The sequence below is a fragment of the Pelophylax lessonae genome (assembly GCF_965119305.1).
Source record: "Pelophylax lessonae genome assembly, chromosome: 6".
In the NCBI taxonomy this organism is placed as follows: domain Eukaryota; kingdom Metazoa; phylum Chordata; class Amphibia; order Anura; family Ranidae; genus Pelophylax; species Pelophylax lessonae.
Genome location: NC_138773.1, coordinates 175,797,576 through 175,941,754, shown reverse-complemented (window position 1 = coordinate 175,941,754; position 144,179 = coordinate 175,797,576). Strand labels below are relative to the sequence as shown.

Here is a 144,179-nt window from a genome sequence, read left to right as displayed (position 1 = left end):
CACATCAATCATGAACCCTGGAGCCCCTTCCATGTGTGTGAAAAACATAGGTGACACAAACACCGTCCACAACCCTGCTGGCCAGTGCCTCAATACTGCATGTCTTACATCTGTGACAAGTCATAAGCAGCTTATATTTATTGACGCTTTAAATTAATGCTCCGCACCGAACATTAAAAAAAGCAAAATGAAAACATACCTCATATACATGAAAAACTTTAGCACCAACATAAATACCCATGCGAGTAACAGCACGAACTGCAGCATTCATTCCTGAAAAATAAAATACAATGACAAATTAGTTAGTTCAAGTCTTTATGATTGTCTTTTCTGATTTATGAGATTTACAGCACAATTATAGTACAGGACTAAAAATTTTGTTGTAACAAAAATTCAGAGCTCTGTATGGTCTAGGATACAAAAAAGTGTACATCACAAAAATGTACATCACAAAAGTAGTCTGACAAAAAGGACAGAGTTTAGTTGCTTTGAACTAGGCCACTCTTCTGGTGAGAACTTATAGAGTGTACAACAGGAGAGCCTCATGTATACAGTAAGGGCTCTTTCACACGGTCCGCTCCGTAGGCGGATCCGTGTTGCTCAGCGGGGATCGCGGATCGACGGCGGGTGACAGCTCCGTCTCCGCTTGCAGAGCGGAGAGGGAGGTGTCTCAGCACCCGCTGCCCTCTATGGGGAATCGGATGAGAGCGGACCGCTTGTCCTCTCTCATCAGATCCGCTCCGCTCCGATTACTGAACGGATGGAAAAATAGGGTTTCCATCCGTCCAGATTTTACGCACAGGATCGGATGCGGATGGCAGCGGGTGTCAGCGGAGGTGTCTCCGCTGACATCCGCTGCCCCATAGAGCTGCATGGAGGATCCGATCAGATCCGCCTAAAAAACTGACAGGCGGATCTGATTGGATCGCCCGTGTGAAAGAGCCCTAAGTGTGGCATGAGGTGGTCAAGCAGCAGATCTGGGAAAACTTCAGTTTCCCATAATTCTACAGTACACTTCAGAGCATTCTCTTACTGTTTAAGGAGGCATGAATTGGAAAAAAAAAAAAAAAAAAAAAAGGATCATCTGCCATTCATTTTTACTGCCTGCCAAGGTGGACATTAATTGCATGGGTTCAGAACAGACTTCCAGGTGTAATACAATAGGTTTTGCACAATCGTTTACATATACATGGCTGCTCTATGCATGTGCTTGGGGTTTTTCCATTTAACCACTTGCCGACCGCCGCAAGTACATATACTGCGGCGGTCAGCCCCTCACAGGCAAAATGACGTACCGTTACGTCACTAGCCTGTGAGGCTCTGGGCAGCGGGCGCGCTCTCGCGTGGTCACGGACCCCCCCCCCCCCGCGTGTGAGCGGCGGACCCGATGTCCGCCGCTCACCCACAATCGTCCATGACAGCGGGAGAAAGGCAGGCGGCTGATGTAAACAAGCCGCCTGTCATTCTCTCCTGTGTAGGAACAATGATCATACGGTTCTACTATGTAGGACCGTTGATCATTGTTCCTACACCTCAAGCCACAGCCAATCACAGAATCACGCCCCTAGGGACACACACAGCCCCTCCCTCTCAAAAAAAATGTTAACCCCTTCACTACCAGTGTCATTTTACAGTAACAGTGCATATGTATAGCACTGATTACTGCAGTAATGTCACTGGTATTACCAAAAGTGTCAAAAATGTCAGTCAAGGGTCCGATCTGTCCGCCCCAATGTCGCAGTCCTGAAAAAAAAAAAAAAAAAAAAAAAAAATCGCAGATCGCCGCCATTACGCGTTTAAAAAAAACAACAAAAATTACAAAAATCTTTCCCTTTGTTAGTAAACGCGATAACTTTTGCGCAAACCAATCAAAATACGCTTTTTGCAATTTTTTTTACCAAACATATGTAGCATAAAACAAATTGGCCGAAAATGTTAAAAAATATCGATTTTTACATTTTTTTGGGGGGGAATTTCATATAAAAAAAAAATGTGAAAAATATTGTTATTTTTGCAAAATTTACGCTCTTTTTTGTTTATAGCGCATGATCAAAAAAAAAAAAAAAAAAAAAAAATCGCACAGGTGATCAAATACCCCCAAAAGAAAGCTCTGTTTGTGGGAAAAAAAGGACGTCAAATGTGTTTAGGTACAGCGTCGCACGACCGCGCAATTGTCCGTTAAAGTCACGCAGTGCCAAATCGCAAAATACCCCCTGGTCAGGAAGGGGGTAAAATCTACCGGGGCTTAAGTGGTTAAATTTTATAATCCCAAGGGGGCTAAAAAGCCTATGTGCTAGAACTGGGCAGGTGACAGGTACTCTTTATTAAGACATAAGTGAGGCCTAATGTCTCCTCTGCCCTATGATCCAGTCGATCAAACACAGGCTGTGCTTGACTGTATACAGTTGTACTTGGACATTCCAACATGACAATGATCCTAAACTCAAGTGCAAGTCAACTTGTCATTGGCTACAGCAGAATAGAGTAAACGTTCTGGAGTGGCATTCTAAGACTCCTGACCTTCATGACATTGAGCCACTCTGGGAAGATCTCAAATGTGCAGTTCATGCAAGACAGCCCAATAATTTACAGGAACTGGAGGCTTTTTGCCAGGAAGAATGGGCAGCTTTAACATCTAAGATAAAGAGCCTCATCCACAAATACCACAAAAGACTTCAAGCGGTCATTGATGTTAAAGGGGGCAATACACGGTATTAAGAACTGGGGTATGTAAACTTTTGATCAGGGTCATTTGGTAGTTTTCTTTGACATTATGATTTAAAAAAAGAGTAAAACACAGTTGATTGATAATAAATGGCTTCGGTCAAAGACTAACCATGAGTGAGAAAAAAGGTATTGGGTTATTCATATTATCTGAAAAATGGCCAAGAAATAAAAAATTCTGCCAGGGTATGTAAACTTATGAGCACAACTGTAAGTGATCAGGAGGTTCTAAATCCATATCAATTTTTGTTTAAAATTGATATGGATTTAGAAAACAAAGGCACCCGAGCATGCTGATCAAAACTGCAACAAATGCACAGCTGCTGACACAACTTTGGCTGGTTTACTTCTTCAGACTTTGGACGTACAAGACACATACAAAAAGGGCAGAAGAAGTTATTAAAGCGGTAGCGTACTCTGCTTTTTAACTTTTACCTACAGGTAAGCCTATAATAAGGCTTACTTGTAGGTAAAATTAATATCTCCTAAACCTGGACGGTTTAGGAGATATTCACCCTGCATGCAGCCGCTGATACCAGCAGCGCATGTGCTCTGAACGTCCGGTGTATCTTGCCGGACCTTCAGAGCTCCTTGCCAGAAAGTAAACTCCCGCTCGCATGCACGGGAGTGACGTTATCGCGGCTCCAGCCACTCACAGCGCAGGAGCAGCCAAACCCGTAAGAGACGCCGAGGGAACATGTCAGCTGCCTCAGCGATGTCCGGGCGACCGTGTCGGGGCTTCGTTCTAAGGTATTGCATAATGAGCTAGTATGTGATGCATACTAGCACATTATGCCATTGTCCTGCAGGGTTATTTATTTATTTTTTGAAGGGGGAGATACAACCACTTTAAGCAGATGAAATACACATGAGAGTTGTTTTCTCCTGCCAAAAGGATGTGTATTGCTATATATTCTATCCCAAGATTTACACAGGACAGTCCTGCCTGGCAGGCTAGGGGACTGGATGTTGCTCTGCTCAGTTTCACTTTTCATTTACAGGTCTTCTTCTAACCCCCACCCTGGAAATGGAAGGTGAAAAGATGAGCAACAGAATAATGAGCGGATTACTGTTCTCTCCTCCCATCGGCATGCTTCTTCTGCTGCAACAGACCTAACTAGTTCCTTGAGCTTGGCTGTACAGGGACTACAAGAGGCTGGTACCAAGTCAAGTTAACCACTTAAGCCCCGGAAGATTTTACCCCCATTCCGACCAGGGGGTATTTTGCGATTCGGCACTGCGTGACTTTAACGGACAATTGCGCGGTCGTGCGACGCTGTACCTAAACGAATTTGGCGTCCTTTTTTTCCCACAAACAGAGCTTTCTTTTGGTGGTATTTGATCACCTGTGCGATTTTTAGATCACGCGCTATAAACAAAAAAAAGAGCGTCAATTTTGCAAAAATAGCAATATTTTTCACATTTTTTTATATGAAATTCCCCAAAAAAAAAATTTAAAAATCAAAATTTTTTTACTTTTTCGGCCAATTTGTTTTATGCTACCTATGTTTGGTAAAAAAAAAAAAAAAAAAAAAAAAAAATCGCAAAAAGCTTATTTTGATTGGTTTGCGCAAAAGTTATCGCGTTTACTAACAAAGGGAAAGATTTCTGTCATTTTTGTTGTTTTTTTTTTTTAACGTGTAATGGCGGCGATCTGCGATTTTTTTTGCGGTACTGCGACATTGGGGCAGACAGATCGGACCCTTGACTGACATTTTTGGGGTTACCAGTGACATTTCTACAGTAATCAGTGCTATATATATGCACTGTTACTGTAAAAATACACTGGTAGTGAAGGGGTTAACTTTATTTGGGAGGGAGGGGCTGTGTGTATCCCTAGGGGCGTGCTTTCTACTGTGATTGGCTGGGGCTTGAGCTGTATGGACACTGATCAACGGATCTACATACTAGATCCGAGTGATCAGTATCCTAACAGCAAGGAGAATGACAGGTGGCTTGTTTACACAAGCTGCCTGACATTCTCCCTCTCCCCCGCCGATCGCCGAGTGACCGGCGGACATCGGGTCCGCCGGTCACACGCGCGGGGGGGGTCCGTGACCACGCAGGAGCGCGCCTCCGGGGGCGCGCGCGCGCTTCCTAGACCCTCACAAGCTAGTGACGTAGCCCTACGTCACTTTGCCTGTGAGGGGCTGACTGCCGACGTAGATCGGCGTTAGGCAGTCGGCAAGTGGTTAAAGCAGAGCTTGCAGTAAAATATAAATCTCACCTATGGGTATGGGTCTGATGAGGGCTATTCTTTTCACATTATTATTTTTTTTTTTAACATACTGTCACTAGTGCAGTACAGCATCATATAACTGGTGACAGTATTAAGAAAAAATAAAACCCCACCTAATAATTTTTTTTTTTTACATACTGTGACCAGAGCAATACAGTGTTACCATAGTAACATTGTACTACTCTAGGAAGGTGATTAGGATTTTTTTTGCACATTATGATTGCTTATACCAGTGACGATAACTGTTATGAACAAATTTACTGAATTAAATAGATCCATTCAGTGTGTATTGTTGTCCGGGCCGGGACAAGGGTTTGGCAGCAGCTGCCCTGGGCACTATGGAGTCATGTGAGGTGGGGGGGGGGGCACCACAAGGTAAGAATGGTTTAAGGGGGGGACATTTGGGAAGGTGTGTTAGGAGTGGTGATTTGGGAAGATTTTTGTTGGGGGGGGGGGGGGGGAAGAGAAGGGATATGTGCAAGGAGGGGAAACTTTTTTTTTTTTTTTTTGGGGGGGGGGGGGGGGGGGAGTGCTATTAGGGGTGATTGGCGGGTATTTGTGCTAGAAGGGGAATTTTGGGTTAGGATAGGGAATTGGGGGAGGGACAAATTGTTCTTGAAGAGAACATTTGAGGGGTAGAAGATCTTTCCCACTTGGGGAATTTTTTTGTGGGGGGGGGGGGGGGTTTGTGCAGGGGGCATATATTGCTGACACATAATGCTCATACATTTTGGTGGGGGCACAATTTGGCATGTTCGCCCTGGGCTCTAGAAGAGATTGTTCCGGCACTGATTGTTAGGATAAGCCACAGCTCATCACATGGTACAGTTGGGCTGGAATTTGCCCTGTCTGTACTATGTGATCACTGTGACCAATCACAGAGATCAACACAATAGTACACAATGAATGGCATGAAAGAAAGCCATCCACAGAGTGCAATTGTCATGTGATCTGCTGTGATTGGCTACAGCAATTACATGGTGCTGGCTGCAGGCTGGTACACTGATCTGTTATCCGCTGTTTCCGGTGGACACAGCAGGTGACAGATTGTGCTGCAGCTTCCGCCTGACCGTCATTTGACTGTAGGCCAGGTGGGAAGAGGTTAAGCTACTTACACTGCTTGTTAAAAAAAAAAATAAATAAATGGAAAACATATATTTAGGAATGTATTGTTCCAGAGCTAGAGGCTAGTGTAGTGCTGGCTGTGTCAGGGATTGGTGTGATGGAGGTTTTAGCACATTGCACTGCTTGTTTTTCTTTCCAAGTTTATTGAGGTTACCGCACTGCAGCGCGGAGTGCTGCACGCTGACATGCGGTACTATCCAGTGCTGCATTACACACCGCACATTACACCACCTCTGGAGTTGTGAACAATTGTATTCTGTGTGCCCTAGCAACGAGCTGCACTTTTTCAGTGTGGAAAAAAAAAATGCAGATCGTTGCACACAGTGCGAACAATGCTATGACAGGCTGTTTATTAAACTGAAATCATTGCAGGTAATCGCTGTCTGTGCCGACAGTCTATCATTGCAATGTACAGGCTCTATGGCGACTGCTATTCGCACACAGCTGTCAATCCCAGCCATAGCAATCCGATTCTTGCTGCTTAGATCCGCAGTGTGGCTAAAGGGTCTGAGGGCTCATTCAAAATGTGCCTATTATATTTGGTCAAACATTTAACTCACCCCTAATGGGATGGCTGCAACTGCTTCTCTTTGGTGAGGTGTGTGTTGTTAGCTGGTATTGATGATGTTGCTACTGGCAACTGGTTTTCCAGGTTTGCGTCAGTCAGTCTGGAGCGCAGTCGACTCTTTGTGGTGGTAAGTTTTGAAAAGAACTGCTGGCGGGTACAACTGGCTGGTACTGGTGGTGGGTACAGCTGGCTGGTATGCTGTGGGTACTGCTGACTCAGGCTGGTACTGTGCTGTGGGTCCTGCTGGCTCAGGCTGGTACTGCTGTGGGTACTGCTGGCTCAGGCTGGTACTGTGCTGTAGGTAATGCTGTGGGTACTGCTGGCTCAGGCTGGTACTGCTGGTGGGTACTGTGCTGTATGTACTGCTGGCTGGTACTGTTGTGGGTGCTGCTAACTCTGGCTGGTACTGCTTTGGATACTGCTGGTTCTATTGTGGGTACTGCTGGCTCTGGCTGGTACTGCTGTGGGTATTGCTGGATCTTAGTGCCCCCCATCAATGCAGAGTGATTAGTGCCCCCCATCAATGCAGAGTGATTAGTGCCCCCCATCAATGCAGAGTGATTAGTGCCCCCCATCAATGCAGAGTGATTAGTGCCCCCCATCAATGCAGAGTGATTAGTGCCCCCATCAATGCAGAGTGATTAGTGCCCCCCATCAATGCAGAGTGATTAGTGCCCCCCATCAATGCAGAGTGATTAGTGCCCCCCATCAATGCAGAGTGATTAGTGCCCCCCATCAATGCAGAGTGATTAGTGCCCCCCATCAATGCAGAGTGATTAGTGCCCCCATCAATGCAGAGGGATTAGTGCCCCCCATCAATGCAGAGGGATTAGTGCCCCCCATCAATGCAGAGGGATTAGTGCCCCCCATCAATGCAGAGGGATTAGTGCCCCCCATCAATGCAGAGGGATTAGTGCCCCCCATCAATGCAGAGGGATTAGTGCCCCCCATCAATGCAGAGGGATTAGTGCCCCCCATCAATGCAGAGTGATTAGTGCCCCCATTAATGTAGAGTGATTAGTGCCCGGGAATTAGAGCACCTCGCCCTCCCCTTCCCCTCCGGAGGCAGCCCAATGGTAGGGCCGGCCCTGGGCCCCCCAGGATCGGCCATGCAAAGCGGGGACAGTGTCCTCAGTCCAGGGACATCTGGTCCCCCTAGCACAGGGGGCCGGATCAGATGACTTCGGGGGCCGCAGGTTCCCCACCCCTGATCTAAACGCACATCGTCTGTGCACCTGCTCCTGAGGGATGTCACATTGTTGACATATGACTGGGTCTGTATTTACTTATATGGGCTGCCTGAGCACAGCTCCAAGGAGGATCACACGCTGCAAAAAGCAGCTAATATATATATATATACTCATTACTGAAGAGGAGTAGAGAAAGGGTGCAGCTCTAGGCATGCCCTGAGAAGCCTCCACATAGAGGAAGCATTGTAGTGGCAGGAGAAGAGTAGAGAAGAGTAGAGCTCCTCCTGCACTCACATATAGTGCTCATCCTCCTCATACAGGAAGAGCGGAGTGTAGGCCAGCCTGAGCTCACACACTGTGTGCTGCACATAAGACGATAATGTGATTTCCACTGACCTTGTGCATCTCCCCCGCTGGTTAGGACGGCCAGAGCCTTCCCCGCTCCGGACATACGGAGACTCTCTAGGTCCGGTGCAGCCATGGTGATGTGTGTGTCTCTCTCCCCTCAGTACGGTGATACAGATGATGCGAGCGACCCCCGGACCTGGATGCAGAGCACTATACAGGAATGTGCGTGCCCTACGTGCTGCTTCCTATTGGAGCGACCTTCGCCCCTCCTCACAGAACCAACCGCCAGCTGTGGGAGTGTGCTGAGTGCACGAGGCATTCCCTGCTATGTGGGCTCACTGACCTTTACTACCGCTGGAGGAGGATGTTTGTGTGATAATACGTAGCATAAAGGAGGGGGGGGGGGGTAGAGAATAGCACATGGCATGGTGGAGGAGGGGATGGACAATAATACATGCCATGGGGTTGGGGGTTGATGAATAATAATACATAACTTAACATGGTGGAGAAGAGATGGATAATAATACATGGCATGGTGAAGGAGTGATGTATAATAATACATGGCATGGGGTTGGTGGTGGATGGATAATAATACATGGTGGAGAATAATGCATGGCGGGGAGGGGGGCATGGCATGGTGGAGTGGTGATGGATAATAATACCTGTCATGGTGAAAGAGGGATGGTGAATAATACATGGCATGGTTACATAGTAGGTGAGGTTGAATAAAGACAATAGTCCATCCAGTTCAACCTGTATAGGTGTGTGTGTGGCTGTAATCATCTCACATAGCCCTGAATGTTCTGATCCTTGAGATGTACGTCTAAGAGTCTTTTGAAAGCCACCATACTACCCGCAGAAACCACCTCTTGTGGTAGGGAATTCCACAATCTTGTAGCCCTAACAGTAAAGAACCCCCCACGTTGCCTGAGGTTAAAACGCTTCTCCTTTAATCGCATTGTATGCCCTCTTGTCCTCATGCAATCCCTTCGACTGAACAGCTTTTTTTCTAAGCTGAGATCCCCATTGAGATATTTATAAATTGCTATCATGTCCCCCCTCAGGCGTCTCTTCTCCAGGGAGAATAAATCGAGCGATTGCAGACGCTCTTCATAAATAATGTCCTCCAATCCCCTAATTAGTTTAGTTGCCCTTCTCTGGACTCTCTCCAGCTCCAACACATCCCTCCTGAGGACTGGCGACCAGAACTGGACAGAATACTCCAGATGTGGTCGGACCAGAGTTTTATAAAGTGGAAGGATTATAGTCTTATCTCTGGAATACATCCCTTTCTTTATGCATGCTAATATTCTGCCGGCTTTGGCAGCTGCCGCTTGACATTGCATGCTATTGCCTAGTTTATCATCAACCAAGACTCCCAGATCCTTCTCCATTTTTGATTCCCCCAAGGGTTCCCCTCCTAATGTGTATTGTGCTTTTATGTTTCCAGTCCCCAAGTGCAAAACCTTACATTTCTCCACGTTAAACCTCATTTGCCAAGTCGTTGCCCATTCCGTTATTTTGTCCAGGACATCCTGTAGGATATCTGCTTCATGCTGTGCAGTTATTGCCCTGCCCAATTTTGTGTCATGTGCAAAAACTGATATCAAACTACTGATCCCGTCCTCAATGCTGTTTATGAATAAATTGAACAAGGTTGGTCCCAGGACTGAGCCCTGGGGCACCCCGCTTACAACCTCAGACCAGTCTGAGTATGCGCTGTTTATTACCACCCTTTGGACACGCCCTTTTAGCCAGTTCCGTATCCAAGAGCAAACCCTGCTGTCGATACCTGCAGACCTTATTTTATAAATTAAGCGCTTATGGGGAACTGTATCAAACGCCTTAGCGAAATCTAAGTACACCACATCCACTGGTCTGCCCCTATCTAGCTCACAGCTCACCTCCTCGTAGAATGTTAGGAGATTGGTTTGACAAGAACGCCCATTTGTAAACCCGTGCTGGTTACTGCTGATGATGTTATTGTCTTTAGCAAACTCTACGATATAGTCCCTTATCATCCCCTCCAGAAATTTACATACTATCGATGTCAAACTGACAGGCCTATAATTTCCCGATATATGCCTCTGACCCTTTTTGAATATCGGAATCACGTTTGCTTTCCTCCACTCCCCTGGTACATCTCCTGTCCTAATACTGTCAGCAAAGATCAGGAACAGTGGTCTAGATATAACCTTACTGAGTTCCTTGAGTACTCTCGGATGTACGCCATCCGGGCCTGGTGATTTGTTTGTGTTAAGTTTATCCAGCCTTTCCCTGATTTCACCCTCTGTGAGCCATAGTGGCAAGTCCTGTGTATTACTACTAACCATACAGTCATGGTCAGTGTACCCCTCCTTTTCCTGTGTAAATACTGACGAGAAAAAAGCATTCAGCACGGTTGCTTTTTCAGTGTCCTCTGTAACCATCCCCCCATCATCGTTGATTATGTGTGCAATATGCTCTGCCCTAGTTTTTTTGCTGTTGATATATTTAAAGAATTTCTTTGGGTTTTTTTTACTATCCTCAGCTATTTGTCTTTCAAAGTTTATTTTAGCCATCTTGATTTCGTGTTTACTTTTCTTATTTGCCTCCTTGTATTGGTCGAAAGCCGATACTGTGCCCTCTGATTTATATATCCTGAAGGCCAATTTTTTTCCCCTAATACGTTTTTTAACGCTACGGTTTAGCCAGCCAGGTTTGGCTTTATCTCTTCTAAATTTATTTCCCATAGGAATGCACTGCAAGATGCATTTGCTTAATATGTTCCTAAAGCATTCCCATTTTTCCTCTGTGGTCAGGGATCCCAGGGTTTGGTCCCAGTTTACCCTTTCCATCAAGGAGTATAATGTTGCAAAGTTTGCCCTTCTGAAGTATAGGGTTCTTATGTTCCCCACTTGCCATGTTATATTGTTATTTACACTAAATGTGATCATCCTGTGATCGCTAGAGCCCAGGTTGTCCTGGACTTCTACCTCCAAGATTAGGTCTGGGTCATTAGTGATCAATAGATCCAGGACTGCATTTTCTCTAGTCGGAGAATCCACCAACTGTGACATGTAATTATCCTGTAAGGTTTCCATGAATAGACGGGCCTTCTGTGAGTGTGTAGTCCCCTCTACCCAGTCAATCTCGGGATAATTGAAGTCCCCCAATATGATGACTGATCCTAGTTTTGCCACTTTACCCAACAGTGCTAAAAGTTCCAACTCTACCTCCTCCTCCCCTTGTTTCGGTGGTCTATAGCAAACCCCCACAATTACTTTTCCCTTTTCTCCTTCCCTATGGAGTTCTACCCACACGGATTCTAACTCCATACTCAACCCTTCCGTAATGTCACTCCTCTCTATCACCCTTACATTGTTCTTGACGTAGAGACATACCCATCCCCCTCTTTTTCCTACCCTGTCCTTCCGGTACACCGAATACCCTTGGATATTGGCCAGCCAGTCATGTGAGGGGTCGAACCAAGTCACCGTTATTCCCACAAGGTCTATGTCCTCCTCATGTACTAACCTTTCCAACTCATCCATTTTATTAGCTAGGCTCCTGGCATTAGCATATACCCCTCTTAGTTTTACGGAAGTTAAACGTGATTGGTGGTTATGTTTATTCCTGTTTGGTCTGAGGTTTTCCCGCACAGACCTACCAATTGATGTTATGGCCCTACTGTCGCTGCTGACTCTAATACTACCTTCTGTCCTTTGCTCCCTCCTGACTGACTCTACTTCTGAGCCCTCCCCCCCCCGTCTCCTAGTTTAAAAGCCCCTCCAACTTGGTGGCCATCTTTCTCCGCAAAAGAGCTGTACCGTCCCCATTAAGGTGCAGCCCATCCTTACTAAAGAGCCGGTACCCGACTGAGAAGTCAGCCCAGTTCTCCAGGAACCCAAACCCCTCCTTCCTACACCAATTCCTCAGCCACTTGTTAAGTTCCCTAATCTCCTTCTGCCTCTCTTGTGTGGCTCGAGGTACAGGCAGTATTTCAGAGAAAACCACCTTGGAGGTCCTATTCCTCAATCTATTACCTAAGTCCCTGAAATCGTTCTTTAGGAGCCTACACCTTCCTTTTACTTTGTCATTAGTGCCCACATGCACCATGACCGCTGGGTCATCCCCAGCCCCGCACAATAATCTGTCTGCCAGATCTGCGATGTGCCGAACTCGGGCGTCCGGTAAACAACATACTGTTTGGCTACCGAGATCTTTTTTACAGATTGCCCTCTCTGTCCTCTTGATAATTGAGTCCCCAACTACCACAACCTGTCTAACCTTTCCTGAGTTATGGCCCCCCTTCTTCCTGGAGCTGCCCCTCCTCTGGTAGCCAGAGGAGGGCGCCTGCTCCAGCACTGCCACCCCTGAGCTGATAATCCCCCTCAACCTGCAACTCGGCAAATTTGTTAGGGTGTACCAACTCAGGGCTGGCCTCCCTGACGCTCTTCCCACTACCCTTCCTAACGGTCACCCAGCTGCGTACCTCTGCTGCTTGCGTCTCCTCTACTCCATCCTCCTCTATGCTGGCCCCTACCAGCGCCTGATGGGTAATGTCAAAGCTCCTTTCCAGGTTGTTGATGCAACGCAGTCTTGCCACTGTGTTCTCTAGATCCAGGATCTGGTCTTCCAGAGCAACAAGTCGCTCACATCTTGCACAGCAGTATTCGCCCTCGATTTGTTCATCAAGGAACGCATACATGCAGCAAGAAGTGCACTGAGTGGCATCCGCAATCCTGTCGGACATTATTACCCACTACTCTATGGGGATAATGTTAACTACCTGCTCTTCCTTACCTACACTACCTCTAACTCCCCTGGTACTAAACCTCGGGTACTCACCAGTCGCTAATATACTAACCAGTCGCTAAGATACTTACCAGTCGCATGGTGGAGGAGTGATGGATAGTAACACATGCATGATGAAAGGGGAATGGAGAATAATACATGGCATGGTGGAGGGGTGATGGATAATAATACATGGCATGGTTGAGGAGGGATGACTAATAATACATGACATGGAGGAAGAGAGACGGTTAATAATACATGGCATGGTGGAGGGGGATTTAACAGAACACTCTACCCCTTTGGTCTCTTTGACTGTGCTCTTCATTGGTTCTCATCCTACCTATCCAACCGTACCTTCAGTGTCACTTACAATTCTATCTCCTCCTCTCCTCTTCCTTTTTCCATTAAGGTGCCCCAAGGTTCTGTTCTTGATCTATACCCCCTCCCTGGCTCAGCTGAAAGGCACCCAAATCTATCTCTTTACCTCTCAGCCCACTTATTCAGTCTCCTCACGTATCACTATATATTAGTCTTGATGTCATACCACTTCCTCAAACTCAATTTATCCAAAACCAAGCTCATAATATTTCCTCCCCCACATGCCCTTTCCTCTAAATTCTCTGTCAAGATCAATGGCATGACTAATAACCCGTTCCCGCATGCCAGGGTTTTAGGAGTAATCCTGGACTCCTAACTCTCCTTTCAGCCCCACATCCGCTCAATGTCCAAAGTTTTCCACCTCAACAACATTTCCAAAATGCACCCCTTCCTAACCAATTCCTAACCGGACTGTGACCTGCGACTGACTGTGACCTGCGATTGACTGTGACCTGCGACTGACTGTGAACTACGACTGACTGTGATCTGCAACTGACTGTGAACTGCGACTGACTGTGACCTGTGACTGACTGTGACCTGCAACTGACTGTGACCTGCGACTGACTGTGGTCTGCGACTGACTGTGAACTGCGACTGACTGTGACCTGTCACTGACTGTGACCTGTCACTGACTGCGGTCTGTGACTGTGGTCTGCGACTGACTGTGAACGGCGACTAACCGTGCTCTGCGACTGACTGTGATCTGTGACTAACTGTTATATGCGACTGAGTAATGTGTGACTTTCTTGAGACCGAGTAGCGTGTGACTTTCTTGCAACCGAGTAGCGTGCGCCTGGGAGTAACCATCTGTCAAGGAATACCTTGCGACTGGTGAGTACCTGGGAGGACTGGTGAGTATCTTAGCGACTGGTAAGTATCTTAGTGACCAGTGAGTACCTCAGGGTTAATACCAGGGGAGATAGAGGTAGTGTAGGTAAGGAATAGCAGGTCATTATACTAATTATACCTATAGAGTAGAGGGTAATAATGTCTGACAGGATTGGGGAAAATCGGCAGATCTGTCGTCGGACGAAATTTTCCGGCCAAATTTCTACTCGTGTGTACGGGGCTTAAGTATCCACCGGTTTTCGCCAGAGCCTCTAGTGGTGAGGATGGACTTTGCTGCGTGTGAATACCAGGTCGCGGTCCTCAGGGTCGCCCCACCAAGGGAGAAACCGGTCAAGATCCGAAGGTAGATAAGCAGACAATGGAGATCCAAGAGAATGGTCAAACAAGCCGGGAGTCAGGACGGGCAACAGGTCAACAAGGTCAGGAACAAGCCAAAGGTCAAAACGGGTATCTAACAGGAAGCAGTTATCAGGAACACCGGAGGAGCTGCAGACATGACAGCAAAGACACAGTGCTGCTGAGGTGTTTAAATAAGGCAGCCTGTTTGCCAATTACTGCAATTAGTCTGCACTAGGTTAACCCTTTAGATTCCAGACACATGACAGCACATCAGTGTGCTCAGGACACTTTCCTAACAGTGGGCAAAGACATGGCAAATGAGGTTTAATGTGGAGAAGTGTAAGGTTTTGCACTTGGGGACTAAAAACATAAAAGCACAATACACTTTAGGGGGGGGGAACCTTTGGGGTAATCAAAAATGGAGAAAGATCTGGGAGTCTTGGTAGAGGATAGACTAGGCAATAGCATGCAATGTCAAGCGGCAGCTGCCAAAGCCGGCAGAATAGTAGCATGCATAAAGAAGGGGATGTATTTCAGAGATAAAACTATAATCCTACCAATTTATAAAACTCTGGTCCGACCGCATCTGGAGTATTCTGTCCAGTTCTGGTCGCCAGTCCTCAGGAGGGATGTGTTGGAGCTGGAGAGAGTCCAGAGAAGGGCAACTAAACTAATTAGGGGATTGGAGGACCTTAATTATGAAGAGCGTCTACAATCGCCCCTGACCACTTGGACAGGGGTAGCCTTAAGTACACCAGCAATTTAAAGGCCTTTGAATTGCTGGTGTACTTAAGGCTACCCCTGTCCTAGTGGTCAGGGGTTAATAATATCTATGATCCTTGAATACAGTTGAATTGCTTGGAATGTATCTGGGGATTGCCTGCCTCATACTGACAGTGGGTTAGACTAAGTCGTTGTCGTCACCACTGGTGCAGAGTGTAAGAGGGATTTTCCTAATATAAGCGTATTAAGCTGCAGGTGTACTGTGACACCCTGAAGATGAATGGAATATAGTCTTGATCCACACGCATATGGTCATTTCAGCGTGAGCCTCGTATCCTGGTCACCTTGGCTGGTCTGCCCGTCAGCGTATCTGTCCGTCATGGTCTCTGTCGCAGTGGGAAATATCGGTCTGTCTTGGTCTCTTTGGCCCTGAGGAAGCCTTGCTGCGAAACGCGTCCGCTTGCTGGGGACCCTTAGACCGCGCTACATAGAGTCCACACCATCTTTTGATACAAAGTATCGGCATTCCCATATGGGAATATATTTCTACACATGCGTCTTTTTATATGTCGTAATGGGATATATGTCTTCATGATATATATTTTTTATTATATGTTTTTTTGTTCAATAAAGATATATTTTTTTACCATTGTGTGATACCTGTGATCCTCCTCTTTCCGTTGGCCTTTACAAAAGCCCCACCTTTTTCTCTGGTTGTGTCTCTTGTTTTTAAATATATTGGGAACAATAAGAGCAAGTAGGACTTTAACTATTCCTCCAAAGTACACACAAGTACAAAAGTATATAAAAAATACAAAATATTTTATTGTTTTTTTGACAATAAAAATGTGTTAAAAATACAAAATATAACAAATGGGCTAATTTTTTTCATATGTTGTATGTTTTAACAAATTTTTTTTTGTCAAAAAAAAGGATATTTTGTATTTTTATATATACTCTTGTATTCATGTGTACTTTGGAGGTGTATTTAAAGTGCTACTTGCTCTTTCTGTTCCCAATGACTTTGACAGCAGTGGGAACCAATGGCACCGCACTGCTGTCTCAGCCAATGAGGGGAGTCCCGGGCAGCCAAGACACTCCTGCAACATCGCTGGATCTAGATGGACCCCAGGTAAGTATTAGGGGGGCTGAGGGGGGCTGCTGCACACAGAAGACTTTTTTAGCTAAATGCATAGAATGCATAAAGATAAAAAAAAAACTGCCTTTACAACCACTTTAAGAACTAGAGGACTCTAGTCTGCAGAACAGTTAAAGTTTCATAGCTGGGGACTATAAGGTAGCACTATAATAGTTAAAATCTCACAGATAGGGATTATGAGATACATTGCTTAGCAGTTAAATGATAAGTTTACTTAAAACAAAAAAAAAAAATTATAAATGAACATTTTTTCGCAAGTAAAAAAAAATTCATTTATTTATTTATTTTGGAGCCATACAGGTCTCCTGCAGACCTCTCAGTGTATCTATGTGCGCTTACATTGGAGCCCTGCATGGCCGCGCTGATTTAAAAAACCAACAGCTAGTACGGGGAAATTCTCCCCGTACTGCTGTCACAGGAAGGGAGGAGACCAGGCAGTGGCTGCAGCATTGAGAACATGTTACATGTTCCACCCTAAAAACAGGCGGAACATGTAACATGATCCCAAAGGTGAACTTATCCTTTAAAGTCTCTGCTCACAAGTCTCAGAACAGACATCTCCTCAGGCTTGATCCATTAATAGTAAAGAACTCAGCAACTAGTCCAGAAACACCTCAGGGGCAAGCAGCCCCCTGAACCCTGAAGCTCACTGATACCAGTGTTGGGGTAGTTACTCAAAAAATGTAACTAGTCACTAGTTACTTCTGTAAATTGTAACGAGATTACTTTACTAGTTACTGCATTTGAAAAGTAACTTCACTACTTATTACTTTACTTTCCTCTTTCTTAATTGACCGTGTAGAAGAAGATACATGACACTCTTTCTGCATAGAGTTTATTGTATAAACACAGGCTTTGGGAAACATGAGAACAAAACCTGAAAAAAACAGAATAAAACATAAAGTGCAACAAAAAGTCATAAACTTCATCCCTCTCTATTCTTCGAAATAACGATTGTATCGCACGGCTTGGGTAACGCAGGAAAGCACGTTCCTATAGCCTAGTAAATTAGTGTAGTTACCTCCTATAGCCTAGTAAAGTAGTGTAGTTACCTCCTATAGCCTAGTAAAGTAGTGTAGTTACCAATATTAGTATTGTAACTAGTTACGTTACTTCGTTACCAAAAAAAGTAATGTAGTTACTGTAATCCGTTACTTTGTAACTCGTTACCCCCAACACTAACTGATACATCCCTCACAGGTAAGATAGAATCTCCTCCAGGCTTCAGGCTATTTGCCATTTTCAAGACCATCAGGGATTGGCAAGGGCATAGTAAATATTTAGGCCAGTCATTTGAATTTCCCACCCTATGCTCTGGAATCATCTTCTAGAGGTAGGGGGAAACAATCAAACTCCCTGCCTGTAAAACCCTGAGCAGACCAAAGAAAATGATCACTGCTCCTCTGATTACAGAGCAAGCCAAAAAACAGTTTACCAACACCATTACCCCATAAAGATGGACCACGGGGAAAGACTAAAACAAAGGAGCCGGTGGGAGGGGGGAGCATGTCAAAAGATCCAAATGTAAAGCTGAAGATAATCCAGAGGTGAGTCCTAATGAGGTAAATGCTGACTTCACCCAGTGACAGGAGAGGATATACAAGTAAAAAAAATTAAACACCTCTTGGCCAGATGTTTCCCACCAAAAGATCTGTCGCCAATTCAGCGCACAGCTGACTGAAGATCTGTCCAGCAGCTGAAGTCAATCTTCCTAGCAACAGCAGCAGCTTTTAATATAAGGCGCAAAACTTAAGCAGCAAAGCTGCCCCAGAGACACTCTATTATAAATAAAATTAATTTAAAAAACAAATGAGTAATGGGGTGACAATCCCATGACAGTTTTCTATTTTTTTTTCTTAACCCTAACTTTACCTCTACTCACCTCCAACACCCCCCCCCCCTCCCCCCACACACAAACGTTCTCTATTCCCCATATCAGTTGTATCAATTTAGTAGTTTCACAGGTTTTGATGAGGATGGGTGGGCAGGAAAATTTAATGTAATGCTTAAGATGGTTAATTAGGGGATAGTAAAACCATTGCTCAACCACCTATTTTTACCACCTCCTGGCTGCCCTTAATAAAGAGGACTAATTCCATTGTGATTCGCCAACATCCAAATGTATATACCAGCAAAACATGTCTATAGAGTCCAAAAACTCCATAAATCTTATATTCTGGTCATATAGTAGATCTATGGGTCAAGTAATCCAAAGTCCCAGATAGGGAAAATCAAGGTAATGACACTTTATTTGGGGGTCCCCTTAAAAAATAAAAACCACCATACATGCATAGTCAATGGCCCCCCAATGCAATAAACCAATGTACACTGTAAAAAGAATAAAAAGAGGGCGCACTAAACTTGTGCATTACCCAAGTGGTGTTTTATTGAAAAAAGAAGAAAAGAAATATACTTACAAACACAAAAATCTTAAAAGCATATCCATTCCACAATGGACACAAAGCAACCAGGTCACCGGGACAATCTCCAGCACGCCGGAGGACCTTCCAAATGGCTGACACGTTTCGAGGGGAGATCGCCTCTTCCTCAGAGGCTCAGGAAGAGGGGATCTCCCCTGGAAACGTGTCAGCCATTTGGAAGGTCCTCCGGCATGCTGGACATTGTCCCGGTAACCTGGTTGCTTTGTGTCCATTGTGAACTGGATACCCTTTAAAGGCTTTTGTGTTTGTGAGTGTATTTCCTTTCCTCTTTTTTCAATAAAACACCACTTGGGTAATGCAAAAGGTTGGTGTGCCCTCTTTTTATTATTTTTACAGTGTTTCCATTGGGTTCCCCCTGACCCTAGGAGGGCAGCAAAGTCTGTGCATTTACCCGAAGCCATAGAGATTCACCGCCCCCACATCTCTTTTGAGCGCAGGAGAATTTGTTTGTTTTAATAAACCAATGTACCTCTGATGTATATGCATTTCAGAGCACCACAACACACAGTAAAGCACCCCCACGAGTTAAAAATATGGCGCATGTCTGATTTTTCATCCATCCTGGTGATCATGCAGCACAATAGTTTAAATGCACTGCCTTAACAAAATACAAGTTAATGCACAAAAAACACAAGTTAACATGCAAAAAAAACTTGCGTTAACGCAATGCACCAGAACAGCCAGGTTTGAATGGGCCCTAAAGCAGAACTAAAGTATAAAAACAGATTTCTAGATTGTTAGGAGGTAAAGTTCCTGTGCCAAAAAATGTATTTTTCTATCTACGAGCAATTTTTTTTTTGTGTCTGCACATTGCCTGTAGAACATGTGCTGCAGTATGAACATTCAGACCACTCTTGGCATTTCTAAGATGCTGAGAAGGGCGTCGGGATAATGTAACTCCACCGCACATGTCACATGATAAGTATATATATACTGTATATATATATATATATCATATATAAAATTACACGTGACTTTGAGATGGTCTGCCCTCTAATTGTCTTTAACTATTCTAGTTTCAAGTTAATTTCTTTATGACACATTTATAATTTACTACTTTATTTTAACCACTTCTGGACCGGAAGATTTTCCCCCCTTCATGACCAGGCAAATTTTTGCGATTCGGCACTGCGTTACTTTAACAAAGAATTGCGTGGTCGTGCGACGCTGTACCATAGGTGTGCGCAGCCTATTGCATTAGGTTGTGCACCCCAAAGCTCAAACACATATCCGTGTGTATATACTTATGGTGTCAGTAGGTTAGAGATCGGTGTCTGTAATATTATTGTTATTTTTTATTATTTTTTACAATATTCTTTTTTTTGTTAGCCCAGTTAGGGAGCTTTGGTGAAATACCAGGGGTCTAAACAGGGGGAATCTGCACCACAAGGAGTGATTAGGGTGTGCCTAGGCACACCTGGCACACCCTGTGCGCACGCCTATGCACTGTACCCAAATAAAATTGATGTCCTTTTTTTCCCACAAATAGTGCTTTCTTTTGGTGGTATTTTATCACCTTTGCGATTTTTATTTTTTGTACTATAAACCAAAAAAGAGCTACAATTCTGAAAAAAACTATATTTTTTACTTTCTGCTATATAACATACCCATAAAATGAATTTTTTTCTACATTTTTAGGCCAATTTGTATTCTGCTACATATTATTGGTTAAAAAACATCCCACTAAGCGTATTTTGATTGGTTTGCGGAAAAGTTATCGCATCTACAAAATAGGGGAAGATTTATGTCATTTTTATTTATTTATTTTTTTACTAGTAATGGCGGCGATCAGCAATTTTTAGCAGGACTGCGACATTGCAGCGGACAGTTCGGACCCCTAACTGCCATTTTTGACACTTTTGGGGGGACCAGTGACATTACTACAGTAATCAGTGCTAAAAAATATGCACTTTACAATGTGAGGGAAGACAATACAGTTACAATACAATTGAAAACAGGAGGAACTAGAGGGCCCTACTCGTTAGAGCTTACAATCTAGAAGATGTGAAAAATAAGGCAGCCTCAGCAATTAAGCTGATTACTGATTAAAGCCCTGTTAACACTTGAAGGAGTTTCTAATTGCCTAAGATTGTACTTGTCCTTCAAGGTCATATGTTGACCACCACATCTGTACACACAGTCAGTTACTACTCTGTAATTAATCAATTGTCATTTCTTTGACCTCTTCATCTCATATGTACAGTATATAAATTAGAGATCGAGGGCCGATATGCACTTTCCCCGATATATTGGAATCGGCCTTTGAATTTACCGGTATTACCGATATTGTCGTGACGTCATTGCGTATGCTGCGATGCGCCTCCGGACACTGGGCAGCTTCTGCGGCCTTCTTAGGCTGCCTCCCTCAGCCTCGTTACAGTGTGGTTTACCCGCCGCTGCCACACTGGAGTCTGCTCTGCAATGCATGCTGTGCACACAGTTGGTCGGGACAGTGAGTGATCTTCTGGTTTTATCAAAGACCAGTCACAGACACAGTGGCTACCCACCACCCACAGCTGCCCGGTGTCAGCCAGCCACCCAGTCCCACACACCCACAGGCCTACCAGCCAGCCACAGGTCCTGCCTGATTATACCTGCCAGCCACCCACCGGCCCGGGGCCTGTACCTGCCAGCCACCCACCACACAGGGTGCCAGCCAGCAAGCCACCAATGGGTGCCAGTGTAATGTTCTGGTACCTCTGGTACCCTTTATTTCACTTTCCATTCAGTGTATGCGTCCCACCATTCTCTTCTGGTAGGTGCGCATACACCTTTAAGACTGATGCTGTCATCACTGAGCGCCGCAGAGCGACTATTTCAACCGCCGGCGTTCTCACTCACATGTTCGTTCAACCGTCATGGTTGGATCGTCCCTGTCTGAAGTCGGCATACCAGATGTTACTCGCTCCTGTATCTCGCTATCTGAACGTGTTCCATATCTGATCCTGTGTCTCGCCACCCGATCACTCCCGGCATGCTGCTTTCAACCTTCACTCTTCAACCTGCCTTGAAGCTCATATGCTTACAAGCGTACCTCGCTGTCGGAACCTCGCTACTGATCCCTTTATCCCGCTACCGGATCACTCGCTCATACCGAACCTCTCTACTACTGCTTGCTATTAGTGATAAGTACCCCACAGGGGAATCCTCCATAAACCTTCCTACTAAGCTTACACTATCTAGCTCTGCATATTAAGGACTGTTACTATCATCTGCACTATTGTTTAGATTGCTAGCTCTTGAGCCTACTAACATCTATCCTTGCACTGGGTTAGTCTCTCCTGTATGTCATCTGCTATCCTACCACCTACTACCATACATGATTGCTAACCTATCTGCATCCTACCTGTTACCATCTATACTCTCATGAACATTTCTCTCAAGTGCTGTTCACCTATTGTCACTGTTCATACCTGTCTCTTTAGCTCATCACCACTATACTGCTATATACATCTATCACTCCAGGAACATCTTATTGAGTGTGTATATTTGTATGCTGAATCAGACAGACCACAGTGATGAGTCTTGGGAGTTGGAATTGGTATTTCAACGTATCTCTACATGACTGCTGAGTGGAGTTTTTCTGCAGCTGCAAATCCATCTTGTTTCAGAAAACGCAGGAACGTTACAGATTGAACGAACATCAAATGGATTCAGCAGATTTACCCACTCAAGTGACACAATTAAAACAACAAGTGACTGCGTTAATACACGCTCTTACTGAATTAAAAGAAGACAATCAGACTCTGAAGCAGCAGGTAACCCGTCTATCACAACTTGCCGCTGCTCAGCCCCCTGAACCCAAAATAAATCCTCCTCTAGTGTTTACAGATGATAGCAAAAAATTTTGTGAATTCAAAAACGCCTGTCAGTTACTTTTCTTGCTAAAACCTCGTACCTACCTTACTGATCATATTAAAGTCTGTACTATTATTTCATACCTAACGGGTGATCCACGGGCCTGGGCAGACTCTCTCTTTGAGAAAAATGATCAGCTTCTCAACTCCTATGCTTTATTCTTAGCGGAACTCGCTAGTCTATATGATGACCCCAATAGGCAGAGTACTGCCGATATTCAATTGAGGTCCTTGAAACAAGGTAGGAGACCTGTAGAAGACTTTGTAGCAGAGTTCAAAAGATGGACCCTTGATTCAGGGTGGAATGATACATCTCTGAGAACTCAATTTAGACTCGGCCTATCAGAAGCCGTTAAAGACGAGCTCGCCCGAGCGGATTTACCGGACACCCTGGATGCTTTGATACAACTCAGTATCAACATAGACAGGAGGCTGCGAGAAAGAAAGGCTGAAAAAATGGGAATGGCATTGTCCAGTCCTTCTCGGATTTCGGCCGTTGACCCTACTCCTATGGAGGTAGGAACCATACACCCACCTTCAGGGCCGGATTAAGAGCATCATGGGCTTGGTGCTGAGGATTTTGAAGGGCCTTAAGGGCCGTGCCTTGGCATGCACCCAGAGGAGGAAGGGTGCAGCCATGCATGCCTAATTCAACATGGGATGCTGTCTCTGAAGCCCATAAACACATCCATGCATCGGCAACTGTCCCTCCTTGTCCGGCCTTCATGCTGTGTGGGGAGGTTCTGAGGGAGCTGCCTGGGGAAGCGAGCATAGAAGCCAGACTTCTGTGTTTACAAGTGACAGAAGAGCGGTAACAGTGAATATGGCCAACCCGGGGCCTATATTAAGGTAGGGGCCTGGAGCTGCAGCTCCAATAGCCCCTATGTTAATCTGGCCCTGCCCACCTTTATCAACTACTGAAAGAGCCAGGAGACGATCCAGTAATCTTTGCTTGTACTGCGCATCCCCGGATCACATGATAAGCGTCTGTCCCCTTGTCCGCAAAAAAGAGGGTGAGTGTTCACATGTCCTCCTAGGGGGATTGACAACTTAATTTATTAACCCTTATCTTTTTGTTCGTTTGACATTGCAGTGGGACCAGACTAGGATTACCACTAAGGCCATGATCGACATAGGATCTTGCGGAAATTATATCGATATACGTTTTGCTACTTTAAATAAAGTACCTATTATTTCAAAACCTAAGCCTGTCTCTGTGAGTCTTATTAACGGTATTCCGTTATCTTCTGGCCCAATCACTAATCAGACACAAGCACTCCTAGTCACCACTAACGAGTCTCATACGGAGACCACTACCTTCGACCTATTATCTTCGCCCCACTTTCCCATTGTTTTGGGACTTCCCTGGTTACACACACATCAACCAACCATAGATTGGAAGAAACGGACCCTAACCTTCCTCTCTTACTATTGCGAGAGTACGTGTAACCTCCCGTCTTATGGAAAGATCCTGTCTGTGGTGTCAGATGAGATTGCACCACTATGCTATCAGGATCTGTCCGAAGTTTTTCTTGAGAAAAATGCTCAAGTACTGCCTCCCCATAGGGATTATGATTGCACTATTGATCTACTCCCAAATAGTAAATTGCCTTTTGGTCATGTTTATCCTCTTTCGCAGGATGAACTTTCCCATCTCAAGGAATACTTGGATGAGAATTTGACAAAAGGTTTTATTAGACCTTCCACTTCTTCCACAGCTGCAGGACTTTTTTTTGTCCGCAATAAAGACTCAAGTCTCAGGCCTATTATCGACTATAGACAATTGAACGCCATTACAGTAAAAGATCGCTATCCTTTGCCACTTATCCCTGAACTCATTGAACAAGTGCGTGGAGCTACCTACTTTTCAAAATTGGACCTGAAAGGGGCATACAATCGAATCCGAATCCGTGATGGAGATGAGTGGAAGACAGCATTCAGAACCAGATACAGATTGTTCGAATATCTTGTAATGCCATTTGGGCTATGTAACGCTCCCGCAGCCTTCCAACGATTCATAAACGATATCTTTAGAGACTTACTTGATGTCTGTGTTGTGGTATATCTGGACGATATACTTATTTATTCACGATCCTTGTCTGAACATATAAAACATGTAAGACTTGTGTTATCCAGACTACTCACACACAATCTATACGTGAAACTAAAAAAATGCTTATTTCATAAAGAAGAAGTATTATTCCTAGGATACATCATATCCAAAACAGGAATCAAGATGGATATGAGTAAGATATCCTGTATTCAGGATTGGCCTATACCAACCACCCGCAAAGCACTACAGCGATTCCTTGGATTTTCAAACTTCTATAGGAAGTTCATCAAGAACTTCTCTGCCATTGTGAGACCTCTCACACAATTCACAAGTATTAAGAAACCATTTAAATGGTCAGATGAAGCAAATGAAGCTTTTCGCTTGTTAAAAACAAGCTTTACCTCTGCTCCCATACTACGCCATCCAGACCCATCCCTCCAATACATTCTGGAAGTAGATGCGTCAAATATGGCAGTAGGAGCAGTACTCTCCCAACGACCAACGAATACTTCACCACTCCATCCAGTCGCCTTCTTCTCTAAATCTCTAAGCAGCCCAGAGGTGAATTACCTAGTGGGTGAAAAGGAACTGCTTGCTATAAAACTGGCTCTGGAGAATTGGCGACATCTACTTGAAGGCACCCGATTACCAATACTCATATATACAGATCATAAAAATCTTCAATATCTTCAGACTAACAAAACCCTCTCCCACCGGCAGGTACGATGGTCACTATTCTTCCTAAGATTTAACTTCCTAGTGACCTACACACCTGCAGACAAGAATAAAAAAGCGGATGCGCTATCACGATTAACTGAAGATAATTGCTCCGAAATCCCTTCCGTTCCTATAATACCCTACAAGCGTATTATTGGGGTTGTCCGTTCCTTGAAGGAAGAGATTCTGCACAGTATAGGTTTGGATTCACCTCCACCACAACTAAGTGCTGATGCAGAAGGCTTCCTCTACTACAACGACAAACTCTACATACCCCCTAATATGCGCACCAAGATCTTGGAATTGTCACATGATGTGCCTATGGCAGGACATATGGGTATGACAAAGACCCTTAATTTGCTTACCAGGCAGTTTTGGTGGCCTGATATGAAGACATCTATACAAAGATTTGTCTCTTCATGCAACGTCTGTGCCAGGTCCAAAATTGACACTACAAAACCATCCGGTCTACTATGCAGTCTACCAATACCCCAGACTCCATGGGAAGTTGTGTCCTTGGACTTTATAGTAGAACTACCACCTTCCAAAGGATTTAATACCATTTTAGTGTCAGTGGACCATCTGACAAAGATGGCACATTTCGTTGCTATTCGCAGACTACCTTCGTCCAAACAAACAGCGGAACTACTGATGAAACATGTCTTTAAGTTACATGGAATTCCAAAAACTCTTTTGTCTGACCGTGGATCACAATTCATCTCCAAGTTTTGGCAAGAACTATGTCACATACTACGAATTGAGCGAAAGCTCACTTCTCCCTACCATCCTCAGACCAACGGACAGACTGAAAGAGTCAACCAGTGCATCGAGCAATATTTACGTTGCTACACATCATACCTACAGGATGATTGGGTGGATCTCCTCCCTCTGGCAGAATTTGCCTACAACAACGCAACCCACAGTACGACCAAACAGAGTCCGTTCTACTTGAACTATGGGTTTCATCCCACTATTCTTCCACCACGCATCCTTCCATCAAGTAACCCAGTAGCCTCAGACTATCTTACCCAAATAAAAGACTCTCTGGGTTTACTTAATACTACCATCTCACACGCTCATAGTCAACAAAAAAAGTACTATGACCTTCGTAGAAGACCTTCTCCTCAGTATGCTATTGGGGACCTCGTTTGGCTATCAACAAAAAACTTAAGATTAAAGATCCCTAGCAAAAAGCTTGGGCCTCTATTCTTGGGACCCTTCCCAATCAGGAAACTTATTGGAAAAGCTGCAGTACAGCTCACATTACCAGCAGACCTCAAGATACATCCCATCTTCCATGTGTCGCTACTGAAGCCCCATGTTCCTGACCAAGGAATAAGGCCTACCATCCCACCTCCACCTCCTGTACAAGTTGAAGGCGGAGAAGAATATGAGATAAAGGAGATTCTGGATTCTCGTATCCACAGAAGAAGACTCCAATATCTAGTACGATGGAAGAACTATGGACCTCAAGACGATACCTGGCTGGATACCTCTGATATACATGCCCCTAGACTGATTCGCAATTTTCATGCGAAATACCCGGAAAAACCAGCTCTAGAGGCCTTCAGGAGCCGGCCTTAAGGGGGGGGTACTGTAATGTTCTGGTACCTCTGGTACCCTTTATTTCACTTTCCATTCAGTGTATGCGTCCCACCATACTCTTCTGGTAGGTGCGCATACACCTTTAAGACCGATGCTGTCATCACTGAGCGCCGCAGAGCGGCTATTTCAACCGCCGGCGTTCTCACTCACATGTTCGTTCAACCGTCATGGTTGGATCGTCCCTGTCTGAAGTCGGCATACCAGATGTTACTCGCTCCTGTATCTCGCTACCTGAACGTGTTCCATATCTGATCCTGTGTCTCGCCACCCGATCACTCCCGGCATGCTGCTTTCAACCTTCACTCTTCAACCTGCCTTGAAGCTCATATGCTTACAAGCGTACCTCGCTGTCGGAACCTCGCTACTGATCCCTGTATCCCGCTACCGGATCACTCGCTCATACCGAACCTCTCTACTACTGCTTGCTATTAGTGATAAGTACCCCGCAGGGGAATCCTCCATAAACCTTCCTACTAAGCTTACACTATCTAGCTCTGCATATTAAGGACTGTTACTATCATCTGCACTATTGTTTAGATTGCTAGCTCTTGAGCCTACTAACATCTATCCTTGCACTGGGTTAGTCTCTCCTGTATGTCATCTGCTATCCTACCACCTACTACCATACATGATTTCTAACCAATCTGCATCCTACCTGTTACCATCTATACTCTCATGAACATTTCTCTCAAGTGCTGTTCACCTATTGTCACTGTTCATACCTGTCTCTTTAGCTCATCACCACTATACTGCTATATACATCTATCACTCCAGGAACATCTTATTGAGTGTGTATATTTGTATGCTGAATCAGACAGACCACAGTGATGAGTCTTGGGAGTTGGAATTGGTATTTCAACGTATCTCTACATGACTGCTGAGTGGAGTTTTTCTGCAGCTGCAAATCCATCTTGTTTCAGAAAACGCAGGAGCGTTACAGCCAGCCAGCCACCACAGGGTGCCAGCCAACCACCAAAGGGTGCCAGCCAGCCACCCACCAAAGGGGGCCAGCCAGCCACCCACCCACCACAGGGTACCAGCCATCCAGCCAGCCACCACGGGGTGCCAGCCAGCTACCCACCAAAGGGTGCCAGCCAGCCATCCACCACAGGGTGCCAGCCAGCCAGCCACCAACAACAGGGTGCCAGCCAGCCAGCCAGCCACCACCATGTAAGCCATGGATCGATAACTGCAAAAACCAAAAATAAGTCTAATCTTAGGGCCCATCATGTTGAATTGTATAATGCAGGACAGAAAAAACAAACTTAATCACAAGGTGAAACATCACTATCCCAGGCAACAATAACAGATATGTTTCAGAAAAAAAAAAACAGGCGGCTAAAATCTGAATGAAGATCCCAAATGCTTGACAGAGTAATCACATAGATCAGGGGTATTGAATTAAAATTTACAAAGGTCCAGTCAATAAAATATTCTTCCAGCAGAGGTCCGAATCACATGTTTGTGCGATGGCCACCCTGTATCCTCGCAACCAATCACTTGCTTGTTAACTTGGATAGCCCCCGTCCTCTGTCTATAGCTGTCCTGCCTCCAGCTGTTGGCTCTGTGAGACTGGCAGTGGTGATGGCTGTGGGCAGAACAACTCTAAAGGGTGGGACCGCAGGGGTCCGGATGAGACATTAACTGGGTCCGGATCCGGACCCCGGTCTGCCATTTAGTGATGCCTGACATAGATGATGGTCACTGATAACCAGCCATTTACAACAGTGTCTTACTCTGGATTTCAGCAGTTGGTGTCCATGCTTGAGCCAAGGTACACACTGAAGAGTGACAAATTTTATCGAACTGAAATGCTGCAAAAGATTCCCCAAAAGGTCGTTGAGAAATTAAAGGCTATGCTGAAACCAGAGAATGCTGGCAACTCACTCTCATTCACGACTGATTGCTGGTCAGGACAAACAGAATCACTAATGAGTCTTACATGCCACTTCAATGACAGCGGATGGACAAGAAGGCATTTGGTGTTGAATACAAAAGTGATGTAAGGATCCCACACTGGGGAGCACATTAGAGAAATGTTTCTAGGCATGCTAGAAGAATGGGGAATCACCAAAGACCGAGTGATGCTTGTGCTGCGAGACAGTGGACCGAACATGGTTAAAGGTATGAAACTTGCTGAAGTTTCAGACCTCAGTTGCATGGCACACACCCTCTAACTTGTGGTAAATGAGGGTCTGTCAAACCAGAAAGAATTGCTTGACATTATTAGCATGCTGAAGAAGCGCGCAGGCCATTTCCACCATTCTATTCTTGCCAAGCAGTAGCGACTGAAGTGCATTCAGGAAGACCTTGGCCTGCACAAAAACAACTTGATACAGGCTGTTCCAACACAATGGAACTCAACGCTACACATGTTACAAAGGTTGCTGGAGCAGAAGTGAGCTCTCACTATATATTCTGGTGAATATGGACTTGGAGGACATTCTTGTCCTATTGCTGATCAGTGGGACATAGTAGCCAACGTTATTGAGACGCTCCTACCCATTGAGGAAGTGACACTAGAGGTGAGTTATTACGACTCATCTGTGTCCTCTGTCATCCCATGTGTGAGAGTGCTAAAAATGCTTCTTCAACGGGAAGGACCATACACACGTGGCATTAAAGCATGTAGGCAGGCCATGAGGGACAGCCTCGCCAAACAGTTTGAGAAGCATGAGGAGAATAAAATCGTTATGCTTGAATGTCTTTTGGATCCTCGATACAAGAATCATCCTTTCTCTTCTGATGATGTATCGGTCAAGGCAAAACAATGGCTGACAGAAGAGATTCAAGTTCAACAGAGGGTACAGGAGGTTCCTCCTGATGGAAAGAAAAGTCAAGAAGACAAGGTTTCTGATGTGGAAGAGCAGGATGCAGGAGAAAAATGTCCAAAAGACAATGGACAGAAGAGAAAATTAACTGTGGTGAAATAGATGCCATGTTCAGTGTTTTATTGGGGCCTCATGCGGAGGATTCTTCTCAATCTGCAATAATGACCCTGGATGATGAACTTCATCTCTATTTGAAGGAACCAGTAATTGACAGAAAAAGTGATCCTCTTCAGTGGTGGAAAGAAAATGAGGTACGCTACAAAAGACTTGCTGCTCATGCTAGAAGATACCTTTCTGCTCCTCCTTCCTCGGTATCAAGTGAGCACGTTTTTAGTCAAGTGGCAGCAATTTATGAAAAGAAAAGAAACCGTTTAACTTATGAACATGCTGAAATGTTATGCTTTCTGCACTATAATATTGTTCTACTTAACTGGAAGTATTGATTTGAAAGTGTAGTAGTAGTGTGTCTGTCCACCAGTCCACTGAGTCCACTCCAATCCAATGTCTAGCTTTTGTCTAGCTATTTTTTCAAGCAGTTTTGCACTGACTGCGCTGCACTGCAGTCAGTGCAAAACTGCTAGACACAAATCTAGACAGTGGATTGGAGTCAGTGGACTACTGCTGCAGTAGTGCGCCACTCACTGCTGCAATAATTTTAAATCACTACTGCAGTAGAGCAGTAGTGATTTAAAATTATTGCAGTGAGTGAGTGCCCTACTGCAGCGATAGTCCACTGATTCCACTCCAGTCCAATCCACTGTGTAGCTGTTGTGTTGTCTAGATTTTTTTCTAGCAGTTTTGCACTGATGGCAGTAGTTGCAGTGAGTGTAATACTGCAGAGGTCGTCCACTGACTCCAGTCCAATCCACTGTGTAGCTGTTGTGTTGCCTAGCTTTTTTTCTAGCGGTTTTGCAGTGACTGCAGTAGTTGTAGTGAGTGCCATACTGCAGACTGCAGAGGTACTCCACTGACTCCAGTCCAATCCACTGTGTAGCTGTTGTGTTGCCTATCTTTTTTTCTAGCAGTTTTTGCAGTGAGTTGCAGTTTTGCAGTGACTGCAGTAGTTGCAGTGAGTTCCCTACTGCAGAGGTAGTCCACTGACTCCAATCCAATCCACTGTCTAGCTGTTGTCTAGCTTTTTTTCTAGCAGGTTTGCACTGACTGCACTGCAGTAGTGAATTAAAATTATTGCAGTGAGTGATTGCACTACTGCATCAGAATGATGTGAAACGAAATGTCCCTGCAATTGAAGATTTCCTATTAGTTCTCATGCAGTTACAGTGTGAAGAACGAACCCTTAATGTTAAAATTGTTAATAAATAAAGTTTCACATGTTCAGTAACAGATTTGTGTCGAAATTTGTGTTTATTTTGCAAAATTTTAAATGTGCAAAAATATCGGCTGATATCGATATCGGCAACGAAAAACCGATATTGGTCGATCACTAATATAAATCCTGTCTTTTTATGCTAGACCAGTTCAAATGTCACTCTAAGTACATGAATGACTTGTCTAAACAATCAATTCAGCCAAGCGCTCACTCCGAAGGGGAAGACCGGTGTGCTGCTCTCCTCCGGCGGGGAACTCCAACTGGGATACATAGAGGAAAGAGAAGGAGGCGCAACACCTAGTGCATTACCCGTGGTCACCGTATAAATTGTTTTATTAAAATGCCAAATGCATACTCACAGACAGGATGAAAGTAAAATCACATTAAAAGATTCCACCACATATGAAATTAAACACGTCCTGTAATGAGACCGCTAACACTCACGTTTGAGGAGTCAAGCACCCTTCATCAGAGCCACGGGTAATGCACTAGGTGTTGCGCCTCCTTCTCTTTCCTATATGAATGACTTGTCTGCCTGTTCTCCTACTACAGTAGCTAATCCTCTGACAATTGGGAATAAATGAATACCTTACATTGCTGAACCCTATAGAATAACTACGCTTTTGTTAAGAAAAAAAAAAAATAAAACCCTCTGGGTGATCTGTGTACATTGCAGGGATTGTAAAAAATGTTGATGCAGATTCCTACCTTTTGTTATTCTGATTGTCATTCAGCTGGTGCACCTGCAGGGCTCTAATGAGTATAATAGCAGGGTCTGCATCCCTTTAGATGTGATTTCCCTTTGGGAGTATCTCACTAAAAATGTCATTTTTGTTGCAGGGGATGCCCAAAATCTGATTTGCACCTTAGTGCAGACTTCTGGGAAGATCAGTAAGCCAATCACACAAGCAGGAAGTGATATTTCGGGGGTGTTCTCTACACCATCTGTTTACAGACTGCCTCCAGGTAGCCATATTGCTATGCATTTTAAAGTAAATTACAATGCTGCAGATTGAAAGGGAAAGGTCATTTTTAATAACATTGAATTACAATATGTATTGCGCCACAGTTGTATATGCTATATTAATTTTCTTTTATTTGCTATTTTTTTTTTTCCCCACAAAAGTGGAGTTACCCTTTAAAGGTCCATTCACATCAGCTAGTGTGTATTGCGGTGCCAACAGTGCTGATGCAGCGATCCTGGTGTAAATTCCCCCTAAATGCCGGTTCACACATATGTGATGTGGGAACCCTGCGAATCCAATGCGGGTTCCCGCATTGCGCTCGACTCGCAGGCAGTTCACACTGCCATATGCAAATTGCTGGGGGTGTTAATACAAAGTTAACGACACCCCCAGATCAGTTCGCACATCGCAGTGCGAACTGTCAATTCGGACATAATTGGATGGCATATGTGTGAACACCCATGTGATCCGATCCTGGTGCGGACCAAAAAAAGGGTCCTGTGCGACTTTGGCTTGAATGCGATGCAAAGTCAGCCATACAATCTGTATGGCTGAATTTGCAGCGCACAGACATCGCATGTGATTTGCATAGCAGTCCGGTGCGAATCACATACGATGTTGACATCGCATATGTGTGAACCGGCACTTAATGAACGTTATTGAGATGTCAAACAAGTAACATTTCATAAAGTTCTTGCTGCTGGCATGCAGTGACTGTGCTGTGCTGGAAAAAAGTACTGCACGCAATCCTTTTTTTGTTCAACACACACCGCCCCTACACCACTGCAACACAGTGGTGTGAACTGGCCACACCAGAGAGACAAGGCATTTTGCCTTGTCTTGCGGTGGGGGTGCAGAGGGATGGCGCTAGAATAGCTGCTCAAGGCAGTCCCAGTGAATCTACCTTAAATTTCCATGACGTTTAACCACTTCCTGCCCAGCTGTCATTTTGCTATAGTTGATTATAGGTATAATGGTTTAATGAACCCTTTCAGAACAAGCTGCTCGTGCGTGCCCCTGACACAGCTGATCAAAGTATAAATAGGAAGTGTTGGTTATCAGCAATCTTCTACTCACGCTAACAGCGCATGAGTAGAGGAAAGTCGATAAGCGGCATTCCTCACTGAGGGGATCAGCACTGATAATCAGTGCAATGATTATCAGTGCAGCCCAATCAGCGATGCCTGCCAGTGACCACCAGTGATGCCTTCCAGTTTTTACCAGTGATGCCCACCAGTGATGCCCATCAGTGCTACCTTTCAGTGCCCATCAGTGATGCCTGTCAGTGCCTCCTCATCAATGCCGTTTATCAGTGCCCATAAAGGCTGCCAATCAGTGCTGCATATCAGTGCCCATCAGTGCTGCATATTAGTGCATTCTCATCCATGCTCATCATTGCCCATCGGTTCAGCCCATCAGTGACCGTCAGTGCAGCATCTTCAGCGCACAACAGTGAATGAGAAAAATTACTTATTTACAAAACAGAAACAACATTTTCGGTCCTTTTTCATTTGTTTAGCAAAACAAAAAAACTCAGTGGTGATTAAATACCACCAAAAGAGAGCTTTATTTGTCTATAAAAAAAAAAAAAAATGTTGTTTGGGTACAGCATCGCATGATCGGGCAATTGTCATTTAAAGTGTGACAATGCTGAAAGCTGAAAATGGGCCTGGGCAGGAAGGGGGTGAAAGTGCCCAGTATTGAAGTGGTTAATGGGGCTAAGGAAGAAACCTGGGAGGGACAGTGAATCTCTGAACCCTGAAAACAACCAGGAGAGGCTGGAGGGACCTTGACCACTCTAAGCTGATAGGTAAACCCTTTTGTTTGCTTATTAAAAAAGCCATCCCCCGCAGCAGCCGGTGGGGGAGGAGGTAGGCTAGGGGGAGGGGGTCGGGGAGCACACAGGGGGGCCCATGAAGGAGGGGCAATCCGATGGGCAATCAGGGCTGATTGGTGCGGTGTGCAGTGAACACCTTTCACCCATGGATGATACGCCACTGGACCAAACCATCACTTCCAGGACTCCTGTTGTTCTTTTTTTTATAAACAGATAGACTCCTTGTTCTTCTTTACGCTGAAGATATTTCTTAATGACATTGGCTGTATGTTTGGGGTTGTTGTCCTGCTGCAGAATAAATCTGGGGCCAACCACACACCTTCCTGGTGGTATGGCATGATAGATAAGTATGTACCTGTATTTCTCAGCATCAAGGATGCCATAGATCATGACCTAATCTCCAACTCAATTTGCAGAAATGCAGCCCCAGACTTGCAAGGAACCTCCACCATGCTTCACTGTTGCCTGCAGACACTCGTTATTGTACCACTGTCCAGCCCTTCGCAAACAAACTGCTTCCTGCTACAGCCAAATATTTCAGATTTTGACTCATCAGTCCAAAGCACCTGCTGCCATTTTTCTGCATCCCCAGTTCCTATATTTTCATGCATAGTTGAGTCTCTTAGCCTTGTTACCACAACCTATGCATCTCTGTGTGGTCTCTTGTGGGTCTCATGATGGAAACCCCCGGCCTGACAGTAGTCCATAGATCCTGGAAAGCAACAACTGAGCATTAAGGGCTTTGGTTTTTGTACACTCTATTGTAAGGGATTTTCATATATTTCTAAAAAATCCAACTTGGATTATGCTGGAATGCATAGATTTCCTGGTTGCCTAACTCTAGGGTTTTTTTGGCAACCCTACTTTATCATGAAAAAGAAATACAAAACTCAAATCACCCTAAGAGGGTTCAAATACGCGTATTAGTAGTGCAGACCTTAATAATATAATTGAATCAAGGCATGAACTCCATCAATCAGTCCATATAAAGTGACATTTCCATATGAGGTATATAAAGGATATAAAGTCTCTTAAGAAGCCCAAACACGATCTGTGGATGCTGCAGATACCGCAGACGATTCCTCGGCTCCGGCCGTTGATGTGTCTCGACCAGCTACTTAGGTTTACTTGTATATATGCATTGCGCTGTGTGAATTTTTTGATTTACAGTATGTACTGGACCATGATTGGGAACACCAATGCTTAGTGGACTTGGTACTTACCTGTGATACTCTGGACTACCTTTGAGCTGCAGCCACTGTTGGGGGGTTAGTGGGGGGTTTTTCTTCCCCCTTTTTTTCTTTCTTTATGTTCTTTTTGTTTCTCTTTTTCGTTGTTGTGTTTTGTTGAGCCGGGGTATGCCCAAATAGCTCTGTTTTGTATGTTGTTATAAAACTCAATAAAAATAATTAAAAAAAAAAAGAAGCCCAAACACCAAGCAGGGGACACCACCGTGTAACCAGGAACACCAAACAGGAATCACCGCTGTGACATTAAGTGAGGGTGGTAACTCACCAGATATAATGGCCCCCCTACTCTCATAGGCAGGCTAATACACAGAAATATAATGAAATTCACAACGGTTCAGTTCCTGTTCTCCTTTTCCTCTCAGCGTGGATAAATAATCACCAGATGGCCCTTTTAGGATATGAATATTTCCTTTGTTCTGACAACCAGCACCACGTTTTCACATATGCCCAGCAACAAGGGAGAGATAAAAGGCTGCACTAGTGTGATATTGTCTTGAAATAATATAATTTATTTACACCACACCATATGAAAATGCACTCACAAGCAACATAAATAAACAGGCAGTATTGCAAAAAATGGTACTCAGGGTACACTCGGGCGATGACGGTTCCTCTCACCCACTCCGAGTCGGTATCAGGTCCCTTCCAAAGCTACGCTCGTGTCACCCGCGTACTTCAGATCACCGTAGGTTCACACTCTGACGCGTTTCGTCATTTCCGTCTTTGTCAAAGGACATGAACCCACGGCGCGGCGCTCCGGTATTTGTACTAATCATCCACACAGCTGATAGCTCAACAGTCTGTAAGTCCGCCCCACATGCTAATTCAATGGCATTCCTGGTCAGTAAAAGCCATCCCATCCGCCACAGCAGATATACTAGCGTGGATTGCATATAATAGAATCAGTAATTCTAATTCTAACCGCACAATCCCCAAAATCAAAGTTTCAAGGGATGTATATGCTGCTAATGATAGACAGCAAATAATCAAACCCTTATTTTTAGATTTGCATAAAACTGTGTGGATAACGAATGTAATAATATACATATACGTACTTTAATATACATCTAATATTTGTATGTTTCTCAGTCTTACATACCTCCTTTTCGCCCCCTGAAGAAGACTTTGTTTGAAGTAAGTGAAACACGTTGGGGAACTTTTCCATGGCAGGATTCACTATTAGAGAAATTCCATCATAGACTGGTAGCATATGCCTGCCTAGGTTTGGGGTACAAGTGTACAGATTGAGGTGTATACCAGGACTTGCATGTGTTTTTAAAGGGTGATGTTTTAATTTAGTATCAATATAGTTGTAATGTATTTTATTTAATAATGATGGAAGTATTTATTATCTGCTTTTAAATGTCTTAAGGGAAACAATAATATTCTGTATTAAGGCAGCCTGTCAGGGAATCAATACCCTGCGCAGGCGCACTGGCGCCGCCAACCGGCGAATGCCTATGCGCTTGCACGTACGAAGAGGCACCTTGAATAGCTAGAGGCTACCTTACAATAGCTCAAGGCTACCTTGCAGTAGTTCGAGGCTACCTTGCAGTAGTTCGAGGCTACTTTGGAATAGTCAGAGGCTACCTTGGAATAGTCAGAGGCTACCTTGGAATAGTTAGAGGCTACCTCAGTATAGCTCGAGGCTACCAAATTGGCCTATTTAAACACAGCTGTCACTACAGGAAGTTGCTGTGTTATCTTCAGCTCTCCTGTTTCCTGTGCCTGTTTGTATTCTGCTGTTCCTGTTTACCTGACCCGGCTTGTCTTTGGATTCTGATTACCTGCTGCCCGCCTTGACCTTGGCTTGTCCTGACTATTCTCCTGCCTGATCCTGATCTGTTTATCTGCTACCGGCTATTGGTCCTGGACCTGATCCTGGCTCCACCAGGGAATCCGGGGGACCGCAACCTGGTGTTAGCAAGCAGCCAAATCCATCCCCACCATCTGGGGCCCTGGTGAAAACCGGCTAACACTTAGACTCTGCGCCTCTGGTGAACCTGTGCCACGCCAGTTACCCGGTAAGCCACTCCTCTTACGTCAGGCTCTGCCACATTACCCCGTGAAACAGCCTCTGGTTACTGTTTATACGTTCTAATTGTCCAAGCTTATAACTGTCCTTCAAGGTTACACACTGACCACCAGACACCAGATCTGGGCATATAGTCAATTACTGCTCTGTAAATAATCAACTATCATTCCTTTGTACGCCTCATTTCATATGTATACCTAGCCATTTTGCTTAATAGGGTGTAACAGTTAATATGTCACTCTAAGCACCTGAGTGTTTGCCTGTTCTTCTGCTGCAGCAGCTACTGACAATTGGGAACAACTGATCATCTCTCATTGCTGAACCTTACATTTCCATGATATGAAGAAGAAGCACTGTGGGGGTCCCAAGCCTCCTCTTACTTTCTTGAACCTGCTTTTGACAGCACTGGCCTGGCTTCTTGTGCTCTACGCCAGCGGTGGCAGTATCCAGTGCTGGGTACATATGGGGCTGATGGGTGGATATGGGGAGAGTGCACTATTGCATTATTGTTTGTAGACAGCTGAGTCCCCCGCCAGACACCTAGCAGCGGTAATATTGCACAGCCTTCTCTGTTGACATGACGATCGGGATGTGATCCAGGTGATGCTCCCAGTCGAATCTACAAAACAGTATTTATTAAAATTAAGACTACAATCACATTTATATTAATCTTCTGTTAAGCAGCCATGTGGGCTCCATGCCAGTAAGGTGTGGGCTCTGTTCAGTGAAACCACTATCATATTTAATCTTAGATCCAACTGGGCGCATCACCTGGATCTCATCCCGATCAGAATGTCAGCAAAGACTATGTAGTGTAACCACTGCTAGGCAACCAGTGGGAGGGAACATTATTACAGTCCCGCAGCAGGCCACTTTCCTGATGTTTTGGGGTCCCCCCACGGTGGTGGAACGCCAGAGCCCAGTCACAAATGCAACCTTTGCGACCCTGGTAGTTTCTGTCACTGGTGCCAGTAATTTTTTTTTGTTTCAATTTCTAATAATTTTTACCATTTCATTTTTTTATTATTTTTACATATTCTTTAGGACCCCTGTTGGGAGGCTTTGGTAAAATATCAGAGGTCTAAACAGACCATTTTCAGGAGTTCAGCAGTGGCAGTTACTGTCTTCAGACTAAATGTACAAAAGGGCATTCTTGGGAAATTCCCACTGTTATTCTCCTATTACGTTTCTTCAATTCAAGCTAGCCTTACTTTAGTAGAATTTCATTCAAAAATTTTAGTTTTAAGAACTTTCATTTGATTTTCTAATTGTGGGATCATATCGTTATTTGTTTTCAAACACACTGAGGAGAAAATTTGAAAGAGTGGGTTGAAAAATTTTCCAAAAAAAGCAAGCGGCTTTTGAGGTACTTTCTAATAACATTTGTCAAGTCATTGAACGTACTGATGAGAATTTTTGTACAAATGTTAAAAATCTACTAGTGTATCGGCAGCTTTAGTGTATAGGAAATGACTGGCAGACTGTAGGGCTGGTTTACCAAAACTGGAGAGTGCAAAATCTGGTGCAGATGTGCATGATAGCCAGCTTCTAAATTCAGCTTGTTCAATTAACTGCTTCCGGACCTGCGGCAGGCAGCTCCTCCTGCGCGAACCAACATAGCTCTATTTCAGACTGTCAGTCTACGTCAGCGTGCGACTGCAGCTAGGGGACTCCGATGCACGGGGCAGGCGGCTCCGATTGCAGCTTGCCACCCCCTGAGAGAGAAGAGCGGTCAGCTGTTGTAAACACAGCTGTCCGTTTTTGTCTCTGGAATGATCACAGAGCTCCTGTGATACTTCTTTATAGGATCACAGGTCTCTGTGATAATTACACAAGCCCCACCCCCATACAGTTAGACACACCCCCCTAGAACAGATTTAACCCTTTGATCGCCCCTGGGTTAACCCCTTCCTCGCCAATGACATTATTACAGTAACAGTGCATATTTTTAGCACCGATTACTGTAGTAATGTCACTGGTACCCCTAAAAGTGTCAAGAATGTCAATTAGGGGTCCGATTTGCCCGCCGCAATGTCGCAGTAACGCTAAAAATCGTAGATCACTGTCATAACTAGTAAAAAAAAAAAAAAAAAACCAATAAGAATGACATAAATCTTTCCCGTAGTTAGTAGATGCGATAACTTTTGTGCAAACCAATCAAAATATGCTTATTGCGATTTTTTTTTTACCAAAATATATGTAGCAGACAACAAATTGGCCTAAAATGTTAAAAAAATTTGATTTCTAAATTTTTTTTGGGAATGTTATCTAGCAGAATGTGAAAAAGATTGTTTTTTTTTTTTTTTTTTTTTTAGAATCGTTGCTCTATTCTTGTTTATAGCGCAAAAAATAAAATAAAAATCGCAGAGGTGATCAAATACCACCAAAAGAAAGCTCTATTTGTGAGAAAAAAAGGACATCAATTTTATTTAGGTACAGCATTGCATGACTGCGCAACTGTCCATTAAAGTAACGCAGTGCCGAATTGCAAAAAATGGCCTGTTCATTAAGGGGGCAAATCCTTCTGGTCCAGAAGTGTTTAAGCTTTTACCCCAAAAAAAAACGGAAGTTGATTAGTTTCTATGCAGAATTTTACACTCTCTCGTTTTAGTAAATCAACCCCTATGTGTTTCAAGGACAATTGTGAAAATGTATGTAAAATACAGTAGCTAGGGCTTTTTAGAAACACTTGCAAAGGTGCTAGGAGCGTAAGTGCATCTTTCATTGCTTCAAAGAATATTGCCGATGCCCATCCTTTCACTTGTATAAAGATGTGAAAAGTTAAAAAAAAGTGTGCTATCTTGGAATTTTATACACACTTACATGTGATTCATATTATCCAAGGCTAAAATCTTTGAATAAAACCCTAAAAAAGTATTATTTAAAAAGTATATATAGATACAATGTGAATTAACATTTGTGAAAAAAACTGATATAAAACCATTGAAACAAATCCGATGTGTGTAACAACTATCATAGAGTTTGTCACTAGATATAAATGAAAACAAAATAACCTCTGTGACAAAAGAAAATAAACAGTGAAAAAAAGTCCAGTCCAATGAAGTGAGAGAAAATCCACAGCCGGTGACACAATGTTAACCGTGCTGAATTAGGTATTCCTCCAGGTGCTCTGTGTTCCACCCTCATGCTAATTAATAATAATTGGCCACTTACCAAACGGCTGCGGTCTTGCAGCATGATATAAAAATCCACCAAAAATGAACCAGCTCAGGATCAGGCTCCAGTGTACATCAAAGGTCCAGCCATACGATTACTATACAGGGGAACAAATTCACTCAATGTGAGGCAAAATCATGTGCAGAGAAGAAAGAGAACTGACTTTAACTTAAAAATAAGTTGGTTTATTAATGAACCATTGCACTTACATCAAAACACGAAGCTATGGGACATGTATGAAACAGATGTGCATGGCCGCCTACAGTGAGGACCGTGCAATAGTGACAAGCGTGGCTACTCCACCTGACGCGTTTCCCCCTCTTACAGGCGTCAACTGGGAATAGAGTATAGCGTGTGCCGTCACTGTGATTCGGGATAACCCAAAATGATAATAGCAGATTATTTAAAAGGCCAATCCTGCCAAACTTATTATTTTAAACAAAATACATTTAATTGATTATAAAAAATTCTAAAAATCAATTAAAGATACATACCAATAACATTATTATTTATTATTATTATTATTATTATATAGGATTTATATAGAGCCAACAGTTTGCGCAGCCCTTTACAATGTGAGGGAAGACAATACAGTTACAATACAATTCAATACAGGAGGAATTAGAGGGCCCTGCTCGTTAGAGCTTACAATCTAGAAGGGAGGGTCAAGTGAAACAAAAGGCAATAACCGTGGGGGATGGGCGGATGGGGGAATAACCATGGGGGAGGTATAGTTGTTAGGTGTGGGTAGGATAGGCTTCTCTGAAGAGGAGGGTTTTCAGAGATCACCTAAAAGCTAATAGAGTAGCAGATAATCGGACAGATAAGGGTAAGGAGTTCCATAGGATTGGCAAGGCTCTGGAAAAGTCCTGGAGGCGAGCATGGGAGGAGGTGACCAGGGAGCTAGAGAGCAGGAGGTTTTGAGAGGAATGAAGAGAGCGATTAGGTTGGTATTTTGAGACTAGGCTAGTGATGTAGCTGGGGGCTAAGCTGTGGATGGCTTTGTAAGATGTTGTTAGTATTTTGAATTTAATTTGTTGGGTGAGCGGAAGCCAGTGGAGGGCTTGACAGAGAGGAGCAGCGGACACTGAGCGATTGGTAAGGTGGATGAGTCTGGCGTCAGCATTCATGATGGATTGAAGGGGGGATAGCCTGTGTAGAGGTAAGCCAATGAGAAGGGAATTGCAGTAGTCGAGGCGCGAGATGATCAGGGAGTGAACTAGGAGCTTTGTTGAGTCTTTGGTTAGAAAGGGCGTATTTTGGAGATGTTGCGGAGGATGAGGCGGCAAGATTTGGACAGTGATTGGATGTGGGACTTGAAGGAGAGTTCAGAGTCCGGGACAACACCTAGGACCTTGGCATGCCGGGATGGGCTGATGGTAGTGCCATTGATATTGACAGAGAGATCAGGGGAAGGGTACGTGGTGGAGGAAAATTATAAGCTCGGTTTTGGATGGAATGGATTGAGTTTGAGGAAGTGGTGTGACATCCAGACTGATATATCTGATAGTAAATTAGTGATACGTGAGGAGACTGAGGGAGAGAGCTGAGGGGTGGATAAATAGATTTGGGTATCGTTAGCGTAGAGATGGTATTGGAAGCTGTGGGAGGCTGACCCAGAGAGGAGGTGTAGATTTAAAATAGGAGGGGTCCAAGAACAGAGCCTTGGGGGACCCCAATAGAGAAGGGAAGAGAAGAGGAGGAAGTAGAATTGTACATAACGCTAAAGGTGCGGTTGGATAAGTAGGAAGATAACCAGTGAAGAGTACACTCACAGAAACCAAAGGCATGGAGTTTTTTGAGGAGGAGGGGATGGTCAACCGTATCAAAGGCAGCAGAAAGGTCCAGGAGTAGGAGTACAGAATAGTGTCCATTGGTTTTGGCCGTTAGTAGGTTTGTCAGTTTTAGGAGAGCAGTTTCAGTGGAGTGTTGAGGCCGAAATCCAGACTGAAGGGGATCAAGGAGGCTATTCTCTGCAAGGTGGTCACGCAGTCGGTTGTAGACCAGACCTTCAAGGAGTTTGGATGAAAAGGGGAGCAAGGAAATAGTGCGTAGGTTGTTACGATCGGTTGGGTCCAGTGAGGGCTTTTTAAGTATGGGGCTGACTAGTGCATGTTTTAGAGAGTTGGGGAAGATGCCATTACTATTTCCATTAACCACTTCTGGACCGGAAGATTTTCCCCCTTAATGACCAGGCCATATTTTGCGATTCGGCACTGCGTTACGGACAATTGCGCGGTCGTTCAACTCTGTACCCAAATAAAATTAATGTCCTTTTTTCCCTCAAATAGAGATTTCTTTTGGTGGTATTTGATCACCTGTGCAATTTTTATTTTTTACGCTACAAACAAAAAAAGAGCAACAATTCTGAAAAAAAAAAAAAAAAAACAATATTTTTCACTTTCTGCTATATAACATTAAAAAAAAAAAAAAAAAGTAAAAATCAAAATTTTTTAACATTTTAGGCCAATTTGTTTTCTGCTACATATTTTTGGTATAAAAAAATCGCAATAAGCGTATTTTCTTTGGTTTGTGCATAGGTTATCGCGTCTACTAACTACGGGACTGATTTATGTCATTTTTATTGTTTTGGGGTTTTTTTTTACTAGTAATGGTGGCGATCTGCGATTTTTAGCGGGACTGCGACATTGCGGCGGACAGATCGGACCCCTAACTTAAATGTGAGCCTAGGGGAGTGATTCTCTCTGTGGGGGGGGGGGGGCTTGTGAAATGATCATAGAGACATGTGATCCAATATAGAAGGATCACAGGGGCTCTGTAATCATTCCAGGGAGAAGAACAGTCAGCTGTGTTTAAAACAGCTGACCGTTCTTCTCTCTCAGCGGGGAGCAATCGCTCCGATTGCCGCCTGCCCCGTGCATCGGCTTCCCTAGCTGCAGGTAAGTAAGCTAGTAAGCGGCCAATTTTTATTAATTTGCACGAGGGTGGAACACTGAGCACCTGGAGGAATAACTAAGTCCCCTTTCACACAGTTCAGATCTGCCTGTCCATTTTTCAGGCAGATCTGAACGGATGCCCCATGCATCTCTATGGGGCATCGGATGTCAGCAGAGACATGTCCGCTGACATCAGATCCGATCCATCAAATCCAGACGGATAGAAACCCTATTTTCCATCCGTCTGGCGGATCAGATGAAAACGGACAGACGGTCCGTTCTCATCCGATTCCCCCATAGAGAAGAATTGACGGAGACAGAGCTGCCATACGCCTGCTCAGCGGGGGATCGGTGGATCAATCCCCCGCTGAGAAAAACGGAGTCCGTCTGATGGACTCCATCTGTGAAAGGGGCCTAATTCAGCACGGTTAACATTGTGTCACCGGCTGTGGATTTTCTCTCACTTCTTTAGAGTGGTCTTTTTTTCACTGTTTATTTTCTTTTGTCACAGAGAATATTTTGTTTTGATTTATATCTAGTGACAAACTCTATGATAGTTGTTACACACATCGGATTTGTTTCAATGTTTTTATGTCTGTTTTTTTCACAAATGTTCATTCACATTGTATTTATATATATACTTTTTAAATTATACTATTTTTGTTTTTTTTTCCCCCAAAGATTTTAGCCTTGGATAATATATATCACATGTAAGTGTTTATAAGATCCCAAGATAGCGCACTTTTTTTTATCTTTTCGCATTTTTTCCACTATTCAGGAATGTTAAGTGCAGCAATCTACAGTCAGGTCCATAAATATTGGGACATCGACACAATTCTAAAAAAATTCTTTTTGGCTTTATACACCACCACAATAGATTTGAAATGAAAGAAACAAGATGTGCTTTAACTGCAGAGTTGCAGCTTTAATTTGACGGTATTTACATCCAAATCAGGTGAACGGTGTAGGAATTACAACAGTTTGTATATGTGCCTCCAACTTTTTAAGGAACAAAAAGTAATGGGACAGATTAACAATCATAAATCAAACTTTCCCTTTTTCATACTTGGTTGCAAATCCTTTGCAGTCAATTACAGCCTGAAGTCTGGAACGCATAGACATCACCAGATGCTGGGTTTTATCCCTGGTGATGCTCTGCCAGACCTCTACTGCAACTGTCTTCAGTTCCTGCTTGTTCTTGGGGTATTTTCCCTTCAGTTTTGTCTTCAGCAAGTGAAATGCATGCTCAATCAGATTCAGGTCAGGTGATTGACTTGGCCATTGCATAACATTCCACTTCTTTCCCTTAAAAAACTCTTTGGTTGCTTTCGCAGTATGCTTCGGGCCATTGTCCATCTGCACTGTGAAGCGCCGTCCAATGAGTTCTGAAGCATTTGGCTGAATATGAGCAGATAATATTGCCCGAAATACTTCAGAATTCATCCTGCTGCTTTTGTCTGCAGTCACATCATCAATAAATACAAGTGAACCAGTTTCATTGGCAGCCATACATGCCCATGCCATGACACTACCACCACCATGCTTCACTGATGAGGTGGTATGCTTTGGATCATGAGCAGTTCCTTTCCTTCTCCATACTCTTCTCTTCCCATCACTCTGGTACAACGCAATCTTGGTCTCATCTGTCCATAGGATGTTGTTCCAGAACTGTGAAGGCTTTTTTAGATGTTGTTTGGCAAACTCTAATCTGGCCTTCCTGTTTTTGAGGCTCACCAATGGTTTACATCCTGTGGTGAACCCTCTGTATTCACTCTGGTGAAGTCCTCTCTTGATTGTTGACTTTGTCACACATACACCTACCTCCTGGAGAGTGTTCTTGATCTGGCCAACTGTTACATAGTTACATAGTTACATAGTAGGTGAGGTTGAATAAAGACAATAGTCCATCTAGTTCAACCTGTGTAGGTGTGTGTGGCTGTAATCATCTCACATACCCCTGAATGTTCTGATCCTTGAGATGTAAGTCTAAGAGTCTTTTGAAAGCCACCATACTACCCGCAGAAACCACCTCTTGTGGTAGAGAATTCCACAATCTTGTAGCCCTAACAGTAAAGAACCCCCCACGTTGCCTGAGGTTAAAACGCTTCTCCTCTAATCGCATTGTATGCCCTCGAGTCCTCATGCAATCCCTTCGAATGAACAGCTTTTTTTCTAAGCTGGGATCCCCATTAAGATATTTATAAATTGCTATCATGTCCCCCCTCAGACGTCTCTTCTCCAGGGAGAATAAATCGAGCGATTGTAGACGCTCTTCATAGTCAAGGTCCTCCAATTCCCTAATTAGTTTAGTTGCCCTTCTCTGGACTCTCTCCAGCTCCAACACATCCCTCCTGAGGACTGGCGACCAGAACTGGACGGAATACTCCAGATGCGGTCGGACCAGAGTTTTATAAAGTGGAAGGATTATAGTCTTATCTCTGGAATGCATCCCTTTCTTTATGCATGCTAATGTTCTGCTGGCTTTGGCAGCTGCCGCTTGACATTGCATGCTGTTGCCTAATCTATCATCAACCAAGACTCCCAGATCCTTCTCCATTTTTGATTCCCCCAAGGGTTCCCCTCCTAACGTGTATTGTGTTTTTATGTTTTTAGTCCCCAAGTGCAAAACCTTACACTTCTCCACGTTAAACCTCATTTGCCATGTCGTTGCCCACTCTGTAATTTTGTCCAGGTCATTCTGTAGGATATTTGCTTCATGTTGTGAAGTTATTGCCCTGCCCAATTTTGTATCATCTGCAAAAACTGATATCGAACTACTGATCCCAACCTCAATGTTGTTTATGAATAAATTGAACAAAGTTGGTCCCAAGACTGAGCCTTGGGGGACCCCGCTTATTGTGAAGGGTGTTTTCTTCACCAGGGAAAGAATTCTTCGGTCATCCACCACAGTTGTTTTCCGTGGTCTTCCAGGTCTTTTGGTGTTGCTGATCTCACCGGTGCGTTCTTTCTTTTTAACCGGTTGCCGACTGCGCACAGTATATTTACTGCGGCAGTCAGCCCCGGCCAGGCAGAGTGACGTAGATCTACGTCACTCGCCTGTCACTGCTATTCGAGCCAATAGCGGGCGCGCACCCGCTGAGGCGCGTGCCCGCCTTGGCTCGTTCAGGGAGGAGTGCGGGCGTGTGACCGGCGGACCCGATGTCCGCCGGTCACACTACGATCGCCGGTACAACGGGAGAAAGACAGAGCGGCTTATGTAAACAAGCCGCCTGTCATTCTCCCTGTGTAAAAATGCAGATCAGACGGTTCTACTATGTAGAACCGTTGATCTTTGTTTTTACACCAATAGCATTGTCCCACTACAGTTAGAATCACGAACCTAGGACACACTTAACCCCTCCCTGTCCAATACAGTTAACCCCTTCCCTGCCAGTGTCATTTTTGCAGTAACAGTGCATATATATAGCACTGATTACTGCAGTAATGTCACTGGTACCCCCAAAAGTGTCAAAAATGTCAGTCAAGGGTCCGATCAGTCCGCCGCAATGTCGCAGTACCGCAAAAAAAATCGCAGATCACCGCCATTACTCGTTAAAAAAAAAAAACACCAAAAATGACAAAAATCTTTCCCTTTGTTAGTAAACGCGATAACTTTTGCGCAAACCAATCAAAATACGCTTTTTGCGATTTTTTTTTACCACACATATGTAGCATAAAACAATTTGGCAAAAATGTTAAAAAATTTTGATTTTTACATTATTTTTTGGGGGAATTTCATATAAAAAAAAGTGAAAAATATTATTATTTTTGCAAAAATTACGCTATTTTTTTGTTTATAGCACATGATCAAAAAATCGCACAGGTGATCAAATACCACCAAAAGAAAGCTCTATTTGTGGGAAAAAAAGGACGTGAAATTCATTTAGGTACAGCGTCGCACGACCGCGCAATTGTCCGTTAAAGTCACGCAGTAAAAAATCGCAAAAAACCCCCTGGTCAGGAAGGGGGTAAAATCTTCCGGGGCTTAAGTGGTTAAGGATATTCCAAACAGTTGATTTGGCCACACCTAATGTTTTTGCTATCTCTCTGATGGGTTTGTTTTGTTTTTTCAGCCTAATGATGGCTTGCTTCACTGACAGTGATAGCTCTTTGGATCTCATATTGAGAGTTGACAGCAACAGATTCCAAATGCAAATAGCACACTTGAAATGAACTCTGGACCTTTTATCTGCTCCTTGTAAATGGGATAATGAGGGAATAACACACACCTGGCCAGTAAAAGCTGAGCAGCCAATTGTCCCATTACTTTTGGTCCCTTAAAAAGTGGGAGGCACATATACAAACTGTTGTAATTCCTACACCGTTCACCTGATTTGGATGTAAATACCCTCAAATTAAAGCTGAAAATCATTTCAAATCCATTGTGGTGGTGTATAGAGCCAAAAAGGTTAGAATTGTGTCTATGTCCCAATATTTATGGACCTGACTGTATTTGTTTAAAGTCCGCGCATCCTCAATCCTGGTTTCCCTTTCACTTGTATAGTCTATTAATCCCGGTTCACACTCTAGCGATGACAGACATTGCATGTGATTTGGAGCGCCCAGCTCTGAAAATCACATGCGATGTCTGTGCGATGCAAATTCAGCCATACAGATTGGATTCGGACACAACACGCACAGGACCCTTCTTTGGATCGGCAGCAGAATCGATCGGGATATGCAAACTGATCTGGAGGTGTCGTTAACTTTTTATTGACACCCCCAGCGATTCGCATACGGCAGTGTGAACTGCTTGAGATTTGAATGCGATGCGGGAACCCGCAGTGGATTCGCAGGGTTCACATATGTGTGAACCGGCACTTAGAGATCTGTATACTCAAAGCAACCAGTACAGTCTTTCAGACATCTGTATATACATAGGCACATGTTTTTGCACTTGCACAGACAGATATATGCACACATCCTGACTTTTTTTTTTTTTTCTATCCGTGCTCATTTGAGACTTCTTTGAAACAACATCAGCAATCTAATTCCAAGCTTTAAAATGTCTTAATCCTTTCAGTGAGCATTGAAGTGCTTACACAACCCAGAGTGCTTTCTAAAGCCTGGTACACACAATGAGAATATGCGAGTAATGATTGTTTTTTTTTTTTTTTTTTTTTTTTTTGTGGATTAGGCTTTCATCGAAAACAAATGGGTTACTAGAGTTACGAAAATTCTTCTAAAACAGAATACAACTTCCCTGGATGATGTAATGTATTGTATTGTAATGTAATGTATTCTCTACTACTACATGCAGTCTTGTTTACTCTATTTTTTTGGACGAATGCTGTACTGATTTAACAAAAATTGTTCATTCTCTTATCATACAGGAAAAATTTGTGCTTGTCCCTTCAGATATTTTTGCATTAACTGTCGTGATTGGCTCTTGAAAGCTGTGTATGAACGATCAGATTATCAGACAATCGTTCTGAAAGCGTTATTTTCTGTCCGATTTTTTAATTGTGTGTAGTAGGCATTAGGCCCTGTTCACACCTGAGCGTTTTTCAGCTCGTAAAACACTCATCTCTGAAGTCTCAAAACACCCAACAAGCAAAATCCTATTCATTTCAATGGCCCCTGTTAACATATGAGCGTTTTGTCGCCTGAAGCAAAACGTCTGAAGCTCAAAAAAGTACATGAGCTTCTTTTTTGGCAGATTACAAGCGCTTGTTAGATGTCAATGCTTTCAAACACCTGCAAAAAACGCATGAAAAATGCCCAAAAATAACACCTGAAAACGATACGCTCAGATGTGAAAAGGAGCCTTAAAGTGGTTCTGAAGACAGAAGGTTTTATACCTTAATGCATTTTATGCAATAAGTTAAAAAACATTCTGTGTGCAGCAGCCCCCCTCAAACTTACCTGAGCCTGATATTTCTCCAGAGATGTGCAGGAGAACCTCGGCTGTCCCTGGACTCTCCCATCTCATTGGCTGAGACAGCAGCGGGGACATTGGCAGTGAGCCAATGAGGAGAGAGAGAGGGGGCAGAGCCTAGAAGTGGCTCTGTGTCTAAATGGAGGTTCCTCCAAAAAGGTTCCTCACCCTTGCCAATGCTTTTTATCAATCATATGTCCAATAAATATATTTTCTATTGAAATTGGTTGCCCTTGTAGGTGTATATTCCTTTGGTGGCTGCTTTCTGTATGTATTATTTTGGAAACACGTCCACTCACTGTATAGGGTATGGGCACCTCTTCAAAACATTCCAAGGATTTAAGGTCAGCAATGGCAATCTCCATACTCTTTCAGTACAGGCTTTGCATAGGGACCATTCAAAGCTGTGGTGTGCAAACCTTGTAATATAAGCCCTTACGCACACAGGGCGTACGCTTTGCTCCTCTGAATGTCAGAACTCCATGCAGGAGAAAAGTGGCTTAAAAACTGCGCCTAAAGCTGCTTATTGCACAACGTGTGCGTCAAGTGTTTGAGGATTGATGGATTCCATTGACCAGAATATTATTTTATCCTGGCAATTGGAATGCATTAACACTCAACATCCTTGTGATTTTTTTTTTTTTTTTTTTACAATTTTGTCTGTAAAACGTTCACCTTTGAATACATCCGCAAATGCCTACACATGCCTACGTAGGCCAACATAGAGGTGCTTTTTCAGGCCAAAAAAAAAAAAAATGGCTAGTGGCTGTAAAAGAGGCGATATTAAGCCCTGTGTATACGAGGCCTTACATTTAAAGATAGGGTGAAGGCGCTCTACAGTAATATTAAACATGACTAGCATGTAAATACTTCCTGAATGATAAAGGTGTAATTTTTCGGCAACACACAGATTTTGTTCTTCAGCTCCTACAATTTGTGTTGGAACATAATTTCTTTCTTTTTGATAGCAAAATTTCCAAAAAATGTAAAAAGCACTGTAATGGGTTCATCCTCTGCACTAGCATATGCAAATCTGTTCCCTGGGTGGTGGGAGCATACCATAGTGTTCACAGAAGAGTTAGAACAATTTACTGTACATATTTTGCTATGGGAACGCTTCATTGATGCTATTTTTATCCTTTGGCAAGGTAAAAAGGAGAGATTTGAGGATTTTGTAGAATGTCTGAATAATAATGATATTTGTATGTTTTTCACTTGAGAGATTAACCATGACAGTATCAATTTACTGGATATTAAGATTGGGAGAGGTGATGATGGTACCATTAATACAACCATCTACCGGAAATGTAACTCCACCAATAATTTTCAATATTGGGAGAGCCAACACCCTACATTCCTTAAGAAAAGGCATTCGCACTGGGCAATTTATGAGAGCTAAAAGAAACTGCTCTACTGATGTGACCTTTCAAAATTAAAGTATCCAATAGGTTGAGAGGTTTAGCAGACATGGTTATAATCTCAGTAATTTAAGAAAGTCTTATGAAAAGACGAGCACTGTCCCAAGGGATACTTTACATTAAAAAAAAATAGGCAAAATATGTCCAAAAAAATGTAATTCCCACATGGCTCCAGGGAAAAAAAAAATTTCCTGACAGACTCCATGGCAGCTTACGTGTGGGTTAGTCCCGCCTCCTCCTACCTCATAGGACCCTACTCCCATAAATTTTTACTCCGTGCCAGAGGCCGTGTTCCTTTTTTGTCCTCCTCCTGAAAGGATTATAGTCAAATCTTACCTCATGAAGATTCCCGATTCAGGCCTGGCGGTCTGCACGTTGGATCGAGTGGTGTCCCCTTCATGTCCAGCACGCCCTAGCTATTAGCGGGGTAGGACACGGGCGTGGAGTCAGTTGCCAGAAGAGCTTACAAACCTGGCCAATGGCAGGCAAAGCGACATTTGGCCAATCGTCCCAGCTATTAGCGGGAGGCCCATTAATACGCCCCATCATGTGTGCAGCCGTGGTGTCCGTATGGTCCAGGGCCTGGTCGTGGAAGTGGTGATGTATCCTGCTTTGCATTCTATGGCAGCAGTTTGTTTTTGTATATTCTCCTGTTGTTTGTTACTTATCTCTCCCTGGGTTCTAGTTTGGCTGTGGGATGCATGGCGTTCCATTCCACGTCCTTCCCCTCCACTCCACTGCTTCCTGGTGTCTTCCAGGCTCGATCTGAATCGAGGCTTGGTTCACACAGGTGGGGGGGCGGTGCCTTCCAGGCTCGATCTGAATCGAGGCTTGGTTTGCACAGGTGGGGGGGATGGGGGCGGTGACATCATTCCAGTAGCAAATTCAAATAGCTGTTAGTTTCAGCTATCTGTGGGTTTGTTCAGCAATGTTTCCAGCGGCTTCCCCGTGCTCTGCAGGAATCTTTAAAGGTGAGAGATGGCTGTGATTATGCTGAATAGGCTTCCTGCCTGCTTTCTGCATGTCACTCATTCATAATCTCTTGCAGTTTCCTAAAGTGATATGGATGTCTCACCGCCCCCTGGTGGACAGCCCTTACATTACAGGTAAGATTGGTTTTATTCCTCTCCCTGTAATGTTTGGGGGGGGGGGGGTTTTTCTGCTGTTCTGTTGAGTCTTTATTTTCTTTCCTAAAGCCCTTCTAGGTCTGAAAGACGTCACTCAGCCCGTGAAGATAAAGATCCTCCCAGGTCGCAAACGCGGCATTCATCATCAATCATCATCGGTCGTCCTCTAGGCGACATGGTGAAGAGTCTGGAGCTACTTCAGGACACCACCACTCTGACAAAAGATCCTGATGGAAAGTCGCTCTGTGAGCCCTGTTTTGCACATGCTGCAAACAAAAGGGAAGACAGCAACCAGCAGATGGAGTCGCTGGTCAGGCGAATAGTTATGGAGTCCTTAAAAACCTCGGATCCTGCTCGTGCTGGAACTTCCTCCCCCAGGATGGCGAGTACTCCGGCTGGTTAAAATATTCATATCCCTGGGCCTTCCCAGCACAGTCACTCCTCATCTGACTACTCTGAGGGTGAGCTTGAAGCAGACGACCCTGGTGCGGGTTTTGACTTTGCCATGGTTCCCTCCTTGGTCAAAGCTGTGAAGGAAGCCCTGAAGTGGGATGAGCCGGTAGAGTCACCCTCTAAACAGAAGAGGTATTTTAAGCACCTCTAGAAGGAACGCCCTTTCTTTCCCCTGTTAGGGGAGGTCGGCGAAATTCTTACAGACGAATGGGGCTGCACAGAGAGAAAAAACTCTCTACTCTCCAAAGTGAACAAAATGTACCCGTTTAAAACGGAAGAGGTTAAACACCTGGAATCTGCACCTCTGGTGGATGCAGCACTGATGCGTCTGGTGCGTCATGTCACCCTTCCGCTTGAAGACACAGTGACCTTTAAGGATGGCCTTGAGAGACGCATTGATTCAGACCTCAAGCGCATCTATGTGTCAGCAGGAATGGCATGCAAGCCAGCATTGGCTCTCGCAGCCCTGTCTAAAGCAATGGAGGTGTGGACAGACAGTGTGGACACAACACTCAGAAGCGTGTCGGAAGAAGTCGCAAGAAATTCGCCAATACATGAGCTGAGGCTGGCGGCTGTTTTTTTTTTGGGGGAGGCCTCCCTAGACATGGTCCGCCTTGCGGCACGGGTAATGCTTTCATCGGTTACTGCAAAACGGGCTCTTTGGTTACGTCCTTGGTTGGCCGATCCTGCGTCAAAACAGGCCTGGTGCCGAATTCCATTTGAGGGGTCCTTCCTATTCAGCAAAAAGTTAGAAAGCGCCGTTTCCCATGCCACAGGTGGTAAGTCGCGGTTCCTTCCCCAGGATAGGCGCTTGCTGGACCAGAAGAGGTCTCAGCCCAGGCAAGGGGCTGATCGATCAAGGGATGCTCGCCTATATAAGCCTGGCCGTCAATTCCGAAAGAACTGGAGAAGACCGCAGCCTTCAGGACAGAAAGCACCCAGAGGAGGGTCTTCTGGTGGTCGGGAGGCCACGAAGTCTTTTTGACGTTGTGCCTGCCCAGGCGGAGCAAGTCGGGGCTCGGCTACTATGCTTCCAACAAGTCTGGGCAACCTCGATAAACGACTTCTGGGTCGTCAAGACAGTATCAACAGGCCATTCCTGACTGAGGTTCATTCCAACCTCATTGCCACAGTCAGAAGAGAAAAGACAAGGCCTTCTGTCTTACGTAGATCTGTTGGTGGCTCAAGGCGCAGTGGTTTCAGTTCCAACCAACGAGAAGTTCCAGGGTCTATACTCCCCTCTCTTCTTGGTTCAGAAAAAGAGCGGTGCTTGGAGACCGGTCATAGACCTCACGCACCTGAACTCTTTTATCAAGAAGGAAAAATTCAAGATGGAGATGCTATTCACCATCCGTCAAGCAATACAACCGGCAGACTGGCTTGTGTCAATCGACCTCAAGGACGCCTATTTCCATGTGCCAGTGGCAGCAGATTACCAAAAGTTCCTACGATTCGCAGTAGATCAGAATCATCTACAGTTTGTCTGTCTCCCGTTTGGGCTTACTACATCGCCGCGGGTATTCTTAAAGGTCTTACTAGCAGTGGTGGCTTTGATCAGGACCAAAGGCGTCCGTCTACACCATTATCTGGACGACCTGCTCCTGCTGTCACAAGACCGAGAACAACTTCTGGTACACAGGTCTCAGGTAATAGCCACTCTTCGCGAGTTCGCCTGGTTACTGAACATGGAGAAGAGCCATCTGGAGCCTACCCAGTCGTTAATATTTCTGGGAGCTCAGTTCGACACAAGTCGAGGCACAATTTCTTTGCCCCTCGAGAAGATCCCGGTAGTCAGGGACAGGGTACGCCTAGCTATGACGGCCACTCACCTTCGAGCATCTCAGTGTCTAAGATTGGTTGGGACCATGGTAGCCACGACTCCAATGGTGAAGTGGGCACAGTGGAATATGCGGCCTTTCCAAGTGGGGTTTCTCCATCAGTGGCGTCCAGGAGATCAAAATCACCTCATTCGCATAACATCATCAATGCGGGAGAGCCTTCCATGGTGGCTGCAGAGCAAAAATCTCCTCAATTGCCATTCCATCATGCCCATCTCTTGGATCACAGTTACCACGGATGCCAGCAACACCGGATGGGGTGCCCTCTGTCAGACAGAGATAGCCCAGGGCAGCTGGGATTTCCAAGCTCACAGGGTAGTGTCAAATACTCTAGAATTGCGAGCCGCGTTCTGCGCTCTGAAAGCATTCCGTCACCTAATAGAAGGGACTTCTGTGATCCTGAGGATGGACAATACGACCGCGGTCTCCTATGTGAAGCGACAAGGAGGCACTCCCTGTTGAAGGAGGTAGATCCAATTTTATATTGGGCCCAGAAACACCTGGTCAACCTCACTGCAGTGTTTCTTCCAAGGGTACAGAATGTTCAAGCGGACTTCCTCTCAAGAGTCCGCTTGGACAACAACGAATGGAGCCTTCACAACGATGTCTTCCAGTGGCTCACTTCTCTGGAATTTCACCCAGAAGTGGATCTATTTGCATCTCCATGCAATCACAAGCTTCCGAAGTATTATGTGAGGTTCAGTTGTCCCCAAGCCTTTGGGACGGATGCTCTGACAGACCATTGGAGATTCCACAGGGCATATGCCTTTCCCCCAGTTCCTGTCATTCTCCGGTTCCTGGCGAGACTCAGGATGGAAGATGTGGAAGTGCTAACAATAGCCCCATACTGGCCGAACAGGCCATGGTTTCCACTGCTGATGCTCCTCAGTTTTCGGGATCCAGTTCCTCTACCCATCAGGCCGGACCTTCTGTCCCAGGGAGCAACTCTGCACCCATGCGCGGCTCATCTGCACCTGAAGGCATGGTTTTTGAGAGGGAAAGGCTGGAGGCGTTAGGTTGCCCGAGTGGGGCAATTTCTACTCTCTTAAGTGCCAGAAGAGCGGGCACTAACAAGGTCTACGGAAGGATCTGGTCCAAGTTCATGGATTTTGTTACCAAGAAAGGGGGGTCATGCAATGACCTGAATATCCAGCATATTCTTGGTTTCCTGCAGTCGGGACTGGACCTACCATTATCCGTTAGCTCACTACGTGTGCAAGTTTCTGCTATTTCGGCCTTCACAGGAACTTCTTGGGCGTCTCATCCCCTTGTTCGTCAATTCTTTCGGGGAGCTTCCAGACTCAGGCCACAGAGGAAGCCAAGGTTCCTTAAATGGGATCTTCCACTCGTCTTGAACTTCCTTTCTGACGTCATAAGAAGTCACACAGAGCAACTTTCCATTAAAGATCTGTCTCTGATATTGGCCTTCTTGGTTGCCGTCACCTCGGCTAAAAGAGTCTCCGAGATTAGTTCTCTGGGTTGCAAAGAACCATTCCTGACCTTCTTCCCAGATCGTGTGGTTCTTATCCCCATGTTGGGATCACACCCCAAGGTGGTCTCTGTTTTCCACGAGAACCAGGAGATTGTCCTTTCAACATTCAAATCGTCAGATGATCCGAATAAACATCCATTAGATGTGGGTGCAATTCTGAGACTGTACCTGGATGCAACAGCTTCCTTCAGGCGTTCAGATTATTTATATGTTCTCCTCCATGGAAAGAACAAGGGCTTGCGGGCCTCTTCAAGATCCATAGCGGCATGGATTGTTCAGACCATCCAATGGGCATATAAGGCTAAGGGCTTGGCTCCTCCAGAAGCGGTGACCGCGCATTCGACAAGAGGGGTGTCCACATCCTGGGCGGCTTCTTGTCATGTGGCCCCTGAAGTAATATGCAAGGCGGCATCATGGTCTTCCATTAACACTTTCATGACTCATTATTGTATTGAGCCAGCTTCATGGTCTTCTGTTAACTTTGGTTTGCAAGTACTGTCTGTTGATGGTGCAAATTAAATTTCTTTTGGCCAGCAGTTTCCCACCCTTGTGTGTTTGGCTAGTTATTTCCCACACGTAAGCTGCCATGGAGTCTGTCAGGAAAACGGAAAATTGTTATCAAATACTTACCGTAATTTTCCTTTCCTGATGGACTCCATGGCAGCTGGAGTAGGCTATTTATGGAACACAGCCTCTGGCACGGAGTAAAAATTTATGGGAGTAGGGTCCTATGAGGTAGGAGGAGGCGGGACTAACCCACACGTAAGCTGCCATGGAGTCCATCAGGAAAGGAAAATTAGTTTTTTTCCTTGATTGGTTGATTGGTGTTCTAACTGTCCCTTGCTCTATCCAAAACAGAAAATAAAATTTTGCCCATAGTTCTACTTTAATTCTCAAGCTCCATGTAGCCTTAACATAGGCTTTACATTTCTACCTTCCATGCATGATTAAAAAATCTTTAGATTTATTGTCTATTAGCTTTGTTGAATATTAATACTTGTATGGATCATAGTGATATTTAGGAAAGAAGATGAATTTTACACTCACTTTTGATCCGTTTTTGCTCAAAAGGAATTACACATATGTACAGGAGGATGATATATGGGATAGGAGCAATCAATAGTAAGCGATTGCCCTGTAGTCCTGATTTTCATCCACAAGATAGGATTCCCCTCAGTAATGAGCATATGCGGTGGCCATCTTAGATGGTCAGGTTATAAATATAGGGACTACAAACGAAAGACGCCATTTTCTTTAAACTTTGGTTCGTATATAGTGGCATTGACCTCACCCTATAGGGATACCTATTGTGGTCATTTACATACCTTTTATGTTTTATAATAAAAGGTTACGTTTTGAATAAATGGCCTATTGGTGCGTAGGGAAGCGCACACTTGTCTAGTTTATTTTTGCCAAAGTGAACTATTATCAATATCACAGGCTTTTGTATATTTGCATTTCAACCAGTGCACCACAGTCTGTTCTCATCACGTGCATTTTCATGTGTTCAGTTGTTTTTAAAAAAAAAATAATACAGCAATGCAACAGTCTAAATGGGCCCTTAAAGCTGAACTGAAGACAATACTTATTTGACATCTCTCGCCAGTGTCTGCGCCTTCTTACCGCCTTCAGCCGTGTGATTGGCCATTGTGGTGTGAGGTCACTGTGCCGGAGTCAGTTTATTAATTCTGACTCTGTTAGAAATGCAGACAGAGCTATACATGTGCTGTACCGAAAAGGTTTCTTAGTTGTAGCTCCTGCTATGCTTTGTGGCTACAGCTGCTTTTCTTCTGTTGGCACCTTTTTGTTGCGACAAGCAGGGATGTGGGAAGGAATTTATCTGAAAATCCAAACTACACGATCACTTGCAAAAGCATCAGGGTGTGAAGAAGTATATTTTCTTAGCTGCTGAATGTCGAGCAGCCTTTGTAACTAAACATAAATTGAAACCTCATCAACAACATAAACATGGAAAAATTTCCCCCCTAAAGTGCTCAGTTTCTGGGTGTTCCGAAACCTTTCATAAGAAGAGAGCTTTAAAAAATCACTTGTCGGTGCACAAAGCTGAACCCTGCTTTGCCAAGTGTCCCAGGAATCCATAAAGTGTATCGATCCCCATCTGCCAGAAGTGATGATTTTTTAAAGGGAAATCAATACCTATTGAGCATAGCACCTTTGAAGACCCGATTGTATCCATAAGCCCTGGTACTATTGGAGAAGCTCTGACATTATTGGAGAACATTTGGAGGTCCCCAAGGTGATTGATTATACCAAACGCTCATTTGAGTGTTAATGGAGGTGAGCGGCCATTTCACTTAAATTTGGATTTGCAGTTCACGAATTTTTGCACCTGGCTGTCACTGGAAGTGTTTTAGCCCTCACTTAGTCACTGGATCACCAATGAACTTTATCTATCCCACGTTTATTTATCTCACTTGTGAATATTGTTTTCTGTGTATGAAACAACTATTTTGGAAGTAGTATTTCCTGCTTTTATTCATCTCCAGCATTGTTTGCTGGTTTATATATTTTTGCACTATTGCATTTTGCACCTACTAGCACTTTCACATGACCATTACATGATCAGTAATCTTCATATACGTTTAGATTGTGCATTTCTACTGTCGTTCACAGTTATTATCTTTTATCCAGCACTTTATGCACATAGACGACACCTTTCACTATATTTTCATCAGCAATTATTATTGGTATCCTAGTTATCTATATTGTTATTCAGCACTTATCACTATTTTATAATTTATTATTCGTCTACCAGCATTACAGCACTTTCATTGTCCACATTTGTTTATTAAGATTGCATCATATTTGTAACATTCACTTTATATTTTCAACATCATTAATCAGGTTTGAAACTTTTTGATACACCCATCAGTTTTCATTGGATAGCGATTTAATAGTCAGTTTTATTCATTTTTTATCCATTTGTGGTCCACCGGTTCTGAAATCTAGCGCTGATTTCTTTCCTCTATATATCTTGAAGTTAGTTGTGACACTAATCAATCAGCTGCTGATTTCAGGTGTTCCATTACTATTCTACAGTCTGATCCCATGCTTTTCTTTACCTCACTGGTAGCGCTTCTTGTCCCCCTCTTTTTTAATGTAGCACATTACTCCCGAAACCGGCATCAGAGGAGGCTGAACATCCACCAAGTAGAACACAAAAATGGAAGGGAACCCCATTTTTCAGACTACAGTCTGATAACTTGTCTGTTCCACCTAGCAATGGTGGAGTGAAAGGCAGGGAGAACCCTGTGGGAACCTCTGGGAAGCCCCAAGATGGAATTTGATTTCCTAAAGAAAGCAGTAGCTGGGAGGTAAACATAGAAGAAAGAAAGGACAATACTGAATTCTGATTGAGATGAAAGACAGATGTCACTTTCTGTATTAAACAGGCCTTAATGCTCAAGACAACCTTGTTCTTGTGTGATTTTAGGAAAGGTTCTTTACAGGATAAGGCTGCTAATTCAGTCTCTCCCCACAGAGGTGTTAGCAACAAGGAGACCACCTTCTGAACTGAGAGAACCAAATCAAGACCCTAAGGGGAATACAGGAGATCGTATGAAGAGGCAGTGCGGTGTAATGTGAGTTACACCCTAAACAAAGGCCTTAATCAAGGAGGAGTTGTCAAAGGTCTCTGAAACAGAATAGCTAGGGAAACAAATTGTCCTTTGATTACCATGGGCATTTTGGATTACCATGAAACAATTAAAGCTAGCAACCAAGAAGCATCACTAGCCCTTGAGACAGGAAGTTTAGACAAAACTGGATGGGTCCACAGATGGCCTGCCAGAAGTCTGAGTATGTCCAAGTCCTCCTGGGCCAATTCAGTGCAATGAGAATCACCAGAATGCCTTCCTTCTCAAACCTGTTGCATGGGTAAGGAAGAATCTGCAGTGGCGGTGTGGTGTAGATCAGATTGAACTGATCCCACTGCATTAACAGCACATTCACTGCAAAGGCTCAAGGGTCCCTGGACCTGGAGACAACCTTGTCCAGTTTGTTGTTTAATCTAGACCCAGTAGATCCACACATTCGGCATGCCTCATTTCTGGCAAAATGCTGGAATACCATCCAGATGGAAAGCCAATTCCACTGGATATATATACGCTGATGACTAAGAAAGTCCACCTGGCAAATCTTTAACACCTGGGATATGAACAGCGGGCAGGGCTGAAATTTGAAGTTTTGCCCAAGAGAGGGTCAATTCTACTTTCCTCTGATCAGCGTGATGTCTAGGGTCTCCTTGATGATTTAATAATGTGATGGCTATGCCATTGTCAAACTGGATTTTCATTCAGCATCCTTGAAATAGAGGATCCCAATGCTAAAAAGGCAATCTAATGACTGGGAGTTCCAGAATGTTTATAAGAAGGCAAGTTTTCGCCAACGATCAAGTTCCTTGCACTGAGAGGATGTCCAGGACTACTTCCCAGTTTGGCATCAGTAGTGAGGATCTTTCACAACGGAGGAGGAAAAAGCTTTCCTTAACTGCAGAGCTGGGTTTACAATCCATGTCGCTAGGCAGAGTCTGGCTTTGGAGGTCAGATGCATGGGATGGGCCAAGGACCAAGTCTGTTTGTCCCATGCTGCCTGAATGCTGAGTTGCAACGGTCTTAAGTGAAACTGGGCATTTGGAACAGCTTTGACCCTCTTGTAAACATGAATCTAGGGCTTCCTTTTGGCCTGCGCATGAGAATGAAATTATAGCACTTTGTCATGAGGCAGATCCTGGACAGGGCCATTTGTACTATAAGCCCCAGATACTCCAATCTGTGAGATAGGTCCACAATAAGTTCCTCATATTGAGAACCCAACTGAAGCGCTTTATAGTCTGCGCGATCTGCTGGCTAATGGGTACCTAGGTGATCTTCTGAAAAAAAAAAAAAACTCTCCCTGTCCCTAACAACATGAATCACCTGAGCAAGAAGCAAAGACAAAACTGGGGCAAGCACCCTGGGGGGGGGGGGGGGGGGGGGGGGGGGTGGAGACCTGGGTGGAGGGCATGGCAAAACAACGTAAGGGCAACAAATTGGTAATGCTGATTGCCCATTGCAAAACACAGAGTACATTGATAATGCAGAAAGAAGGGAATGTGCAAATGGGTACAGGTCAACTCCACAATAGATGGATCCAGCCATAAAAGGATACGGAAATGAAACATATAGCACTCTCTGTATATGAATAGGTTACCTTTTTTTTTTTTTATATAAATTTAATTTATATAAAAAGTAATTTTATATTGAGAAGACCTGTTAAAGAAAAAACATCAATGAGCCAGTGGTTAAGCTGATCCCAGCATTTAAAAAAAAGGGAACAAGCGCTGTAAGGGCTTTTATAATTTGAAGGTCTCCTTATAGGGTGAGAGTCCAATTATTTGCCTTTGGTGGTGTTTGGAGATTCTCTCACACACACACACACACATCGAGATTATTGTGATCTTCAGGTTGCAGTACATTGAAGTTTTTTGGCATGAACTGATAAATGCATGGATTCATTCATTTGTTCACCAATTTACATACACACAGCACTAGCACTGTATTTATGTAGTGTAATTATTTTATTATCACAGGGTTTGTTGTGATTGGTGATGTAATAATACTAAATAGTTTTTTCATATACCGTTTAGCGTGGCACATTGGGGAATATATATTGTTTAGAAAGTTAAATATCTTTGAGTGCTTTAGCTTATGTTCATATTGTTTCACATATAAAATAGGTGTGTATGAAGTGTGGCAGAAGTGTATTGTAACTGATGAGGCAGCTGAATGGCGAGAGAAAGGCAGGGAGTTAGTGGGGGGAATCCAGCAGAGGATTTCTAGGAACCTGAATTGATGATCTACCACCACCAAACGAACCAGAAGTTATGCCTGAGCTTGCATGTCCATCTGTCCCTTTTTCCCTGTGCTTACAGTCTACCATGCCTGTAACACTGTCCCCACAATCACTATAGCACAGGGGAGGGAGGAGGAATACCTCAGTGTTGAACACTTATAGGCCGCAATAACCGAGGCATTGCAATAATAGCCACTGTAATGTGCCCTCACCTGAGACAGAATCAGGAAGTGTTGCCGGCCCAAAATTCCACCTGCAAAGAAACAGAGGCAGGGTGTGCAGCTGTAGAAACCCCACTAAAAAGGTGGAGGTGCAGGTACAGTAAGTGCTCAGGCTGAACAGGCACAGTAGCACCCCGTTCAGGCAGGCTTGCTATGAGCAAGTTGAGTGACATGCACAGACTCAGTAGCATCCCAATAGGTGCACCAGTGTCGAGAATGGTGCCAAGTTTATATTCAAACTTGACAATCTTGCTTCCCTGCTGTAACCACCAGAAGGGTGGTGGGCGACTCCCACAAACCCCAAAAGGGGATTTCCAGAAAGAACAGCAGCGTGAGCTGAATGTTTAAAATTCTTCCATCCCTGTGCTTACCACGTCTAGTAGACAGGGTAACCGATGATAAACTCATCCTTGCTACACCTTCCATGATGGGCCTATCCACACAGATGTCTTCAGGGTCAAGGCTTTGCACCAGTCAGACCCTGGCCTTGGACCTGTAAACTATCCTGTGGCTAAATCTATGCATTGCCAAGGAGTAGTTCCTATAGCAGGATCCAGTGCAGAAAGCAACATTACAGGCCAGCCCCTGCATCTTCCACCAGGTAGGGTCCCCAAGGCTCTGCCGAAGAGTCAGTCGATACAGAGGCTGGATGAAGAGCCACACTGCAGCCAATCAATAGAAAAATCATCTTGGAAAATAATCATCCTGAGGGTGAAATAAAGATAAACCTCCATATAGGAAGGTAAGCTTAAGTCCATCACCCAACATCACTGGCAAAAAGCTGAGGCTAGATGGGAGTGAGAGGGGTTATACAGTGCCTTGAAAAAGTATTCATACCCATTGAAATTTTCCACATTTTGTCATGTTGCATTGAAAAACGTAAAAATGTATTTTATTGGGATTTTATGTGAGAGACCAACACAAAGTGGCACAAAATTTTGTACTGAAAGAAAAATGATAAATGGTTTTACATTTTTTTACAAATAAATATCTGAAAAGTGTAGCATGCATTTGTATTCAGTCGCATTTGCTCAGATACCCCTAACTAAAAGCTAGTGAAACCAGTTGCTTTCAGAAGTCACCTAATTAGTAAATATAGCCCACCTGTGTGTAATTTAATCTCAGTATAAATACAGCTGTGAAGCCCTCAGAGGTTTGTTAGAGAACCTTAGGAAACAAACAGCACCATGAAGGCCAATGAACACACCAGACAGGTCAGGGATAAAGTTGTGGATAAGTTTAAAGCAGGGTTAGAACTTAAGAAAATATTCCAAGCTTTATATATCTCACAGAGCACTGTCCAAATCATCATCCGAAAATGGAAAGAGTATGACACAACTGCAAACCTACTAAGACATGGCTGTCCACCTAAACGGACAAGCTGGGCAAGGAGAGCATTGATCAGAGAAGCAGCCAAGAGGTCCATGGTAACTCTTGAGAAGCTGTAGAGATCCACACCTCAGGTGGGAGAATCTGTCCACAGGACAACCATTAGTTGTGCACTCCACAAATCTGACATTTATGGAAAAGTGGCAAGAAGAAAGCCATTGTTCAAAGAAAGCCATAAGAAGTTCCATTGCAGTTTGCAAGAAGCCTTGTGGGGGACACTGCAAACATGTGGAAGAAGGTGCTCTGGTCAGATGAGACCAAAATTGAACTTTTTGGCCTAAAAGCAAAACGCTATGTGTGGCGGAAAACTAATACTGCACATCACCATGAACACACGATCCCCACCATGAAGGTGGTGGCAGCATCATGTTGTGGGAATGCCTTTCTTCAGCAGGGACAGGGAATATGGTCAGAGTTGATGAGAAGATTGATGGAGCCAAATACAGGGCAATTTTTGAAGAAAACGGCAAAAGACTTGACTGGGGCGGGGGTTCACCTTCCAGCAGGACAACAACTCTAAACATACAGCCAGAGGTACAATGGAATGGTTTAGATCAAATATTCATGTGTTAGAATGGCCTAAAGTCCAGACCTAAATCCAATTGAGAATCTGTGGCAAGACTTGAAAATTGCTGTTCACAGACGCTCTCCATCCAATCTGACAGAGCTTGAGCTATTTTGCAAAGAATGGGCAAAAATGTCACTCTCTAGATTTGCAAAGCTGGTAGAGACATACCCAAAAAGATTTGCAGCTGAAATTGCAGCGAAAGGTAGTTCTACAAAGTATTGACTTAGGGGGGCTGAATACAAATGCACACCACACTTTTCAGATATTTTATTTGTAAACCATTTTGAAAACCATTTATCATTTTCCTGTCACTTCACAATTATGTGCCACTTTGTGTTGGTCTATTACATAAAATCCCAATAAAATACATTTTTGGTAGTACCTCACAAAATGTGGAAAATTTCAAGGGGTATGAATACTTTTTCAAGGTACTCTATTTGGGAAGTCCCAGCAGTCTTTTTTTTTTTGCAGTGTCCAATCACTTGAAAGTAGCTGCATATAACCAGTCATAATGATTAAGGAGCCTGTGTCCTGTACTGTACAACTGGGAAAACACATTTTTAAGATACTAACACACTTAAAGAAGAAAGGGAAATTAATTTATAATAAAATGTAACCCATTCAGTGGACTTTATTTAACATATTTAGATAGGTATCTTTCATAATACAACCTGTAAACGTTCTGGACTGAAATGGTCGTTTTTATATTGTTTCATTTAAAGTAAAGTTTAAAAGTGGTGAACAAAATACTGAAAACACCCCATGTTGCCACATGTATAAAGAAAAACTGCTAACTAATATAAGATCAAGAAATCAGAACATTTATTTATTTATATAAAAATCCAAAGAAACCCACAATAAATATGTCAAATTAATTTTCTGCATAAAGATTATGCATTGTTAATATCCTTGAAGTCCATTATAAACTTTTTGTACTGATTCAGGTTTCAAAAGCTGTTTCACACCTATAAAAAAAAAAAACAAATTATTCAGAATAGAAAAAAATACAGTACCATAACCAATTAGCACACTTGAAATAAGGGATACATGTATTTTGTTATTGTAAGTAATGACAAAGTTATTGATGGATAAACAGGCACATAGCAGAAATGTAAACTTGCTAGTCCAATAGAGGTAATACAGGTGCAAAAGGGATGAAGTGGTTATCGAAAATAGGGAAATCAATTCTTAAAGCTAATCTAGTATAGATCATGGTCTTACGGCTTGAATCTTTAACTTTTAAAAACAAAAGCAAGTACAGGAAAAATGAGGTAGGGAAAACCAAAGATCACACTTAGAGGGAAGCTATATTGATTTTGATACTCACGGGTGTATTACCCAAGCTTTATATTTTTCTACTATTTTCAAAACTTTTTACAAATACACAGTATGTAACTAATTATTTTTTCTATTTCTAATCTCTTTTTTCCTTGAAGTCTATGATACATTGGAAAAGACTTTAGTACTTCGTAAAATACACGTAACTTCCTAACATCACGAACTACACAGAACTGTAACTACACAAAGTTACACAGGACTGACTCAACAAAAGAAATATATATTCCAATAGTAGGACCAAAGCCTAGTGAGACCTTGGTCAATGAAGTACAAACACAAGCCTGAATCAGTCTTCGTGACTCAACATAAAAGGATAATTAAGGGATTTACCAAGCCATCTATTTGGCTGTTATTACATGCCGTTTTGAGCATTTTATGAATAGGATAGATAATTATGTAGAATTCCTGCATTTTTTTTTTTTTAATGAAAAAAAAAAGCCTTTAGGAAATCTTGAGTGCAAGCCGAAATTGTATAGTCTCAACAGAACGTGATGTGAATGTGCTGACTTGGGTCTGAGCTGTGGTTGCAATTTATGCTCACATCCCATACATTTTAGGAGCACATAGAAATGAAGGGTCTGCTGCAAAGTGACCATTCACAACCTACAGCATTGTATATGAAATTCATATAAGCTGTGTGCTTTGTAAATTATTTAAAGTCCTCTGTTCCCTCCACTGTGCAAGAAAAGAAGCCTACATACTCCAATTTGTGCTAACACAAGCCACAGTACACCCACAGCAACTGAAAGAACCAAGCAGTAGAGTGCTGGTCTAATGGAATAGAATGTGAAGATTTACGCCACTATAGGCTGTGCGCAGAGGTCTTTTTCTGTTGGTGTTCAAACATGAGGCATGCAGCATGGTGCGCAGTCATGTTAGAACATAAAGGGCCATCCCCAAACTGTTCCCACAAGGTTGGGAGCATGAAATTGTCCAAAATGTCTTGGTATACCGACGCCTTAAGAGTTGCCTGGAACTAACAGGCCAAGCCGAATGCCTGAAAAACAACCCCACACCATAATTCCCCCTCCACCAAATGATTTGGAACAGTGCACAAAGCAAGGTCCATAAAAGACATGAATGAGCGAGTTTGGGGTGGAGGAACTTGACTGGCCTGCACAGAGTCCAGACCTCAACCCGATAGAACACCTTTGAGATGAATTTGAGCGGGGACTGAAAGCCAGGCCTTCTCGTCTAACATCAGTGCCTGACCTTACAAATGTGCTGGAAGACCTAGACCATAGACACGCTCCTTAAAGGGTGGGCCACCTCAATATTGAACGGACTAAGACTGGGATGCCATTAAAGTTCATGTGCGTGTAAAGGCAGATGCCCCAATACTTTTTGTAATATAGTGTTTGTGGTCGGTTAATTAATGATGATTAGAACTGCGTGTATGGTTAAGTCGGTGTGGTGTGCCGGAACCGACGTAGGGGGTAGGCCTGTAAATAAAAGAGAGCCCCCCGAGGGATAGTGTACCAAGGAAAAGGGTGAAGGTGGGTGGGGTGACAACGTGAGATACGGCAGGCGGGGAGGGGAGGAGCAGCGTCTTAAAGGCACGCTAGCTCCTCCCACAAATACAGGCCTGCGGCTTATCACACGTCAGATCTCCGGTTATTCATGTATGAAATTTATATTGGATAAAACACACTATGAATACTGCAAAGGCACAGAGGACATGTGGTGGAGCCGTGAGGAGGGTAGAGGACATGAAAGGAAACATATGTGTAAATTGCCATCCATTTTGTATACGGACTCCATTTTAGATGTGTAATAGTTTCTAGTTTCCCTTTCTTATTTTAGTTTAAGAAACACCTATCTCTTCACTGTATATTACTAATGTACCATAATAAACCTTTGAAAATATTGCTTACAACACCTTGGTGTGAGGAAGCCTATTTTCCCCAGATCTGGTGGATCGAGAAATGAGGACGGCTACAGACAGACATACCAATAGGACATACAAAAAGCAGAAAAGTGCCTTTAAGTGTATTACTTTATTAAGCAGGGAAACAGCAATAACAATTGGCAACTCTTGAGAGGAGAGTAGACAAAAGGCCCATGAAATGGAATAAGGGGATCTCCTGCAGTTGAAGAGTACAGCCACACTGATCCAAATATGCAGAGCCCGCAGTCAGGACAGGAAGAGATGCCGGCAGCCTCCTAGTCGTTCCGGGTTCTGTGTTGAGCTGCAGGATGGAATGCAGCTCTGGAGGAGCGTTTGACATCGCCAGGGATCCAGGACACAAAAATATGGAACCCTTCACGAATTTGCGTGACACGGCCTTTTATCCACTCATCTCGTGACTTGCCAATTGTTATTGCTGTTTCCCTGCTTTATAAAGTAATACACTTAGAGGCGCTTTTTTGCTTTGTGTAGATCTACTTCCAGAGTTGGCCTTCACTTCTGAGAAGAGCTGCCTTCCCCTAACTGTGAAAGAATTACTCCAAAATGAGTCCACCCTGCGCTACGTGATTGTAAACAAATGAAATAAATAATACTGCCGCTGCTGCTCATCACCAAAGTGAATAAATATAAATGCAAAACTATATTCCAGTCCCAATAGTGAATAATTAAATACAAATAATTATTGTAACTATATTCCAGTCCCAATAGTGAATTAAGCAGGTGTCCGGTGAAAAAACATGAGCACACGTGACCAATAATGCAGAAAAAACTTCCAAGTGTATTTCTTGTGAACCGTGTAATTCCAAAGTGCACTTCCCCCACAAGTGAGTCCACTTACCAGATGATGTGGACCCCTATACCTTATAGCACAGGGGTCTAAAAGGCTTGGCAAGTGGGTAAAAAGATGGGGCCTCTTAAGATATCCTCTCCTCAAAATTAACAATGATAAGTAGGCTCATCAGAATAATATCCATACAAATCTCCCTTTGCGGAACGCTCCTACCGTGCTTCTGAATGCGCTCAGCGGCGTGCGTGCCAGCACACTTCTACTTGCATTCCACGGCACCGGAAGTGACGTCCTACATTGGTGTGAAGGCCGGAAATTACGTTGACGTGTTTCGCCTCCCTTTGGGCGTTTTCAAAGACGTGTTCTTAACTGTTTCATAGTTTATCATCAGTGGAAACACTGATATATTTAAAAGGCTCTTTATGAACTTTCTATATCATTATGGACTCATACTCCGTTGATTATTTGATTATCTAAGTAACACTAGATCTCCCTGAGCGCTTGTCATCTACCCTTTAATTGTATACCAATAGGACAGCGTTGTGGGGTGGGATGTGAAGGGGGCAGAGGATATGGCTGTAAATGAAGAAGCGTGTGATGTGAAGGGAGGTTCAGAACACTACTGTAAAGATGAAAACTGTGATGTGAAGTAAAGAACTTTTATGAAAGGCTAGCGTCACATATGTCCGGCTACAGTCCTGTTTTGTTCACCGATTCTCGTGCTATTCAGGTGCAAATTTTTTATAAATTCACACCTGAACCGGACCCAAAATCGCACAGGACTCGTTTCAAAAAACGGACAGTGGCCACCCCAAGACATGTGTGAGCCGGCTCCACTGAAAGCCAGCCCAGTTTACAGGTTATGCAAATCAGATGCAGTTAAAAACACATCTTGTTCACATATATTTGAACCTAGCCTTGGGGGGGCTGCGGATTGTGCTATGCAGGAGGGACTGAGGACATTAATGTAAGAACGCTATTGTAATATTAGTGTTTGGGGGGTGATGTGAAGGATCATGCGATTTGGACCTTCGCTGGAAGAATTTTTTACTGATCCGACCTCCATGACTTTTAATTCAATACCCTGGTCTTAGATCATATACAGTTATACAAGGAGGCAAACTTTAAGGCCCAGAAGTTATTACACATACTGAGCTCCATTAAACTACAATGATATGTTGTTTTTAAGCCTCACTGTTGCAATACCATACATGAATGCCATGCATAAGAAACTCCTCTGTACTGTAATTTTTCAACCGTCATAATTGGGTCCTATCCCAAAACTGCTGCCTCAGAAATGAAATGGTTAAAAAAAGTCCACCTAAACTATCATATGGTAGGTTACTGCAACGTAGTAATATTAAACCCTGCTATAAAAAGGCACTAATAGTGCACCCAGAAGTTCCTGAAACTCACTGGATTTGAAAATTGTCATAACTCATTAATCTAATAGACACTAGACATGAACATAGCTGACCTTTCTCCTCTCTGTATTCCTAAGGAGTGATACTAATCACAGAATCAGTTTTCTTGTGAAAAACATTTTTAATGTACATCTGAAAACACACATACCATTTTTCTGTTCTTCTGTCAGCTGTTCTTTAGGAAAGTCAACATCAAAAGTGATAATCAGAGAACCTTTGATGTTATTGTTGTCGAAATTTGGCAGGCCTTCTCCCTTTTTCCAAAGTTTTGCTCCAGGTTTAGTAATTTTATCACGCATTACGTGAACCTAGTTAGAAAACAAAAAAATATTGCTTTATGTGGCAGATGTTTTGTCACTTTTCTGTAACAGGAAATGTAGTTATGGCTTTAAAATTAAAACACATTAAAAATATTATTTGATCAACCACCTTACCAGGTTTCTGGTTTCAGCTTCTGTGAACAATAACAGAAAATATACTGATGTGATCAGTTAAAGTGGAAGTAAACTTCTGTGTTCTACTAGTACCTATAGGTAAGCCTAAAATAAGGCTTACCTATAGGTACTGTAAATATTCCCTATACGTGCACCGTTTAGGAGATTTACTATATATGCAGCTGATGGCGTCATCGGCGCATGCGCTGGGAAGGAATGGCCACCCGTGACGTTCCTTCAAAATCCTGTGCCATAAACGACGGCTCTCCTGCGCATGCACGGGAGAAACGTCATTGCAGTTCCGGCAAGTCACACAGCCGGAGTCTGCAAACCCAGAAGCAAGACGGGTGAAGATGGAAGCGGCCTCCAATGAGGACATTGCATCACTGGAATGCTTTGTTTTCAGGTAAGTTTCACATCTTGTGCTAGTATGCGACGCATACTAGCACATTATAACATTACCTTGCAGGTAAGAAAAAATAAATAAAAATAAGTCACCCAATGGTTTACAACCGCTGTAAAGCCAGAACCTGATCTGACCTAAACATTTCCAAGGAAATGACAGAGCTGAACTGCAGCTTCTCTTGGTGCGTGCAAGTACCTGTGTTAACAAAACATTAGATTCTAGGTCCATGTTGTAAAAATAGCTATAGCCACAACTTTTCTTGCTTCTTCATAAAACTGAAAAGGGATAAAACTATTTCAAGTCTTTAATGCTTCCTGAGACTTCCCCAATCTCTAATCCATGCAACAATGTTGTCGCCAGCAAAACCAACAATTGTGTTTTCTTTGGACTTTATACATACATTTTAGTTTAACCACTTGCCTACTGTGCACTTAAACACCCTTCCCATCCAGGCCAATTTTCAGCTTTCAGCGCTGTCATGCTTTGAATGACAATTGCGCGGTCATGCTACACTGTACCCATATGAAATTTTTATCATTTTTTTCACACAAATAGAGCTTTCTTTTGGTGGTATTTAATCATCTCTGGATTTTTTATTTTTTACAAAAAAAAAAAGAATAAAAGACAGAAAATTTTGAAAAAAAAAAAAGTTTTTCTTATTTTCTGCGAGTAAATTTTGAAAATAAATTTTTCTCCTTCACTGATGTGCGCTGATGAGGCGGCACTGATGGGCTGCACTGATGGGCACTGATGAGGTGGCACTTATGGGCACTGATGAGGTGGCACTTATGGGCACTGATGAGGAGGTACTAATATGCCGCACTGATGAGCACTGATAGGCGGCACTGATGAGCACTGATAGGCGGCACTGCTAGGCACTGAGAGGTGGCACTGCTGGGCACTGAGAGGTGGCACGCTGGGCACTGAGAGGTGGCACTGATGGGCACTGAGAGGCGGCACTGATGGGCACTGACGGGTGGCACTGATGAGCACTGATGTGCGGCACCATCAGTGCCCACACTCAGTGCCCATAGTGCTGCCAGTCAGTGCTCATCAGTGCCTAGATGAGCAGGCACTGATGGGCACTGACTGGCAGCACTATGGGCACTGATTGTGGGCATTGATGGGGGACACTGATGGCGGGCACTGTGGGCAATGTTGGGGGCAATTTGTGTATTTTTTTTACCTTTTAGTAATCAGGGCACTGGTGATCAGTGCCCTGATTACATGTCTCTGTGTCCCCAGCGCTGTGAGGCTCCCCCTCCTTCCTCACACTGCAGGCTCCGTGTGAGGAAGGAGCGCCGGCGATGAGAGATGATCTCATATGTTTACATATGAGATCATCTGTCATTGGATGGTCCGATCACGTGGTGAATGGCCGCTGTGATTGGCCATTCACCACGATCTGTGGACACGGCCGACACAGATTCTCCCCGATGCGCGCTCGCGGGAGCGCGCGGGGGGCGTGTCACTGGGAGGCCGTTTAAAAACGGCCTCCCGAAAATTCGAGTCCGCGCTGCAGCCGTATATAGGCTGTAGCGCGGATGGGAACAAGTTAAAAACAGACTAAGGCCCCTTTCACACAAACGGTCCGTTTTTCATCCATCCGTTGACGGATGAAAAACGGACATCAATGCATCTCTATGTAAAAACGGATGTCATCCGTTAACATCCATTTTCATCCGCTTCCGTCAAGGTTTGTTTTTTGGAACGGATAAATGCCCTATTTTTCATCCGTCAAAAAAAAACGTATCGGACGAAAAACAGATGTAAACAGACAAACGGTCCGTTTTTGCATTGGTAGTGGATGTAAAAAAAAAACGGATGAAAAAACGGATGCAAAAACGGATACATTTTGACGTGACTGAACTGATGAACTGAACGGACCGTATGTGTGAAAGGGTCCTTCATAGAAGTATCCAGACATACTTTGTGTGTGAACGGATGAATGCCCTATTTTTCATCCGTCAAAAAGACGGATCGGACGAAAAACGGATGTAAAACGGACAAATGGTCCGTTTTTCATCGGTAGTGGATGTGAAAAAAAAAAAAACGGATGAAAAATGGATGAAAAACGGACCAAAAAAACGGATGAAAAACAGATACATTTTGAAGTGACTAAACTGATGAACTGAACGGACCGTATGTGTGAAAGGGGCCTTATGCATTGGGTAATAGCCTGCCACTGAAAGTCACTATCGGCACCATTTCCACAAGTTATTTCCAGAATGAATGCCATTATGTTAAATGGTAAAAAGTTTTCATGCAATTCAAGAATCAAAACCATGTTTTGATGCCAAGTGGAACCCATGGTTTGTGTATCGTCTTCCTTCTTCAGACTATATTATATATCAGGTAATTGCTCTTTTTGTTACCAAATTTTATTTCTGCCATGGAAAATCTCCATACATATGTATATATGCTATATTGGCAAAAGTATTGTGACACCTGCTTTTACACGCACATGAACTTTAATGGCATCCTGGTCTTGGTCCGTACGGTTCAATACTGAGTTGGCCCACCCTTTGCAGCTTTAACAGCTTCAACTCTTCTGGGAAGGGTGTCCACAAGGTTTAGGAGTGTCTATAGGATTGTTTGACCATTCTTCCAGAAGCACATTTGGGATGAGAAGGCCTGGCTCGCAGTCCGTGCACCAATTCATCCCAAAGGTATTTTAATGGGTTGAGGTCAGGACTCTGCAGGACAGTCGAGTTCCTCCACCCCAAACTCGCTCATCCATGTCTTTATGGACCTTGTTTGTGCAGTCATGTTGGAACAGGAAGGGGCCATAATAAAACTGTTTACACAAAGTTGGGAGCATGAAATTGTCCAAAATGTCTTTGTATGCAGACGCCTTAAGGAGTTTCCTTTACTGGAACTAAGAAGTCAAAGACCAACCCCTGAAAAATAAGCCCACACCATAATCCCCCCTCCACCAAATGATTTAGACCAGTGCACAAAACAAGGTCCATAAAGACATGGATGAGCGAGTTTAGGCTGGAGGAACTTGACTGTCCTGCACAGAGTCCTGACCTCAACCCGATAAAACACCTTTGGGGTTAAATAGGGCGGAGACTGCGAGCCGGGCCTTCTCTCCAACATCAGTGCCTAACCTCACAAATGCGCTTCTAGAAGAATGGTCAAACATTCCCATGGACACACTCCTAAACCTTGTAGACAGCCTTCCCAGAAGAGTTGAAGCTGTTAAAGCTGTAAAGGGTGGGCCAACTCAATATTGAACCCCACAGACTAAGATTGGGATGCCATTAAAGTTCATGTGTGTGTCTAAGTGTCGGTTCACATTTGTGCGATCACAGAGATTGCATGTAATTCGGAGCGCACTGCTCCTAAAATTACATGCGATCTCTGTGCAGTGCAAATTCAGCCAGCCATACAGTTTGTATGGCTGAATTCGCACCGCAATCGCACCTAACACGCACCGGACCCTTTCTTTGGTCCGCAGTAGAATCGGATCGCATGGTGGTTCACACTAGTGCGATCCGATTCTGTGCGAACTTTCAGATCGCACTGTGATATGCGATCTGATCTGGGGGTGTCGATAACTTTTAATTTACACCCCCATTGTATCGCATATGGCAGTGTGAACTGCCAAGGGCGCGGATGCGATGCTGGAACACGTTGTATATTCGCAGCGTTCCTGCATCGCACAAATGTGAACCGGCACTAAAGGCAGGTGTCCCAATACCTGGTATCAGGACAATATCCCCCCGGAAAACATCCCCCGGGCAATATCCCCCTGGAAAACATCCACCTGGACATAGGGTTAGAGGGGGGATATTGTCCGGGGGGGATATTGTCCGGGGAGGATATTGTCCGGGGAGGATATTGTCCGGGGAGGATATTGTCCGGGGGGATATTGTCCGGGGGGGATATTGTCCGGGGGGATATTGTCCGGGGGGGATATTGTCCGGGGGGGATATTGTCCTAGAATCTTTGACAATATAGTGTAGATGCACTCTGTCGTACACTGGTATTTTTCTAAAATTTGAAAATGCCTTCTGCAAGCTTCCCTTTTTTGGGGAATATCTTTGTAAATTTATTATTATTATTATTATTCTTTTCATTTTGTTCGTTTATTCTGATACAGTACATTTGTAAGATACATTAGAATTGGCTTGCCTAATATTTTTTCTACACAATTTTTGACTGTATCCAATGTACTTTGCCTTTTGGACACGTTTCTAGTACTATTTACAATAAAGGTTTATAAACAAAAAAAAACAAAAAATTACAAATAAAATCTATTTTTTTTATTTTTTATTATAACTTGTATGTAAGAGGAACTGAATGCATTTTACAACAGACTGCAAACAGGCAATGCAATGTCTCTTCTGCAACAAAAAAACCCCTACCTGCTCACAGTCTTCTGTGGCATATAAACTGAGCTGCACATGCACAGCTGCCAGTGCAACCCCTGTATGCCAGAAGGACTAACTACTGTGCATGTGCAAGAATTATGTCATCTCACGCCTGCCAATGAAGATGCCCAAAGCCTGGCAGTCAGGGAGAAAGATCCTGGTGCCAATGAGGGATCTGGATTGTTAAAGAGGAGGCAAGTAAAGTGCCTTTAGTTCCACTTTAAAACATTCTGCTTATTTGTACTGTTTTGTTTAATATATTGCATATTGTCTTCAAACAATAGGTCGATTGCACTGCCGATTTCTAAAGTTTCAGGATCCAAATAAACCTTTTAAACTCTGAACTGTCTGAATTACATTATCAATCAGAATTTGTGCTGACCGTTCCCTCAATAGGAGATCATTTAGATATTCCACAATAAGGATACACAGGAAGCATAGTAAGGCTAGCATGGGAGCCAATTCTTGGTGAACATTCTGGGTGCAGAAGACGGAACTAATAGTATTTTTCTACTTTTAAAAGGATCAGCTGCACTCACATTTACTTTGCATATCTCTGTTCCATTGGCACCATCACTTGTCACTTGTTTTGGAATTTTCAGACCCAATAGTAGCACTCCAAATTCTGGATGGTCCTAATAGTAGGACCACAGAAAAATGTAGGTAGCGTTGATGTGCTGGAAAGATGGGGGATATGTAAGAACACATCCTTGGATGTCCACAGAGGCTAGAAAAACTAGCTGATGGAGGGTAGCTATAAAATACATGGTAGCAGAGCAGCAAGGGACAGTGTGACAAACAAAACAGTTCTGCTTTAAGGCTCAGAGTCATCAATCTGCCACGGGCCCGCCATCCTGTGCACTTGCCACTATTATAAACAAGTGTTGAAGAACCTTTCTTTGAGTTCCATGCACACTGCAAAATCCTGCCAGAAGAATCTGCCTCAACCCATTCCCGCCAGCACACACACAATGCAGGATTTCTGAGTAGGTGAAGATCTACACTTTATTTTTTGTACACTTGCTGGAATTTTTATATATGTCAATAAAAACCATTTGACTTACTTTATGGCCATCTAAATGAGTAATGTCCATTTCAAAACCCACAAGTGCTTCTACTAAAGAAATAGTAACATTTGTGTATAGGTCATCGCCTCTTCTTTCAAATATAGGGTGCCTGTTTAGAAATATAAAAAAGTATGTTTATATACATTTTAACAGCCCTACCGATCATTCCTAATTCCGCCCCCAAAATTTTCAATAGTACCAACTTTTTCAGTTAACCATCTTTTTTTTTTTTTTGAGATTGAAAATAAGCAGCACCAAAAAAAAAAAAAAAACAAAAAACAACTTAGCAACAGTAGATTGGAATTAAATGCGATCCTGCATCTCTTTAGCTAAAATCACCAGCCTTTATTTAAAAGTCATCCAGGTTACAGACAAAAAAAAAAGCAAAGCTGTCAGGCGGTGTTTATCAACCATGTTCAGATGCGACAAAGAGAGATACAAAGTAACATTGGTGCTGATTTACTAAAACTCAAGAGTGCAAAATCTGGTGCAGCTGTGCATTGTAGTCAATCAGCTTTTAACATCAGCTTGTTCAATTAGGCTTTGACAATAAAACCTGGAAGCTGATTTGTTTTAGTAAATCAACCCCACTGTTTCTTTTCTATCCACCCCATTTCATTGGTCAGCAAATCAAAGGGATGAGCTAAAATCTGCAAGGAGCCTGACAAGAATTTATTAATTTTTTTAAAATAAAATTTGCCTTTGTTTATCCCCTTAACCACTTCCCGCCCGCCCTATAGGCGATTGACGGTGGGAATGTGGTTGCATTATCCTGACCGGATGTCATATGACGGCGGCAGGATAATGCGCTCTGCGTGCCCCCGGGGGGCGCGAAGAACGGCGATCGGTGATGTGGCGTGTCACACTGACACATCGCATCTCCGATCTCGGTAAAGAGCCTTTACCATGTGACCAGCCGTGGCCAATCACGGCTGGTCACATAGTACACAGGAAGAGCCGTTGATCGGCTTTCCTCAGTACGTGCCTGACAGGCACGAGTAAAAGGAGAGCCGATCTGCGGCTCTCCTGACAGGGGAGGGGGGTCTGCACTGGTAATCAGAACCAACAGGGATGCCCACCCATGACCCCAGGGATGCCCACTATGGCCACCAGGGATGGCAATCAGGGCTCAGGGAGCGCGTCAGTGCCTTCCCCATCAGTGCTGCCCGCCAGTGCCCTCCCCATCAGTGCTGCCCACCAGTGCCTATCATTGCCATCTATCAGTGCCACCCACCAGTGCCCATAATTGCCCACCAGTGCCGCCTATCAGTGCCCATTAGTGCCGCCCGTCAGTGCCGCCTATCAGTGTCCACCAATGCTGCATATCAGTGCTACCTATCAGTGCCACATATCAGTGCCGCCTATCAGTGCCACCCCATCAGTGGTCATCAGTGCAGGAAAAACGTATTTACAAAATTGTATAGCATAAACAGAAAAACATTTTTTTTTTTAAACTTTTCTGTCTTTTTTTTTTTTTTTATTTGTTTAGCAGAAAAGAAAAAAAACCTTGCTGTGGTCAAATACCACCAAAAGAAAGCTCTATTTGTGGGGGGAAAATGACATAAATTTGGTGTAGGTACAGTGTTGCATGACCGCGCAATTGTCATTCAAAATGAATCCCTATCCATAGGCTCCTACATCTATTGGGTGCTGTTTAGTTGGTTTGTTTAACCTTTTTGCACAGATATACATACCATTGTTGTCATCAAGATTATGTTTTTTTATGTGGTTTGAGTGATTTGTTGTTCACTCACCCCCTTTTTACATGTTTATCAATAAAATGTATCTTTTTTATATACATCACATTTTCATTCTCTCTTACTCCCTGTATATGCATATGCCTCGCTCAAACCCCATTGGGACCAAATTTTCCCTTTTTGCATATCTTTGATGATCTTGGTCCACCACTGATATCCTGGTAATTCTTAGGATATCTGCTATTTCTCCTTTTTATTTCAGCACAGTAAAGCCTACTTAAACAAAAGTAATTTGTCTCATTCCATCACATATACCAAAATAGGAGAAGAATTTCTAATTTTAGGACAAAGGGGACCCTACTCCACAGACATCAAGTTTTCCACACACTGCACTGATGAAGGCATGATAGCCTGAAACATCTATTTGCAATTTGAATGGCTGTATATTAGGCTACAGTATATTTGCACTATACACCAGCGGTTCTAAATGTGCATCTAGACAGAGGGGCGATGACTTTTCCCATTGAATTGAGGAATTATCCTCTTATTTTTGAGATATGTGACAAAATGAGAAAAATTAATACTTTCCATTTTAAGAAGACTTTACTGTGCTAGGCACTGATTAGAGTGAGGACTTTTGGATTGCTTTAATCCCTTCCCACAAGAACCTATATGCTTTTATTGTCTCCTTTTAATTTTTAACTGTTTAGATGCTTAGCATGTCCATTTGTAAAAATGTAACCATTAACCACTTCAATACTGGGCACCTTTACCCACTTCCTGCCCAGGCCAATTTTTTCCCCACAAATAAAGCTTTCTTTTGGTGGTATTTAATCATCACTGGTCTTTTTATTTTTTGGTAAAAAAAAAAAAAAACAAAGACTGAAAATTTTTGAAAAAAAAAAAAAAATTTTTTTTCTTTGTTTCTGTCACAAAATCTTGTATAAAATTATATTTAATATATATAAGTAATATATATATATATATATATATATATATATATATATATATATATATATATATATATATATACATACATATATATTGTACAGACATATATTATATATATATATATATATATATATATATATATATATATATATATATAATGCACTAATATGCCGCACTGATAGGTGGCATTTATGGGCAATGATAGCACCGATAGGCATTACTGACTGGCATCACTGATGGGCACTGTTGGGGCTTCACTGATAATCAGGGCACTGATGTTCATTTCTCTTGATTACCTGTACAGGTCTCCCCTTTAAGGAAAAGCCACTGATCAGTTCTCCTCACATTCTGTCAGTGTGAGGCGAGGAGAGCAGATTACTGGCACCTTCTGTGTTTACATAGTTACATAGTAGGTGAGGTTGAATAAAGACAATAGTCCATCCAGTTCAACCTGTGTAGGTGTGTGTGGCTGTAATCATCTCACATAGCCCTTAATGTTCTGAGCCTTGAGATGTAAGTCTAAGAGTTTTTGAAAGCCACCATACTACCCGCAGAAACCACCTCTTGTGATAGGGCTACAAGATTGTGGAATTCTCTAACAGTAAAGAACCCCCCTCGTTGCCTGAGGTTAAAACGCTTCTCCTCTAATCGCATTGTATGTCCTCGAGTCCTCATGCAATCCCTTCGATAGAACAGCTTTTTTTCTAAGCTGAGATCCCCATTAAGATATTTATAAATTGTTATCATGTCCCCCCTCAGACGTCTCTTCTCCAGGGAGAATAAATCGAGGGATTGCAGACGCTCTTCATAGTTAAGGTCCTCCAATCCCCTAATCAGTTTAGTTGCCCTTCTCTGGACTCTCTCCAGCTCCAACACGTCCTTCCTGAGGACTGGCGACCAGAACTGGACAGAATACTCCAGATGCGGTCGGACCAGAGTTTTATAAAGTGGAAGGATTATAGTCTTATCTCTGGAATACATCCCTTTTTTATGCATGCTAATAATCTGCTGGCTTTGGCAGCTGCCGCTTGACATTGCATGCTGTTGCCTAATCTATCATCAACCAAGACTCCCAGATCCTTCTCCATTTTTGATTCCCCCAACGGTTCCCCTCCTAACGTGTATTGTGTTTTTATGTTTTTAGTCCCCAAGTGCAAAACCTTACACTTCTCCACGTTAAACCTCATTTGCCATGTCGTTGCCCACTCCGTTATTTTGTCCAGGTCATTCTGTAGGATATCTGCTTCATGCTGTGCAGTTATTGCCCTGGCCAATTTTGTGTCATCTGCAAAAACTGATAATGAACTACTGATCCCGTCCTCAATGTTGTTTATGAATAAATTGAACAAGGTTGGTCCCAGGACTGAGCCCTGGGGCACCCCGCTTACTACCTCAGACCAGTCTGAGTATGCGCTGTTTATTACCACCCTTTGGACACGCCCTTTTAGCCAGTTCCGTATCCAAGAGCAAACCCTGCTGTCGATACCTGCAGACCTTATTTTATAAATTAAGCGCTTGTGGGGAACTGTATCAAACGCCTTAGCGAAATCCAAGTACACCACATCCACTGGTCTGCCCCTATCTAGCTCACCTCCTCGTAGAATGTTAAGAGATTGGTTTGACAAGAACCCCCATTTGTAAACCCGTGCTGATTACCGCTGATGATGTTGTTGTCTTTAGCAAACTCTACGATATAGTCCCTTATCATCCCCTCCAGTAGTTTACATACTAGTGATGTCAAACTGACAGGCCTATAATTTCCCAGGATATGCCTCTGGCCCTTTTTGAATATCGGAATCACGTTAGCCTTCCTCCAATCCCCTGGTACATCTCCTGTCCTAATACTGTCAGCAAAGATCAGGAACAGTGGTCTAGATATAACCTTACTGAGTTCCTTGAGTACTCTCGGATGTACACCATCCGGGCCTGGTGATTTGTTTGTGTTAAGTTTATCCAGCCTTTCCCTGATTTCACCCTTTGTTAGCCATAGTGGCAAGTCCTATGTATTACTACTAACCATACAGTCATGGTCAATGTACCCCTCCTTTTCCTGTGTAAAGACTGACGAGAAAAAAGCATTCAGCACGGTTGCTTTTTCAGTGTCCTCTGTAACCATCCTCCCATCATCGTTGATTATGTGTGCAATATGCTCTGCCCTAGTTTTTTTGCTGTTGATATATTTAAAGAATTTCTTTGTTTTTTTTTTTTTTACTATCCTCCGCTATTTGTCTCTCAAAGTTGATTTTAGCCATCTTGATTTCTTGTTTACTTTTCTTATTTGCCTCCTTGTATTGCTCGAAAGCCGATACTGTGCCCTCTGATTTATATTTCTTGAAGGCCAATTTTTTTCCCCTAATAAGTTTTTTGACGCTACGGTTTGGCCAGCCAGGTTTGGCTTTGTCTCTTCTAAATTTATTTCCCATAGGAATGCACTGCAAGATGCATTTTCTTAATATGTTCCTAAAGCATTCCCATTTATCCTCTGTGGTCAGTGATCCCAGGGTTTGGTCCCAGTTTACCCTTTCCATCAAGGAGTATAATTTTGGAAAGTTTGCCCTTCTGAAATATAGGGTTCTTATGTTCCGCACTTGCCTTGTTATATTGTTATTTATACTAAATGTGATCATCCTGTGATCGCTAGAGCCCAAGTTGTCCTGGACTCCTACCTGCGAGATTATGTCTGAGTCATTAGTGATCAATAGATCCAGGACTGCGTTTTCTCTGGTAGGGGAATCCACCAACTGTGACATGTAATTATCCTGTAAGGTTTCCGTGAATAGACTGGCCTTCCGTGAGTGTGTAATCCCCTCATCCCAGTCAATGTCGGGATAATTGAAGTCCCCCAATATGATGACTGATCCCAATTTTGCCACTTTACCCATTAGTGCTAAAAATTTCAGCTCTACCTCCTCCCCTTGGTTAGGTGGCCTATAGCAAACCCCCACAATTACTTTCCCCTTTTCTCCTTCCCTATGGAGTTCAACCAAAACAGATTCTAAATCCATGCTCATCCCATCCGTAATGTCACTCCTTTCTATCACCTTTATATTGTTCTTGACATAGAGACATACCCCTCCCCCTCTTTTTCCTACCCTGTCCTTCCGGTACACCGAATACCCTTGGATATTGGCCAGCCAGTCATGTGAGGGGTCGAACCAAGTCTCTGTTATTCCCACAAGGTCTATGTCATCCTCATGTACTAACATTTCCAACTCATCCATTTTATTAGCTAGGCTCCTGGCATTAGCATATACCCCTCTTAGTTTTACAGAAGTTAAAACGCGATTGGCGGTTATGTTTATTCCTGTTTGGTCTGAGAATTTCCCGCGCAGACCTGCCAATTGACGTTGTGGACCTACTGTCGCTGCTGACCCTACAACTGCCTTCAGTCCTCTGCTCCCTCCTGACTGATTCTTCTTCTGAGCCCTCCCCGTCTCCTAGTTTAAAAGCCCCTCCAACTTGGTGGCCATCTTTCTCCCCAAAAGAGCTGTACCGTCCCCATTAAGGTGCAGCCCATCCTTACTAAAGAGCCGGTAGCCGACTGAGAAGTCAGCCCAGTTCTCCAGGAACCCAAACCCCTCCTTCCTTCACCAATTCCTCAGCCACTTGTTAAAGTTCCCTAATCTCCTTCTACCTCTCTGGTGTGGCTCGAGGTACAGGCAGTATTTCAGAGAAAACCACCTTGGAGGTCTTTTTCCTCAATCTATTACCTAAGTCCCTGTTGATCTATTACCTAAGTACATGTTACCAGCTGTGATTGGACATAGGTTTCCTGCACCCCCTGTAGATCTAGCTTATTTTTTCTACAATTGGGCTTAGTTAGTCATCGGAATGCAGTATCTCCTTACTTGAGAACTTTGATTCGAAAACGCAAGTCACCTGGCTCTCCATCAATGTGTGGTTCACCTTAAAAAACAAAAAATAAAATAATCATAACAATTAGTAAAAAGGACAAAATGTTAAAAAAACAAAAAACAACATAATTAAAACACAGTAGTTACCTTCTCCAATGAAAGGGTATTCCATGCCATCACGAACACCAGGCTCAATCTCCACTTCTAAAGTCCTTTCTTCATTTACAAGTCTACAAAATAATTTATATATATGTGAGATATATACATCCACATATTCTCGATTGGATTCAGGTCTGGACTTTGACTTGGCCATTCTAACACCTGGATATGTTCATTTGTGAACCATTCCATTGTAGATTTTGCTTTATGTTTTGGATCATTGTCTTGTCGGAAGACAAATCTCCGTCCCAGTCTCAGGTCTTTTGCAGACTCCATCAGGTCCGAGACCCGCTTCCCGATTGGCCGAAATGCTGCATTGAAAGGGGGCACGCTGGTCACTCTGCATTGAAAGGGGGCACGCAGGTCACTCTGCATTGAAAGGGGGGCACGCTGGTCACTCTGCATTGAAAGGGGGGCACGCTGGTCACTCTGCATTGAAAGGGGGGCACGCTGGTCACTCTGCATTGAAAGGGGGGCACGCTGGTCACTCTGCATTGAAAGGGGGGCACGCTGGTCACTCTGCATTGAAAGGGGGGCACGCTGGTCACTCTGCATTGAAAGGGGGGCACGCTGGTCACTCTGCATTGAAAGGGGGGCACGCTGGTCACTCTGCATTGAAAGGGGGGCACGCTGGTCACTCTGCATTGAAAGGGGGCACGCTGGTCACTCTGCATTGAAAGGGGGCACGCTGGTCACTCTGCATTGAATGGGAGCACGGAACGCTGGTCACTCTGCATTGAATGGGAGCACGGCACTGTGGTCACTCTGCATTGAATGGGAGCACGGCACTGTGGTCACTCTGCATTGAATGGGAGCACGGCACGCTGGTCACTCTGCATTGAATGGGGGCACGGCACGCTGGTCACTCTGCATTGAATGGGGGCACGCTGGTCACTCTGCATTGAAAGGGGGCACGCTGGTCACTCTGCATTGAAAGGGGGCACGCTGGTCACTCTGCATTGAATGGGAGCACGGAACGCTGGTCACTCTGCATTGAATGGGAGCACGGCACTGTGGTCACTCTGCATTGAATGGGAGCACGGCACTGTGGTCACTCTGCATTGAATGGGAGCACGGCACGCTGGTCACTCTGCATTGAATGGGAGCACGGCACTGTGGTCACTCTGCATTGAATGGGAGCACGGCACTGTGGTCACTCTGCATTGAATGGGAGCACGGCACGCTGGTCACTCTGCATTGAATGGGGGCACGGCACGCTGGTCACTCTGCATTGAATGGGGGCACGGCACGCTGGTCACTCTGCATTGAATGGGGGCACGGCACGCTGGTCACTCTGCATTGAATGGGGGCACGGCACGCTGGTCACTCTGCATTGAAGGGGGCACGATGGTCACTCTGCATTGAAGGGGGCACGATGGTCACTCTGCATTGAAGGGGGCACGATGGTCACTCTGCATTGAAGGGGGCACACTATACATTGATTACTGAAGGCCCCTTTCACACTTTTGTGATCTCAAAGTCACGCAATTTTTTACAGCATTTTTTGCCGCAAAGCAATGCCTATTACATTTTTCCGTTTGCGCCCCCCCAAAAATTTTGAGCACCAGCCGCCACTGATATACACAATATGGAGCACAGAATTCTTTCAGAAAGATCCAACACCATGTATACGTATAGGATCCTTATACGTATACAGAGATCCATCCTTGTATTACTATGGTTAGGGTTTGTTACGGGTCAGCAACTCTGATCATCTACTTATTGGCACCTCATGCTGCATAGTTGCTTACACATAGACATAAGGAAGCTTGAATAAAGTCGGGTACACACTCGTTTTTTTTGCAACCCAGCGAGTTGCATGAAGAAAAAATAACTGTCAGCTGCTGTACTAACCATGCGAAGTTAGTCCAGCGATCTAGCCTGCTGAGCTGTTTTGTTCTGACAGGAGGAGGGCCCCCCCTGCCAGAACTCTCTGACCAGCGCTCTCTGCTATTGGCTGAGAGCGCTGATCGGGAGTCGGTCGGCTGCTGGTTTTACAGCATGCACATCCGACAGACCGACATACACATGGGCAGAACGTTGGCCATTTTTTTGGAACCGGCAAAGGTCTCCCGACATAATGCGTGTGTGTACGGGGCTTTAGGTGCTGAAATGAGCAGTTTAATGAAGAACGAGTTGGGATCACAAAGCCCTATGTCATATCAGTTAATTCAGATAACAAGATGTGTATGACACACTGAATGCTGTGAAATGGCCTTCGGTACTCCAGCGATCACAAACAAAATCAGAGACAGAAAGAATGAATCAGCAGGAGCCCTAACAATGAGGCACTAGCTGATACACTGGTTTCACTGATTCAATAGAAAATGATAGGTGAAACTTTGATTTTCATATTAACATAATTTCACCCATTATCACTAGGTGTACTTACTTGACGTTTGGACATTCATCACAAACAACTTCTTGAGTCATCTGAAAACGTCCTGGCCCAAGTTGTGTAGTTCTCATTTCTTGCCGGCAGTTGCATTTACGTTTTCCTGGTGCTTGTCGTGCTACAGGCTTATTTCTTACAACCTAAGAAAGGGTATTAAAAATTAATGATACATGTAAGCAAACATTTTAAAGAATAGTACATACATATATCTTTAAGTGTAAGCATTTACAGTCACGGAGCAATTAAAGTAAAACTAAATGCAAAACTTTTTAGTGTTGGATAGCGTGGAGAGGGATTACATCACCTGTAGGATTTTTCTTGCGGTCTGTTCCCTCGTTACAGAGATTCACCCTCTCTATTTGTCCTGTTCACCATCATCATAGAAAAGTGAAAGTAAAAGAAAATCCCAAATTTTGGGTTGTCCCCAAAAAAGTAATAGGAGGCTGCAGGGATTTCCTCTCATTTCCCGATTTGGCTTAGGGACAGGAAGTGAAGGTACATCTCCCCCAATGGGACACAGATGGCAAAAACAAACTCTCCCTTACTCTATCCAAAAAAAAAATAATCTAAGTTTTTTTCCTTTTTTTCTAATTTAAATGTACACCGATCCTGGTTTTCCTTTTTTTCTAATTTAAATGTACACAGATCCAGGTTTGGTTAATTTTGTTTTGCATTGTTCTGTTTATGCCTTCGTTGATTTTGCTTTGACTTAGGTTTCTGTTCAGGTTTTTTGTTTTGTTACAGCTTATTTTCTATTTTTAAGGCCCCCTTTCTCATGGAGCGGATCTGCTTGGCGGACTCCGCTAGCTTGGCATGGATCGCTATGTTGATCCCTGCTGAGCAGGCAGATGACAGGTCTGTCTCAGCTCACTGTGCAGAGACGGACCTGTCAGAGTCTTGCTCTCCTCTATGGGGAGATCAGATGAAAACGGACAGCATGTCTGTTTTCATCTGATTCATTCCGATCCGACCTGCTGGCGAACGTATCGCCATCTGTCTATTTTAAGAGGATCATGTCGGATAACAGATGGGTGTCAGCGGACACATCTCGGCTGACATCTGCCTCTCCATAGAGGAGAATTGGTGGCCCAATCAGGTCCGCTAAAAAACAGACATTCGGACCTGATCAGTTAGATCGTGTGAAGGGGGCCTTACACTTTTTCAGCACATCTGGGATCTCTGTTTTGGCTGTCTGGCCCCTCCTTTTGGCCCTCTCTTTGCCCCCACCAACTTGAGTATCCACACAAAACTGAAAAGGATGGTTTTTAATATGTAAATCACAGGCCACTTCTTTACATTTGTTCTTCCGATCTTTTCCACATCCTTGGGTGTTGCAAGTAGTCAATCCTATACGGTTTTACTCTATGGTGTTACATATATTTGGGTTTATTTTTTCAGATTCTCAATACCAAGGCTCTTTGAATTGTCCCTAAAGAAGATCATAGGTTTTCAAACACGCTGGCTAGTTGGAACCTACCCACCATATCCAAGTATTTTTACATGTTCCCTGCTCTTATCGGTTATAGGGGGCTTGTTTGATGTGGATATTTATGAAAAAAGAGCACCCTTGGGTTTTGTCGGTGGTATGGACTATGTAAGACATTTTTTAGGCCTAGGTTTGTTTTAATTGAATTAAAGTTTTGTTTTTGTTATTTCAAAGTGTTATTTTTTGGGGTGTCCTTCACAATCCCTGCCGCCCAATATACTATTTTCCATGTTTGGTCAGTGCACTCTCTGCCCAGGACTGCAGGCCACTTAAATGAACATGGGGAGATCCCATTCTCGAACCCAAATTATCTGATTATTATGACTTGGCAAGAATACCAACCAAGGTTTAGACTTACTCTCTATTGAGAGCACCAAGAAGGTTTTCAGCTTAAAATCACCAAGTTTATTTCTATAATTAAGCAAACCAATGGACTAGATAAACCTTCTAAATTTCCTATAGGATCATGCCCTGGTGCCATTAATAAACCAGATTATACACACAGCAACCAGAAGTCTGATAATCAAGTTGTGATCTGCCTCTTGCCATTTTTCTCATCTCCCTTTTGGCCAGGGAGGGTAACAGGAAAGTAAACAAGGAGCAATACACTTTTTTGTTAATTTTGTTTTTTCTTGGTGCCGCTGTACATTCTAATCTATACACATACACAGTTTAAAATAATTAAATGTACACTTTTAAATCAGAGTATAGCATCAAGTCAATCAAACTCCTGGGATATTGATCTGGTCAGGTAAGTAGCAGAGGGGGTTGTTAATCAGTTTCAGCTGCTTTGGGGTTAATGAAATGAACAGGGGCACCAAATGGGCAACAACAAGAAGACCTTCAAAACCGGAATGGTTTTACAGGTGGGAGGCCACCTAATTTTTTTTTTCCTACTCATCTTTTCAGACTAGTTCTAGTTTTGCTTTTGGCTAGGGTCAGTGTCACTACTGGTAGCATGAGGCGATACCTGGGCCCTATAGAGAAGGGGTCTCAAAACGAAGGCCCTCCAGTTGTTCAAAAACTACAATTCTCTTCATGCCTAGTCATGTCTGTGAATGTCAGAGTTTTACAATGCCTCATGGGATGTGTAGTTCCGCAACAGCTGGAGGGCCGTAGTTTGGAGATCTCTGCTAGAGAGGTTACACAGGCATTCCAACTCCTTCAGGATGGCACATCAATACCTGGCCTTGCCAGGAGGTTTGCTCTGTCTCCCACCACAGTCTCAAGAGTATGGAGGAGAGTCCAGGACACAGGCAGTTTACTTAGGAGAGCTGGACAGGGCCAAAGTAGGTTCTTTAACCCATCAGAAGGACCGGTATCTGCTCCTTTGTGCAAGGAGGAACAGGATGAGCACTGTCAGAGCCCTACAAAATAACCTCCATCTGGCCACTGGTGTGAATGTCTCTGACCAAACAATCAGAAACCCACTTCCTGAGGGTGGCCTGAGGGCCCAATGTCCTCTAGTGGGCCCATGTGTTCAAAGCCCGGCACTGTGGACCTCAATTGACATTTGCCATTGAACACCAGAATTGGCAGGTCTGCCATTGGCACCCTGTGCTTTTCACAGATAAGAGCAGGTTCACCCTGAGCACATGTGACAGACGTAACAAGGGTCTGGAGAAGCTGTGGAGAACATTATGCTGCCTGTAACATTGTTTAGCATGGCCGGTTTGGTAGTGGGTAAGTGATGGTCTGGGGAGGCATATCCATGGAGGGAAGCACAGACCTCTACAGGCTAGACAATGGTATCCTGACTGCCATTAGGTCAGGGTTCGAAAATCCCCGGGCGCCAGGTCGCATTTGCGACTAGAATTAGCGACCTGGCGCCTGGGGTGCACTGCATGAGATGTCCTGCCGCTTTGCGCCCCCCCCGAGCGCTCGAACTACCGCAGTATCCGAAAATTTAGTCCCCGGCTTTTGGGCCTTCTTCATGGAGATGCTGCCAATGGGGAACTGGCGGCCTCTTGTGGTGGCCGGGAGTATTGCAACAAGCAGTAACTAACCGTGCTGCAAGGAATTTCTACTGCTTATTCTGAATGCCCGCCTTTCTCCTTCCCTAGAGGTGGAGAGACGGAAGTTTTTGCAGTCATCATCTGGCGCCCTTTGATTAAAAGGTAAGTGTGCAGGGGAGTGTGGTTATTATTTTATTTTATTTTTAAATCCCATTTTACACTGCTCTCTCATGGAAGTTCAAGGATAATGTGTTCTACATATTTTGTTAGGCTTCTTTCACACGGCCACTCCGGATTTCTTCTCCGCTGTGGGACTTTTTTTTTTTTTTCACGGAGCGGATGACATTTGTGTCATCCGCTCCGTATGCCCGCATATCATCCCATCCGTTTGCGCATGATATGCGGACATAATGTAAGTCTATGGCATTGCGGATGTCAGCGGATGACACCGCTGACATCCAATTTTCCTTCCTTTCCGTTTTCTTGAACGGATGAAAAAATAGGGTTCTGTTCCATTCCAAAAAATGGAACAGAACTGAAAGGAAGAAAATCGGATGTCAGCGGATGGTATTCCGCTGACATCCGCAATCCCATTGACTTACATTATGTCCGCAAATCATCCGCAAAAAATAGGATGATTTGCGGACAAGCGGAGCGGCCGTGTGAAAGAGCCCTTAGTTCTTTCACACGGGCGGTCCGATCAGATCCGCCTGTCAGTTTTTTAGGCGGATCTGATCGGATGCCCCATTCAGTCCTATGGAGCAGCGGATGTCAGCGGTGACACCTCCGCTGACACCCGCTGCCATCCGTATCCGATCCGGTCCGTGAAATCCGGACAGATGGAAACACTATTTTCCATCCGTCCTGGGGATCGGATGGGATCGGATGAGAGCAGACAGGTGGTCCGCTCTCATCCGATTCCCCATAAAGAGCAGCGGGGCTCTGACACCTCCCAGTGCGGAGACGGAGCTGTCATCCGCCGGCTCAACGGATCGATCCCCGCTGAGCAGAGCACGGTCCGCAATGGAATGCGGACCGTGTGAAAGGGGCCTTACTTTAAAAATTGCATTTTGTAATCTCCTTGCAATGTATTGATCTTTTGTTTTGCATTATAATCCCTTATTCACAATAAGAATCTTTTATGGAAAAAAAAATATATATATATTATTTTTCATCATCTCCCTGCCCTGCCACACAGCCGATGGCCCCTTTCACACTGGCTTTCTGATCAGGTCCGCCTGTCAGTTTTTCAGGCAGACCTGATCGGACCCTTCAGTCTCTATGGAGTGGCAAGCCGCTGCCATCCGATCCTGTCCGCCAAAAACAGACGGATGGTGGTTCTATTTACCATCCGTCCAGTGAATCGGATTGGATGGCATCGGATGGGAACAGACGGTCCGTTTCCATCTGATTGCCCCATAGAGGAGAATGGGCTGGGTCTGCATAGCAGAGCGGACAGGACCTGTCATCCGCCTGCTCAGGGGGGATCAGCAGAGAGATCCCCACTGAGCATGCGGATTCTGCTTAGCGTAGGTGCCCGTGTGAAAGGGGCATAAGGTGGCATATGTTACTCTTGGTCACTGGATCTCCTATCGCCCCAACCTTGCTGCACTGTTTTTCCCTAGTGAGCCCCTGCACATCACACCATCAAGCCCCGTACACATGGGCCAAATGCCGGGCAACATCGGCCAGCTCAATAAAAACTGGCTGCCATCAGGGATCAGAAGTCGGCAGCCGGAGCCCTGTTGTGCATGCTCCGCCGCGGCCAGTGACAACTAGCAGCCCCACAGCGGCTCGGCTATACCTCTGGAACCTCACCACCTTCTCCTATGACCACTATCCTGGAAGAGGAAGATGGATGACCCTAACAGTCTTTGTGTACCGGTCTCACCCAACCTCGGACAGTGAGTCACCAATTTTAACAGTGTTAAATAAACCTGTACTATACTAAGCTGGCGCCGCTCTCTCCTTTCTTGCATCTCTCAGGGCTTCTCCACGCTTCAGCCGGCTGCCGCGGACTATAGCTTCCCTACAGTACCAAACTTTGTCTCCCCCCCCCCACGCAGCCCCATAACCCCCCCCCCCCTCCCATCCACCCACATTCCTTGTACCATCTTGGGATATTAGAAGAGCGCCATGACACCCCCCACTTTCATGTCTGTGCTTCCAGGAGAACTTTCATGAGCTGCCTTTAATCCTATTGGTACACCTGTATACCAGTGATCTCCCACCCCCTCCCTTTCCCTCTCCCACCCCATTTCTCTTGAACTATTGGATGTTTCATCTTTTTATGACATTTTATAATATTGGCACATGAAAACTTCATGCCGTGATTTCTTTCATAAAAACAATTTGTTTTTCTTCAAGTGACAGTTTTTAAACAAAGCTTACAGCAACGGAGTATATTCATCTCAGTCCCCTTTTTGCATTATTGCTCAGTCTCTTTTGCAATATCATTCATATATATTCATGCATTATCCCACATGGTATTGCTTTTATTTCCTTACTTTTCACCATATGTATATATGTGTGTATATTTATATGTTGTACGCTTTATGTATGAGATATATCTTGTTTTTATGTAAGGTACTATCAGAGATCACTTCCAGTATCTCACCACCATCTCTTACATAGTAAAATTTATACCAGTCTTCACTACCTTTTCCTTCTCCTCCCCTGAGTTCGTGTGTCCCTTCCTTCCTTCCCTCCCCCCCCCCCCCTTTTTTTTTTTTTTTTGTGTGTGGTTTTTTTTTTTTTCTTCCCAACATGGATATCATTGAACACAGAGTCCGCCAAGTACACTATACTTGACGAACTATACATGCTTTTCCCATCGACTTTTTTCCAAAATCAGGCCTCCATCCCCAGACCCCAATATCGCCTATTATGTGCAAAATTTCGCAAAATAGAGGACCTTATTCATAAGGCCAATATGCAATGGTGGGATAGGTTCTTCCTTCAAGAATATCTCAATAACCACATCACCCCTAGAGGCCTTAGGGTCCTAAAAAATTGTCCATTCTTGAGTGAAGAATTGGATCGAGAATGGTTCCACATATCAGAATTCTGCACACGTAAATGGATGTCCATTATTATCACACAGAGAGAAGCCCAATACCATTCCTTCATCTCCAAAACTCAAACGCTAATTTCTTCCCTCCAAAAAGACTTTTCTCCATTTCCATCTTCTTGGCTCAGAAAACTTAAATTAAACACAAAATTTCTAGAAGATTCCCTCCTTCGAAACAAATTGCAGAAAATACGAAGGGATGTAGATGACTATGCTCAGAAAAAAGTTTTCAATTGGAAATCCACACAGTCCCCCCCTCTCACTACCGCCACAGGCCCAGTCCCTCTCATGGACTGTCGCCCTGTCAGCCGGCAATCCACACAATCTTCCCTCCCATCCACCACCGCTGTAGGCCCAGTCCCCCTCATGGACTGTCGCCCTGTTACCACACCCTCGCTACTCAAGAGGGTACGTGCATCATCCAAACAGACCAATTGTTCTTCCAGCAACCTACCACCACGTGGAAAGGACCCCCCCTAAACCCCTTATTCCGTCCCAACCTTGCTCTACACCATGCAGTCGTCAAGCAGAAGTCCCTCGCCAAAGGAGCAAAAAGGCTACCAGATCAAAAATAGATTCCAGCACACCCCATCCACTTGACAATACTGGGCAACAGCATATCATGCCCACAGCTCAACAACACCATACATCTGAACCCGGCCCACCCAACCAAACCAGCTCAGGAACAGAGGACACGCAATACCATGTATTAGCCACTGACCCTCCTATCACAGGAGTGTACTCGATTCCCCAATCACAGGAGCCCCCTAATGCTACACCCAACACACCCCCTATAAGCTTACCAGCTCCCTCTTCCCCCCAGTCTTTTTTAGTACAAACCCCCCTACCCTGCTCAAAAAGAAAATTCATCGCAGAGGTAGAAGAGGGGGAAAACGTAGACACGGACAGACCAGAAAAGTCACGCAGACTATGAAAATCTTCAACCTCTCCAACCACCCCCTCTCCACATCTGAAGAATCCCTCTTAGCCCGAGGACTCACTTTTGCGCCTACAGCTGCTCCCAATCCATTCACCCTTTTCCTAGATCTGAACAGATTCATACGGAACCTTACGGTGCAACGCTTCTTCCATATTCAAGCTAACAAAAACAAAAACAGTATAAAGGAATCACCAATACCCAATATAGAGGATATTGACAGTTCTCCCACCACTGAACAGAACTATCATTTCAATACACAAGAACTACAGGCTCTAGAGAATTTAGAAGATCTATACACTTGCGATACGGATGATTACGTCTCCATTCTTTCCCAAAACCTACCTGGTTCCCCACCCATACAGCATACTACGTTTCGGCCCAAATCAGTTTTTTACCCCACATTTGCTAAAGGTCCGTACATCCAAAGCTTCTACCAAGTGGTCCACGCTGATATACGCCGCATGTGCCAATCATCCCATGACCAAACACACCCTGCCTCCAATCTAACACCTATGGAAAAATCGGCTTTAAAAGGAACTCATGAAAAACCCAAATATCATCATAAAATCAGCGGATAAAGGTGGTAGCCTGGTCGTTCAAAATAAAGCTGACTACATTAAAGAATCCATCAGGCTTCTGTCCGATAGCTCCACCTACTTAAAACTTACCAGTGACCCCTTGCCCGAATTCAAAGTGGAAGCTCATTCCCTCATTGAAAAAGCGGCAAAGGACAATGTCATCACCTCCACAGAAGTGTCATTTCTCAAACATGACTTTTACCATAGGCCATATTTTTATCATCTCCCCAAGATCCATAAAGATCCCCTTCATCCCCCGGGCAGACCCATCATTGCAGCCATGGAGAGTGTCTCCAGTTATTTTTCCATCTATATCGACCATTTCCTTCAACCGATAGTCCAACAACTTCCGTCATATGTTAAGGATGGCATCAATCTACTGGACCTATTATCCTCTTACCCATGGCAACCATCATATCTCTGGCTATCTTTGGACGTAGTCTCTCTCTATACATCTATACCACATCACATTGGACTTCAGGCCGTACGTTTTTTCTTGAATGATGAATCTGCACTCAATCCCCGGCAAACACACTTTCTCCTGGATCTCATAGAATATTGTCTCACCCACAATTACTTCGAGTTTAATGGCGAATTCTACACCCAAATCAAAGGCACGGCCATGGTGGCCAATTTTGCCCCCAGTTACGCCAACTTAACTATGGGCTACTGGGAGCAGCAATACATTTGGCACAACAATCCCTTTGCTTCTCATCTCATCTTCTTCGGTCGATATATCGACGATATAGTTATCATCTGGGATGGCCCTACCTCCCTCATACCACCATTTCTCGAACACTGCAATAACAACCAGATGGGGCTTTCCTTCACATCAGTCTCAGATGCCGAAAAACTTACTTTCTTGGACCTCGAGTTATACCATCATGATAATACAATCAGTGCTCAGAATTACGTCAAACCCACCGCTGGAAATTCATACCTGCACTACAATAGCTGTCACCACCCCAGATGGATTCAGAATATACCAAAGAGCCAATATTGCCGCCTTAAACACAATTGCACTCAGTCCCAAACATATCTCCACCATGGAACACTACTCAAACAGAAATTTCTTGAAAAGGGCTATCCTGAAGAACTCATAACAAAAGCCTCTGACCACTACCTGCATGAAGATCTAAAGAAAAGTAGAGCGGAGTATACAAGGAAAATAAACAATCATCCCACCTCCGCACGATTCACTACCCAGTTTCACAGTAAATTCAAGCACATGGAACGCATTTTCCATAAACATTGGGCAATCCTAAAGGAAGACACTTACCTACGTGCAGACCTCACCGAGCACCCCCGTTTTTCATACAGGCGCGCAAAAAACCTCAAAACTGTAATAGCACCAAGCCAGGTCCGCTCCATTAGACCAAAAACTAACTCATCACTCACCTCCTTTCTCCAAATCAAGGGAATGTACAAATGTTGTAAGACCAGGTGCTTAACATGCAAACATGTGAGACACGGTCTAAAGGAATTCACAAACAATGGAAAAACCCATCACCTCACTGACTTCTACACTTGTTCGACGGAATAGGTCATCTATTGCCTCGTGTGCCCCTGCAACCTACTTTATGTAGGCCGTACTATACGGACCTTACGCAAACGCTTTGGAGAGCATCGGAACCTTGTTGAAACAGGTTCCGATAAACATACTGTCCCCCGACACTTTACTGAGTATCATCCCAAGAGCTCCGATGGACTCAAAGTGTGGGTATTGGAAGCCATCCCTGCACCCTTTCCCCCTGCTGAACGGTTCAAGCGACTGTGTACCAGATAAAACTACTGGATTTATACCCTGGACACTCTAGCGCCAGGAGGCCTAAACGAGGGATTAGAAATCAATATCACACTCTAAAATATTGCACATGTACTTGTGACACCTCATACATTCACACATCATTCCCTATCAGTGACATATATATATATATATATATATATATATATATATATTTTTTTTTTTTCCCATCAATATTTTTATATATATTATATATATATATATATATATATATATATATATATATATATATATATATATATATATATATATATATATATATATATATGTATGTGTGTGTATTCTATTGTCATTTTCATTTTTACTTTTATTTTCATGTTTATTTTTATTTTTATTTACATTTAGTTTTATTTTTATTTATATATTTTTATTTTTATGTTTATTTATTTTTTTTTTTTTTTATCTTTACATTTATTTCTATTTTTATTTTTTCCCTCCAATACCGTTTTTTCATGTAGATGTATACACACATTACCGATCTATTTTCCCCATGGCCATGTCAGTATTGTTTTTATGGGATTTATTCTTATAAGTCCTCTTTTATGTAATACCATCATGTATTTTTATGTACTTTTATGGATTTCCTAGAGACATGTATCCCCAATTGTGTTTTTACTGAGATGACTTTCTTAGAGTCTTTTGGCTCCGCCCCCCCACAGACAGATGTCTTTGCAATTAGTCCGGCAACAGGGTATAAATTCCCTGCCCCACCTGAGACACTCCCATCGCCTGACGAAGGAGCACGGATGCTCCGAACGCGTGCAACCCCTATTTTTCTACTGCCAGGAAGTGATGTCATCAGGGATCAGAAGTCGGCAGCCGGAGCCCTGTTGTGCATGCTCCGCCGCGGCCAGTGACAACTAGCAGCCCCACAGCGGCTCGGCTATACCTCTGGAACCTCACCACCTTCTCCTATGACCACTATCCTGGAAGAGGAAGATGGATGACCCTAACAGTCTTTGTGTACCGGTCTCACCCAACCTCGGACAGTGAGTCACCAATTTTAACAGTGTTAAATAAACCTGTACTATACTAAGCTGGCGCCGCTCTCTCCTTTCTTGCATCTCTCAGGGCTTCTCCACGCTTCAGCCGGCTGCGGCGGACTATAGCTTCCCTACAGTACCAAACTTTGTTCCCCCCCCCACGCAGCCCCATAACCCCCCCCCTCCCATCCACCCACATTCCTTGTACCATCTTGGGATATTAGAAGAGCGCCATGACACCCCCCACTTTCATGCCATTTCGACCCGTGTGTATGGCAGCTGGGCTGGCTTCTGTCAGATGAGTATGCTATAAAATTAGCACTCTCAGCCAATGGCTGTCCCCCTGTCACAACACAATAGCTCAGCAGGGGAGATCGCTGTACTAACATCAGATTGTTAGTACAGTGGCTCAGACCTGCGCTGTTAGTTTTTTTCCTTAAACCTGTTGGGATGAATGAAAAAAAAAAAAGATAGTGTGTACAAGGCTTTACATGGCCTAGTGATGGACAGGCTGTGATGCTGCATTTCTGCCTTGGGCCTCTGACCTACTGGGGATGGTCCACATGCCTTCTGCTGTGTTTGGTTTGTGGCTGGGGGCTAGAAGTGTTGTGCCTGCCATTCCTTTCACAGGGTTGTGCAAACTATATCACCCAACGCCCAGTACATGCAGTTCTGAGCACCAGCCATGTGTTTTTTACATTTAGCCCTGCTGTGGGCAAGCAGCGATCTGGCACTTCCAGTTCCAGCACATGCCAATCAGGGGGCCCGGCCAATGATTCATCACTGCGGCCTGTCAATTGGTGGAGCGGATGACAGGAGAGAGACCTGTGTTGGTAAATTAATAGCAGGGATGTGCTGTTTTGTGTCCTGCAAAGCAGGAAATAAAAACAGTCACATTCCTTAGTTAAAGCACCACATAGTAAACACTTCGTAGGTGGATCCGTGCTGCTTAGCAGGGATCGATCCGCCGATCCCCGCTGAGCCGGCGGATGACAGCTCCGTCTCCGCTTGCAGTGCGGAGAGGGAGGTGTCACAGCTCCCGCTGCTCTCTATGGGGGATCGGATGAGAGCGGACCGCCTGTCCGCTCTCATCCGATCCGATCCCTGGACGGATGGAAAAATTGGGTTTCCATCCGTCCAGATTTCACGGACAGGATCGGATACGGATGGCAGCGGGTGTCAGCGGAGGTGTCTCCGCTGACATCCGCTGCCCCATAGAGCTGCATGGAGGATCCGATCAGATCCGCCTAAAAAACTGACAGGCGGATCTGATAGGATCGCCCGTGTGAAAGAGCCCTTACACGCTACTAGGGACATAGTTAACCCTTTGATTGCCCCTGGTGTTAACCCCTTCCTACCCAGTGTCATTAGTACAGTGTATATTATCACTGGTCACTGTATTAGTGTCACTTTAGATGTCAGTGGCAGTTAGTTCCCTCCCAGTGTCATTGTCAGATAGTATGCCGCACTATTGCAGTCCCGCTCTAAGTTGCTGATCGCCGCCATTACTAGTGTAAAAAAAAAAAAAAGCAAATAACTCCAGTATATATACACACCATAATTTGTAGACTATTTTACTTATTGGGATTTCAACAAAAACATCTTTGTTTGTGAATTCAGAAGAAATGAAACGTGCTGCAAAAGGCGTGACGTCAGAAGATACCAAGCAACTGCGAATGACAAATTTCTTTGCAAAGACTTCTTGTTCAGAAAGTGCAGTGCAAAATGTTATTGCAGAATCAAACTGCTCAAGAGAAGAACAACCAGCAGAGGAGTCCCCTTCAACAAGTCGCCCTCAAAATGATGGCAGAAGGAAGTTTAAGCAAGATTGGTGCAAAGAACTCACATGGCTTAAATATGACTATAACACAGGTATAGCCATATGTGAGTGTTGTGCCTCCTTCCCTGGCATTGCCGACCACACATCCAAGATTGCGAAAGGGTTTTCAGGACCATTTAAACTGGAGACCTTCAAGAAACATGGAAAGTCACTCCAGCATGAAAAATGTATGAAGGCCAAACATGCCCTGTTGGCTCCAGAAGCTACGCCATTGGCTGTATGCATTCACAAAATGGACCAAGGGATGTTCAACCACATGAAAGTTCTATTTAATGTGGCCTATTATATTGCAAAAAACAACAAGCCATATACAGACTTTAAAGGTTTGTTAGAGCTAACAGGGAAACTAGGGGTTGATGTGAGAGAGGAGTATGCAAATGACAAGAGATGCAAGGAATTCATCTCCCATATAGCAACTATAAACCGGAAAGAACTCATCTGCGAGCTAAAGGAGGCGAAATATGTTAGCTTGATGCTAGATGGATCAACTGACAAAGGAGGAGTAGAAGAATTAATATTATATGTCAGATACATCAAGAACAATAGGATCAAAGAAGTATTTCTATCAATCCTACCTCTTGAAATGACAACTGCAGATGGGTACTTAGAAACCATCACTAAAGAGCTGAAGACACATGGTCTTTTAGACTGGCTTTTTTCAAACCAGCTGATTGGAATTGGTACAGATGGTGCTGCAAGCATGATTGGAGCTGAAAATGGACTGGTACAGAAAGTACGTCAAAATCTCAGTCATGTCATTGGCATTCACTGTGTTGCACACAGATTAAATTTAAGTGTATTAAGCTCTGTGAAAGAGGGAAAATGCATTGATGACCTTGACTCTGTTTTAAAGAAGCTGTACCAATTTTACCAGCATTCACCCAAGAGAATGTGACAGCTAAAGCAGGTAGCTGAAAGTTTTCATGAAAAAATCCAGAAATTTCAGTACTTGCATAACATAAGATGGGTGTCAAGCAGTGTTGGTCATGTAACTTAAAAAAAGTAATTAGTTATAGTTACTAGTTACTTCCCCCAAAAAGTAACTGAGTTAGTGACTGAGTTACTTTTTTACTGATGTAACTCAATTACCAGGGAAAGTAACTATCGCGTTACTTTATAAAAATAATCAAATATGTCAAATAACTTGTATGCCTCTTGTATGTGTGGTATTTGCTTAGTGGTACCTGCATGGTATTTGCTGAGTGGTACCTGCGTGGTATTTTCTTAGTGGTAACTGCGTGGTACACTGGTACGGTACCTGAGTGGTATTTGCTGAGTGGTACTGGCTGGCTGCGTGGTACACTGGTACCTGAGTGGTATTTGCTGAGTGGTACCTGCGTCTGCTGCCTGGAGTGTATGGCTGCTGGTAGGGGCTGGTGGTGGTGTGGCACACTGGTGGTGGGGGTCTGAGTCCCAAGCCCTCCTGTCCCGACTGTGAGTAACCGTATTTTTTTTGTACCTGTGCTGCTGCTGCAGTGCTGCCTGGCTGGCTGCTGCTGCTGGAGGTGGCTGGCTGCTGCTGCTGGTGGTGGTGGCTGGCTGCTGGTGATGGTGGTGGCTGGCTGGGGATGCTGGTGATGGTGGTGGCTGGCTGGGGATGGTGGTGGCTGGCTGCTGCTGGTGGTTGGCTGGGGATGATGGTGGTGGCTGGCTGGGGATGATGGCGGTGGCTGGCTGGGGATGATGGCGGTGGTGGCTGGCTGGGGATGATGGTGGTGGTGGCTGGCTGGGGATGATGGTGGTGGTGGCTGGCTGGGGATGATGGTGGTGGTGGCTGGCTGGGGATGATGGTGGTGGTGGCTGGCTGGGGATGATGGTGGTGGCTGGCTGGGGATGATGGTGGTGGTGGCTGGGGATGATGGTGGTGGCTGGGGATGATGGTGGTGGTTGCTGGGGATGATGGTGGTGGTGGCTGGGGATGATGGTGGTGGTTGCTGGGGATGATGGTGGTGGTGGCTGGGGATGATGGTGGTTGCTGGGGATGATGGTGGTGGTGGGGGGCTGGGGATGATGGTGGTGGCTGGGGATGATGGTGGTTGCTGGGGATGATGGTGGTGGTGGGGGGCTGGGGATGATGGTGGTGGCTGTGGATGATGGTGGTGGCTGGGGATGATGGTGGTTGCTGGGGATGATGGTGGTGGTGGGGGGCTGGGGATGATGGTGGTGGCTGTGGATGATGGTGGTTGCTGGGGATGATGGTGGTGGCTGGCTGGGGATGATGGTGGTGGTGGCTGGGGATGATGGTGGTGGCTGGCTGGCTGGCTGCTGCTGGGCTTGGCGTGCTGTACTCACTCAGTCTGGAGTCCGCGCTCGTCCTCTCTGCTCACTCACAGTCTCCTCCTCCTCCTCCTCTCTCGTCCTCGGTCATAGAGGAGAGGGGGAATTACAATTACATCTACTGCCATCTAGTGGCGGTAGATGTAATTGCGGTAACGCAGCCGAAAGTACTGGCAGCGGCGTTACAATGAGAGAACGAGTAATCTGATAGATTACTCGTTACCCTCAAAAGTAACTGCGTTAAGTAACGCCGTTTACTTAAACGCAGTTACTACCAACACTGGTGTCAAGCAAAGTTAGTGCTCTCTCTGCACTTGTCAAAGATTGGAAATGTGTGACAGTCCACCTGGAAAGTGTTGCTGCAGAAAAAGACACTGCTTCTGCAGTTGCACATGGTTTGTTGAAAAAACTAACTGATTTTAAATTTGTTCACATGCTCCATTTTCTGCTTGACTACCTAGAAATTATTAAGAACCTCTCCCTTTTATTTCAAAGGGAAGAGCTTTTCTTAAGCACAATTGAGTTGCATGTGAAAAACACTATTTCTTCTTTAAAATCTCTCAAAGATGTGCCACAACAGTATGAGGAGAGATTTCTAACTGGAACATCACTCAAAGGACAGTATCGAGATGTACAGTTGCATGGACTCAGTAATACTGCAACTTCTTTGATCCAGCATGAAAAGGACAAATTGATTCAGTATGGTGTAAAATATCTAGAAGAGCGATTTCTCATTCAAAGGAATATTGAACGTTCCACTGCAGTGTTTGATACCTTTGCCTGGCCATCGGGAAAAGCACTACAAGACTATGGTGTTGATGACATTACAACATTGGCTCAGCATTTCCAGAAACAACTCTCACTGCCTGAAATGCATGATAAATGCATGCATGCAATCCACAATGAGTGGTATGAATTTAAAGTCCTTGGAAAAGGAAAGAAACTTAGTGAACTTCTGGATTTGGCACTCTCCAACACAGACAGATTTCCAGTTTTGGGAAACTTGTTGTCTATAGTGTCTGTGTTACCTGTCTCAACCGCATGTTGTGAGAGAGGATTCAGCTTAATGAACTTTGTAAAAAATAAGTTCAGATCTTTAATGCAGCAAGAAAGTTTAGGCGATTTGTTGATGACCAACATGAATGGACCATCAGTGAAGGATTTTGATCCTGCAAAGGCCATTGACCATTGGTACTTTAATTGCAAAAGTACAAGGCATATTTATGGCCACAAAAAGCCAAGTGAAAAAAAATGACATTGCATTAAACAGCTGGTGTGTCACATCAGAATATATTCATTATCTACACAAGTTAAATGCCTATGATGTTTGGTTCTAGTCGTCTTTATGTTTAAATTTAAGATCGGTTATTTTCACCATTGAAAATAAAGCTTTGTTGTTAAAAAAAAAAAAAAAAACTGGCTCCTAACTTTTTTAGCTGGCTCCTAGATTCCAAACAAATTTGTCAAGCCCTGCATTAGGTATTGGGCACCCTACGCTGGTGCAGTAGGTCTTAGGTTCCTCCTGGTGCACGACAATGCCCAGCCTCATGTGGCGAAAGTATACAGCCAGCTCCTGGAGGATGAAGGAATTGATACCATTGAATGGCCCCCCATGCTCGCCTGACCTAACTCATATAGAACACTTTTAGGACATTATGTTTTGGTCCACCTGACGCCACCAGGTCGCAGGTGTGTCTCTCTCTCACACATATTATATATATATATATATATATATATATATATAAAAAGTTTTTCATAAATGGAGACAATCCTCTATAGCACTTGGCAAAATATATTTAAGGTTAGTAAATAGCCAGCCTCATAAAGGGGAGCCCATCCATATATATAACGAATAGCCTAGTTGCCCCATTTCTATCAAGTATAATTAATTCTACGTGTTATATGTTGTAGAGAAGATGATATTTCTGGGATATTTTGAACCTAGAAAGAATATGTGGGGAGATCGCTCTCTTGTTTGTCCCATAGCTTGGCACTACATTCTTGTAGTCTTAAATGGTCTTCAGACCACAATAGTTGATTCCTTTGTTTTTTGATTATCCTACACCAGATCACCATTGACCGGGTGTGAGGTCCAATTCCCGCCAAGGACCCTAACCATTATATGGCTGGTTCAGGCTGCACGCTTATGGCCAACCCCTGATTGGGACTTCGGGACCAGTTGGGTAGGAAGGCTAGGATTGGGACTTACTGCACCCCCGGAGTTTTCCATCATGTGGAGTCCGCTTGATTGAAAAATACTGTAAAAATTCTATCTATAAATGCATGGTAAGCTTTTGATTTGTATTATGTATTTTAAATCTGGTTGTAATGATATAAACTATGTGACTTACTGTATTCCCTTCTTTCTCTTTATAAGCAAATAGATGAAAAACCTTCTACTCGTTCCTGACGAAGCAACGTGTAGTTTGTCATATATTGCGAAACGCGTTGAATGAGTGGATTTGTTTGTATCCATTTTTCATCTATGCATTAACTCTGTACATATGCATGTCATTAATCTTGCACCAGTTGCACTATATGCATTTTTGTCATTGATGTTATTCTGCAATAAACTTGTTTTTATGATATACGCTTACCTTGCTATATTACCTACCCAAATAAAGTCCCATTTTATATGACCCTACTGGTAACTGGGACCAGAGGTTCAAATTCTCTTTATATGCCTACTTAGGGATGTGGGAAGGTTCCTATGGACAGCACTAAATCTTATTTCAATTATATATATATATATATATATATATATATATATATATATATATATATATATATATATATATATATATAAATAAATAAATATATAAAATTGCCCCTAATACCCAAAAATTTTAAACAAGCTGGCGGGTGTATCAAGCCTCATTTTTTGATACATAAAGTCACAGGTTGTTATTGTGCAGCGTTACATATCAAGGGATGAGGTGCTAAAACGGAGTGGTGATCTATCCACAATAAACCATATTACATAGTTAGCCTGGCTGAAAAAAAAGACCATCTAGTTCAACCAATAAAAAAAAAAAGGAGGGGAAAAAAATAAATTACAACCCACAATCCTATACCGACAGTTGATCCAGAGGAAGGCAAAAAAACCCCTGAAAAGCGTGATCCAATTTGCTACAGCAGGGGAAAGAATTTCTTCCTGATCCCAAGAGGCAATCAGATATTCCCTGGATCAACTTAACCTATTAATGTTGGCATCTAGTTATATTATGTACATTTAGGAAAGAAATCAGGCTTTTTTTTTAGACGCAATCTACGGAGCTGGACATTTCCAGCTCTTGGGGGAGTTTATTCCTCATTTTCACAACTCATACAGTGAAGAAACCTTTCCGTATTTGCAAATTAATTCTCTTTTCCTCCAAACGTAAAGAGTGCCCCCTTGTCCTCTGTGACAACCTTAAAGTGAATAACAACACCAAATTCACTATATGGACCACTTATGTATTCATTATACAGGATAATACCACCCCCCCCCCCTTTATCTCCTCAAGAGAGGATCAATTCAGTTCCTCTAATCATTCCTCATAGCGGAGCTCCTTCATGCCTCTTATCCGTTTGGTTAATCTTCTCTACGCTTTCTCCAGTTACCAGTTATTCTTTTTGTGATTTGGTGCTCAAAACTGAACTGCATATTCCAGATGAGGTGTTACTAATGATTTGTAAAGGGGAAAAAATCTCTCTCTCTCCCTCAATACAAGAAAGGATTGTACTTACAACCCTGGGCATTTTGTGAGCCAGCCCTTATAACAAATAACATTCATTGGTTGATAAGGAGCACATCTGGTGCCTGCACGACAACCCACTGACACCAACCATGGGGCACCATTCCTCCCACTGACACCAACAATGGAGCACTATTCCTGCCACTGACACCAACAATGGGGCACTATTCCTCCCACTGACATCAACGAAGGGGCACTATTCCTCCCACTGACACCAACGAAGGGGCATTATACCTTCCACTGACAGCAACGAAGGGGCACTATTCTTCCCACTGACACCAACGACGGGGCACCATTCCTCCCACTGACACCAAGGATGGGGCACTATTCCCCCCACTGACACCAACAATGGGGCACTATTCCTTCCACTGACACCAACGATGGGGCACTATTCCCCCCACTGACACCAACAATGGGGCACTATTCCTCCCACTGACACCAACGAAGGGGCTCTATTCCTCCCATACCCCATACATAAAATCCCTTCCTATCTTTATACTGCATCCACCAAGGGGATGGAGGTGTAATGCTTTTCAGCTGGTCTCTTCCAGTTTGCACCATGGTTATAACCTAATTATTTGAGTCTTTGAGACAACAGCCAGTCTTTGATGAGGGTGGGTTGAGGGAGGTTGGGCTGTCTCCCTCTCACCCGTTACCCCATCCATCCATTAGCAGCCATGTGCCTCCAGTGTGAGGACACTAAATTAGGAGTGTTAGGACTGCAGATTTAACAGGGTGCCGTGAAGTGGCTCTGCAGCTTTCACATGCGTTTGCAAATGTGTGTCAACTAAACCCCTGTTCTTTGTACCAAGAGACAGGTCTATTTGGTTGGTGACAGACTGGAGGGTGAGTACATCAGACTGGGGGCTGGCTGACTTTCATGTACCTCTTACAATCCTTCAACCTCTTTTTTTTTTTTTTTCTATTCCTCCCACTGACACCAATGAAGGGGCACTATTCCTCCCACTGACACCAACGAAGGGGCACTATTCCTCCCACCGACACCAACGAAGGGGCCCTATTCCTCCCACCGACACCAACGATGGGGCACTATTCCTCTCACTGACACCAATGATGGGGCACTATTCCTCCCACTGACACCTACAATGGGGCACTATTCCTCCCACTGACACCTACAATGGGGCACTATTCCTCCCACTGACACCTACAATGGAGCACTATTCCTACCGCTGACACCAATGATGCACGGCTTACTCCCACAGATGCCAGTACAATTTCTACCTCCAATGGCCACAGTATTGCCCTCCTTAAGTCTGAAGGACAGTAAACTGGCCCTTTGGTTAGCATGTTTGGAGACCCTTGGTCCAGAGTATGAACATTTTTCTGTGTAATGCACAGCTAACTCTTTCCCCTATGTTATAACCATTTAATAAATTTTGCACAATATACCTCTACAAAATTTCCAGAGTATACTTCTTCCAGTGTCACTTCAAGATCGATGATTATATCGCTGCCCCGTGGAACATTTCGGTCCTCTTGACGTGGATTGCCACCAAACATGAATCCAAAGTCTCCAAAGAAGCTAAGAAAGAAAAGTTGTTGTTATCTTATAGTAATGTATACACTTTTTTCTTCGAGCCTTAATGAAAGCACTAATACAATATAGCACAGGCATTTGCGATATGTGCAGGGGAAAGTACTCACTGGCCGTCAAACCTGACTAACACAGTCTTCCAGGATCAGCACTGCCTTCCTAAAACAAAAAAAACATTCACTCGTACAGTGAGAAAGGCCATGCAAATCATTTAATTAAAGTGGCAAACCCAAAAACGTATTATTTTGCAGCTTACCAATCATTAGATGTGGTGCCTGCATTTGTTTCCTTTTTTGATATTTTTTCCCTGTTTTCACCTAATGATCTGGCCAGAGAGTAAATATATATGGGGGTCTGATAGATGTGTCCTCTATATATGCATATATATATATATATATATATATATATATATATACACACACACACACACACGCACACACACACACACACATACATACATATACACACACACTATTACTTTTGCTTTCCCACTGTAATTTTAAGAGCTAATGTACACTTTTCTAACTGTCGGAAACAAAGTTTGAGCCTGCGATGACCCTCGCCGCCTGATGAAAACCAACCACCTACATTCATGTTTGATCAAAGAATAGACATTTGTGGTCAGAACCAGTTTAAACCAACAACTGTCATGGCAGACTGCTGCTAGTTCCCTTTTTGTGTCAGTCACATGATGTTAACGCCCATTTAACTATTAACTTACTATTAGACGAGATGGACACTGATTGGATTGATTATATGATCACACCTAGATTACAACCTAGAACACGCCTATGTCTTATGCATATTCATTACTAAAAATGAGTTAGCCTAATGCTCATTAGCTAGACGTGATACTTCTGATTTTGCCCAGTTCACACAAACTGAGCTTTTGTAAAACTGTATCCTCCCACTGCAGTGAATAAATGCACCTTTTCTTTCATCAATTTGGACTCACTATCTCATCTTAAAAAGGTCTTGTTTGAAGACTCCCTAACCGGCAGTAACACACCTGTATTAGTGAGAGACAACTCTGGATGAATGAGAACAGGAGGCACAGCAGCATTGTTACATGCATTAGCAGATTTAGTTACACTAATTAAAGTCAAACTCCAGCTCACACTTTATAATCAGTTACAGCAAAAAAAAAAAAAAAAGTTATCCTTTTGGGAAAAAGGTTTTGCCTGAATAAATAAAAGCGGCTCATTTTAATCATTCCTGCCAGTGTTAAGTGGTTTGTCCCATCCATGTAATGGAGGATACATTCTCTGGGGAGCTTGTCCTTTTGAAAAAACAGACTTGCTGGTTGGATCACCAGATGAAAAGAAAGAAAGCCTAAGGCCCCTTTCACACATACAGTCCGTTCAGTTCATCAGTTCAGTCACGCCAAATGTATCAGTTTTTCATCCGTTTTTCATCAGTTTTTCATCCATTTTTCGTCAGTTGTCATCAGTTTTTCATCCGTTTTTCGTCAGTTGTTATCCGTTTTTCATCCGTTTTTCATCAGTTGTCATCCGTTTTTCATCCGTTTTTCATCCGTTGTCATCAGTTGACATCAGTTTTTCATCCGTTGTCATCCGTTGTCATCAGTTGACATCCGTTTTTCATCCGTTGTCATCCGTTGTCATCAGTTGACATCCGTTTTTCATCCGTTGTCATCCGTTTTTCGTCTGATCCGTTTTTTTGACGGATGAAAAATAGGGCATTCATCCGTTCAAAAAAACGGACATTGACGGAAGTGGATGAAAACGGATGTTAACTGATGATCATCAGTTGTCATCCGTTTTTACATAGAGATGCATTGATGTCCGTTTTTCATCCGTCAACGGATGGATGAAAAACGGACAAACGGACAGCATGTGTGAAAGGGGCCTAAAGAAGAAAACTACTGCAATATAATAAATGTTTGCTTTTTGGAGTTTAAAATCGCTTTCAGTCCAGGGACTGAAAAAAAAAAAAAAAAAAAAAAAAAAAAAAAAAAAAAAAAAAAGAAGAATAGCAGTAGCACTTTGCAATTTTAGCTTTGAGAAAAAAATATTGAAACCTTCAAGCTCTTCTGGTTTAAAGTATAACTTAAGGTAAATCTGTAAACCTTTTTTTTTTTTCCCCAGAGTGGAGAGGGATTAGAACACCTGTCCGGGTTTTTTTTGCTGCCTGTGTCCCCGTTAGGGAGATTCCCCCTTCCTGTTTATAGATCACTGAAAGTGAAAGAAAATCCCACATTTTATTTCTCACTAGGAAAAGAATGGGGTAGGGGAAGAGGACTTATAAATGTGTATATGTTTGCGTGGGGCAGTCCACTAACCCACTCAAACAGTTGCTTTTTAACCACGTACAGGGTTACTAAAACCAGGACCCTGCATTCACTATATCTGACCTACCACAGTATGCAGAACATGGAAATGAAATTATTTTAGTAAAAATAAACTGCTAAATATCTTTTCTCATCAGCAGTATATAGCAATCTTGTGACTTCTATCAGTGCCTGGTTAAAGCTTGCAGGAGGAGTTTTCATACTGCATTGGCTGTCCTACCAGAATGCAGGACCCCTGACCCTCTGTCTGGACAGTGCTGATTGGCCCTGTGCTGATCACATGCACTCTCCCAAGAAAAAAAAAAAAACAAAAAAAAAAAAAAAACACACACACACACACACACACACACACACACACACACACACACACACTAGCAATACACACCAAACTGAGCATGTGCAGCCTGACTCCAGTAACTCTAAGGCCCCTTTCACACTGTCCGTCCGTCGGACGGACTACGTTCATCTCCTGATCAGGAGGATGACAGCTGTGTCTCCACGCTGTGTGTGGAGACCCAGTTGTCAGTTCCCCATGCATCTCTATGGGGGAATCGGATGGGAACGGAGCGTCGGTCCGTTCTTATCCGATCCGCTGGACGGATGGAAAATAGGGTTTCCATCCGTCCAGATTTGATGGATCGGATGTCAGCGGTCATGTCTCCGCTGACATCCGATGTCCCATAGGGATGCATGGGGGGACCGTTCAGATCCGGCAAAAAAACGGACAGGCGGATCTGAATGGTCCGCCTGTGTGAAAAAGCCCTTATTCGGACAGGTCACGTGAGTACACCCCTAAGTAAAAATGTCCAAATTGGGCTCAAAGTGCCAATATTTTGTGTGGCCACCATTCATTTCCAGCAATGCCTTAGTTAGCCCTCTTGTGCATGGAGTTCACCAGAGCTTCACAGGTTGCCACTGGAGTCCTCTTCCACTCCTCCATGACGACATCACGGAGCTGGTGGATGTTAGAGACCTTGCGCTCCTCCACATTCCATTTAAGGATGCCCCACAGATGCTCAATAGGGTTTAGGTCTGGAGATACGCTTGGCCAGTCCATCACCTTTACCCTCAGCTTCTTTAGCAAGGCAGTGGCTATCTTGGAGGTATGTTTACGGTCATTATGTTGGAATACTGCCCTGTGGCCCAGTCTTCGAACGGAGGGGGATCATGCTCTGCTTCAGTATGTCACAGTACATGTTGGCATTCATGGTTCCCTCAATGAACTGTAGCTCCCCAGTGTCGGCAGCTCTCAAGAAGCCCCAGACCATGACACTCCCATCACCATGCTTGACTGTAGGCAAGACACACTCGTCTTTGTACTTCATACCTGGCTGCCGACACACACGCTTGACACCATCTGAACCAAATAAGTTTATCTTGGTCTCATCCGATCAGAGGACATAGTTCCAGTAATCCATGTCCTTAGTCTGCTTACCTCCAGCAAACTACAGGCTTTCTTGTGCATCATCTTTAGAAAAGGCTTCCTTCTGGGACGACAGCCATACAGACCAATTCGATGCAGTGTGCGGCATATGGTCTGAGCACTGACAGGTTGAACCCCCCACCCCTTCAACCTCTGCAGCAATGTTGGCAGCACTCACTCGTCTATTTCCCAAAGACAACCTCTGCATAGGACGCCTAGCATGTGCACTCAACTTCTTTGGTTGACCATGGCAAGGTCTGTTCTGAGTGGAACCTGTCCTGTTAAACCACTGCATGATCTTGGCTAACGTGCTGCAGCTCAGTTTCAGGGTCTTGGCAATCTTCTTATAGCCCAGGCCATCTTTATAAAGAGCAAAAATTATTTTTTTTAGATCTTCAGAGTTCTTTGCCATGAGGTGCAATGTTGAACTTCCAGTGACAAGTATGAGAGAGTGAGAGCGATAACACACCTGCTCCCATTTACCCCTGAGACCTTGTAACACTAACGAGTCACATGACACCGGGGAGGGAAAATGGCTAATTGGGCCCAATTTAGACATTTTCACTTAGGGGTGAACTCACTTTTGTTGCCAGCGGTTTAGCCATTAACCACTTTAGGACCGGAGGATTTTCCTGCTTAACGTCCAGGCCACTTTTTGCAACTTGGCACTGCGCGACTTTAACTGACAATTGCGCGGTCATGCAACGCTGTACCCAAACAAAATTTGCATCCTTTTTTCCCCCACAAACAGAGCTTTCTTTTGGTGGTTTTTGATCACCTATGCGCTTTTAATTTTTTCTGCGATATAATAAAAAAAGAGCGGAAATTTTGCGAAAAAATTGACATTTTCATTTTGACAGTTCAAAAATATCCAATATATTCAATTTTTGTCATATATTTAAGCCAAAATGTATTTAGCTACATGTCTTTGTCAAAATAATTCTCAGTGAGCGTATTTTTAACCGCTTTAAGACCAGAAGATTTTACCCAATTCCTGACCAGGCTATATTTTGCGATTCGGCACTGCGTTACTTTAACGGACAGTTGCGCGGTCGTGCAACGCTGTACTCAAATTAAATTGATGTCTTTTTTTCCCCCACAAATAGAGCTTTCTTTTGGTGGTATTTGATCACCTGTGCGATTTTACATTTTTGAAAAAAAGAGCTATGCTGAATCCTGTAATCTGTCACTGTCTGTTACATAGTAGATCCGCCCGCTTTGTTTACACAAGCGGGCGGATTTCCTCACTCGATCCCTGACGATCGGGGAAGAGCGGCGGTGATCACAGCCTCTCCTTCCCTGGCCCGACTCCCACTGTGTCTGAATACAGTGGGAGCGAGCCTCCGGCAGTGCGGGTGCGCCGCCGAGAGAGGGGAGAGTCTGGGGACGTAGGTCTACATCGCCAGACCTTAACGAGCCACTTTGCCGCAGTACTGTCCATGTAGGCATTCAGCAAGTGGTTAATGGCTGTGTGTTGAGTTATTTTCAGGGGACAGCAACTTTACACTGTTATACAAGCTATACACTGATCTTAGTTAGTTCTGGGAACTGCCATTTTGCCTCTACCTCATTGGGGCTGTATAAGGATCTAGTGTACATTCAGCTAAGATCGCTAATAAAATAGAACTAAAGGCAAAGCTATAATATAGAGCGGTGAGGAGTTCTAACCTCTGCCAGGTATTTCCTACGGTCTTTGATTCCCTGTTGGGGAACATTCTGTCAGTCTAATTGTTCTGAACACCAATGTCACTGGTAATGAATGTGAAGGTAAATCCAAAATTGTGAGTTGCCACCAGGACAGGAATTGAGGAGAAATCTGCCATTGGGGCTATTGTTCCTGTGATTCCATCACATTGATGCCTTACTTCCTCTTGAGTCTACAGGTTAGACAGTGAATGGCAAAAAACAGACAGTGGTTTTAACCCTTCCCTACTCTATTCAAAATTAAAAAAGAAGATTGCCTTTAGTTTTACTTGTAGTTTAAGTGAGCTTTGTAATTTGTAATCACTTAACATATAGCAGTATACAGCAGGTCAAATCATGTTATAGAGATCGACTTACTGTGAGAATACATCACCATGAGAACCCTGATGGCCATCTTTAAGTCCTTCTTCTCCATATGCATCATACTGCTTTCTCTTTTCTTCATCAGAAAGTACCTAAAATATAATAATTATGTCTATTGATAAAATACTTTATACATGTATCTTTATAGGCGGCACATTTTTAAACTTGTTAATTGGAGTACCAAGTACGAAAATATTGTACTGGAGATACAAAAAGAGAATTATTACCAAAATGACAAAAAATCCATACAAAGAGAAATAAGAATGACTGTATAATATAAAACAATCTGTTCTCCATGTTTTCTCAGTTGTAAAAAAGAAAAATGAGAAAGCCAACACATTATAAATAAAACAATTAGAATTACTCTGAGGAATCTATTTTGAATTCTAATTATAATGCTTTGACTTGGTATCACCTAGCAGCAAGAGGGTCGCTGGTTCAAATCCCAACCACGACACTACCTGCCTGGAGTTTGCATGTTCTCCCTGTGCCTGCGTGGGTTTCCTCCCACACTCCAAAGACATGCTGGTAGGTTAATTGGATCCTGTATAAAAAAAATTGTCCCTACTGTGTATGTATGTGGGTTAGGGACCTTAGATTGTAAGCCCCTTGAGGGCAGGGACTGATGTGAATATGCAATGTATATGTAAAGCGCTGCGTAAATTGACAGCGCTATACAAGTACCTGAAATAAATAAAATAAATAAATCAGTCCTTGTACAACCAGAGTTGTATGCAATTTTCTCTGCCCCTGCCTTGCACAAGCTCTACTTTCCCATATGTGTCTGTGTGGTCAGGCATTGAAATAGTGATCAGAGAGCCATTATCTTTTTAGGTCTTGCAGTAAATAAATGGAGCCTGGCAAAAAAACGATTTTCAGTCCAAGGCCTCATGCACACTGGACGTTCTTACAGCTGCTTCTAGAGGCAGCTGATGTTTATTTTTCCTACCTCTAAACTCTCCTGCATGTTAGCCTAGGTGTCCATGCACACATAGGCTTTTACTGGCAGGAAAAGAAACCCACTGCCAGTGCGTCCAGAAACAGCAGAATTTGGGCAGAAAAAAAAATTTTGACGCTACTAAAAGCTGCTAAATGTGCCTAAACATCATGCACATTTAGTGCTTCAGCATTAATTAAGCAGCAGAAATCCATACAAGCTTGCACAATTTATGTCATGCACAGGTCAGTGTAGATTTTAAAGAAGTTTGCAAGCAGTTAAGAAGTTTTTATTGCAAATGTATTATAGCGGGTCTCTTCTGCAATAAAAAGCCTGTTTACAAAATGTGTCAAGGTAAAGGTCTGCTTTAACAAGCTGCCATCCAAATAGATATTTTTCCTTCACTGGCCTGACTTTTAATGGTGGCTATGGCGTTCCATGTTATGGTGCAGCAGTGCTAATCACAGCTGTCCAGGTACTGTTCCACAGTTCTCATACTAAAGTACAATGAGACAGTCCTCCTAGGGTATGTACAGTGCTACAGATTGCACCCATCATTGACCACTTCATTTACAAAGGACCGGGAACAGAGTGAGGTCACATGATGCAGAGCCATAATCCCGAAACATTGTTCTTACACCGTTTAGGGATATGTGCTAAGCAGCAAGCACCTAGGCAAGGAAAAACACTGACCACTGGGACTCTGGGACCACTAAGTATCACAGGACTGCAGATTGGGCTCAAAGCTTTTAACAAACCCCTCTGCTAAGGTGTGAATGTAGGTTTATTGTATATAGGAAAAATATCTATTCGTGACCTGATGCTAACATTACATTAAATTGATCTCAAAAGCCCATTTACACTATTCATTAGTCCAGTGGTTTCCCTACTGAGGCCGTTAGCTAATTTTTAACCAACCTTTGGAGCACTGACTAGCCCCAACCATGGGGCACTCCCCCCCCCCCCCCCCACTGACCCCAACCACAGGGCACTGTCCCCCCCCCCACAAACCGACCTAAACCACGGGCACTGCCCCCCCCACTGACCCCAACCACGGGGCACTGTCCCCCCCCCCCACAAACCGACCTAAACCACGGGCACTGCCCCCCCCCACTGACCCCAACCACGGGGCACTGTTCCCCCCCCCCCACGACCCCAACCACAGGGCACTATTCCTCACACTGACACTAACCATAGGGAACTATTCATCTCACAGACACCAACCATGGGGGAACTATTCATTCCACCAGCACCAACCATGGGGCACTATTCCTCTCACAAAGACCAAACATAGGACACTATTGCTAACTTTTAACCAACCTTTGGAGCACTGACTAGCCCCAACCACAGGACACTGTCCTCCCCCCCCCACACAGACCTAAACCACGGGCACTGCCCCCCCCACCGATGCCAACCACGGGGCACTGTCCCCCCCCCCACGACCCCAACCACGGGGCACTGCCCCCCCACCAACCCCAACCACGGGGCACAGCCCCTCCCACCGACCCCGAACATTGGGCACTATTCCTCACACCGACACTATCCATAGGGAACTATTCATCTCACAGACACCAACCATGGGGGAACTATTCATCCTACCAGCACCAACCATGGGGCACTATTCCTCTCACCAAGACCAAACATAGGACATTATTCCTCCCCCTGATCACAGGTGTTATGTAATATTTTTACTCCCACTGACAACCAAGCCTGAAGCATTGTTTACTGCATGGCCCCTTTAAAAGGTCTGCAGGACAGAAAACTGGCCATTTGTTAGAAAAAGTTTGGAAACCCTTGCATTAATCCGATAATTTACTATACTGAAGGGCATTATGAATGTCAACCAGGCATGTCACTTGACTGCCAGACCACCCAAAAACACAAATGAACATAATGTCCACCCCCTATTCCTGTGATCACCTGACAAAAAGTTTACATAACTCAATTGACAGGTCTGATGATCAGATTATTCCAAACCATATCTTGGATACAATTGGCAAAAGTACTGAAAATGCTGAATCAGGCTGAAGATATTTAAAAAAAAAAAATGTCAAAGTAATGCAGACCTGGAAAACATCTCCCAATGGACAAATAATTTTTAACCAACATCCAGAAAACTAGGATTTTTGTACTCCCCATAAAATCCTTTTCTCTAAGTTCATTGACGGACACAGCACCCACACCGCTAAGGAGTTTTTTATGCTTCGTTTACTGCTTGTTACAAAATTGAGAGAGGGGGATTATGCTAGCTGAGGACAGCCCACAGGGTGTAGCCAAGCTTTTGTGTTGTCTGCCTAGTCCTATTCTTGTAGAGGGCAGCATAACCCTGTGGTGAAGAATATGGAGCTGTGTCAGTCAATAAAGTACAAAAATCCTATTTCTCTTCCGTTCATTGACAGACACAGCTCCATATTCTTCAATGCAGTGCCAAACAAGAGCGGTGGGCATAACAAACCCAAGGCTAAACACAAGCCAATTCAGGTAATGGAAAAAAAAGTGGTGTTAAGCACCACCAATCCCGCGCAGTGGACCGTGATTATAGTGATATATAGTTTGAAAAACAAATAAAAATGTATAATTAGATAAATTATGGGAGCTCCAACGTGAACGTGAAAACGTGACAAATGACAAAAATTATATATAAAATATAATAGTTGCGCTCAACCAAATAGTAAATGTGATTATATTGTGAACAAATAGACAACTATGCAGTAAACAAAATTAGTGAATAGATGGGTTATCCATAACCCAACTGATGTTGATATATAATAATGAAAATGAATCCACCAACAAACTCAAATCAAATACAGTGCCAATATGATCTGTGTAAATTCAGTCCAAGCAAAACCACAGCAGGCAGTCCAAAATGAATAATGCAGGCTGGAAAGTCCTCTGTATGTGCTCCTTCTGATAGTATAGCCTCCACCAAAACCAGGGTCACCCAGTGATACAGGCTGCTTACCAGATGGGGTGGACCCAATTATAAGGGGTCAAAGGAGCCTTTAACCATAAATGAATGCCAGGATCAGATAGTTTTCCTCAAAGGTTATCCAGCCAAATAATCAATGGAACACCATTAGATATATACTTTCCAAATAGCTCCAATCAATCATGTAAAGATGAGAGAAAAAGCTCCATAGTGAAGTATATTGAAACAGGGAAATGTTTATTAAAGAGTAAAACTTACAAACATCTTCTTGTAGCAGAGCGTGCAGATACAAACATAGAAGCCGGACCTCGGGACGTCTGATCGCATCACGCCACTTCCGGCTCCGGGTGGAACGCATCGTGAACTTGGAAGCGCGTTCACCCGGCGTCCGGCATCCGCGGATATACTTATATTTTTTTCTAGAGCCAGCTTAATGCCACCCTAGGGATGGTGGGGAGGGGGGGGGGGGGCGGTGACCAACCACCCCAGGAAGTACCCCTGCCCCACATCATATCCAGGGAAGGAGAGGAGGAGGCCCTTACTTACCGATCAAGGCGAAGTGTGCGGGTAACACTCCCAAGACATAAAAATTCCTCGCCACCGAAGTGGGGGGAGCAGTCGGCCAGAAGGAACGCTGCAACTCAGGCCAAGACCCGGTCGCATGAGACCTTGTGAGACGTTTAACTCACGAGCCAACCACTGTCCAGTGGGGCTATGTCTTGGCTGACCGAGCGCGGAGCTATGGTCTGCACGCGCTCGCTGACCAGGCTGAGGGGACCACTGGAACTGCAATAGTCCAGCCTGTCACTCAGCCCCGCAGTTGCTAGAAGATCTCCACGGGACAAAAACAGGATCCAAAAACAAACAGCAAAAAGATAGACAAATGCTAGTACCTAGGGCCCGACCGGGAGAATAGGTCCTGCTCCTGAACTAGGCAAACAAAAAACTGAGTAACTCTAAGCAGAGAGGGGGATTTTGCTAGCCGAAGACAGCCCATGGAGTGTAGCCAAGCTTTTGTGTTGTCTGCCTAGTCCTACTCCTGTAGAGGGCAGCATAACTCTGTGGGGAAGAACATGAAGCTATGTCTGTCAATGAATAGAAGAGAAACAATTATATATCATTTAACTAGATCATACCTGATTGACTAGGCATTGACTAGATCATATCTGATTTTTTTCCATTCAATTTTTTCTCAACGCCAACAAATTATGCACAGATGAACTTTAAAATCCATCATTACAACCACACTTACAATCACACACACGAACCCAGTAGGGCCAAAATGGTCAGGTACCAACTAGTTTTTCAGTATATCTTTGGGCTGTGGGAGGAAATGTGCACAGTGAGTAAATTTAAACTTGTAAACATGCAGATACAGGACCCAGAGTTCCAAGGCAAATACACAATAAGATGTATGGTCAGGTTACACATTTAATACCAACCTCATAAGCAGCACCTAAGTCTTGAAATTTTTCTTGTGCTTGGGGGTCATCTGGATTTCTGTCTGGATGCAACTGCAAAGCTAGCTTGCGATAGGCCTTCTTTATCTCCTTTATACTAGCTGATCGTGATACGCCCAGAATTTTATAGAAATCACGTCTACAATAAAAAAGAGTGGCAATCACTTTAAAGTCATATCATAGAGACAAACTAGTTAAGGAGATATCTCATTAAAAGAAACTGGAAACGTTCAACAACAGATCAAATCCCACAAAAAATATTCTATTCAGCCTCATATATACTGAGTTACTCCAAGCAAACCCTGGTTTTGCATACAGCGGAGAAGAAAGGGTTAGAACCTCTGTCAGGATTTTATTGCTCTCTGTATTCCCTTTTGGGAGTATTTCCCCTTATTTCCTGCCAAGTTAACAGTCACCAACACAGGAAGTGAGGGAAAACGCGCAATGGAGACAAAGACTAACTCTAAATTAAAAAAAAAAAAAAAAATTCTGTATGCCAAACTTTCCTCAAACTACTGGATTTCAGACTGATCTACAATGCAGACTTTTTCACCCCCAATCTGTAACTTATGTCTGTAGCCCATAAACATAAACCCAAAGGCATATTTTACTTATAGGACCAGAATGACTGCTCATATAAAAGGTTGATGCAAACAATTTAAAATGTGTACTTTTTTTATTTAATTTGCCTACAAATTGCCAACTTTCATTCCTTTAGTTAAAACCTTAATCCCAAAAGGAAAAAAGAAAACCGTTTCTGTAACTGCCTAAAAAGGTAAAGCCAAAACTCCAGCTAACACTTTTTAGTTCAATCTGATTTTATTGAGGAAGAGGTTTTTTACAGAAGATGAGTGAGATCGAAGAAGGAAGTAACAAACAGAAAAAAAACAATTTTCCACAGTCATATCACATAATGCACTACAAATAAATGTCTACTGCAATTATTATTAGTGTCGAAAGGCAACAAACTATCAAGTCCGTTGGAGGATAATGGTGTCGCAACTTAACAAACAGCAGCTTGGCGTAACATGGGTCAACATAAGCAAGAGAGAGGACAACTAAAGGATAACACTGGTAGAGACGTTGCTACAGTTGGCATCATATGAGAAAATGTTGTGAAGTGTGTAAGGCACTAGTAAATACTCAGGTCTTACGCTGAGAAGCATTCAAAACCAGCAAGGTAGCGCAAAAAAGGACAGCCGTGTGACGCCAGTGGCATAACCAAAAAGATAAAGAGAAGGAAGGTGAGATAAAGCAGGAGAGCGAAAACAGAGATAAGCCAAGAGGATGAGGAAAGCAGAGAAGATTAAGAGGAGCCGCCCACGCCCCACTGCCGCTCCCCATCACCCGGCAGTACAGGTGATTCGAGCCAGGATTTAAAGTCATCCGAACATGTCCCAAGATATCCATGCAGCAGAGAACCGATCCTCTCTGCCCCCTTCTCGCGCCAGCAGGTTTTCCATATCCCTAAGTCGGTCTAGTTCCAAAGCCCACTCAAGTTTAGAAGGTACGTGCGTGGTTCTCCAGTGTCTGGGTATTACCGTCCTAACAGCCGCCAAGAAAAAACGCAAGATGTCTCGCTTGATCAACCGGAAGGAACCGGGCAACAGGGACAACAAGGCCAATTGCGGTGTCGCGGAGACTGTGGTTGCCCGGAGCCTGCAGTAGAGAGCAATAATTCCAATCCACAATTCATGGATCTGCGGACATTCCCACCAAATATGTAGGAGCGTCCCCCTAGATGACGAGCAACGCCAGCACTGGTCCGACTGAAGTGGGTCAATATAGGAAATCGAGGAAGGGCATCTGTACCATCTGCTCAAGAGTTTGAACCCCTTCTCCTGAACCTGTGTTGCCGGAGACAGGGAGTGAGTCAACGCAAAACATTTGAACCAATCGTTGTGTGAAAGGGCTCGCCCCAGGTCCCCATCCCAGGCAGCAGTATAGTTCGGCAGGTCAGGGCGGAGGGCGCAGAGGAGTAGGGAGTATAAGAGAGACACCGTGTGCGTGGGGGGGGGATCATCTTGGAGTAAGATAGAGTCAAATTCCGAAGGGTCACCACTAACAGCAGTCAGTGAGGGCAGGGAGCGTAAATAGGAGAGAGCCTGGCCGCGCTGCAGCCAGCTCACAGGAGCACCGTCGGATGTGGTAGGAGGAGTCGTCGTCAACAAGGTCGGGTCAGTCCGTAGAATTTGGGAAACCCGTCGGTGGTCCGTCGCAGTCCAGGGTCCAAATCTAGAACACGAGGCCGCCGGGGGGAACGCTGGGGTGCCAAAGAAGGGCGTCATGGGCCCCTGAGGACCTGAGAGACGGCCCGACTTATTCAGGCAATCCCAAATCCGCAAGGTCTGGCGTGTTAAAGTGTTGAAAGAGGACACGTGGCCACGAAGATGTACCGGAGTCCAGGGAAGTGCCCTGAGATCAAAAGGGGCAAGAAAACGTTCAAGTTGCACCCACAATTTAGTGGGAGCATTGTGAAACCAATCCACCAAGCGCGTCAAGGTCGCCGCCCGGTGGTAGAGAGCGAAGTCCGGGATACCGGTGCCCCCTCTAGACTTCGGAAGGGTGAGAGTCGCATACTTTAGACGGGGTCGGCTATGGAGCCATACAAATCTCGAAAGCGTTCTACGCAGCTTGTCAAAGAAGGATGCAGGTATGTGAACAGGAAGCGCTTGGAAGAGGTATAAGAAACGAGGCAGGATGTCCATCTTCAGAACATTGATCCTCCCAAACCAAGACAAGCGTTTCGTGGAGTACGTAGACAGGTCAGATAGGGTTTTAGTGAAGAGTGGAACAAGATTGTCAGTAAAGAGGCGTGTCGGGTCAGAAGGCAGATTGACGCCCAAGTAGCGAACGGAGGAGGATCCCGTCTTAAAGGGATACGTGTCCGAGATACGCTTAAGGGTCGATGTAGGCATGGAGATATTTAGTATCTCCGATTTAGAATGATTAACTTTAAAGTTGCTCATAAGACCAAAGTCGCGGAACTCGGCTAAGATCGCAGGGAGGGACCTTTGAGGAGAGGTAACGTATAGCAGTAAGTCATCTGCGAATAGCGCTAGTTTAGAATGTATGGGGCCAATGGTCAGTCCGCAAACATTGGGGTTATTACGGAGAGCAACAGCCAGATGTTCCATTACTAGTACATAGAGAAGCGGAGATAGGGGGCAACCCTGACGTGTACCGTTGTGTATACTGAAGGTAGGAGACAAGGAGCCGTTAATCCGAAGCCTAGCGGAAGGTGACTTGTAGAGGGCCATAATTCTAGCTAGCATCATCGGGCCGAGACCGATTTGTTCCAGGGTAAGACGCAGAAAATGCCAATCAACACGGTCAAAGGCCTTCTCTGCGTCCACCGTCAGTAGGCACAAAGGTATATCTCGGGAGCGGGCATAATCAGTAAGCAGGAGGGTTTTTAGGGTATTGTCCCTAGCTTCTCGGCCTTGGACAAAGCCCACTTGGTCCATATGAATAAGGTCCGGCAATAATGGTTTCAGTCGGGTCGCTAGGATCTTAGCATAAAGTTTAAGGTCGATTCCAATCAAAGAGATAGGTCTGTAATTGGCACACGTTGTGGGGTCTTTCCCTGGTTTTGGAATTAGGGATATGTGGGCCTCCAACGTCTGAGGGGGAAAATCCGAGCCGTCAGGAATGGAGTTAAAGACCCGAGCCAGAAAAGGGGCCAGCAGAGTGCCGAACACCTTGTAAAATTTGGCAGTAAAGCCGTCAGGGCCAGGACTTTTGCCGGAAGGGGTAGATGCAATAGCCGCCATAACCTCGTCAACTGAGATCGGCACTTCCAGGTCCGAGACGGTCTCATCAGGCAGGCATGGGAGGGCAATGGCCGACACATACGCAGCCTTGTCATCAGCTAACACTTTTTAAGTAGTAACAGCAACAATCGCAAACTAATGCAGCCATCACATCTAAGACTTAGTAAACTGCAAATTATTACATTTTTGTTTTGGGTTTAAAATCACTTTATCTACAGTGGTGTTTTACTACATGACATAATTCTGCTTTGTTGTTTGCATGCTAAGTGGTTGTAAAGCCTCAAGGATTTTCCACCTTAATGCATTAAGGTAAAAAACCTGTGTTGTAGCTCCCCCTAGACCCCCCCTTTTTCTTACCGAAGCCCGATCCAGCAATGTGCACAAGTGCAGCGGCTCCAGTCGCCGTCTCTCTCTTCATTGGACAGATTGATAGTAGCAGGAGCCGCTGGCTTCCGTTGCTGTGAATCAAATCCAGTGACACAGGAGCGAGGGGGTGGGGCCGATACCCCGCTTGTGTCAATGGAAGCAGCAGCAGGACTTGGGAGTCAACCCGCAAGGGTGTCCCCAGGCAAAGCAGCTTTTCATGGTGGCACCCAATGAGGAGGAGGGTCCTGGAGCGCCGGCAGGGCACCCCAGAAGTAGAAAAGGATCGGGGCTGCTCTGTGCAAAACGATTGCACAGAACAGGTAAGTATAGGCATTTTTTTTATTCTTGTTAAACAAAAAAAAAAACAAATACAAACAAATACAAGGGTTTACAACCCCTTTAAGTACTTAAACCCAGCAGCTAAATTTCATTATAGAAATGTTCCCAAATAATTGTGATGTATGCCATAATGGATATTATTCTAAGCAAAACTTTTGCAGGTATGACATTGCCACTAAATACAGTAATGTATATATATATATATATATATATATATATATAAATAAAACACTGACAGGTAGGATTTTTTGACAGTGGTAATGTACACCAAGCCTTAGCATACAATTATGGCACCCCTCTATGCCATCTGCAAGTATGACATGATCCCAGCTGGGCCATTCAAGCAGCTGAACAGTCCAAACCCGGAAGAAAGACCAGGAGAAGAAGAAGAAAGCATGCTGGAGGGCAGTGTTTGACAGGTAGGTCTGCCATAACGTGCCAATATGTGACGCATACTGATACATTATGGAATAATGTTCGTTTAATTAAAAAAAAAAAAAAAATAGGACTTTAAATCCGCTTTAGTACATTTAATATTATATGTCATAGTTTAACATCTATAGCAAACACAAATTTACATTCTTCAGTTCACGGTGCATATAATGGTTACACAATTAATGGGAGAACACAACTTACCTGCCAATAAATTATTGCAAGGTAATCAATTTTAATGCAAGGTACCCTTATCCTACAAGAATACAAGCAACTTCCAGCAAAACAGGCTTGATTCCACTAGATACATAAAAATTGAATGCACGTTTGTTAGTTCCCTAGTGAATCTATTGGGCTGTGTTCCGAGGAAGGCGATGCCTAGGAAATGGGGCCATGACAGGAAGGTATTGCATAGGGCTGGCCATCGACAGAAGACCTTCGAAACACCAGAGGCCGAGTCCATCAGATCAAGGCATGTATGCACTTGGGAAGTGGGGGAAGTAGGGTCATTTAGGCAAGGTAGGGAGGCTTGTTTTAAAGTGCTCTTATCCTTTATGATCAATTTAGGTAAGCTTCATTAAGTAGTTCTTAATACCACCAACGTTCTTCAAAGCAGCAATTGTTGACTTGTTACTGTCTACTTGGATTCCATGGATTGATGCTTGTAACCAGGTCCTGTGTACATAAGGAAAATAAATACACAAGGACTGAAATGGTTACTTACACATGAACAACACTGATCACAACCCCTACACACTGCACTGGGGACACAGGTAAGCGTGACTCTAGAGGTGTTCTGCATTTCAAATTAGGGCTTCAAACTTACTATTATGAGATTAGTGATTCAGCAGGTTAAACAATATTCACGTGTCACTGCACATGCCAAGTAATAAGCAAATACTTCTCTACACACACTTTGCAGCCATCTTAGACCTCACTAGACATTTAGCCCTTGGGCATGAAATCATGGACACTTTTATTTTGGCGGAAGACACAGGTGCACCATCCATCCCCACTGTTGACAGCCCGAAAAGGCTATGAGAGGCTGAAAGCTGCTGCTGGACAGCGCACCAGGCATTACTTAAGTTTTAGGCTTGCATGAGCCCATGGACGAATGCTAGGAAAGCAGACTTCTTGTGATCCAGAATTTGTCCCTGGGTGCATACTGCCCTAAATTTTAGTACTCTTTGGTGCACCATCCAGCCGCAGCAGCTTTCAGCCTCTCATAGACCTTTACAGGCTGCCACAAGTGTGGCTGGATGGTGCACCTGTGCCTGCATGAAAACTCTGGGATCTCACATACAGGGGCTAAAGGCTGTATGTATGTATGTAGGCATGCATGTATGAGGCCTAAAACTGTCAGCAGATCTCTATTCATCTGAGAGATTTAGGACAGATTGGGTGTCAGAACAGCAACCCACCGCTGCAGACACAAAGAGCCGCGATGTATTTCTGTGCCTGCCAATGTGTGGCGTTGTATTGACATCTGTCCTACACAGACCTCTTTTTCCATTATAGTGAGGATAGATGTTAAGCCGACCATTCACGGTTTACAATTTCGATCTATGTATAGGATACCCTGGCTGCACATAAATTGATCCACTGATCAACTTCTGTACAACCAGCCTGTCAAGTTAATCCTGATCGATCAGTGCTGCTACCTATAGCCAGCAGCACTAATCATTGTATTCTGATGGCAGGGAAGTCTCCCCGCCGTCAGAACACAATGGCATGGAGGGAGAATGCCCCCATCAACATCAAATGTGTGGATGGGTGGAAATGGGGCCTTCTTGGTTTTTTATTTTTTTGTTCAAAACGCTAGGTAAACAGAAAAAAAATAAAATAATGACAAATGTATAGGCTGCCTTAGTCAGCCCAGGACTTTAAATTGGGGGTTTCCATCATACACAGCTTCTCACAAAAGTGAGTACACCCCTCACATTTTTGTAATTATTTTATTACATCTTTTCATGTGACAACACTGAAGAAATGACACTTTGCTACAATGTAAAGTAGTGAGTGTACAGCTTGTATAACAGTGTAAATTTGCTGTCCCCTCAAAATAACTCAGGTTCTGTGGGAGTGGCTTCCCCTCTGGAAACTGAGCACAGGGGGGTTGCTAACCCGGAACTGCTGCCATTCATAGAACGCCCTGCATTATTTTCCTGTAATACAAGGTGTCCTCTGATTGGACACAGTGTAAATCATGATAACACTGCCCTTTCTCTCCATCTTGACCAATCAGAGAATGCCTTGTATTCTCTTGTGCCCCTTCCCCTGACTTCTCTGTCAAGAGCAATGGCACAACCATCCACTGATCCATACATGCCAGGGTGCTAGGTGTAATCCTGGACTCTGAACTCTCCTTTCGGCCCCACATCCAATCACTTTCCAAAGCTTGCCACCTCTATCTCTACAACATTTTCAAAATACATCCCTTTCTAACCAATGAAACCACAAAGCTCCTAATTCACTCCCTGGTCATCTCTTGCCTTGAATACTGCAACTCCCTCCTCATTGGCTTACCTTTAAATAGGCTATCCCCTCTTCAGTCCATCATGAATGCTGCTGCCAGACTCATCAACCTTACCAATCGTTCAGCGCCTGATACCCCTCTCTGTCAATCCCTCCACTGGCTGCCACTCTTCCAACAAATCAAATTCAAAATACTAACAATAACTTACAAAGCCATCCACAACTCTGCCCCTAGCTATATCACTAACCTAGTCTCAAAATATCAGCCAAATTGTCCACTTCCTTCCTCCCAAGATATCCTACTCTCTAGCTCCCTTGTCACCTCTCCCCAAACTCGCCTCCAGGACTTCTCTCGAGCCTCTCCCATCCTCTGGAATACACTACCCCAACCTGTCCGACTATCTCCTAATCTATCCACTTTTAGGCAATCCCTGAAAACTTTTCTCTTTATAGAAGAAGCTCCTCAGGTATGAGATATGTATACTTACATTGTGCTAAACTGGACCAATTGAAGAATGCAATACAGATCATAGCTGGAGATCAGCTTTAAAATTATTTGATGGGACAAGCACGAAAATTTTTCTCGTACATTTCTTTCCTTTAATCAGTCCAGTTGTCGTCCAAAAATAGAATACAAATACAATACAAGACATCCCTTCCGATATTTTTATTCTGTCATACGAGAATTTCTTTAACCTCTTATTTTCGATATGAGAATAGCATGCAAAATAAAAACAAAATGGACGCTCATTCGTCAAATAATCTCATTGTGTGTACCAGGCATTGGGGTCACCATAAAATTTACATTGTGCTAAACAGAACCAATTGAAGAATGCAATAGAGATGACAGCTGGAGATCAGCTTTTTTTTTTTTTTTTTTATTTAAAATTTTCAAGTTTAATACAATATAAAACGAAGACATGTAGATACAAAGTAGTGAAAAATACAACCGCATATAAGGGGAACTGGGGGCAGCATGTCTGCTCATGGGAAGTAGGAAGAGGGCAATCAGGGTCAGGAAAGGGCCCAGGATCAGAGTCCTAGTCATATGAAGGGGGGTGCTAGAAGGGGGTTGCATCTGAGGAGGTGTCGTGAAACTGAAAGGTGAAGGCATCAGGGGGAGAGTCCATAGGTTTAGAGATGTAGTTAGAGAAAATGTTCCATTTGGCTTTGAAGGCATCGGCCGCAGATGGGGCCGAAAAGTCCGTGTTGAGGCGGTCGATGGAGTGAAGTGTGGTTAGCTCCGACCGAAGCATGGATATGAGGGGGGGGGGGGAGGTTGCTATCCATTGTTTTAATATCAGACGTCTAGCGATGAGCAAGGTGATTAGAATCCAGTAGCGGGGAGGTTCGGCTGAAGTGTTTGACCATTTCTGTAGACGTTTATCCCAGTATCCGAAAAGCAATAGTAGAGGGTCTTTCGGAGCGGATAGGTCGGTTACTGTAGCTATAAATTCAAGTACCCGGTCCCAGAATGTTGAGATCAGCGGGCAGTCCCAAAATTTATGGAAGAGGGAGGGGCGCTCAGCATGGCAAAGAGGGCATTTATGGGCGTCCGCAAGTGTCTTGTCTGATAAAAAGGGGATATGCGCCCTATGGAAAATTTTTAGTTGAGTTTCTTTCCACGTAGAGTTAGGGGTGAGTCCGAGAGTGGTCCGGAGACCGCTTATTATCTTGGGTAAGGTGTCCTCACCTGGAAAGTCTTTAAGCCAGTTCGATGCAGATGAGGTAAAGGAGGTAGGTGGGCATTGTCGGATAAGTGGTTTATAGATATCTGAGATGGTGTACTTGCCAGAGTCCAGTAGGGTATCAATGAGAGAAAGTTTGGGCCTGGTATCAGGTTTCGATAGCGTACCACGAATAAAGTGCCGGCATTGCGTCAAATAGAAAGAATCTGAAGGTGGTAGGTTGTATGTCTCCGAGATTTCAGCAGAGGACCGCAAGAGTCCGGTTAGTGGGTTGCAGAGTTGGATGAAGTTGACCAGTCCCTTTGACTCCCAATCTCTATAGACTGCATGTTCCAAGCCGGGGGGAAAAGCAGGGTTCCCCCTAATTGGGAGATGCTTGGAGAAGTATAGGGGCAGTTTTAAAAGTTTCCTCACTTCTCTCCATGCAATAACCGTGTCCTTCAGTAGCAGGTTATGACGTAGTGGGGGTGGGAGGTGAACCCATTTGGCATGGAGGAGTGAAGCCAATGTAAAAGGGCTAGACATCTGGGATTCCAACTCGAGATTTGAGAATTGCGAAGCTCCAGATATCCAGTCCAGTGCTACTCTCAATAAACATGACAGGTTATACAAGCGTATATCAGGAAAATTTATACCCGCGTCTCGCCTGGGGAGGCACAGTTTTCTTGAAGAGATGCGAGGCCTCTTCCCTCTCCAAAGAAACCTGGAGAATGCCCTGGAGAGGTCTTGTACATCTTTATGTTTAATCAGTAAAGGAAGAGTTTGGAGGGAATACAAAATACGGGCAAAACTGACCATCTTGATCAGGTGACATCTCCCCAAGAGAGACAGCGGCAGCTCCCTCCAGTTTTCCAGCTCCCCTTTAATTTTCGTGAATAGTGGTGGATAGTTGAGGGCATAGACGGATGCGGGGGTCCTTCCAATCTTTATGCCGAGGTAGGTGATTGAGTGCGTCGCTATTTTAAAGGGAGAGTCCAATTCCCACCCGCGGGTCGCGCCAGAACCCAAGGGGAGAATCTCGCTCTTCGAGAAATTTATCTTAAGGCCTGAGCATTTCTTGAAGGCGTCAAACGTGGACACAATCATGGGAATGTCGGCAGAAGGGCACGATGTGAAAAGAAGGACGTCATCTGCAAATAGTGAGATCCTCAGTTCTAAGTGACCCAGTCGTACTCCATGTAGGGGGGCAGGGCCGGAGAGATATCTGGATAAGGGTTCCATGGCCAAGTTAAACAATAACGGGGATAATGGGCAACCCTGTCGCGTCCCTTTGAACAGTCTAAAGTCTTCAGTCATAGAACCTCCTACGCAGAGTCTGGCCGTCGGGGAAGTGTACATAGATGTGATCAGTCGGACAAAAGGACCCTGGAAACCCATAGTATCTAAAACTCTGCGCAGCCAGGCAAAATTGACGTTATCAAATGCCTTTTCGGCATCTAGGGTGATTATAGCCAGGTCTTGGGTGGGGTGCAACCGCGCCTGTTCCAATACCAATAGCACTTTACGGATGTTCGCCGAGGCCGAACGTCCTTTCGTGAAGCCGGATTGCGCAGGATGGATCAAGTGGGGCATGATAAGTGCCAGACGCGAGGCTACAATTTTGGATAGGATCTTCACGTCAAGGTTGAGCAGGGAGATGGGGCGGTACGATCCCGGCTCTAATGTGTCTTTACCCTTTTTCGCAAGTAGCTTGATTATAGCTTGATTACCCGTCGGTAGGTAGGGCCCGCCGTCCCAAATGTGTGCATAAACTGCCACCAGAGTGGGAACCAAACTCGCCGTGATCGACTTGTAGAATTCCCCTGTGAGGCCGTCCGGACCAGGTGATTTACCCGCCGTGAGATGTTTGATCGTGTGTTCGACTTCTTCCGCCGATATTGGGGCGTTCAACATTTCCAGCTGCGCAGGGCTGATGCGAGGGAGTCCCGTGTCCGACAAAAACGCATCGCCCGACGCGTCGTCTACGTCCTCCGGACCATATAACGAGGAGTAGAAGTCTCTCATGATACGCTGTACGCCTTGGGGGGTGGAGTCGACCAAGCCCGAGGGGTCTCGCAGGGACCCAATGTGCGTCGGTGTCTGCCGACCTTTGCACATTTTCGCCAACAGCTTGCCAGCCTTGTTGCCGAACTTGTGCAAGGTTGCTGCAAGATGCGCTGTGTGAATACGTTCGACTTTATCGGCCCAGTCGTCGAAATTCTGTTTAGCCAGAACCCAAGTTTCCCTGGTCGACGGAGTGTCAGCCAGGAGCAGTTTGCGTTGTGCCTCGCGGAGACGATCGCTCGCCTTTCTATAGCCGCTCTTAGCGTGCCGTTTGTACGCAGCTGCATATGAAATAATACGGCCTCTCAGGAAGGCCTTGCCTGCTTCCCAAAATAAATGAGGGGAGGAGGAGTGGTTCGCATTATTTGCAGAGTATTCCTGCCATGCCCGAGTCAAATATGAATTAAAGTCAGCGTTATTGGCCAAGAAGGAGGGGAACCGCCACACCAGAGGGACGGTAGGGGAACCGGTAAGGTCAATGGATAAGGAGAGGGGGGAGTGATCTGATATCGCCATGTCGTGAATAGTCGCGTCCTGTGTAAGTGAGAGGAGAGAGTCAGAGCAGAATAGGTAGTCAATTCTCGTAAAGGTCTTGTGGGGGTGGGAATAGAACGTATATTCCCGGTCAGTCGGGTGGAAATGTCGCCATGCATCGGTTAGTGATAGAGAGTCAGTTAAAGTAGCCAGGGGTGTCTGGGAGTCGCCCAAACGAGGCCTTGTCCCGGAGGGGGACCGCGATCTATCAAGAACCGGGTCCATGACAGCATTGAAGTCGCCCCCCATCAAATGAGGGACGAGTGGGAGAGCCAGGGTGCGTGCGGATAACGTGGAATAGAAGGTCTGGTCAAAAACATTAGGGGCGTATACATTAGAAATTACGAATTCCCTACTGTGGACGCGAACGTGAGCCGAAACGTAGCGGCCCTCTGTATCCGCATCCACCGCAAGAATTTCAACCTGGAGACGTTTGTGAAAAAGGATGAGAACACCTGCCTTGCGCCCGAGTGCAGCAGATCCCACCACCTTACCCACCCAAAGTTTTTCCATACGGGCCATGTCAGCAAAGGGAAGGTGTGATTCCTGGATAAGAGCTATGTCGGCCCTGAGGCGTTTGAGATGCCGCAGGACTTTCATCCTCTTCGCCGGGGATCTGAGGCCCTTAACATTCCATGATATCAGCGTCATGGTCTAGCCGTGGGGGTCGGGCATGTAGAATAACCTGAGAAGGATCTAACCATTATCGGGGGGATAGCAAGGTGTAAAGAAATTGGGTGAAACCGCCACCTGGTTGGAAGGGGATGCCATGTAAGTACAGCAACCATAAGGAGCCTGACCTCTGGGGAGAACGGAACGGGGAAGAGGGAAACTGGAAAACTGGGTGGGAAAAACCAAAAACACACAGTAAAAACATAAACAGAGTCGTAAGGACTTCACTTTTTTCCGCATGCGTATGCGATGGAGCACAGCTCCCCAAGTATGCCTCCAGATGCGAAGCGGGGTACAATAAGCCCTAGCAATGATCGCATCTGCAGAAATCTGGGTCGCGACCTACAACCGAGCATGGTGCAGCCATGGCATAAAGACCAATACGAAAGAGGAAAAAGAACAAAAGAACAGCAGGGGTAATACATTACCAACTATGAACATAACCAATCTTCAAGGGTAGAGGACGTGCGTTCCATTTGAGCCGTTGAGCGGCAGGAGCCAACCGGGAGCCAGGCCCGGTGGGAAACGGTCCTATGGCCCACTAGAGGTAAACAGCACAACGAGAACCTGAGCAGCGTCAGCGGGGGGGGGCCAGCGCGGCCGGAGCTAACCACCTCGGAGTATCGTTGCCGTTTTGGGGATTCCTTCCTAGGGCTGTGAGGAATGTCCGGCCTGGAAAAAGAAAGGGATTTAGCCGAGTTGTTGTGACCAGAGACGCCATGATGGAGTGAGCGGACAAATTTTTCTGCCTCCGTGGGATCCTGAAAGGAGAGCTGATCGCCGTTCGGGGCACGTAGGCGCAAGGTCGCCGGGTAGGCCAGGGTAAATTTTATGCGTTCCTGATGTAGTTGAGAGCATACGGTCTGGAAAGTCTTACGTTTTTTTGCGACTTCCACTGAGTAGTCTGCAAAGATAAGGATTTTCATACCTTCGATCTGAAAATGAGGCGTTTGGCGGAATTTCTGAAGGATGGCAGATTTGTCTGCGTAGTTCAAATATTTCGCGATAATCGGGCGGGGGGTCTTACGTTCTTCTGAGAAGAGACCCATTCTGTGAGCCCGTTCCACAACACAGGTCCCTTGAATGCCCAGGGCTGCGGGGATCTTCCTCGCACAGATGTCAGGAATGGCTGAAGGTTGGACGGATTCTGGGATCCCTATAAATCTCAGGTTACTCCGCCGAGATCTGTTTTCCAGGTCTTCCAGTTTGTCCATGATGAGACGGTTCATTTTGTCCTGGGATTGTTCCGTGCCTAGCAGTTGGTATACCTCGTCCTCCACACTGGAGATCCGGCTTTCTGCCTCATTGAGGCGGTGGGAGTGAGACTCCAGCTCTTTTCTGAAAGCAGCCATGCCTGCAGTCACTGCTTGCTCCACTGATGATTTGATGGTGGGGGTGAGCAAAGCAACCACCGCCTGTGCAATCCTCTCAGTAGCGGGGTCTGGAGCTGAGGATGATGCCGTGGTGGGCGGCTGGGGGGTCCCTTCTGGCAGTTTAGAAGTGTCCATCGCCGCCGAGTCCGCCGCCGTTCCGGAGTAGGCCGCGACCGCGGCCTCGATTTGCGCCGCGCCTGGCGGAGGCTTTGCGGCCGTTTTTTCTAAATCCCGCTCCATGGCGGGACGAGAGGCGGGCAGCGATCGGGTCCGTGCGGTATCCCGAGGCAGATGGGGGTTGCCTGAGGCGATTTGGAGGTGCTGGGCAGGTTTTACAAGCCGTATTGCAGGGGCACACCGCGGGAGCTGTTCAGGGACCAGCTACTCCATGCGGCGCCGGAACCGGAAGTCCGGAGATCAGCTTTAAAGTACGGTGGTCATGAAAGATGTTATGGGGCAGCCACCTATTGAATGGTCTGTTTAATCGGTGTTCAAACTGTCTGCTAAACAATCTGTGATCATTGGGTGAGACGTTATAGGTTCATTCTTAAGGCCCGTACACACGACCTGAAAATCGTATGAAAAATACAGCTAAGGGATCGTATGATATTCCAATCGTTAGTACACAGCTTTTCGAAAGCCGATCACGACAATTCATTTGAAATTATCTGATGGGACAAGCACGAAAATGTTTCTCGTACGTTTTTTCCATTAATCAATCCAGTTGTCCTATGAAAACACAATACAAATACAATACAAGACATGACATCCCTTTAGAATTTTTATTCTGTCGTACGAAAATTTCCGTAACCTCTTATTTTCGTTATGAGACTAGCATGCAAATAAAAAAAAAAAAAAAATGGACGAGCGTTTGTTAAATAATCTCATCATGTGTACCAGGCATTGGGGTCACCATAAAATTTACATTATGCTAAACTGAACCAATTGAAGAATGCAAGTGATCATAGCTGGAGATCAGCTTTAAAGTACACTGGTCATGAAAGATGTTATGGGGCAGCCAACACTTGGACTGTCTGCTCAATTAGTGTTCAAACTGTCTGCTAAACAATCTGTGATCATTGTGTAAGGCCCCTTTCACACAAGCGGACCGTTCAGATCCGCCTGTCCGTTTTTTTGGCGGATCTGAACGGTCCCCCCATGCATCTCTATGGGGGATCGGATGTCAGCGGAGACATGTCCACTGACATACGATCTGATCCGTCAAATCTGGACGGATGGAAACCCTATTTTCCATCCGTCCAGTGGATCGGATGAGAACGGACCGACGGTTGGTTCCCATCCGATTTCCCCCATAGAGATGCATGGGGAACTGACAGCTGTGTCTCCACACACAGCGCGGAGACACAGCTGTCATCCTCCTGCTCAGTGGGGGATCGGCGGCTCGACCCCCCGCTGAGAAAAACGGAATCCGTCCGACGGACGGATAGTGTGAAAGGGGCCTAAGACGTAGAGAGGGTAATCCTAAGGCCCTGTTCACACCTGAGCATATTTCAGCTCATAAAACGCTCATCTCTGAAGTCTCAAAATGCCCAACAAGCAAAATCCCATTCATTTCAATGATCCCTATTCACATCTAAGCATTTTGTCTCCTGAAGCTCAAAAATGTACATGAGCTTCTTTTTTGGCAGATTACAAGCATTTTTGTTAAATGTCAATGCCGGTCTCCAAACACCTGCAAAGAACACCTGAAAAAAAGCACCTGAAAAAAGCCTTAAGGCCTGTACACACGATCTGAAAATCATATGAAAAATACCACTTTCTAAGGATCATAGAATTTTCATAACCTCCTTTTTCGATATGAGACTAGCATGCAAAATAAAAAATGGACGATCGTTCGTCAAATATTATCATCGTGTGTACCAGGCATTAGGGTCACCATAAAATTTACAACTTTAGATTTACCAAAACTATGTAATACAAGGACCAACCTAGTGTATCTTATCAGGCAGACCCATGCACTACATAGTTGTTGGCAGATCTAAAGAAGAGTGTGCAATCAGACAGTAAGGTGTGTGGTAAGCTTTAGGCAAGGCTGCGGTATGCTAAAGCTGGATACACACTATACAATGTTCTTTAGATTTTTTTCCTTTAGATTTACCAAAACCATATAATAGGAGGTCAAACCTAAAGACTTTCAATTTGTATGTTATCAGGCAGGCCCTTGCACTACATAGTTGAAGGTAAATCTAAAGGAAATCTATCAACAAAAGTTGTATAGTGTGTATCCAGCTTTAATAAAGTTGGACGTGATCTGACATCATTGGTGAGTGACTTCCTGCTAAGTTGGTGGAGTGTAGTTGGGCTCATTTTGGTCAGCCCCCAGCGTTTCAGAGGCAAGTGCTTTTTCGGCAGGCTTTGAGCGCTGACATTCCACTACATGTCTTACCTTTTCACTTACGTTCCACTTTAATCACCCCCAGTAATGATCACCCTCAGTCTATTGGCACTTAGGATGTTTTGCCGCATGCTGGAAAATCTCAGTTCAGGGTGAGGCTTAAAGGGCAGTATTCAGAAGCTGAGACTGCGGATCTCATGGGTCCTTCTGCTGACCTTTATGCCATAACTGATGGCAGCTGTGACAAGAGGGTCAGGTGGGGGGCTGTCCCTAGCAGACATCAGGGGACGATTTCTCAAAAAAACAAAAAATAAAACAATGTTTGGCATCATAGGCACAAGGAGAGGTAAGTACTTACTATCTTTTACAGGTTTGCCCAGGAATGTTTAGTATACTGACAGGTTTGCTTTAGGTTTCCAGTTGCCAGCACCTGATGAAATTCTACATCAGGCAGGCAAAAAAAAAAAAAAAAAAAAAGGGGGAATCGCAGAACAACCACATTCTGTATTCTTCTAAGGCCCCTTTCACACTTATGCGACGCGATTTTACAGCGATTTTGCCGCGATTTTGAAAGCAATGGCTATGGCTCGAAACGCAATCAAATCGTGGCAAAGTAGTGCAGGAACTACTTTGAAGTCGGTGCGACTTCAAGACGCACTGATATATATGGGGCTCATTGAAAATAATGGAAAATGATTTGTCATGCGATTTTGCGGTCCAAAATTGCGGGACAAGTCGCACTAGTGTGAAAGGGGCCTAAATGGATAACGAGGCAGATAAGAGCAATGTATATTCAGTCATTTCACATACAGTAGATGTGCTGATTTGCAGCAACCTTGTCCTGAAGGTGCCCATTACTGGCCAATCAGTTCACTCCACATCCATGGATGTCACTGATCTACATCTCCTGCTGGTAACACAACCTTCTATAGGGATGTGTAACTAATAAAAAACCAAGCTGTTCCATAGTTCCGCCTTACAATAGCATTCATTGACTTACCCTGCACACACCATGCTCAGCATGTACACGACTAGCAGGCAAATGCTACTCAATGACAAGGAGCCGATCCTCATGGTGGATGAATGAAGCTAGTCACCAAAACACAGATACCCAGGGTCCTTCGCCTGTCCCTGCGACAACAGCGAACTTGCCTCACGTTAGTCTGTCTACACAGAGACCTGGATCTCCCATACAACAGGTATTGAAACAAGCACAGCTAATCATAAAACACAACGTCAGCTACAGCCGGGGGTCAGACAGCCAATCACCACTGCTTCCATTTCGTTTCCGGGATCGCCTGACCAACCACATGCAAAGACATGGCAAATTACGGTTCCCACTTACTCCACCAATCGCCTCTGAGAGTGTGAACACCGGGCGTGGCCAGCGCACGGGGTGGGCGGGTCCATGGCTGGGAGAGGATGTGGCCTGAGAATGACGTCAGAACTGGGGAGGGAGTGTGATTGGTCAGTGGATTGGTGGGCGTGGCCTGAGCCGTATAAATCCCCGAGCAGAGCGGCCAGCGCGAAGTTACATGTGCAGTGAACAGCGAGGTGAAAAAGCTGACAGAACTAAGCTCCGGAGCCGAGTACAGCCATTGTCGGGAGGGACTACCGTCATATGCTGTAAATAATGGTGTCCCAACCTGGATTTATAATGCTACGGGCTACAAATCCCAGCATGGATTTTTGTACAGAAGTGCTACAAATCCCAGCATGGATTTTTGTATAGATGTGCTTATAAATCCCAGCATTGATTTTTGTATAGATGTGCTACAAGAAATCCCAGCATGGATTTTTGTATAGATGTGCTTATAAATCCCAGCATTGATTTTTGTATAGATGTGCTTACAAATCCCAGCATGGATTTGTTCTATAGATCCTAGCATTCTCTACATACCCCAGGTGGTGATTGGAGGGGGACAGCGGTGCCTCCTCCCAGGCTTCCCTGCTCAGTCTATCTCCCCCTGATGGGTGAGGGGCGGTGGTGCTTCTTCCCAGGCTCCCCACTCAACCTATCTCCCACGAAGGAGGGGGGGGGGGGGTGTTGCCGCTTCTTCCTAGGCTCCCCCAGCCCCTGCTCCGCCTACCTCCCATCCAGGGTGGGCCTATTGTTAGGCTCTCCTGCTCCATCTATCTCCCAAATTAGGGTTCCCACTTACTCCAAACGCCTCCAAGTGTCAACACCGGGCATGGCCAGCGCACAGGGTGGGCATATCCAGCCCTTGGAGAGGGCATGGCCTGATAATAACGTCAGAGCTGAGGGGGAGTGTGATTGGTCAGTGGAGTGGTGGGCGAGGCCTGGGCCCTATAAATACCCAAGCAGAGCAGGCAGCGCGAATATGTGCAGAGAGCAGCGAGGTGGGAAGACCTTCCCACAGACAGCACTGGGCTACGGAGCCGAGTACAGCCATTGTCGGGAGGGACTACGACTTCCATCATATACTGTAAATAATGGTGTCCCAACCTGGATTTATATACTACGGGCTACAAATCCCAGCATTGATTTTTCTATAGATGTGCTAAAAATCCCAGCGTGGATTTTTCTATAGCTGTACTACAAATCCCAGCATGGATTTTTCTCTAGCTGTACTATAGATCCTAGCATTCTCTACATACCCCAGGTGCAGGGACGTAGATAAGGGGGGGGGGGCTCAGGGGGGTTGAAACCCTCCCAGAGCATCCTGCATATGTCCCTTTCAGTGTAACGTGTAGTGCTGCATCATGGGTTAATAGATCATTGGGCTGGCACACGAAGAGCTCACGCTGATCACTGCACGGCTGTCAGGCACAGACTGGCTGACAGTTCTTTACCACCAGGCAGCTTTGAACACAGCAGGAGCCGACGCCCATGGTCCCACCCATCCCACCAGGCAGCATTGAGCACAGCTGGGGTACTGCCCATAGCCCTGCCCACCACTCTCTAGTGATGGGCGGGACTAGGGGAGCCGCTCCTGCTGTGCTCAATGCTGTCTGGCAGGGTGGGCATCGGCTGACAAGCTGCATCTGGTGTCGGGCAACGTGGCAAGTGACAAGCTGCATCTGGTGGCAAGTGACAAGCTGCATCTGGTGGCAGGTGACGTGGCAAGTGACAAGCTGCATCTTGTGGCAGGTGACAATCAGGGCTCCCACGGATTCTTCATTATGGTGAGTTGAACCATTTAATTTTAAAATGTATTATTAGAAATAATGTGCTGCAATTATTCTGACATCATATCAGCCGTGGTGCCCTGATGATTGAAGGGCCAACATGAGCCATTGGCTAGGTAACCGTGAGAGAATGTGTGGCAACTGGCAAAGTTAGTGACTGAGGCTGGACTGAGTCTTCCAATGCTGTTGTGTCAGGCCCGTTCACATCTACCGGTTTGGGATCGCGGGTGGAATCGCCCGAGATTCCAAATTGCATTGCAAGGCTGGCAAAACACAGCATACATATTTGTGACATTTATTTTGATGGCACCAAATCGCAGTGTGGTTTTGCTGTGATTGTCGCTCAAAAGAATCTCCTGCTCCTTTTTCAGTGACAAGCTTTACATGATGCTGCTTGCCGTGGGATAAATCGCATGACAATTGTGCCAAAACTGCACCACATTTTAGGTGCCATTAAAAATAATTTGCACAAACACACGCACTGCATTTTGCCAGTATGCCAGCATTAGGGTGTGATTTGGAATCGCGGGCAGAATCACAGCGATTCTGTCAGCGATCTCAAATTGCTAGATATGAACAGGGCCTTAACCACTTGATGTCATGTACATGTAGGTCATTGTGTTCAAGCGGTTACAACAATCTACCCCTCATTTGGCTTGGTAAGAGACCTTCATCATTGTCATATACATAAGTCACGCCACAGTCTGCACTCTGAACCAGGATGTTACTGGACTGTCTGTTTACTTCAACTGGCAAGTGAATTGGGCCACCAGCCAATGCATTTACAAGCATGCCATAAAAGGTGGTACTCTGGGCTTACACATTAAGCTGTGGCTTGAGATTTGAGAGGTCTATGAGAGGCTAAAAGCCAGCCTTACAGCGTGTCTCCTTTCTTGAGCCCGTTACACACTGCTTGGACTTTGCTAGGTGCAATATTACACCAATACTGCGGACTGTATTACCGTGAATTAATTACCCACAATCTGTTTTTTTTTTTCATGCCACCAATTCCCCAGAGATCTATGGTCTACCATATGGGACATAAAAAGACATTACACTGCACAGATTGCCACAACTTGATTTAGACATCACTGTTCCGTGAGAATTACCTACCCGTGAGAAAAACCTACCCCTCGTCACTTCCGGTTCACGGCACTGTATGGAATGCAGCCGTTACATTAAAACAACTGGGCTGCAATACGAATCATCTCCGCTCCTGTGGCTGTCACTTCCCTGCTCTCGGCAAGTAAATATAAAAGCGGCGGCGGGTGTATGTAAACATAAATCACGGAGACGCCAGCCGCTTTTATATTTACTTGCCGAGAGCAGGGAAGTGACAGCCACAGGAGCGGAGATGATTCGTATTGCAACCCCGCTGTTTTATTTAACTGCCGCGTGGGTAGGTTTTTCCCACGGTACACCGTCCTATTTCCATACTAGTGCGCATGCGCACTAGTCAGCTCCTCTGTCGTCCCTTTAGGTATCCGGCCCTGTGAGCATGCGCACTGCTGCGCTGCTCAGCTGTTCCTGGCCGGAAGTGACGAGGGGTAGGTAATTCTCACGGGGTAGGTAATTCTCACGCTACAATCACCCTTTACCTGGCTTATCTGGCTTGACTTACAGGAACTGCTCCCCCTGCTGGCTAATTGACAAGCGCACCAATAGTGGACTGTCATTTCTTCAGATCTTGGCTACATGGCCATCTGTTCCCCTTCTAATAGCCTTGTCAATATAATTAGTGTACCCGGGAGTCTCTGAATATCAAGGTGTGTACACCCTGACAGGGCAGTGCAAGTGGTCTGTGTCCGGAGAGGGGGGCCGTGCGCAGCCTGGGTGGGGGCCGGAGTGATATTTGAGTTCATAATGTGTTTTAACTGAGCATGGAGGTGGTTTACTGTGGGAGAGATTTCACAGGCTATTTCAAATTACCCAGCTTTCACATATGTTTGGTTTTTTATATGTTTTATCGTCAGTGTTTTCATTTACAATATTTTTCTATATACCTGTGTTGAGCCTTATCATTGCAACTTCTCTTGTCTATATATTTTCTGGTCTTCAAGTGGTTAATGCATTGACAGAGGCTAAGCTGGGTTTTCCATTGCTTTTGTGTTACTGACAGTCCAGCCTAGCACTGGCAGCCATGATAGACATGGCGGCCAGAGCGAGGCTGGACTGATTAATCCTCAGTTCACAATATGATCCGCATATGAATAACACAGGAACCCCTCCACATTCCTGTTTAATTCACATGTGCTTCAGGGTGGTGTGATTTGGGCCCATTCATTTTGAATAGGCTCAGATCACACCAAAGTCATGCATGCAACAATTTTGGAATTTCAATGCAACAGAATTGTGTATTTGTTTTGTACCATGCAATCCAATGCAGGCAAATGCAATATATTTGCAACCTGTGTTTTGGGTGTCAGTGCAATCTCAAAAACACCCCAAACACAGGTTGCAAACGTATTGCATTTGCCTGCATTGGATTGCATGGTACAAAGCAACCATACAATCCTTTTTCCAAACTTTATGAATTTGGCGAGGTTTATTTTATTTAAAAAAGACTTTTACTTAGTACCTGCTGCTGAAACCCCCCCAGAACAAAAAATTATCTATGGCCATGCCCAGGTGGTGATTGGGGGGTGGCGGTGCTTCTTCCCAGGCCCCCCCAGCCCCTGCTCCGCCTACCTCCCGCCCAGGGTGGGCCTGCTGTTAGGCTCCCCCGCTCCGTCTATCTTCCACAGAGGGGGGACAGGGGTGCCCATTCTCGGACTCCCCTGCTCAATCTCCCACCCAAATGAGCACAGCTAATCATACAACACAACATCAGCTACAGCCGGGGGTCAGACAGCCAATCACCACGGCTTCCATTTAATTTCTGGGATCGCCTGACCAACCACATTCAAAGACATGGCAAATTACGGTTCCCACTTACTCCACCAATCGCCTATGAAAGTGTGAACACCGGGCATAGCCAGCGCACGAGGTGGGCATATCCAAAGCTTGGAGAGGGCATGGCCTGAGAATGACATCAGAGCTGAGGGGGGAGTGTGATTGGTCAGTGGAGCAGTGGGCGTGGCCTGAGTCCTATAAATACCCAAGCAGAGAAGGCAGCGCGAATATGTGCAGAGAGCAGCGAGGTGGGAAGACCTTCCCACAGACAGCACTGGGCTCCGGAGCTGAGTACAGCCATTGTCTGGAGGGACTACAACTCCCAACAATCTGCCTGTGCGAGAGACTGACTTCCATCATATACTGTAAATAATTTTGTCCCAAACTGGATTTATATGCTACAGGCTACATAAAAAAAAATTCTATAGATGTACTACAAATCCCAGCATGGATTTTTCTGTAGATGTACTTCAAATCCCAGCAAGGATTTTTCTGTAGATGTACTTCAAATCCCAGCAAGGATTTTTCTATAGATGTGCTACAAATCCCAGCAAGGATTTTTCTATAGATGTGCTACAAATCCCAGCAAGGATTTTTCTATAGATGTGCTACAAATCCCAGCAAGGATTTTTCTATAGATGTGCTACAAATCCCAGCAAGGATTTTTCTATAGATGTGCTACAAATCCCAGCAAGGATTTTTCTATAGATGTGCTACAAATCCCAGCAAGGATTTTTCTATAGATGTGCTACAAATCCCAGCAAGGATTTTTCTATAGATGTGCTACAAATCCCAGCATGGATTTTTCTATAGATGTGCTACAAATCCCAGCATGGATTTTTCTATAGATGTGCTACAAATCCCAGCATGGATTTTTCTATAGATGCGCTACAAATCCCAGCATGGATTTTTCTATAGATGCACTATAGTTCCTAGCATTCTCTACATACCCCAGGTGGTGATTGGGAGTGTGGGCGCCACTTCCCAGGCTCCCCCAGCCCCTGCTTTGCCTACCTCCCACCTAAGGGGGCCTGCTTTTAGGCTCTCCTGCCCAGGGGGGTGGGGCGCCTGCTCTTAGGCTTCCTCGCCACTCCGCTCTGCCTATCTTAGGGCGAGGGGGTGGGGGCGCCTGCAGTTAGGCTTCCCCGCTCCGTCTATCTCCTGCCGAGGGGGGGCGGTGGATCCTTTTCTTAGGCTCCGCCCAGCTCGTGCCGAGGGAGGGTGGGGGTGCCTACTGTTAGGCTCCGCCTATCTCCTGCTTGGGGGTGTGGGGGGTGCCTGCTCTTAGCTCCCCAGCTCTGCCTACCTCCCACTGAAGCGGCACCTCTTCCCAGGCTCCACCTATTGGGAGAACCTGCTCTTAGGCTCTCAAGCCGCCCGTTCCATCTCTCACCGAAGGGGGTCGGCGGTGCCTGCTCTTAGGCTCCCCGCTCCGCCTATTTCGTGCTGAGGGGAAGCAGGGGCGCCTGCTCCCAGCCCCCCCACTGCTCTGCCTATCTCCCCCGTCGTAGGGGGGCGGCAGCGCCTCTTCCCAGGCTCCTTTACCCCCCCTGCTTCGCCTATCTCCCGCCGATGGGGGGGCGGAGGTGCCTGCGCATAGGCTCCCCACTCCTGCTCTTAGGCACACCCTGGTTCGCCTATCTCCCACGGAGAGGGGGCGCCTGCTTTTAGGCTTCCCCCGCTCCGCCTATCTCCCGCCTAGGGGGGTGGGGGTGTCTACTCTTAGGCTCCCTGCTCCGCCTATCTCCTGCTAAGGGGGGCCGGGGGCGCCTTACTCTTAGGCTCCCCGCTCTGCCTATCTCCTGCTGAGGTGGGGTGGCGGTGGTGCCCCTTCTCAGGCTCCCGTGCCCCCTGCATCGCCTATCTCCCATTAAGGGAGAGTGGGGGCGCCTGCTCTTGGGCTCTATAGGGAGAGGTTGGAGGCTGGTACTTCTATTAGGCGTGTGTTTGACTGGTTATAGGGGATGTTGGAGGCCAGTCTTTTTTTTTTTTTTTTCTTTTTTTTGGTGTGTTGGATCAGCAAAAAGAAGTTTGGAGGCTGGTACTTTTATTAGACATGTGTTGGAACTGGCTTTTGGGGAGTTTGAAGACCAGGATTTTTCTTTTAGGTGTGTGTAGGATCAGCAAAAAGCAGAAGTTGAAGGATGGTATTTTGTTTTCAGGGATTTGTTGGACCAGCTATAGGGAGAGGTTGGAGGCTTGTACTTTTATTAGGCGTGTGTTGGACTGGCCTATAGGGGAGGTTGGAGGCACCTGGAGAGTGTAGCTCCACCCAATTTCCCTAGAAACACTGCAGTCTTTAAATCCCTCCTCTTCCACCATGCCTTCAGTTATTGTGTTTCCTCCGCCATGGTGGAAGCGCTGCTAGGAACCTTGGGTGGTCTACGTTCTCTCCAGGTAAGGAAAGGGTGGTTACCTACGTGTCTGCTATTTTTTCCTTGGCCATCCCAGCACCCCTGGATGTTCCAGAAGCTGATGATCCTTCTAGTTCAGGGGAGCTAAGGGACTCACCGGTCTTATCTGGGTGCTCGGGAGCCGCTGGTATAGGGTTGGTAGAGCAACCTAGGCCAGACTTCTGTTTGAATTTCCCGGCATGTCTGGCTCGGGTCCCGGTTTGCGAGAGGGCATGCTTGGTAGGCTGGACTTCCGGCGTGGGCAGGTGGCATTGGTTCCAGCTGCTGGAATGCAGGATTATCAGCAGATCAGAGGCCAGTGCTTCCGCTTCCGGTCCTCAATGGTGAGGGCGCCAGGAGCGGCCTTTTTGAAAAAGATTTCAATTTATGCTTGTTTTTCCTTTTTTGAAGTGCTCTTTGCACAGATGGAGAGGTCGGCAGCATCAGCGGATGCAGGCGCCACTAGCACCGGTCAGGCACAGGTAAGAGGGGTACAGGGTACCTTTTTATCTTCACTATTGGGCCTTTATGTGGTTTTATCCTTTGCCTCTGTTAAAGCCTGCCTGGGCAAAGCCACAACTAAATCCAGGTCTCCTTCAGTAGCTAGGAAATGGCCATCTTGCAAGAATACCCTGAAAGATACTTGGCCTAAACCTTTGTGCAAGACTTGTATAGCAGACCTGGTTAAAGAGGAATCTGCAAGACTTGTATAGGAGACCTGGTTAAAGAGGAATCTGCACAACAATGCAAAGATTTATTTTATTCCGTGAAAGTTATCGGATCCTCTGAGTTCGGTCAGGTCCTTATTAAGGTTCCAGCAACACACACTCCCAGCAGAGTGCTTTGGCTAGCTCCTTGGCATCCACCTCAGTCAGCAGAGACCAGGGACTCAGAGGGAGAAGGAACAAGCACACTTCCTTCCCTCAGGGATTTGGATGAGGAAGATTCTGGGAGACCTTCCAAATATAAAATGTCCTTTACAGGAGGTACAATATTTGCTTAAGGAAATATACACTACTCTTGGAATTTGGGAAGAGAAGATCCAGCTGTCAAGGGTTGTATGAGACTAAGCACTGAGTCTTCCCAGTACACAAGGCTCTCACAGATGTAGCTAAAAGAGAGTGGAAAGAACCTGAAAGCCCAATTTGCAAAAAAAGCTCTTAAAAGGAGGTTTCCTTTTGAAGATGAGGAATCCCAAGTTTGTAATAAAAGGCCTAAGGTTGATGCAGCTTTTTCCCAAGTGCCTTGCTGCAGAGATCTTGTATTTGAAGATATGGTCATTTTTAAAGGATGCTACGGATAAAAGGTCCGATTCGCTCCTTAAAAAGGCTTGGGACTCGTCCAGCCTTAAACTGGCTATGGCTTCCACAGTGGTTGCCAGGAATTTGGGAGTGCTGGTTGGAACAGCTCAAAACCCATGTGGAGGCTGGGACACCTAGGAAAGAACTATTGGAATCTTTCCCTCTACTGTTTAAGGCAGTTAAATATATGGCTGATGCAGTTGTGGAATAGGGCTGAACGATAGTCGCATCGCCGAAGATACAATGTAAGGCATAGGCATTAGGCAGGGAGAAGTCGGGAAGACTCACAGTGGTTGTAGCAGAACACAGCCCGACATCCGTCCCACATGTTCAGTCTGCCTGCCTGCAGCTAGCCTAGTTCTCCAGCTGATGGTAATATGATCCTAGAGTGAGGAGCTCAGCTCCTCCCTTTAACCAATCTTTGGCTCTCAGCATACTGACACTGAAGAACTGGAAACAAGCTTGTATTGTAACCGTTCAGAGTGAAGAGTCGAGTCAGTACGTGTGGGACTGGACGGATGTCATGTCAGGCTGTGTTCTACCTCCTGCCACCACTGAGTCCCGACTCTGCCTAATCCACACTGACTGTCACTGTCAATCCCTACAATAACATTAACCCTGGCCTGCCCTGGCTGTATGGTGCAATTACAATCAGAAGAAGGCTGTGCTGCTGCAATACTTCCATGATTTCCTCTCAATATCGCAATATATATTGTTGAAAAAAAAATATCGCAATGTACTTTTTCTCCAATATCGTGCAGCCCTACTGTGGAATCAATTATAATGTCTGCTAGATCCTCATCATTGGTCAATTCTGCCAGGCGTGCAATTTGGTTTTAAAACATGGTCTGGGGCCTCGGCCTCTAAAATCAAATTGTGTGGGTTACACATTTATGGGGATCTTTTGTTCGGCCCAGAACTGGAATCAGTCCTGGATAGAACGGCGGATAAGGCTTTTCCCTCTAGGAAGAAACAGCCTTCCGCAATGTCTTTTTACAGGAGCTGATGCAACAGGAAGTGATTATCCAGGTCCCCAAGGAACAGGAGGGCCGGGGCTTCTATTCACACATCTTCTTGGTGAAGAAACCCTCAGGCAAATTACGACTGATTCTAAACCTAAACATTTTAAACAAATCAATAAGGTACAAGCATTTTCGGATGGATACTATCTACTCAGTGACAAAGCTGTTATCCCCGGGATGTTTTATGACTTCTATAGATCTGAGGGATGCTTATCTGCATATCCCACTAGCTTGGTCTTGTCAAGTTTCTCCGGCTTAGCGGTCAACTTGGGGGAGGCAATATGGCATCTCCAGTTCAGGGCTCTCTGCTTTGGGTTGTCGTCCTCCCCCAGGGTGTTCACCAAGGTGATGGCAGAAGCTCTGGAGGCACTCAGATTGAGGGGGGATCGCTGTTCCTTATCTGGACGATTTACTACTTTTTGCAGACTCCAGAGTAAAGATGTTAGCGAACCTCAGGAGACTCAATCTAATCTCGAGAGCCTAGGGTGGCTTCTAAACCTGGAAAAATCCAACCTGATGCCATCGCAGTAAATTCGGTTTCTGAGTTACACCATTCAGTACTTCAAAATGTCTTTCTCCCTCAAGAGAAGATGGTAAAAGTTCAGTCTGCAGTAGCTCAGATGCAGATCAAAGTGTCAGTTCGGACTGCAATGGAGGCACTGGGCCTCCTCACTGCATCCATTCCAGTGTCCAGTGGGCCAGGTTACACTCTTGCCCCCTACAGATGGGAAATTCTTTGGAAATGGTCACACCTACAGCCACTAGAAAAAAGTCAAGATTTCTGCAAGGGTGAAAAGGGCCCTCTGGTGGTGGTGAAACCAGATCAATCTGTCAAAGGGCCTAAGCTGGTCTTTTCCACCTAACAAAAGACTAACCACAGAAGCAAGTGCTTGGGGCTGGGGAGCCCACTTAGACGATCATACAGTTCAGGGCACTTGGTCCAAGACAGAAGCCAGGAAGTCGTCGAACTGGCAAATTGAAAGCCATCTCTCTGGGTCTTATGTCCTTTCATTAAATAATCAGAGGCCAACATGTTCAGGTCCTATCAGACAACATGACGGCAGTAGCCTGTTTCAAAACGGGGGAACAAGGAGCAGAAGCCTCTTGGATCCGGGCATGCAATTACTTTGTTAGCTAGAACAGAATGTGGCTTTTCTAACAGCAATTCACATGAAGGGTTTCCAGAACCTCCTGGCAGATCTTCTGAGCAGGAATATTATAGAAGCGGAATGGAGCCTGAACCAGGACGTCTTCCTCATGATTATGGAGGCTTGTGGCCATTATCGGGTTGACTTGTTTGTGAGCCAATCGAAATGCCAAAGCTCCAATATTGTTTTCCCTCCACAGGGAAGATCAACCACTGGGCCTGGATGCCTTTGCTCAGCCTTGGGACTTCCCCTTGTGCTATGTGTCCCCCCCCCCCCCTCCAACTGATACCACTGGTCCTCAGGAAGTTCAGGGATGAATCCACAGATCTAATCCTGATCACACCCTTTTTAGCTGAAAAGGCCTTGGTTTGCACCACATCTAAATCTAGCCATGAAACCCCTCTGGAAGCTCCCGTTCAG

General features: G+C 44.6%; 2 protein-coding genes and 1 pseudogene across 3 annotated transcripts in view; 1 reads left to right on the top strand and 2 right to left on the bottom strand.

Moving 5' to 3' along the window:
- Positions 1-8,557, bottom strand: part of PFKL (phosphofructokinase, liver type) — a 206,591-nt gene extending 198,034 nt beyond the window's left edge. Inside the window, exons 1-2 of the mRNA XM_082260714.1 lie at positions 8,243-8,557; positions 200-273 (exon numbers count right to left, since the gene is read on the bottom strand). Of these exons, the coding sequence (XP_082116840.1) occupies positions 200-273; positions 8,243-8,327 (159 nt within the window). The 5' untranslated portion in view covers positions 8,328-8,557. The remainder of the gene's footprint in view (positions 1-199; positions 274-8,242) is intronic.
- Positions 8,558-64,324: 55,767 nt separating this feature from the next.
- On the bottom strand, positions 64,325-132,989 carry DNAJB11 (DnaJ heat shock protein family (Hsp40) member B11). The gene is made up of 10 exons (XM_082260571.1): positions 132,854-132,989; positions 115,785-115,941; positions 110,471-110,568; positions 104,531-104,663; positions 84,448-84,590; positions 82,044-82,126; positions 81,891-81,948; positions 75,392-75,503; positions 69,257-69,416; positions 64,325-64,615 (listed from the first exon to the last, which is right to left on the bottom strand). The coding sequence occupies exons 1-10, from the start codon at positions 132,925-132,927 to the stop codon at positions 64,551-64,553; spliced, it is 1,083 nt and encodes a 360-aa protein (XP_082116697.1). The 5' UTR covers positions 132,928-132,989; the 3' UTR covers positions 64,325-64,550.
- LOC309557472 (zinc finger protein 862-like) lies at positions 96,892-100,638 on the top strand (annotated as a pseudogene). The gene is made up of 2 exons: positions 96,892-98,073; positions 99,667-100,638. The product of its transcript is annotated as a zinc finger protein 862-like (transcript).
- Positions 132,990-144,179: the final 11,190 nt, after the last annotated feature.

Coding starts and splice junctions, on each gene's coding strand:
- DNAJB11 (XM_082260571.1), bottom strand. CDS start 132,927: ATGAGGATCGGCTCCTTGTCATTGAGTAGCATTTGCCTGCTAGTCGTG. Junction 104,664..110,470: donor CATGGTGATGTATTCTCACA/GTAAGTCGATCT, acceptor TTTCTTTCTTAG/CTTCTTTGGAGACTTTGGAT. Junction 69,417..75,391: donor CTCATTTAGATGGCCATAAA/GTAAGTCAAATG, acceptor TTTTCTAACTAG/GTTCACGTAATGCGTGATAA.